Genomic DNA, 127,006 nt, shown 5'->3' with positions numbered 1-127,006 from the left:
AGGCTCACGTACGTGATTGCAAGTGTACTGCATGCAAACATGCACAGGAAAAACTTTTTTCTTTCAATTCATTGAGAATATTCAACACTTGGTTGAACCTTATTTGTAACTTCAACCAATTCTTTAAAAATATCTCGTACCAAAGTTTAGATATTGCCTTCTCTGAATTTTGAGTAAAACAACAATATCGTCAACCATCAATTTCATTGAAAATATCTCATTTATTCTACAGTCTAAATCTTTAGTGTACATCCGAAAATCAATTATTTCTGAATCAGATTCAATTATAAGAGTTTTTCGCACGAACCCAAAATGAAAAACTATTTCCTGGCCCTCACCCTGTTTGATTCCTTGTTTTAGTTGCCATCAAATTCAGGCCAAAGTGTGGGAATAGTTATGGAAGTGGCTAAAATGTCAAAGGCGTGGCACGTTTTTTACTATCTAAAGGCCAATCATCGTCTTGTTTGTAACTTTAAAAATAGAAAGATTTCAATCAGCTTTTTAAAAAAATATCTCCATCTATTAATACCAAATTTCACAAGAGAATCAGTCAAGAAATTAGCTTCTCTAAAGACAAGTGAAAAGACAATATCATCAATAATTTTCCCGAAACTGTCATTTTCATTAAAATATCCGGTTTGTTTTATGATCTAAATCTTTTCCTACACACCTGAAAATCAACTATTTCCGAATTAGATTCAATGATAAGAGTTTCCGTACCAATCCAAAATGAAGAACTATCTCACCCCGAGTAATCTTTTTCTTCTCGTCCTCTCCTTCATCTTGTTTGATTTATTGCTTTAGTTGCCTCCACATGCAGGCCAATGCAGTGGGAATACGCATGTAAGTGGCCAAAATGTCAAAAGGTGTGGCACATTTTTGACTCTCTAAAGGCCAATCATCATCCTATGGCGAACCGCTTACCATCAATCCATCCATCCATCAATCCAATCACTAAATCAAACATTTTCAAAGAAAATTTGTCACTTCAATTCCTTACATATTAGCTCTCTGATCTCATCTTTACCCTCAATGTATTTGTGGGAGAAGTGGCCCCTAAGCATTCTCAGTTGGAAAAATCGTTGGAATCCCATAATTGAATTTGCAAAATCTCTCGTCCTTTTCCTTTCCTTTCCTTTTCCAATTTTGCCTTTGTTTTCTTGTTTAATTGTGGCTATGCAAATGCATGGGATTCGCCTACATAAGTGCACATGTTTACATTGTCCAAAGGAAGCATTGCATTGGCCCCTTGTTATTTTGATGTTTCATTCTATCATGATTATGTTCGTTGTTACATGGAACGTGTGCAACATCTGATCCTCATGTTTCCATATATGAATTTGTCCTAATAAAGGGATCAAAAAATACAATAAAAAAAAAAGTTTCATCATTGTAGAAGAGTAAGAGTTTGTGCTAGCTGTCTTCGTCCTTGACACAGTCACTAAACTCCTAAATCTCCTTTGATGGTTTTGGCATTTCTATATGTGTTCCTTTGGAATGATTGTATGGGTATCTGATGATATCATGATCAGAATATTTGAAAGCTAAAAAAAAAAAAAAGGCTTTGTAACTATTAAACCAGATATACCATGATGAATCTCTTATCCACAAAAATCCAATTAATATTAGTAAATATAAATCAAGTTACATAAAATAAAAGATAAATATCTCTCGATGCAACGTTATTTTTAAACGATTTATCAACAAATTAAAACCTCAAACAATGTAATAATCTCACTGAAAATGAAGGAAAAATTGTTTAAAAAAACCGTCGAAAGAAATTAAGACAAATGACCCTTTAAACTACTCATCATCAACAAACAAATTCCCATAGGTTTCTTAATTTTGCCCTATATATAAGTTCATAATTTTTAGATTAAAGAGAAATTAATGATGATTTAATTGCAATTCAATGAAGGAAGTTTACTTCTCCTTCCAGTTTTTTCTATATTGCCAGAGCTAATCTCAGTAGTGTAATAGGCTGCTAATGATTAAAAAAATCTTGCATGGTCCAATGGTGATGTGATGAATTTAATACTCCATAAATGAATTAAATTTCTTTAAAAATAAATAAATAAATAAAAAGAAAGCATCTGACAAATTTCAATCTAAATTTTCTCAATGATGATGATTGAAAAGAAAAAAGATCAGGTCGAGTGGCCAACAAAATGAAAAGAAAAATCTGCATCGGCCACATCAGATTGTACGGACCTGGGCCCTGGTTCAGGTGGAGGCTTGATGGAAGGAATCTATCAATTCAGTATTATTATTAATTTATTATATTTTTTTTTTCCATGGGAAAAAGATCACTCTGCAGAAAACTGGTGGCCAACGGTTTATTTGGTTCCATTTTCTCTTCGCATCAACGCTATATATAGACACTGTGAGAATGAAAGCAAATATTTGGTCCAATTTTTGCAAGAAAATTCGATAACACAAAGAAAATCAAGTAAATTACTCAGTAAATACAATGTTTAAGTATATTTTAATTTTAGCATGCAAAGTAATGAAAGGATAATATGATATTTTTAAGTATATATATTTAAACAATGAAACCGTATTATCGTGTCTATCGATACAAAGTAAACAGATAAAATTTTTAATTTTACATGTAACTGAGCAATTTTTAAACAATAACTAATGAGTGTCTTAAAAAATTCATCTCAAGAAAATGACTTTGAATTAATTATTCGTTTTACAATTTTGCAATATGAAAGAATTGGAAGCCATTTTAATCTTGAAATTTTAAATAATTATTTTTATAATGACATTGTTTTCTTCTCTCTAAGATTCAAACTCAAAATCATTCGATGTTGTTCGAGAAAAAGTAAACCATTAGGTTACAAGTCATTTAATTGGCCTCAAATTTCCGAGTTTTCCATCGAATTGTTGAAATGTTTGATCCCACATTTTTTAGGACATAGGAGCATGATTTTTCAATCCCAACATCAACACAAATTTCAGTCAAAAGATCATAATTTGGAACAAAAATTAAGGTAGTCAAGAAGAGCATGTTTGTTTCTCTCCCTCCTGTCATGTGGTGGATATAAAGCTTTAACTAGAAATTAAATCATGTACTTAGTATGGCAGCACATGTGTGTCAAGGGTGGCACCAAATTCAATCCCTCGACTATCTAATTTTCATTCTGGGTTGATTTTTGCCATAATCTCTAAGCAATCACCTAGAATTTTATTTAATATTAACTATAGGGTGTGTTTCCTAAGAATCAAATTAAACTCTAATTACTTGAAGCAACATTCTTCAGAGATAAAATCTCCAAAAGAGTACGACTACAATAAAGACACTAAAATTAAACTTATTTTTCAATATAAACCTAAAAGTTACGAGTATTTGATTTAATAATTAATATATATCTTAAATTGTCATAAGAAGTTTAAATTATGAATTTGAATCTCCCTTTACCAAACAATAACAAAAAAAATTAGAAAAAGGGTGTGACCTAATCAGTAGTACTCTTTATTGTAATCCTCTTTTTTTAAACCTTTCAAGTTAAATTGGGAGAGTGCATGGTAAGAAGAGTAGAAGAAGATGGTGGTCTGATTGGACCAGCACTTAGCTAGAAAATAAAAACTAGCTAGGCTTTGTGGGAAGATGGCGATGTGTAACTGCAGCAACATATGAGTGCTGTACTGTACAGCTAAGCATTAACCAATCAAAACCCACAGATGGTAAAATCTTCAATAAAATTCATTAAAACCCCAATTAAATTTTGTGTCATTTTTAATATATAAATATAAATATAAATATATATATTTATATATATGTAATTAACCTATCACTAACTCTCTGTCACTCTCCTTCCACTGTTACCACTTGGTATCCATGTGAAACCAAAACCCTCTCTTCCCCCACTTTGATACTTTTCTTCTGTTCTTCAGTTATAGATCTAATCACTGGCTAAGTATGCTCTCCTTCTCAAGATCATTTCTCTCACTTTTCCTGCTTGTGTTTTTTTTACAAATGCATTTTGGGGTCTTGGTTCTGCTAATTCTAGCTCTATCATATCAGGTTAGGCTAAAATTTCATAGGCCAAATAGATGCACTTGTCGACATGGGTAGTTTTGAAAAGATACTAGCAGCTGCTTAGCTTTTGATCAGTACATCTGCTAGTTTCCATAGGAACTGCTGTTTCTCCAGTGGAAAAAAAAATATGCTAACTCCCCTCCCCTGATTTACTTCATATTATAAAGAAGAAAAATAGGGTTTGTGGGTGTGTTTTTGTTTGTTTATAGAGATGGAGGTTCAACTTGTTAGATTCTTCTTGGGCAGCTCTCACGTAATCACTTTATGTTTTAACCACTGGTAACAGGCCACATCAGCTGGTCCTCGTGCACACCCCCTTTGATGCTAAGAATACGAAAATTTTTCTTAATATTAATTTATATAAATATATATATATATATATAGTATTAATAAAAGAACAACTTTAGGATATAAAGTCTTTCTTATTTATTTATTTTTATTTTGTTTTTCTTCCAAAGATTTTTCCCATGATCTTTGGCCCTTTGGGTCAAACTCAAATGTTTGCCTTTCTCTCCTCTCCTTTTATATACTAAATCCCATATTGAGTTCCAGCAAGGCTTTCTCTCTCTTTATGTTGTGCATGGATATTGGATAGATAGATTGACAGTCGTTGTTTGCGGGTGTAGCATCATCAAGATTCACATGCAAATGCACGGTGGTGGTGATGGATAATACAAACTCTCTTCTTTTTTTCTCCCCTTCCCCTTTCTTTTCCCTTCTCCTTTATGCCAAAGTTGTTTGGAAAGTGAGAATCTTGATGATGCTGCATCGGCAATAAACGACTATACAAAAGACCCTTTCTTTCTCTCAGTTTCAAAGTACAGTGTGCCACTTTGCACACTTCGAAATCATAACATCAACAACCAAAAAAAAAAAAAAAAGATGATTCTCTCTTGGCAAAGGTTTCTCCCCCCCTTTCTCTGTTGTTGTCAGGTGGGTATATAGTGTTTTTTTCTTCTTTTATATACTAAACTTCAATCTTTGATGGGGTAAATGGATTTAATGTTTTTTTTTTTAAGTTTTTTAATGTTATGTTCTCTTTTTTGCACTTTGCAGGGTAAGGTAGCCATAACAAATAGTGTCTACTAGGCTGTTTCAAAAGGACTTTGACTTGCAGATCTATGATTATTCTTCTGAGCCAGATATATACTGCTGCAGTGGAAATGGGTACTTTTTCATGGAGAAGGGACTTTGCCCAGGAACTTAAAAGAAAAAAAAAAAAGAAGATAGAGCCTTTGACATAAGCTGTTGAGAGGATATCTCAAAAAGGTGAAATCTTTATCGACCCATGTTATCTCCTGTTGTGTTATCTTTGCTTGATGCTGTTAAAAGAGATTAGATCCATTCTTGTAGTTTGCAGATCTTTGATTTTTGATCATATCATTAAAGATTTTTGCTTGCTGGATTGCAGATAGGCAAAGGAGCAATCTTCCCTGTAAGGATGGTACTGGTTTTCTAATGAGCTTCCATGAAGGCCAGCTAGGTGTTGGGTTGGCTTCCAGGAGAGACTGCAAACTCTAAAAGAAAAGGTGAGAGAGAAATGAGGTGATTTCGATTTGTTTTGTTTTATGGGATTTGATGATATCAGCTAAATAGCTTACTGCAAGTTTTTTTGGTTCTTCCCACCACCTTTGTCTTCACTAGAAGAAAAGATTTCAAAACATATTTGATTAAGCAATTTTAAAAATTAAAAAAAAAGAAAAAAGTTTGTGGACATTCTTCCAAGTGGATTTTGTCCTTAAGAATTTCTAGATCGTTGAAAATTGGAACTGCCCTGAGGAACTTCAATGTGGAAAAGAGAGATCATGGTGGGAACATGTCACATTGGCATTGCCATAATATTGTTTGTGTTGTGGATAGCTTTTGCATTAATCACCCATCACCCCTTGTTGGTGGACCAACCACCAGAGACGCATCTTGCAACTTGGACCCTTCACCATGTTCTCTCTCTCTCTCTCTCTATAGACTGTGCAGTCCCACCTATTTCTCATCTCTTCAATAATACTAGCTAGTACCCCAGAAAGTTGTTCACAATATCAGTAAAATTTTGCTTCTTCAGCCAAGAAAGTGATAATTCAATCTACAAAAAGTTATGGATTTCTGTGTGCCTCCATCACTTTCCAAGCTTTTGGTACTCATATTCTGTGCCCTATACGTTAAGGGTATATGGCCCTAGTTTCTTCCTGCTTAGCCGTTCATTGCATTAAATTCTTATTAGCCAAACTGATTGGCCCACTGACTTATCAACTATTACAAAGATATCATGGAAAATCTTTTGAATAGTTTGTCTTTCTGCCAAGAGAAAAATTAAGGGTTAAGCCATATTTGTAACATGCATATAGGCCTTCTTTCTGTTGAATATATCTCTTGGTCAAGTTCTTACTGTAGCTCTGAGTCAGTTTCCTGTTTCGTTTCAGCAGAAAAATCTTTCTGGGCTCTGAGTCTAGAAAGCTTTATGTGTATGATTCTGTAACTAGTCAGCATTGGAACTTGAGCCTTTAGTTTGTTTTGCTTCTCCAATCAGTTCTTCAATCTTCAACTAGTTTCCATATCTCTTCATTAACTAGTTAATTAAGCCCCCTTTTTGATCTCTGCCCCTGAGTGTAATCATCATTCACATTATCCATTTCTAGTCTGCCTCTGAACATATCTGCCTCTCCAATTTTCATGTCAGTCCCTTATCTAAACTCCATATTCTCACTGCTAACATAGAACTACCATGTCAACAACTTTCTTCTTCAATATTTCATGTTCAGAAGTTACCAAGATAGCTTGCAAATTATGACTTTCTGGTAAGGCTGGATCTCTTGAATTTGGCTGCTGTAATACTTGGGTAGTTGTGATGGCATGCTTTTACATACTCAATCAAATTCCAAACCTAATAAAACCAATCAGCTAGGAATATCAAATATAATTCTTCCTCAAAAGCAATGCAATATGCTATAGTCATAGAGAAAAAGTTTTCAAGATTTTTGTTCTTCATACAAGAAAAATCACATCTTTAAAGAAACAAACTCACTTGCAGATGAATTAGTAAAAGCAAGAGTTTAAGGTACAAGAGATTCTTAACCTTAACTTCAGATTTGTAACTTTCCTTTTACAATTGTAATAAAAATCTCAGTACTTTTTCACAATGACAAACAAGTAGTACACATATATAATTCTTACCATGTGCTTTTCCATTTGGTAATAATTTCCTCCTTTACAAGTATTAATAAGCACAAAATAGATGACTGGGATTACGAAATTGGAGTCCCATCATCATTGATTGGTGGTACCCCATTTTTAAATTTTCTCTGATACTCCAATAGGAAGAAAGACAAGCATGCATCTATGGTACAATGAATGGCTCCAGTCTAGTACACCTATGCAGTAATGCATACGCGCATTTGGTCGTTTACATATGAATTTACTGTTTTTTTTTTCTTTCTTTATCAGTCAAGAAAACCAAATTTTATTAATATCAGAAAATCGATATGTATGCAATATCCTAATATGTTTGAGACACGCGTATAGTTAGAGAAACAAGAACATATTTGACTACCAAATACAAGGTATTTCGAAACGAAGCACACCAAATTTAGCTAAAGAATCCGCAAAAGAATGTACTATTATTTGCGATCTATACAATACCAAGTCAGATTTTCAAGGTCAGACTAAAGGATTAGCTTCAGATGACTTGGTTTTCATATGTAGGAACCTCACCTAGTAGTTACTTCATTCCAAGTTCTCTCTTCTCACCTTGTAGTAATCTTGAGGATCCCCTTCTCTTTGGCTTTGCATAACTTATGTGTGTGTTTTTTGTGTACACCTACATTTGCTTAACCTAGAATCATAGTCTATTGTAAACCCAATAGGACCCTTTTGGGATGATGAAGAAGTTTGATAATGCTTCAATTGTTACTGGTTTGCCCCTAATCTCTAACATTGATTTACAACCCTTGTTTTAACTACAATTATATGATAATATTGCTTCGTATTAAGATCTTTTAGCCCTGTTAATTATGTATTATTTATGAATCGACACTCTATAATCTACGATTGAATTCAATTAAAATTTTTTTTATCGGTTATTTATTTTACTATATATATATCTATACCGGTTTCCCTCTGCTAATATTCATCTGAAAATCTAGCAGAGTAGTCTATCATCAAGCACCAGCTAGGTACGGTATTAGATATTAACTTCTCTTGGCTTGAAACTAAGATGAAAACACCACTGCAGGGTACGATTTAATGCAAATGCTTCGACAATCATGGAAAGAAAGACATCTAATTATAGAATGGACTCAAGGGTGTATAGTGCAATCAATATTGTTTTCACGATAATAATATCTATGGTCCTACTTCGTACAAAAATATTCTTGTGCCAGGATTCCCAAGTCATGTCATGTTGGGCTGTCAAGGACAAAAACTTATAGTCACATGGTAATGAAAATTTGAGAAACTCTCGATTTTGATGACTTTGATCAGTTTCTTCGCAGAAACTAGATATTTTGCTTATCAGTATTGAACCCTGACTATTGGTTGCAGAAACTAAGTATTCATTATCTTTTTGGTTGCTTTTATTGCTTTCAGAGCTTGGGAACTGGATTAAACAATAACTCAGCTATGATTCTTTCTTTTGCGTGGTTGTATGTGTGAGCTCCTGCGTTGGATATCTGCACACCACACACATCAGCAGGTACCACATGAACTCCATGTTGTACTCACTTTATTGTGTTACTGAAAACTTCATCAAAAGCTGGATGATCCATATGTGATCAATATGATAACTGATCTTAATCATGGGGAAAAAATACAAGGAAACTATATGAATTCTTGCTGATGTTTTCTTTTTTTCTTCTGTACGTAGATTACACACTATTTTCTGGTAGTGAAAGTTTAATTGCCTGGTACATTTTGAATGCTATGACAAGAGAGTAATAGATGAATCAGGCTTTTTAGATGCTGGTGCTTGAAACAAATGATAAGGTGACAAATTTCCAACCCATCTAATTGGCTTGGAAAAGAGGCTGCTACATGCAATCAGCCAACAAAAGGAACACATGGGCAATGCACATATAGGCTAAAAATATTTTCATGGATTGATATATCCTTTTTGTCTTGTATGCATGGTTTCAGTTCAAGTCCAAGAAGCTGAAGCAAATCATTAAGCTTTTCAATACAAGGCACTGTAACTTAATGCTTCTGCATGTATCTCTAATCATTCTGCCTTACACCTTCCATGTGATTAACAAATGAAGATTTGGAAATGGATGAGGAAATTAAGTCTTACAAGTAAACCTGTAATACCATTCTTCCATCATCAAAGATTAAGACTTAAAATATCTCCAAAAAGCTTCGTTTAATTAATGTGTGTTTTCTGATATATAAATCAAAGCTGTTCCTTTCTCTGCACATCTATTTTCATGAAGCGGGGCTTAGTTTGGGAGTGGGGTTTCTGTAGATGTTTCTGAGGAACATAGCTAGCCACGCATCTGTACCTCTTTTCCTTTGACATCGATCTGAATCCAATCAAATATAGTCCTTGCACGAGAAAAGCTATCCCAAGAGTGAAGAAACCTGCTATAAGACTATTGTATGTCAGAATTGTTGAATCAAAATCATTCATGTGTGATCTATGAACATGAAAATATCAGATTAGACAACAAGAACACGCCTGATAATCTTGAAAAATTTTTGTCAAAATGAAAAACGTGATCCGCCATGATTAAGGATTCCTTTTTCAATGTTGTCACATAGCAGTACACAAAATTTTCATTTTCCTTTTCAAAAGAGCATTGGCTGAGTGGACCCAAAAGGCCAACAATGGTCCCCCATTGTTGCGTGTTCGTGGTCCATCTGATAGAAGCAGTGGGTTTTCACGTGGCAAGCATGCAAGTGAAAGGACCAGCATGGGTTGCCAGGCATGAGATCTTTCATGTTTGGCCATAATGAATTGAAGATTGCGGTGCAGTTAATGCTGATTTCTGCAGCACCTCAGTCTATATTAGCTGGGGCGTGGGCTGAAGAGGTTGCTTTTACAATGAACGATTGAAGTTCTGGTTTTTAGTGCAAAGGTGTGACCAAGCTGAAGATTCAGAATCAGGGAGAAATGTGGTCACAATCACAGCCATTGATGGAGGCTCTTTTTTCTGTATTTAACACCACTCATTTGGCAAAATCATGATATCATGTGATGCTTTCAGATGACACCAGGGTTAGCATAGGGTATTAGGTTCCTTTTCCTTGCCTGGAAAATGCATGTTCTTTTATTGATAAAAGAGAGACAACAGATTAATGAGTGTTTATCCATACCCATCTTCTTAGTCCCTACTTATTTCCTCTTTCATTGGTTTATACACAGAAAAGAAAATTACAAAATCAGATTCGAAAATGTTCATGAAACCATTTTCGGGCCAGAGCTGAACTCAAACCCAAAAACAGAACAATCAGCAAACAAGGCCCCTTTTTCCAAATCAGCAACAAACAAAAGGCAAAGCAGGCCCATGATCTAAGCACCAGCAACCCAAACCAAAGGACGCCCGGCAAGCCAGGACGACACCTCGACTCAATTTCAGTGCTTCTCTTTTACGTTTTTACTATACACTATGGGGGCACTGATTTTGTTTCTGTTTTGAGGGGGGAGGCTCAAAGTTTGCGGTCTTGTTCCGAGCTCCAGTACTCCAAATGACTCTCCAAAACTTTCTCAAGACCCTGAAAACTGTTAAAAAATCTTACCCATCAGGCCTTTCGTCAAAACCTTATCAACCCTTACCGGACTTTATCTCCCAATTTCTAACGACTTCCAAGCCCCTCGATGCCTCTACTATTTCCGATCTCAATCCCACCACTTTCCATGATATACTCACAAACCCAGATCTCAAAGCCTCCAAATGCTTCCGTTTCTTCAACCTTGTCATCAAAAACCAATCTTTGGTTTCCTTCAAGCCTGATCTTCAAGCTCACTTGACCCTTACTTGTAGGCTTCTTAAAGCCAGATTGTTTTCGGATGCTGAAGCTATGCTAAAATCTGTCTCGGTTGATGAAAGTCTCAGGTACCCTTTTCTTGTTATAGCTTCTGCTGTTGAGAACTGCTGTTTTGAGTCCAAAGTTATAACAAAGTTTTATAATTTAATGCTTAAAGTTTACTCTGATAATGGAAAATTTGGTGAGGTATTAAAGACTTTTGATTATATGAAGAATAATGGGATTAAGATTGATGAGAGAACTTGTACTGTTCATTTGATTGCTCTTAAGGGAGCTGATGAATTGGGGTTGGCTTTACATTTCTTTTATTTAATGGTGGAAACAGGTATTGAAATTTCTGTTTATTCATTGACAGCTGTGGTTGATGGGTTGTGTAGAAACGGGGATGTGAAGAAAGGTAGAGAGATAGTGGAGGAGATGGCAGATAGAGGGATTAAAGCCAATGTAATAACTTATAATATTATGATAGATGCTTGTGCAAAGAGATGGGATTTTGAGGAGTTGGATTTGGTGTTAGGTTTGATGGAAAAAGCAGGAGTGGAATTCAATGTCGAGACCTTTAAATTTTTGATTGATGGGTATACAAGCTATGGGAAAATCAATGAAGCTGGAAGGTTGATTGGAGAGATGCATGACAAAGGTTTGAAAGTTGATACTTATTTGTATAATTTGATGATAAATGGTTATTGCAAGTTAGGATCAATAGAGAATGTGTTATTGTTGTTTGATAGAATGAGCAATAGAGGTGTAAAGCCAAATGCTGATACATATTGGCCGTTAATAAATGGGTATTCGAAGGTTGGAGAAATGGAAATGGCAATGAAGTATGTAAATGAGATGCAAAAGAAGGGATTTGAGTTGGACAAGGTTATGTATGATATGTTGATTGATAGATTTTGCCAGAATGGGATGGTTGATGAAGCTTTTGAGTTGCGAATTGAGATGGAGAGGAAAGGATTTCATTCTGATATGTACCTATGCAATCAGATGGGGAAATTATTGTGTGAAATTTATCAGACTGAGAAAGCAAAGATGCTGCTTAACATAATGATTAAGAGGGGTGTATGCCCTAAAGCAGTAAGCTTCACATCTGCAATCAGCTAAAAATGCAAGGAAAGAAATTTAGTGGAGTGGCAATAGAAAGGGCTTAAAAACCGTTGTAGGTGTTGTGTGAGAGATGACTTCCAGGAAGCTAGGGGCTCTGAAGCCAGATAACGTAAAAAGAAATTAAGATTTCATATGATTGTTTTTGCCAACACCAACACGGATGTCTCTTGAACAACAAACAGGGGCTGCTGCTGACAAGTGCTGACAATTTTTCAAGTTTCGAATGGAGCAAATCTTGCAGAATGCTATGGTGACAAAATTTGGAACCACGGATGGATTCGAACAGCAAACACCACATCATAGTCTTTGCACTTGGGCTGCATAACCAGGAAAAAGCTTTACTGATGTAAATAAAGCCTATTTCGAAACATCTAATCATGATTCAGAGCATATAGTATTGATGCAGAAAAGAGTTGTGATTTAAGTAGGGTTTAAGCAAAATTTGATTCACAGGGAGGGCCTCCGTTCCTAAATGAAGGTGTTTGGTTTGAGCCGAAAAGAAAACTTAGTGGCATTATTATACTAATATAGTATGCCAAGGAGGGGCAATGCTACCTTCTATTTTGATATTACTCCTTTTACTGTCAATCTCCCATGTATTAGGCTTTATCCATAAAACTAAATTTGATTCAATGTGGTTGTAGCTCTATTATGCATTAATCTCTTGCTCGATTTGTATCACAAGTCAGATCACAATCCGAAAATGAAGTGGCAGTGGCACATGGAGATAGAGACCAATTAACTTGTCTCTAAAGCTTCTTGTTGGCTATGGAATTCCAAAGAATACCATATTTTGCTAGAATGCACGTGTGTTCAGTTTGTGAATCCATAGTTTGTTGGTGCTCTCCCTGTTTCATGCTTTGTTTAAGAATGGATTATCTCTTGCTTGATTTGTATTAAGAATGGCATATTGGCCACATTAAAGGCACTGCACTAATGAAGACAAGAGATCAGTTAAACTTTGATTCTCAATTCAATTGCGTATGTACGAATTGAGTTCATCCATGGCATTTATCAAAAACAATAAAATTTAACATTAAAGCATCATTGCCAGTCATGCAACCATAACCAAGCATCACTGTACATGAGAGCAGAAAATGGGCAGAGGGGTTAGCAACTCGGGGGGGGGGGGGGGGGGGGTAAATTACCTAATTATACGGGAGCCACAAATGGGACATAAAACAAAACATCAAAACGCTAATAAGAACAAAACTGTTTTGGCTACCGCTGTGGGGCTCCTGAAAGTATGGGATCACTGATTATAGAGCCATGCTTCCCTATGGCTGGAATACTGAGGGAGCGTTTTCTCATTTTAACATTGCCGAAAGGTGCCAATCCCCTCTTGTTTCTCTCCATAAGCAGAGACGAATAAGAGCATAATGGTTCGGACAACTGCTCACTTCTACTTCTGAGGAAGAGGTCCAAATTCTTGCTATATTTATCCGCTCTTGTGCCGGTTGCTTGATCCCCAGACATCGTCACCACCTTGTCGTGACGGTCTTCATCATCATCTGACCAGTAGCCATTCTCCTGCACATCCTGCATTGCCAGATCATCATACTCTTCATCTGACTTTGTTGAGCCTTCATCAACAGAGCCCACCTGTAGAACAGAAAAGAATAGAAATTAGAGTCAAATCTACACGGAATCTGAAAGCAAAAATATAAGACCTTGTTTCATTTGCAACTCTAAGATGAAGACTTTAGATTAGGATAAAAATCTATGCGTCTCAGAAAGCAGAACCTAATGCCATTTCAATCATCCAACATTCGAACAAAGTATCCCTGGTCTTCACATAACACATATATAAAGAACCCATAACAACTCCTTTTGGAACAAATTGCAAGGCAGGTTGCCATGCTTATATATATATATATATTCATCTCTTCTAGAATCTAACCCAAGTTCTTACCTCTTCATGGACTTGTTTGTCACCATCATCACTAAAATCCTCATCACTGTCTGCTTCAGGTGGATCGTCAACTTCTTCATCACTGCCATACACTGAATTTTCCTCCTTTAGCTGTCAGAAAGAGACAGAATCAATAATCCAAGCCCAAAATAAATTAAGAAAAAAAAATTCACACTATTAGTATTAAAGGTGACTTCCATTTGCTTATTATTTCATCTAATTTGCTGCATACACATGAAAAAATAACCAAAAGCTTTGATAAGAGTATTAAAAGAAAAAACCAATGATAAGTGGTCAATACCTCCTTTGCAGGACCATCAGACATCCTTGGCGAGCTGCAGCAAGAAGATTGGTATCTACTGCCATTATCAGTCCCATCACATCTTGACTCATCTACACTTCCAGCACGACTTGTGCCACCATCACTAGGCCAGGCACTAATTCCAAAGTGACCAAATTGAAGATTAACAGGTTCAGCCTTGCCAATTATTAAAGGTCCATACAAGGGAATGCCTATTCCACCCTCTGCCCCATGGCCAGATATGGACCTTCCATTACCATCAACTGATTCAACTGGCCAAGCTTTTGCCACAGATCCATCAGTGTTAAGAAGAGCCATCAGTTGCCTCGAAGAACCATTCCTCTGGATCAGCTGAAACATTCCCTTGGAGCTCAGCGAATTGGCAGCACACTGATTCCGGTATTCCTCATCAACCACAGCAACTGTATTTGTTATAGAATCATAAAGTGGCTCCCCAGCTTCACGCCTCCGGAGGCAACTGAAAACTGTTGCATGTATGGCCGCCACACTTTTGTCAACATTTGTGTTGTTTATTTTGGGGACCAAATGCTTGTCAGCTCTTTTGCATAGATAATCCTGTATCGTCCTGATATTCCTTATATATTTCACATATTTATTTTTTGCAGGGTCCAATGTCATGTACTTTGCACGAACTGCAAATCGTTCCAAGTGTTTGTCTTCATTTGTAATGTATATCATGAAAGGAATAATCGAAGGATGTTTCTTCATAAGCCCCATCTGCACACAAAGATCAAAAATCAATACAAGAACAAGAGAAGTTGGGGGAAATGAATACATCTGATTGCAAGGAACAAACCAAAAGTCTACTCACAACAAAATTTAGGCTTAAGTGAACACCCTCGACAACTACAGACTCTTTCCTTTCTTCCCATGCAGTAATCAATCTGTCTAGACTGTCAATGACCATCTCACTTTGTGCCTTGAATCCTTCAACAGCCATCTGTTTGGGACTGATCAATTCAGTACTAGTAGAACCATTCTCCATTGGTTGAGCATTGGACTTGCCAGCCGAAGAACCATCCGCTAGCTCACCTTTAGGAAGTGATTGAGTGGTGCCTGCCAATTTTTTTGCTTTCTTCTTAGCCTTCGCTTCTGCAACTGCCACAGGATCCAAACACTCCCCAGCATGGTAGGTCGAAGCCCAGAGTAAAGGATTTTGCTTCTCATTTACAAAACTCCTCATCATGTGGCGAATCGAGTCAGTTGAAATCACAGTTGTAACTCCCAACCTGCTACCCTGCATGACATGATCAAAAGCACTATTGGAATGCAGTTACAAAATTAGTTGACATCACCTATCCACACCATGACTAAAATAAGATATAAAGGTGAGTAGAACTACACTCAAATAAAACATTAATATGCAAAGCAAACATACCAGCAAAGCAGACAGAGTTGATTTGCCACAACCGCTAGTGCCACACAACAGCACAGTTACAGATTCCTTCCTCTCTCGGATTCTGCAGTGCAGACCAAATACAGTTACAAGGGGAGACAAGAAGGTGCTTGCATCTGATTTGTAGACCCCCAATCAAAAGATCCAAGCATAGGACATTTAATACCTACTATCACGACCCCCATATCACATATGCGCATTTGCACAGGCATTAATAATGTAAATTTGTTACATTAAAAACTTATGATATGTTTGTGATAATGAACGGTCTTCTTGTTGGCCAAGCCACCAAAAAGGAAAAAGAAATGCAGGCACCCAATTGAACAAGCCTCTGGAGACAATGTTGCTTGAATAGTCTACCTCTTAATTTATACTATGAAAAATTTGTTATGTCAAACAAGTCAGAATAAATGAAGAAGCATAAACTATCAGTGTCCAAGCTACTCACAATCACCTCTAGAAATTACAAAAAGAATACGAACATGCAGCAATTAATTATATGCAATGTCTTCTATTTTTTTTTTTTTTCTGAGGTAGTTATAAGATCTCACACAATACCTGCAAGCCAAAATCAAGTCAGCCCTCTGGTTTGGACCCACATACTTATATTCAGCCAGAGCATCACAGACAACATCTAAGAAAGTTTCTCTTTTAACAACAACAGATGTGCGTCTTTTGTACAACTCAAATGGTATACTCTTATTTCTATCACCATTGGCAGGACAAACATCTTCCTTCTCAGAGTTTCCTCTCAAACCATCAGAATTCAATGTCTCACTTCCTTCTTGAAGTAGAGAGTTGTAAGAAGACTCACTTCTTATCAATGCAAAAACCCTTTGGCTAATCTGAAAAGAAGTATAAAGAGGGCATTTAGCAAAAGGATCCACTTGCCATAACAATTAAAAAAGAGAGAGAGAGAGAGAGAGAGAAAACCAATCATGTAGAATTAGAAAATTAAAATGAAATGATATATCACAACCAACACCATAAAATTATTGCCAAATTAACTAACATAAAGTCAAAAGTGATCATGTGACAGAGAATCTGGTGCAGTACACAAGAATTTTATATAGGCAACTGATTGAGGAAAAGACCTAGTCTCAAACTAGATATTCTTACTTAGACAAGTACATTAATTTAAGTCTCAAACTGTCCCTAAACATGACAATGATGATCTCTATCTCCCAACAAGAAGCAGAAGGTAAATCACCAACTAAAACTTAAACGGATAATGTGAACATGATTAGGCAATAAAATCACCAGATGATGATGAGATCACATGGTAAAAAGAGAACTGCAACGTGGAAGCGTCAAGAAAAAAGGTAAACAGATCAAAATTGATTTCATCTTCATGAACTTCGATCTATGCCAAAGTTCTTAAAATTGCAGAAACAAAAAGGGACCTAAAACCTCCACAATCCAGCATCTTGTTTTAAAGGTACAATGAGAATAAATATTCAGTCAAAAAGTCAATGACAGCGACATAATGCGGAATTTTTGAAAAACTGAAACAGAAAAAAAATGCTACAACCAAATTGTTAAGATTCGTACTGCTTTGACTCAGCAGCAAAGAAGAAAATCATGTAAAATTGAAATCTATGAATTGCATAGAAACACGTTACAAGCAATCCAGATCTATCACCTCATCATCCACATTTTTAATTTTTATTTCGTACTTACAATTTCTCGATCAAACAAGAAAGCAACAATTGATCAAACGTAATCGAGATTAAATCGTAAATCGATAATTAAGCAAAATCAACCAATTTGTTCTAGGCAAAGAAAAAAGGAAATCATCTAAATTCAGAAAACAGGAAGGTTAACGGAACAAAAAAAGAGAGGAAAACCTTGAAGGCATGACGAGCTTTGCAGCCCATGAGTTGAAGAGTGCTCTGAAGAACCGGTCGCGTGTATCGAAACGACGACGTCTCCTTCTCTCTCTTCTCACCTTCGTCCACCACAACTATATACAACACCTTCGCTAACTCTGCCATCGCTCTCTCTGTGCGCACCAAAAAAAAAAAACAAAAAACAAAAAATCCAAATCAAAACGTCAGCTTTGTTATACAAGGCAATGTAGGAGGAACAATGAAGAGTAACTAGGAAATCGTACCTGAATATTTACAACGAAATCAACAAAATAAAGAAGAAGAAAAAGGTGACCGAACGGGAAAAAAAAAAAGCAGAGATTGTTAGGGTTTGGATTTCCTATACACCATGAAACGAGAGAAACGCCATTTAGAAGAAGAAGAAGAAGAGAAAGAAAGCAGACGGAAAGGATCGCTAGCCATGTCTTGGTCGTGTCACCACTATTCCACGCATCACGCGAGCAGAGCTTCCACGAGTCCTTTCTTTTCCTTTCCTTCCTCTCTCTCTCTCTCTCTCTCTCTCTCTCTCTCTCTTATGCAAAAACCGCCCTCGGGGAAGAATGCGGGGAGAGGGGATTCAGAATGACAGATATCGCCTCGGGTTGGGGCAAGGAATTACGGAGATACGCGACTTTTGTTTGGAGGAAGCAACCTGGCAGAGAGGGGTATTTATAGATGAAAGAAGATGAAAGGGAATTAGCAGAGTGCGGGCCCTCTTAGGAGAGCACGAGCATCGAGGAATGGCAAGAGAAGTAATTTTATAAGGAGAGTGAGGGTGAAACGATGAACAACTTATTTTGTCCTTGTTGTGTAATTAAGGAAAAGGGAGAGGAGGACATAGAAAAGGACTTCTCACGCAAATACGTTGTTTTTGTTTTTGTATTATTTATTAATTTTAAATTTTTTATCGATTTTTCACGAGTACGACGTCGAAAACGATGTTTTAGACCGTCGTAGCTCATAAATATAAAGAGTAAACTTCATTTCCATTTTAAATTTTTTTCACATGATAATTTATGGTTTTATATTTTCATTTAATGTCATATAAATATTTTTTACAAAAAAAATTTATAAATAATTTCTGTTCTCCCGAAAAAGTTAAATTGTTAATTTTTCTTTATATATTAAAAACATTTTAATTAAAAGTAATATGTTTATTCTACTTAAGAGTGGTTTTTACAATTTTATTAATAAAATTAAAAGTATATTTTTTTATAAAAGTAATACAAAGTGTTAATTAACAAAAAAATTCACATGATACTAATTGATATAAAAAACCTTATCGAAAAAAAATAAAAACCACAAAAAATGTAAATAAAATTTACCTTAAATTCAAAAACCTAATAACTTAATCTTTAATTAACAATAATTAATTTTATTAATTACATAATTGACTTTTAACTTGGACTTTAATGTCTCATAATTAATTTAGCTGTCCCTTTCATTATTTGGATATCTTTTTAATCCATTGTCTTTTGGAAGTTTGTGTAACGGAGAAAAATAAAAAACAGTGTGAGATTCTTGTTACATATTATAAAATAAAAATATTCTTCTTTCCTTTTCAAATTATTATATTCAAAACTTAACCGTGTTTTCTTGCATTATAATTATTATAGAAAAATTAAAATAAAAAATCTCGATCTAGAACAACTTTAAAAGAAATCGATAATTAAGCATTGCTAAACAACTATAGACCAATGGAATTTGAATTTGATTCAAAGTTAGGAAAATAAATAAATAAATTTTTTTATAAAAAATTATAATATTGCTCTATATTAATATATTCGACCATCGACAATACATCCCACACGAGGCAAAGGATAGTATAGTTTTATGGTTGCTGCATACCCCATTTTAATTTCTTTGTAATGATATGGTCCAATACCTTATATTTTAAGAATTCACTAGCTTTTTAAATAATTAACAAATTTTAGATGATTTTTCCTTCACTAACATATAAATATTTTTATCCTCAAAAAGAAAAAATATACAATATTCTTTTTATGTTCTCGAGAAGAAGTGTGAACCCAAAACCTTTTATATAATAAAAAACCTTAAATAATAAATAAATATTTGAATTATATTCGTTTATGTAATTAAATTTTTTATTTTTGTTATATTAAACTAATTTTTTATTTGAATTATATTTATATAAAGTTATAATTTTAATAAAATTTTAATTATTATTTAAATTATAATTTTTTTATTTATATGATATACTAGATGACAGTTCATGTGATCACGCAAAAGTAAATATTTGAGAAAATCGACTTTTGACCTTTTCCCTCCACCGACCCGATCCACGATGGACAACCTTCGACCGAAACAAAAGTGCTGATAACATCCGACAGCGGGTGACAAAACTCTAGAGCACCCTCTTTAATATCAGACACGTGTTGCAAGTTTTCTGTTGACACATGCTTTGCGTGCACAGCCACTTAGTGTGAAGTTTTTAAATTAATAAGTGAAGTTAGATGATTAATTGGTATTCAAGGTATGTTTATGGAAATTAATTAATAATTATTTAATTTCGTTTGTGAAATATAAAATAATTTTATTTTTATGTCTAAGATGATAATAATTAATGAAAGTGAATTATCATTTTATGTATATAAATGATAAAAATTTTAAATTTCATAATTAAACGTTTTGAGATTTTTTTATTTAATAAAAATGTACAATCTTTAAATTACATAAAATTTAGTTCATAAAACTCTTTATTACGAATATACACAATAAGTGACACAACCCCTCAAACTCGAATCGTTAAGTTGTATTTTTGAAAACTATGATCATGAAAAGAAATATATAAATTTTATTGATCTTATAAAATTTTTTAACCATTTTATCATATTTAATTTCAATTACAAAAAAAATCAAGAGTTGAGACTTTTAAGACTGGTAGAGAAAATTAGGTAACACTATAAATGTTGTACAAAACATTTAATTTCAGCCACTGTTTTATGGGTTTGGGTCCCATCCTTTATTCAAACATATTAATGGAATAGTAATACGTTATAATATGATATGGGCCCATGAAATAAATCATGTATGGTATTATGATCATGTTGTTGATGTTCCACTTTCACCAACGTTTAATACACAAATATAGGAACAGAAATCCTCTTTTATAATTTTATGTCATATATTTTTTTAATATTTTTACATTAAAATTTAGGATTTTGAAATTAATTTTTTTTATTATTAATATAAAACTATTGAAAAAAGCACCAAGCAACAAGACATCAAATAAGTGCAGAAGATTTATGTTCTAAATGCAATAGGAGTTTTTTTAAAATAAATAAAGTAAAAAAAATTAAAACTCTATCTTCACCTCCTATGATTTCAATTTTTTTCGTATGACATCTTGTTATTTTTTCTCAATTATCATCTTTTGAGTATGATCTTTCTCAATTAGTATTTTCGGATATAATTTTACTCAATGAAATTATAAAAAATACCTTTAATTCCAAACAAATTGATTAACTTTTAAATTAATGGCATTTTAATCATTTTACTCTATTAACGGTATAACCCTATGTGAGAACATAAATTATTCACAAAGTGCTAATGATAAAAGAAAACCCATATGATACTAATTGAGAAAAAAACTGCAAAATCGATCCAATTTTAATAATATTTTCCTTTAACTAAGTTTAATTTTTTTTCCCTCCTTTTGTGCTTGTTTCCTATTTGATTTTTATACAATTTGAGTGATAACCCTCCCCCAATGACCCACTTGGCTTTAATCGAATAATCTTTTATAATTAGTCTAAATAGGATGTTCACACCCTTTGAAAACGACCCGGCACCTTGTTTCAGTGCTTTGGTGGCTCCATGGCTTTCCCAATCTTCGAGTTGTCTATCTTTCTTTTTGCCTCTCTCTCTCTCTCTCTCTCTCTTCTATTTTCTTTCTTTAATGGAACTTTGGGGAGAGAGGACTTTGAAAGAGTCAAAAAGGGTTTGAAGCTCTTTGGCCTTTACGTTAACGACTTTAACTAATCCCATCTTAAAGAATTACTTCGCAAACCGCCCATGCACAGGACCAAGCCTAAATTAAAGTCTACTCGAAAGAGTTGCACAGGGAAAAGCTAATTGACTCTGTCTCTGCTCCCCCGTAAGTCATGGAACTTTCCCACGTTCGGTTTGCCGATTTGTAGCTCTATGAGATCGATAATTGGTATTTGGCAATCGAATTCAACCTGAGTCGTTATTTATTAAGTTTGGAATATTAAATTTATCATACGAATTGATTCATTGATTCAAGGTCTAACATACAAAAGAGTTTATGAATTATTTAAGAAAATTTAAATAAATATTTATATTTTTATTAATTTTATATTTAATTAAATATAATAAAAAATTTATTTAAATATTTTTAAATACTTAAAAAATTTGTTTGAACATTATACCTTAATTCAATTGATTAGTTCCTTAAACCGATGTTACTAGGCATAAATGAAACGTATCTTACCGTGTAAGAAAAAATTATCCGAAAGAAAAGAACAAAGAATCTGTCTATAGTCCACGTGTTCATATCGCTTGATTGCCAACAACTTTGACGAGGCAACACCTATAAAGTCCAAGAATAGTAAATTGGAAAACACAAAAAAAAAAAAAGAAAAAAGAAAACCAAAGGAATACAAACAATATGGGCACACATTTTAATGAGCTAACCCAAACTTTTGGCTGTCCCTCGAATGGAAAAGTTTCAAATATTGCAGCTCACTAGCGGCGTTCGTGTCTGTGATCAGATGGAGTCAATTTGTATAACATGATTTGTTTAATTTATTTATAATATTTATTTGTCAATTTTTAATTTTATATTAAAATTTAATTTTATTTTAAAAATAATTATTTTTATTTTAAATTAAATTATTAATTAAATTTACAATTTTATATAGTTATCTGTTAATCACCCGTTGTACAAAATTTTAAATTCATCATTATTTATATGTACTTTATAATAAATAGGTTAGTATATGTGTTTAGAATGTTAACTTGTTGTCATCTAATTTTATTCCTGAGATAAATAATATTTTACGGTAAAAAATAAGAAGTAAGTTTATTTCGATACATCGACGTAAATTTTGAAAATAAATAAATAAGGTGACAGAATTGATTCATATATGATTGTGAAGAAAATTTGTTTGTGTAGCTACCATTGACATTGTCAAATCGACCGGTCTTGATCAAAATATTCCACCGACTATAATTAGCCTCAAATCATAGAAAAAGTCATATATTCCACGGCAAGAAGAAGGAGAGCTTTGTCATGCTATCATATACAAAAGAATCACCCAAATCAGTTCCAATACAAAAAAAAAAAAAAAAAACTTTGGAAGGTCTATATTAATTGTTGTTGTAATTATGGAAAAAAAAAGAATCAAGAAAAAAAAATAAAAAATACACGCACGGTACACGTTAAATTTTAATTTAATTGAAAAATTTTAATATGTGCAAACATAAAAGTGAAAATTCGAATTTTAGACTTTATTATTAAAGAAAGATAATAACTTTTTAAAGTAAATGGTTCGTTATTTTTAATGATAAGGTACGAAAAATTGGCTAACCAAAGAAAATAAAAGCAAAGAATATTTATGAAAAAAAGAATAGGTTTTGTTGATTCTCCATTACGAGAAAGTTCACCATCTGAAAAAATGAATAGCAAAGAAAGCACCCATGGTGGGGAATCGTGTTGCTTTTAATCTAGGTTTTCAATTTTGAGATGATGCTTTGTGATTGTACCTGCAGAGGTCAAACACAAAGGTTTCTCAGCTTGAGAGGCATCTGGAGATTTGGTTCGTTGCTGCCTAAGTCAAGTACCAAAAGGAACATACTAGATTTAGAACATGAACTTCGGAAAGGAATATAAACAGCTTTAGAAATTACTTGTTGGTAAGGTGTTTTTGAATCATATGATAAAAGCAAAGATTATTTTGAGTTGGACTGCAATATTTTGCTGTTCTTGGGGCATCACAGCTAAAGGGAATATATGCTTTATTGGTACTAGGATTCACACATGCACGTCTTGCATTCACACTTCTCCACCAAAGTCCACCGTAAAATTATTATTATTAAAATAATGTAATAAAAAGATCAAATCAGAATTATCAAAGGTCGAGAAATAACAGAGAATAAGAATTAAAAGTTCATGATCGTAGATGAAATTTATTTTTAAATTAAAGAAAATCGAGGAGCGAGGATGTTTTATATATATATTATAGCAGGAATGAATTGAAGAAGTTAAGTTAGTGTTCTTTTAAGCTGTTATTTCTAATATGTATAGTAAGTTTCCTTCCATACAAAAACGTTGAAGTTCAGGATCTGACTGCTACACCTTTCCTATTCTTTCACCATCAAAGTCTAGGTAGCTAGTTGCATGTTTACAATGTGTGAAAAAACCCTGTCCCATCTACTAAACTTTGCATACATCCCAAGGGCCCAAACCCCATAAATTTTGTGTATTCACAACTTCACATCAAGGGGAGTGGGTGGGGAGGGCCAAACCCACAGCCTACTACTCAAAGAGGTGCATCTAGAAGAAAAGGTTAAGGGGTCATGATCGTTCCAGTTTTGGTTCTTGAATGTGTAGCTTAGTGGAGTGTTTTGTACCTACCAAACCTGCTTGTCGTGATAGACAAATGTGCAGGCAGAAAAACCCTTTGAAACGGAATCTTGAAACGGGCCAGGGACCATGCCAGCAGAGCTTTCACACAGCAGCAAAGGTGTGATGTATGGTAGATTCTTTTACAACCTTATCCTTGAGTCTTGACATTGACTTGGATTGCTAAGGATTTTTCCCTCACCATTTCAGACCAACAATGGATGGAACAGGAACAGCCTTAAATGTCTAGTGCATTACTTTCATGCAAAGTTTTCTCACAAAAATTAAAATCTTGAAATATTTTAAAGTAATTACGTCTAAAATAAGTTTTTCGAGATAGACTTGTCAATTATCGAGAATCGTGTTTGAGATAATAAAATTTTAAGTTTCACCTAACGATTGTTATTTGTTTTAAGAAAATTACAGTCCAAAGTCAATCAAATATAGAATCTTTCTTTATACTTCTTTATGTGTTAGGTGCAATAGAGTTAAGTTTTTATGGTTTTCCATATTAATTGATGTTTTCATTATAATCTCTTCCATTTTTTTTCATTATATATCAAAATAGACACATCATGGGCAAACCTTTTCATTTTAAGGTGCTTTAGGCTTTAAACTCCCATAAATGGACTACATTTCTTGAATTGGAGATCTTTTTTTAGACATATCAAGCACCCACTCTTGAAATTTGGCAAGATGTGCATCTAAACAAACCAAATTCTTACTGAAATGGACCATTTGGCATTGAATGCTGATGGAAAAGTTGTGGAATACCTAAACCTGAACAGTCCAATAGGATTGAGTGGCCCTTAATTCTGCCCTTGTTCATCACACCTTATTAGGCCAAACAATAGAAGGGAGCTAGCTTGTTGAATGTTGATGAGTATGCACTCCATCTATATGAACTGAAAAAATATCTTGTTTCGTAGACCAAGCAATAGTCTTGTATCATCAGGTTAAGTACTAAGAACTGAAATCAAGGCTCGTTCAAGAACATAGAAGCCTGCAGCTTTATCTTGCAGGAGGGTTGATTTGAAGCTTAGACTGGACTCAATCAGGACCCGAGACAAGATATTTCTGATCGTAGTACAAAAAGAAGTTAGACAAAGAATGATTCCTTCTTCTATTCAGAATAAAGGAACTCTACCAGCTGATTACTACCATTTCTGATTAACATGTCTATGACAGAGGGACCTTCTACATACTAAAATGTTCAGCGTTTGCAATAGATGGTTTACAACATAAAGCAGCGGAGTGGAAACCCCGAATCGTCTAGCCTTTGTCATTCACCTCGCTTCCTGATTCAATGTTGTAGCAACAGAAGGGGATGAAATGGTCAATGGAGGAGAAAAGGGTAGAAGTGTAGTTCAATCCAAAATTTGAAGAACCTGCCGCATTCAAGCGTTTGAGAGGGAGCTTTGAAGCCGAAGTTGGGTGCCTGTATTTCTTTGAGAAACGTTAAACAAGCATTGTAAGTGGAGAAAGTGTAGCTCTTTGCCCATACAGCTTCAGCTCCTTGCTTCACCAGAATGAGTGAGCCATTTTCGAGGGTCATCCTTGATTTCCATGGCTAAGAATTGGAGCAATATATTTGTCTAACACATGTATAAAGAAGAGAAAAAAGGTAAAAATGAAAATAGGCAAGAACTACTGAATTCAAATCTCAAGGGAAGAGGAACAAAAATTGAACTTGAACAGAAGATTACTTGAAAGTTGAAAGAGAATTTATTGAGAAAGTGAGTTTCGAGAGTACATTGAACTTCAAACGATCACTGAAGGACAGTGGAGAGAAAAGGAGACAGTTGTTGCCTTGATGACGAGCCTGGCTAGAGAAGGAAGCTGTGGTCAGCCATGCCGTAGCGGAACTTTGGAAAGAGAGACGGCAGAGAGTTTCTTAAGGGAGGGAATGGAATAACAGTAGGAATTTCAGAATAACGCAGGACAGCTTACCATTTTAGTCGTATAACACAAATAATTGCGGCGAGAAAATTTTTTATGCAATGTCTATCGACATTGTTCAAGATCCCTACGATTACACTGCCGGGCTACATAATCTTTTATTAATTCATACAAAAATAAGGCACATTTCTAATTAGTCAGGTCATCTGGCATTTTCTTGTGATTTACTGCAAGAATATCGCTCTTCATCTCTAGAAAACCTAACCTGCCTATAGGTCCTAATTATTAAATTGTAAGACCTTGAGCAGCAGCAGCTGCAGGAGCCTTAGGCTTGGGCTTCTCAACGACAATGGCCTGAGTGGTAAGGACCATTCCTGCAACTGAAGATGCATTCTGCAATGCACATCTTGTCACCTTTGCAGGGTCAATAACTCCAGCCTCCAGCAAGTTCTCATATTTGTCTGTCATGGCATTGTAACCAATCTCCCATTCACTATTCTTCACCTTCTCCACGACTACCTCACCTTCCATTCCTGCATTTTGAGCTATCAGTGAGGCTGGTGCAACCAGAGCCTGCATGCAAACATAATGAATCAGTATGGTTTTAAAACGTAAAAACATAAATGTTGATTTAGTTAAACCATATGGCTTTAAAGCATTAATGTTTTGCTGACTGCAAGTCCACATTTATGACATTTCCATATATAGCATCCTTTGAGGTAAAATGTAGTATCCAAAATAGTCAAACCAAATTCAATCATCATTTAGACATCAAATCTTGAGTAAGTTTACCTTCTGCACAATGTCAGCTCCTAAGCGCTCATCTGCTTCTTCAAGCTTGTCCTTAATTGCAGGAACACAAGTTGTGAGATGAACAAATGCAGCACCACCACCGGGTACAATCCCTTCCTCTATGGCAGCAAAAGTAGCATTCTTGGCATCTTCAATCCGTAGCTTGCGATCCTCAAGTTCAGTCTCTGTTGCAGCCCCCACCTTAATGACTGCAACACCACCAGATAATTTGGCAATCCTTTCTGCCAATTTCTCCGTGTCATAAACGGAATCTGTCTCAGCTAACTCCTTCTTTAGTTGTGCCACTCTAGCTTGTATCTCATCCTTTGAAGCAGCCTCAGCTATTAGTTGAGTTGAATCCTTGCTAATGATCACTTTTCTGGCTATACCAAGCTGCTCGACTGAGGTGTTTTCAACAAGCAAACCCAGATCACTCGCTTGGAACTCAGCACCTGCAGTATAGATAATGAAACAAACAGTAAACACCATGGAGTAATGTCGCAATAAAGCAGAAAAGGAATCTTGCCACAATAGTTTACATACCAGTCAGAATGGCAATGTCTTGAAGGAGAGCTTTTCTCCTCTCACCAAAGCCAGGAGCTTTAATGGCAGCAACATTGAGAATACCCCGCAGCTTGTTCACCACAAGTGTGGCCAGAGCCTCTCCAGTGACATCTTCAGCAATTATAAGCAAAGGAGACCTCAATTGAGTAGTCTTCTCCAACAGTGGAATTATGTCCTTTATTGCTGAAATCTTTTGATCAGTTATCAACACTCTTGCATTCTCAAATTCACAAATCAATTTCTCAGGATTTGTTACAAATTGTGGGGAGATGTAACCTCTGTCAATCTGCAATGCACAGAAAGGGAAACAAGGATAATTAGAATAAGATTCATACCTCAACAGCCACCAAAACATCTGGGTTACCCCGGCACAATTTTTAAAAATCATTTGCAATCTGAAGCAAGACACACCTCCATTCCTTCCTCAACATCAACTGTGGTCTCAAATGAGGATGATGACTCAATGGACAGAACACCATCGGGCCCAACCTTGTCAATTGCATCAGCAATCATTGTTCCAATAAGGTCATCATTTCCAGCAGAAATGGTAGCCACAGCTGAAAGTAAAAGTATGAGTACTGCAATACAACCAATAAAAGAGAGGAGCTGGTAGATAATTTCGTGTGCAATCTATATTTGTGCACCATACCTTCAATATCATCACGACCTTTAACAGGTCTAGCCTTCTTTTCCAGCTCTTCTACCAACCCTTGTACAGTTTTATCAATTCCCCTCTTTACTGAGACTGGATTTGCACCAGAGGTAACACTCAGAAGTCCTAGTTTGATTATTTCTCGTGCAAGTACAGATGCCGTAGTCGTCCCATCACCAGCAGAGTCATTTGTTTTACTTGCCACCTTCATCCAACAGCCCAAAAAGAAAAAAAAAATGAAACAGCATGTCAGTGTCAATGACCATGGCATAGTGAGATTAAAGGCTTATAAAACATATCATCAGTGGGACATCAGTGAATAGATTATGAGCCAACCTCTCTAATGAGAGCTGCACCAGCATTTTCCATGGCATCAGGTAGCTCAATAGCTCTGGCTATTGTCACTCCATCATTGACTACCTTTGGACTTCCAAATTCATCCAACACAACATTCCTCCCTTTAGAATAGCAAACAAATGGCAGTTAATATAATTGCGCATATTTCTAACTAGCCATCACAATAAGTAAAAACAGGGATTCTAAGTTCAACAAAATATTCCAAACAAACATATCAAAATTTCATTAAAGCATAATGTATCAGTTCAGAAAACAAGCCGTGTGCCATGAAGCATGAAAAAGTTGAAAAGCTACATGTGGACACAGATAAAAATTGCAATTTAGTCAAGAGCATATACATACATCAGACAATTATGAACCTCAAATTTTCTAAAACAAACCAAGAAAAATTTCCACTCTCCATTCGACTTGAATCAGCTTTTCCTTCCTTTATCCCAAACATGGATAGACTCAAAGCAAAAATTTCCCAACACTTAAAAACATAAATGAGTATCATGTACCATAACAACAATGGGGAATGATGGAAAAAGAAGTTACCCCTGGGACCAAGAGTAAGGCCAACAGCATCAGCAAGCTTATCAATGCCAGCTTGCATTGAAGTCCTTGAGCTCTGGTCAAACGCAATTTCTTTTGCAGAAGCTCTCACAGCAAATCGGCTGTTTCCTTGCCGGTAATTTAGCCTCTGGTTCTGCTGCTGATTTCCCCTCCTCCTCAAACCCCCCTGCAATCATCAAACACGCATTAAAAACTCTAAAAGCACCAAACTTTCATCATTAATTCAATCACCCAGATGCAAAAAAATAAAACTTCCATCATTAAAACTCAAAAAGCAGTGTTTTTGCTGCTTGAGGAAGGAAATATGAAATGAACCCATCAAAGAAAGTTACCGGCTTGGGAGAGCAAAGAATGGAAGCTGAAGAAAGAGCATTAGCAGAGGCCATTTCTTCCCTTTGATGACCAAAAGGCTAACAAAAAAGAAGCTTTCTTTTTCTTACTTGGGATCGTGAGAGAGTGGTTTGAGAGTGGATAAGGAGGCAGGTAGGAGAGTAAGAACCAGGGCGTTGAGTCTTTAGGGTTTAGTTTTTAATGAGAGTGAAATGCTTCCAGAACATTCTTCCTTGTCGTAGAACCCTCCCTCGTTTTATTCCTTTATGCTTCCAGAAAATTGTTCCAACCAATTACTAATATATTTCTAAATATTATATATTTTAACACTTTTAACCATAATATCTTTGTAGGATGATTTTTTTTTTCATAAATATGAAGATGGGTAATTTTATTTATTATTATTTTTTTAAAATATGATTAAAAATATTGTTCAAAGTTATTGAAAAAAAGTGAAAAATACTAATAATGAATAGAACTAATAGACATAATTTGGTTTTGATTATTTCGATTTTTAAGTTATATTTAGATCGATTTATAAAAAATTAATTAATTTTATTTTCAAAATATTCAAATTAAACCGACTGAATGTAATTTCAATGATTTTATTATATGTTAGAAATTAAACTTTACCTTATTAAATTGAGTAAGAATTAAATGAAATTTATAAAAAAATTGAAATTTATACATTTTTTCAAATAACAATAATAATAAAAATAAATTATTACAGCAATAAGCTGTTTATTAGTACTGTTTTTTTAAAAGAAATAAGGGCTTAAAGCCCAACTACATTGGGCCAATCCGTTGGAAGAATGAGGATCAAAAGCCCAATAAATTTCAAGCCTGAAGGCCCAAGCTCGTTTTAACCTTTTCTTCCCCCATATCGTCCTCCAATTCAGGAACCCTTGAAATTCCCCCGTTACCGCCATTGCTGTCGATCTTCGTCACTCTCTGAGCTCACTCTATTAGGTCAGCAGACTCTGCCTTTCTCTCTATTTTCCCCGCTTAGTTTTCTGCAATTTTCGATTATTTCTGGATACAATAAAATCTTTGCAAAAAAAGAAAAAAGTGCTTGAACTTTTGAATTCAAAATTTTGCAGTGACCGTGAAGGTGGTATAATTTACTAACCAAAACCCGAATCGCCACAAAAGAGTTTTCGGATCAATCGAGAGGTTTTGACCGGTAAGAACTGGAATTTCATCAATCGAATCCGTAAATTCGAATTTGTTATCATTTTCACAGAACTTCTTGAGCTTGTTTGTTTGTTGTTTTGGAATGATCTGGAATGAATGCTTTGATTTCTTTTGAATTGTATTATATTGCTGAAATCTAATAAAATTAGTAGTAAATGGCATCTAGATTGTAGTAGTGAAAACCTGTATGGATAGTAAGGAAGAAGTGATAGAACGGATAACTATATAGTACCTTTTTAGATAGTAGGTGTAGGAGGAAAGGCTGGAATAGTGGCTGGATTTGTAGCTGTGTTAGTTGATTTTTGAGAAGAAGACAGTGATTTGGATTCTTAAATTGGTTTTTACGTTGTGAGCTGATATTAGTTTCATCTCAGTTTTAGTGGGGGTCTCACACTTTTAACAGAATCTGGGCCACTAAGGGACCTATCAGAGCCAATATGGTCTTTCCAATAACAAAGTGAAAAGACTATCCTAGAATTTTAAGGTACCTTCTTCCCATAACTTTTGAAGTTCTCTTTCATTTGCTTGGTTTAAAAATTCAGCAACTTCTTTGTCATCTCTGTTACAACTTGTGTAAGAGCATGCTTAGCAGTGATTTGACGTGTGAGGGGATCAAACAACGTGACTTCTTGAACACCTGAAATCTTTGCATCTTAGTAATTTTTTTATATCCTAATATTTTGGAATTATTGTAACATTAGAGTTGGTTCTCTTATGCATTAATATATCTGTAAAATTTATTGTACATAGAATCAGAGAACAATTTTTTTTTAACTATTATTCTTGATGCAAATTGCTGTAATAAATACAAATTTTTTGTTGTCCAAGCAAAAACATTGATTTGCTTCAAGTTTTGGAATCAAATAAGCTACATGAGTTAGGATTTATTTGAAGGGGATTCTACTGAAGTACTGCTTTTGGACTATTTTTGTGTGTTGTCTTGCTTGCAGCTGTGCATGAGGATTTGAGATAGCTAGGAAAATTTTTCAAGGGAAGCCTTTAACAACATGGGTAAGAAGATGCGGGAAAAGGATGGGCATAAAAGGGTCAATAACCAGGTTGAAGAAGGCAATGCTGTTGAAAAGGAAAGTGATTTTTTGGATGTGTCAGCTGGGAATATGAATGATGTTTCCAAATTAATCAATAGAGATCATGATAAGAATAAGAGGAAAGCGGATAACTGTGAAAAGAAGAAGGATCGGATGAAAAAGAGGAAATCAGAGTTTGATACAGATAAAAAGGAATCTCAGAAGGCTCCAAAGAAGCATAAGAAAAGTAAAGATGGAGTTGGTGAAGTTAAAGAGGCTTCAATGGAAATTTGTACAGCTGGAAAAGAGAATATAAAAAACGAAAGTAGTAAGGCAATGTATTTGGGGAACAATTTTGAGTTGGAAGCAAAAAGGGCTAGGAAAGATAAACACAAGAACAAGATTAGAGATGGGATTGATGCAGTCACTACTGCAACTGAAACCCTTGAACATAGTAAAATGCAAGAGACAGTTGAGGTACTAAAAAGCTGTAGCACTGAAGACATTAACAAGATGGTGCATGGAAAAGAAGGTGAATATGAGAAGCGAAAGAAGAAGAAACACAACTTGGAGAAGGTGACTGGTAATGTTGATGGTCATATTGCAGTAATGAGCAGCATAACTGATGGAAATGAAACTGACAAGAAGAAAGACCGAGAAGATGGGAATGTCATTAAAAAGGTTGAGAACTCTGGGAATGGGAAGAAGAGAAAGAAGAAAAGCATTAATTATGGTTCGGGTGTTGATAAACCGAGGAAGATGAGCACAGGGATTGAAAATCATGAGTTTCTCTACAGCAATGGTGAGTTAAATGGTAATGCAGTAGAATGCGGAAAGTTAGGCATTGGTGTTGATAATGATGAAGATGGCAATAGGGACAAGAAGAAGAAGAAGAAGAAGAAGAAGAAGAAGAAGAAGAAGAAATCCAAATCTCTGAAAACTGGTTCGGATGGTAAAGAGCATCAATCTTTTAAGGGATATAAAGATCGTGAGGTTGACAGCAATGATAAAGAGGATCCAGCTGACAATGAGGTAGAATGCACAGAATTAGGAGGTGGTGTTGATAATACTGAAGATGGTAACAGAGGCAGGAAGAAGAAATCTAAATCAGTGAAGAGTGATTCGGAGGGTAAACATCATAAAGGAGATGCAAGAACCAGAAAAAGTGTCAACACTACCAATCAATCTGAAGATGCTACACCTAAAGATATATCTAAGAAAGTGAGTTTCTCTGATCATGTTGAGGTTTTCCCTTGTGCGGATGGTATAGTTGATGAAAACATGGATGGCAAAGAAGGCTTAGTGTATGGTAAGCGTTACTCAAAAGAAGAAGATGCTATCGTTATGGATGCTGTTGCCAATTACGTTGAGTCTAATAATTTAGGTGAGGAAGGTCTAGATATGGTTCTGAACTGTAGAGCTTACCCCCAAGTCAGAAACTGTTGGAAGGAAATTCAAGCAGCCATTCCTTGGAGGCCATGTGATAGTGTGTACCGTCGAGCTCATGTTCTTTTCGAAAGGGATGAGAAGCGTCCATGGACCCCTGAAGAGTATGAATTGATCCAAAAGTTTGTTGAAAAACATGGACCGAGGTGGAAATTGTTGGCCGACACACTTGGCAAGCATAGGCACCATGTAAAAGATACATGGCGTAGAATAAAATTGACCAATACAAAGAGAGGGAATTGGTCTCAAGAGGAGTACCAGAATTTATTTGACTTAGTAAACTTGGATTTATCTATGAAAGCTTTTGAGGAAAAGAAATCCAAGCATGGAATGTTGCGAGACAATATTTGTTGGAGTGCGATTAGTGACAAGATGGAAACAAGAGGTTTTGCGCTTTGTTGCAAAAAATGGTATTACAGCTTAGCGTCTCATATGGTAGCAGAAGGCATATGGGCTGATGCTGATGACTATCGCATGCTAGATGCTCTTTCTAGCTTGGATGCTTGCTGCATGGAAGATGTGGACTGGGACAACCTTATTGAGCATAGGTCTGGAGATTTATGTCGAAAACGGTGGAACCAAATGGTTCAACATATAGGTCCACATGGGGTCAAGTCTTTTGCTGAACAAGTTGAAGTTCTTGCTAATCGATATCGTCCAGATATGCTTGATGCAAGAGAGGCCTATGATAGCAAATGTCCTGTTGATCTGCCATAGCTGTGTTGCGTTTGTTACCTGCAGAACCATGGCATAATGGTTACTGATTTAGTTTGAAGCTGCATGCATTATATTAGCTGATTGGATTGTCTAGAAAATTTTCGAGCAATCTTCTAATATACCGTTTTGATTTACTTTTAGATCTCCCCCTTATGGTCCTAATAGTAATGTTTTGATCCTAATAGCCTGGTAATATGGATTTTAAGCTCTCTTAACTTGTTTCTGAGTAAACCACTCATGGTCTGTTGTATAATCTTTGAGTATTAAATTACTATGTTGTGAGAGGTTTCTAGCTTAGTTTTGTATTGCCAATAAACTTCCTTTTCTATAAGATTTAATTTTTGAAATTCAATTGAGTTTATAAATATAATCTATTTGTTTGCTTCTGCTTGCATTTCCTTTGGTCCCCAGATGAATGTATTTGAATTCTATGTTCTGGTTTTTCCTCGGTGTCAGGAGACTGATCTGATAATAGTTTGTGAAAGATTTGTAAATATAATCTATTTGTTTGCTTCTGCTTTCACTTCCTTTGGTCCTGAATGTATTTGAATTCTATGTTCTGGATTTTCCTTGGTGTCAGGGAGACTATCTGATACTGTTCGGTTTTGCTTTTTTCTTTATTTATTTTCTTTTACATAATGATTTTGTTAGTGAGTGCCCTAACAGCACTCTTTAAGGTTACCATATTAGGTAATTTTTTCTTCCAATGCATTGCTATTCATCACATTAACTGTTAACTACTATATTTAATGCAAGAATGTTATTATAAATGGTATTTTAACTAACCTTAAAGAGTGCCCTTAGGGCACTTACTAATAAACCCCATTGTTCAATGCTCTTTATAAATGACAGAATACCCAAGTATAGCTGCATAAAGTATTATTGTTGTTTTTGTGGAATATTTTAATTTGTTAGCATGAATCTGTATTTTGATTTGCATCTATTTGGAATGGGGTTTATTTTTATTCCGATGATGGGTTAGTTTCTTTGCTTCCATCCCTCCTAACCAGCCTAGACTGTTGCATTCTCTCTGTACAATTCAAAACATGTGGGACCCTGCTTGCTAGGGATAATTTCCAGCCATTGCTGGTGAGGAAGATAGGCTCATCGTTGATTTGATTACTTCATTTTTGGCACTCCTTTCAATCTATTGCTAGTGTCTCTCATGATTTTAAATAAAGAAGATTTTATTATTGTTGTTGCAGGTGATTGATTTGCCGTCATGGCTGACCTGAAGCACAGAATTCTTATGGTGTCTGATTTTTTCTATCCCAACTTTGGTGGTGTTGAGAGTCACGTTTATTATCTGTCCCAATGCCTCCTAAAACTTGGTCACAAGGTCAGATAATTTTATTAAGTATTTAGGTTTTAAATCTTGTTTGTAAGCACTGTATGCTAGGTGCAAACAAATGGGAAAAGTGGAATGATGTTTTTCTTCCCTGAAAAAAGAGGAAATGGTTTTAGGTCTGCTATTGCCTAAAGAGGGAATCTTTTTCTTTTACAAAGCAGGGAAAGGTTTTAGATCTGCCATTTCTTAGCTGGAAAAATACTATTAATTTCTCCCTGGATGTTTCTAGAAGGGTTCTCTTTAAATGTCTTCCCCTTCCTCTTCCGTGCGATTCTTTTTACTGAAATTATTATCTTGTTTTTCTTTTTTCTCTTTGGTCAATAACAGACAACATATTTTAAAATTCCTTGGTCCTTTTCTTCCCTTCATCTCTTTTTAACATTCCTTTCCTGCAAACCAAATGTTTCCTTTTTTTTTTTTTTACCTCAATCTTTATAGGTACATCAAATTTCACTGTCCTTTTGTTTTTCCTAGATTGAATAATAAATTTACTCTATTATTTCAGGTGGTTGTTATGACCCATGCTTATGGAAATCGATCAGGAGTGAGATACATGACAGGTGGTCTTAAGGTTTATTATGTACCCTGGCGGCCATTTCTTATGCAGAACACATTACCGACTTTTTACGGGACATTACCAATTATAAGGACTATACTTATTCGGGAAAAGATATCACTTGTGCATGGTCATCAGGCCTTCTCGACTCTATGTCATGAGGCTTTGATGCATGCGCGCACTATGGGATACAAGGTTGTATTTACTGATCATTCTTTGTATGGTTTTGCTGATGTGGGAAGCATCCACATGAACAAGGTTCTGCAGTTTACTTTAGCAGATGTAACCCGGGCCATTTGTGTTTCTCACACAAGCAAGGAAAATACAGTGCTACGGTCAGGTTTGCCACCAGAAAAGGTTTTTGTGATTCCTAATGCTGTGGACACGGCTATGTTCAAGCCTGCTCAAGAGCGACTTGGCCATAATGAAATTGTTATTGTTGTGATAAGTAGATTGGTTTATCGAAAGGGTGCAGATTTGCTTGTGGAAGTCATTCCAGAAGTTTGCCGCTTGTATCCTAATGTGAGTTGCTTATTCCATGGTATTGCTGAAAAGATTTGGATTTAGGGGTTTGTTCTTTTACTTTCACTTTTCATGGTATTAGTTAGAAATAAGGACTTCACTCAGTTTTTCTCTGTGGCTCCCTACCGGCTACTGGCAAGGTATGAGATGGTTAGATCTTTTTATTACCTATGCCCTTTAGTTAGATCTTTCACAATGGGGTCATTGTTATTGCTAACTCAGAGTGAGCAGAAATGCCACTTAACATATGTAGGTGATTTAGCTCATAATTCCTATTTACATTGGAAGATCTGTTTATGTGTGGTGTGTGTGTTTGTATATATGTCTTTTCATCAGTACCTGCCAATAGTTTTGTTTTTAATTTGTGTAGAAAATTGTGTCATACTCACTTTTTTATTTTTTATTTTTTTATGGTCATTAGCTTTTCATGTTATGATTGATTTTGCTCGTCACCTTCCAAAATAATTCAGTAGTCACATTGTTTTGGTTTAGTTTTCAGAGTTAGTACGTTAGAATCAAAACATTAACAGTTTTCTAATATTTATGTTGCTTTTATCAGTTACAGGACCAAAAATCGGCATGTTTAGCCAACTGGCATGTTGCATCTGCTCTCTTTCCTCTCTCACACACAACCGCCCACTTACTCATACATTAAATCATCTGAATTTCTGCTACATGTACGGTGGTGAATCCATCAATATGTTTCTATTTTGAGTTAACCTTTGGGTAGTTATATTTCTATCGGTGTGATTGTTCCTCATTTGGATGAAGTATTTGATGTTTAGCTCCAAGTACAACATTAGCATGTATTGTTTGTAGTCTCCCCTGCTATTTAAGTTTTTTTTTTTGAAAGATAATAATTTTCATTAAAAGAGAACCCATAGGTTAACTCCATTCAAAAGAACCAAAAAACTGCAATTTTGAGGCATATGCTCAGTCCTGGCGGAGGCATACCCCTCAAATTTGCATTACAATTCCAGCAATCAAATCTTTCAAGACGAGACTACTCTAATTCCTAGCCCTTAATGGAAAACATAAATCACCACGTGACAAAAAACTCCCCTGCTATTTAAGTTTAATCTCTCATTTTGAAACACCTGTGAAGGTTCATTTCATTGTTGGAGGAGATGGACCTAAACGAGTGAGGTTGGAAGAGATGAGAGAAAAGCATTCTCTTCAAGATCGAGTTGAGATGTTGGGGGCTGTACCACATGCTTCTGTACGGTCTGTGCTGATTTCTGGCCACATATTCTTAAACAGGTAAATTGAGTTTGGTTCCTATAGACCACCCACGTTTGGTTGATTAATTCTTTATGTAATAAGAAGAGGAAAGAAATGAGGAAAAAGGAAAATAGAAGGCAAGTTGATGTTCCTTGATTATTTGGCAGTCAGGTGTAATTGCTGATCAACTTGCCTGATTTTTTATGTTATTCCTGTTCTTCCTTTCAACAGTTCTTTAACAGAAGCTTTTTGCATAGCCATATTGGAGGCTGCAAGTTGTGGATTATTAACTGTCAGTACACGTGTTGGAGGAGTCCCAGAGGCATGTATTGTGAAATTCTCACTAACCTTGTTGAAGTCATTTCCTGTTGGTTTATACTTTCTCACCTTAGAGGACTGAAAATTATTCTAGATATCCTATCCTCTAGCAGTTTTATCTTGATAATTTTTCTTTTATTTGTTCTAGGTATTACCAGATGACATGATAGTACTTGCTGAACCAGATCCTAGTGACATGGTACAAGCAATTAAGAAGGCAATATCTATCGTTCCTGAGATTGATCCACTAGTTATGCATGATCGTGTAAGTTATTTTGATTGAATTACTGCATATAGTAATTTGAATTGTGTGAGGTGGCCAAATATATATTTTTTCTTTTCGCTTTTCTTTTTTGGCCAGATGAAGAGGCTTTATAATTGGAATGATGTTGCTAAAAGGACAGAGATAGTGTATAATCGTGCTTTGAAATGTTCTGATCAGAGTCTCCTAGAACGTCTCTCACGGTATGCATTGAAAGTTTTCTGAGCGGATGATGCTCTCAAAAATGTTTAATCCAATATAGTGCTATGATGGTTTCATGCTTTTTAAGTACTTTTAATTGCATATTTTTCTGATGTAAACTTTGAAGACTCCGTTCTAGGTGGAATATCTGGTTTAATGTAATCTTAGCCCATTACTTTTGAGTTGAAACTGGTGCCAGACGGATTCCTATGTTGATGAACATGGATACCTTCAACTTTTTGCAATTTCTTTTTTCGTATATTAGAAAGTCATTGATTTTAATGTTGGTTCGAGGTGTCTGATATGTGTTTGATTTGGAAGGCAGGAAAATTAAAATTTGAGAGGATGTAATTGAACCAAAACTTTGATTCCACAATCAAGCAATCATCAACAGTTAATACATTCAACCTCATATTGTTTAGTGAATGCACAATAATTGTAGAAGAAAGTTGCAACTTCTTCGTTAGGTGGGTGGGATGTTATATCTTGCATATTTTGTGATTAATATCAGGGTTGCTGATGAGGTCACTAATTACTTGTTAGGTATCTTTCATGTGGTGCTTGGGCAGGCAAGCTCTTTTGCTTGGTTATGATAATCGACTTTTTGCTATGGCGACTTTTGGAACTATGGCAGGTTCGTAGTTTTTCTTGTATACTAGTTTCATCTTCTTTGGTCCCATAAATTATCACAATATCCATGTTTTACTTATCAACTGTTTCATACGGCACCAGCCTGCAAAGGATATTGAGGAGGTGCCTGATGTCGTTCTACCCCGGGATCAAGATGGAGAAAACATTGAAGGATTTCGATGAAAATCTGAAGACTCCCTTCAAACTTTCAGGTGTATGAAGAGTCAGCTAACATGTCGAACCTGCAATGGATAATCTTCAAGCTTCGGGCACTTATTCCGTTCTGAATGTAGTTAATTTTTGGGATGCCCTGTAAATAAAAGTCAAAGACCATTACTCCATGGATTGCTGACTGGTGTAAACTGGAGTTGGTACATGCAGGACGTTACACCAAGGGGACCGAAAACTTCAGGAGCTTGTTTTGAGGTTCTTCTAGCATCATAGGATCATGACTGGAACTGGTTCTTTTTCATTCAAGTTAATTACCAAGTACTATTATTATTTTCTTATTAGCATCGAATGATTAACCAAAGAATCAGAGTTGTAAGATATTTTTGCCTATTAGCTATCAATCCATGTGATTCTTCGATGAATCTTTTCTGACTTTGTTTACATGCTTAATCATCCCATTACTTGTGTATTTATATACATGTATATATTATAAGATCGAAAGTCTCCTAAGAAAATCGTTTTGGATAACAGTTTGTTCGTTAATCAGATTTGAAATTTGGTTTTCTTTCCAAATCACTTTAGTTTTACATCGAATAGATCTTTCGCAATGTTTCCAAACTCGACTTGATCTTCTTGATCTCGTAACCGATTCTTTAATATTCTACCATAAAATCTCTCTCAATGAATGAGCAAATCGGGAATGCTCGCCCATCCTTCCACCTAGCTGACGAGCTCCTCCCTCTGGTTGTAATTTGCAACCAGAACCAGCCATTTCTATGGCAGCCGGTCGTGGCTGCACCCGACTTCCACCTCACTTCCATCTTTGCTTCTTCGCCAAGAAATTCTGTGTTTCGTCTTGTCTTAAGCAAAATGGTTGCATACGCGCTTTGGCTCAAATGAACAGCTCTTCCTCGGCTGCTACAGTCCCATGCAGGCCTTTATCTTCTTTGCCTTCTGGCTTCCATAAACGAATGGAAGAAGATTCTTGCATGGAGAAGAGAAAAGAAAGAAAAGACAGCTTAAGAGTGGAAGAGGGTTTACGCTATGCAATCAAATCAGGTGCATGACGACGATGATTAATTCTGCAACAAATTTTTCAGCTCCCTCCATGATTGCTTGATTTTCTTTAGAATCTACCCAACCATTTTAATTGCATGATAGCCCTTTGCCCTTTTTTGTCTTTTTCTTTACATATGGAAATTAATTCTATATTATTATATCTTAAGAAAGATAATCAAATTGAAAGATAAAAGAAGCAACAACATTCTGTCTATTCTAACATATGTATGATTAAACAAAGAACAGAAAACATGAAAACTCTCCATCAATATCCTAAACTTTCTTCAATTTCTAAACCAATTGGGGGAAAGAGACAACTCTCTCTCTCTCCCTCTCAAGTTTGTATACATCCCAAGTCCTCAAAAGGGCTGCAAAATTAGGCTTTTTTTTTGGCTTTTTAATGACAACTAAGCAACATTTATTTTCCATATGCTTGGCTGAGTAATGGTCTTAAATGTGTTTAACAGGAATATCTGGTGCAAACCAAGCAAGAGTCTGCTCAAACACAACTCAAAAAATGGGCACATCTCCCCCCATAATCCATTTACGGTAAGAAAATAATTATCAAACAGACAGCACATTCCCTTCAAATATATGTTAACCATGGATTGGTTTACTTGGCATCATTTCACCAACCATATATATGTATATATATACAATGCTGGGGCTTACATCACCACCGGCACGTTACTAAGAAGAAACTGAGGGTTTTGGTGCACATTTGGAAGAGAACCAACGCAACAATCTACACGAGACAAAACACATTTTTGTCAGTTGAAATTTTCCAGTACTTGGAAGGCCTTTTCCTTCTCTTTTTGATAAACACTGAGAATCTTAGAGTGGATTTTTCTTCTATGTGTGATATCCTGATGGCCTCGGAGAACATGGGTCTAGAGATGGCTCTGCCGAACCCTTCCACGAGAAAACCGAGACCCTTTTCTCAAAAAAAGCCGAGTAGCTCGAAAAGCAAGCTTGTGACCTGCAAAACCACCAAGGACCGCCATGCAAAGGTTGATGGCCGAGACAGGCGCATCAGGCTGCCGCCCGTGTGTGCTGCTAGGATTTTCCAGCTCACTCGAGAGCTTGGGTACAAGACCGATGGCGAGACCATAGCATGGCTCTTGCGCCAAGCTGAGCCATCGATCATTGCAGCGACAGGCACTGGAATCTCCTCGCCTGGTTCCACTACTCCTCCTGCTCTTTCCACCCCAACTACTGGTTTGGCTCCATTCTCCTCTGGGCCGCTTTTGTTTTCATCGGATTGCTCGCCTTCTTTGACCTTTTGTGAGCCGAAAGTTGTCTCTGAAAATCAGGATGTGGTGAAGAGGTCTGTGGTTTCGAGGGCTGAACCTGTTTTGCCACCTTTCGAGTTTGATTTGGTTACAAACTTTGATTTGGAATTCTCTGCCAATGAGATTGCAATGCTGCAATCGGTGACAGGAACTCATGGCACAGAAGGCAAAGATTGAGGGAATGTGTAAAATGAGAAAACAGGAGTTTGCATGTTCATTTTGAATGAATAGATACATTGATTACAGTACATGTCCTCCTCCCTCCTCTTCTTTTCTTGCCCTTTTTTGATTAGGGAATATCTCCACCTAGATTTGCTCGGATTTTGTGTATGTGTTAGCAATTCAAAGAATTGGCTTTAAATGTATCAAAGATTTCAAATTTTCATTTTTTAAAAATTATACATATTCCACGATAAATAAGAAAAGAAAAATATTACTAAAATGAAAGAATCAAATGACTTATATTCGATCGACGTTCTACTAATAAATATTGACATAATGTAATTTTATTTTTTTAGTGAATATTCAAATTTTAAAAAAAGTATTTTAAATTTTTCGTAAGATGATGTATTTAAACACGATTTTGTAAACTTCAAATGAACGGTGAGATTATTCTTACGTGTATGAGAAACTTGTAAGTATTTAAACAAAGAGTAGCATCGATGAATTGAGCAGGGCCATCAGTCTAATCTTGTCACTGCTGATGAGTTTTTCCAATTTGGTCATGATTCTCAAAGGTTTTTGGGTTTCAAATTAGACCAGCATTAATCTTACCATAAATTGGCCAACTCAACATCTTTAGTTTCTAATGCCCTTATACGAAATGTAACAAGGGATACCAAAAAATGACCAGCAAGTTCAGTCCCAACCTGACCCGGTCAGGTCTCCAAAATCAAGTGTCCAGGTCATTTAAGTTTGAGTCATTTGAACTCAGGGTATAAAACTAATATATATATATAATTTTAAATATTTTTTTAATAAAAGAAAAGAAAATTTAAACTCTATTCGAATAATACATCATTCAATAAATTAAATATTCAGATATAATTAATATATTTTATTATTTATGTATATACATATTATATTAAAAAATTAATATCAAAATACTTCCACTGAGTGTCACGTGATCATTAGCCCCTAAAAGATTAATGTAGGATTCACAACTCTCTTCTAAAACCGGGACATTGAGCATGCTACCAGAAAAACATCATTGGCACTATGAACCATCAGTAACGACAGAATGTATGCCGACAACAAAAGAAATAACAGGAAACTGGTGCTACTGGCTACTGCATGGCACGACAAGCTTGCAAGTCTTACATTAGGGAAATTTTTTTATTTGGAAAAAAAATTAAATGAGGATAGATTTGGATCCAAGGGAATTTACAATCAAGTGGAGCATTGAAGCAAGATGATGTCTTTGCCCTTGGTTTGATGTCTGTCCCTTGAAATCAACACTGAATTTAGCATGGTCAAAAAATAACTGGCGCGAGAGATGAGCTAGCTTCTTGCAAAAGCAACAAGCTGCGACGTAAAAAACCCGATAGTTTAAGCTGTCAGCACGTTCATTGATATTCATCTGGTGACTCCAAATGCTGCTTGTTCCGAAGCATTCGCCACCTTTTCTTCTTCTTAGTCCCAAATGCAGGCACGTCTGAATAAAGACCACAACATATATAAACCAAGTATTATCAATTTGCAACAACACAAAGACAGATTTGAAAAGTGACTGATCTGCAGTTTCACAAAATGTTAAGATGACCCGTTTCTTCATTGCCTCCAACAAACACTCCCCGTCCTTCCTCCTGCGTACATCTCCAGATTACTTCGGCATCTCTTTCCATTCCTGAAATGCTCCTTCATGCCTTCACTAAAATCCTCATTGAAACTGTGCAACTTATGCACAAAAACCACAGAAGAAGCTAATGCTAGCTAAAAGCCTAAAACCCACCTAGTATATCATATTATGCACCTAACATCCCCTCAAACCAAACTTAAAAGATCTTGTATTGTCTGATAAATTATCCCGATATACTGACAGCTGTTGTCAGTACCTCTGAGGTACAACAGAAATTGTGCAATAAAAAGAAACACTGACAGGAAACTCTATTTGAGTGATCCTATTTCCGAAACTACTATATGGAATCTCTTCACCTAGAAATGGTTCAAAGCATGCCAACTCTGATGCCTAAATAGAGAATACAGAGTATAATTCCATGTCTCTCAGCAAGTTAGTAATTTCCCAAACTTGGTGGCATTTAAGACATACACTGGGTTTTCTTTCCATCAGATACTGACTGAAAATGTTTTAGTCACAGAAAAAAAACTTGCCAACTCAAACCCACCACTGGTAAGAAAAAAAGGTCAATCTAAGCAATATCTGAAGCAGCCTTTGAATTTATACCACGGGCTCAGCTGCATTCAATATGATAAACCAGTGCACTTCTAATTCTCTGCTGAATATGTATACAGAAGAAGTTATTTCCAATGGCAGATATTTACCTCCAAATGGATATATTGAGTTGTAATGCACCTCTGCCCAAAAGCTCAAAAAAATAACTGCAGAGAACACATTAAACCGATTAATTTGATGTAAAATTTCCACTGAACATCACAATGGTTGAGTTGCAGTGCATCTTTCTTCTCGAGAAAACAGCTATGGAAAAAGGAAGAATAAAAAATCTATAAAGGAGATGACATCCAATCAAGTAACCAACATAACCTAAAGGGTCAAACTATACCACACAATGACAGCTGGCACCTCTAACTACTGATACATATTAGGAGATGCCCAAATGCTAGGAGGAAAATGACATTCAATATGCTAATTGCAAATCACAATTCTGATGATAATCCAGCAAAAATATTTATTCATAGATTCTATAAATGAAATTAATAAAAGCAAAAGCGATAGAAATTGTACCTCGTTTTGACCTTTGAACATTTGGAAGAATCTCAATGTAACAAGTGTCCTTGAAAGATGTTATGACAAATATTTTAACACCATACTGCAACAAGTCATTACAATGCATTAGACAGCCAATATTTGCATGATTTACGCAATAACAAATACTGCTTTTTCCTATTTAAACAAAGATAGTACACTTCAAAGCAGTGCACACAGAAATTGCACTGATTAATCTTTCAAGTAACCACAAATTCATAGCACTTTGTAGGACAAACTAGATGGATAATTCACAACACCAAATTGATATGCAGGTTAGACAAATTAAACAATTTAACCAAAACTTAGGGTGGGGGGAATGTGCAATCTATCACAAACAAGAGAAGAAAATCAAAATATCTGGAGCATACCGCATCTGCAGCAGCCTGCAAAGTGACATGATCACCCCATTCACCACTCCTATTAGCATCCACATAATAAAGAAGCAAGGTCAAGAATAATCCAAAAAGGAGGAATGATTAAGTCATAGGATCAGAAAAATACTTGGACATCTTCTGCAGATAGTCACCATATGCCATGGGAACATACCCCTCATATATATCTGGATAAGACTTAAGCTGATTGTGCAAGATATTGCAAGACAAGAATCGTTAAAAATCAAAATTCAAATGCAATGCACTGTTATACAATCAAAGACTACAACACAAACTCAACATTTAAAATAGCCAAACTTTATAATCGTAAGAGAAAGACAAACCTGATTTACAACTTCTTGTCTCACAAATTCATGATGCTCAGGAGTTCGATAAACTTGATCAGATAGAGCACGGAACTGGCAACATTATGAAATTAATGAGAAATCAGGTATGTAATTTGCATTAAGCACTGCAGTAACAAATAGGAGCTTCTGTGACCCTTGGGAAGTACATCACAGGGCAAAAAATGAAAACTTATAAAGACTTAAAAGCACAAGGCAGGAATGAGATTTAATGTTAGTAGCAAAATTCAAAAGTTTCACCAGCAATGGACTTGTAACTCAGGAAATTCATGCTAAAAGGGAACCATTATCAAACAAACACCCATGCTTTATTTGGATTAATGAAACCTAAGTATGTGTAATGACAAGTTAGACACAGAACAAGTTCAATTATACTAATGCTTCATGTCTCAAAAACATTTACATAGGGAAAGAAAGAACAATTATACCCATGCTAGCTCTTAGTGTACTTACAAAAAGTATGAACTATATTACACCGGTAAAAAAGTATGAACTAATTGAGACAAAATTAAACAGAAAATGGACAACATATACTTAACCATCTGTTATATGTAATTAGCAAAACATACTTTATTCTGTCTGAACATTAAAGTTCCCGCAAACCTCATCAATCTCATACAATCAGGGGCTTCCATAATCTAAGACATTACAAATTTACACTACACCACTGCGTGTTAACATTTTAGATTTTATGCTTTCAGCTTTAAAAGCGAACCTGACAGTTGCCATCTCCTTCAACTTTAAGCTCCACCAAATTATAGACCTGCAATCTGTTATAGCAAAAGAATTTCCAGAATCAAATATTCAGAAAAAGGGTCACCTAAAGGGGAAAAATGAAAAAAGTGATAGAGCAATAAAAAAATACCTGGAGAACAAAATCTTATAGACAAAAGGAAAAAGGCAAAAAGAAGATAAAGAATTCACAGAGGACGTCGCAGTTCCAAGAAACAAAGAAAGCAAACCTTTCTAGTAGCCTTTGATGATCTAAAGTTGCTTGATCAACTGAGGGTATTTCACCATTGATTTTTGGAACATGCTACAAAAAATCAGAGACAAATCTGAAAGCATAAACTACAGCTCTACTTGAAATGTCATAATCAAGAATCTAAAGCTTACAGTCATACTTACAGGAACAGGAACCATCTGATTCAGCCTTTTCCCCACTTCACCATCAAGCGCATACTCATCTGTTAGCTCCAATATATATGACCAATCCTCCTCCTCACATAACAACTTTTCTTCAGGGCTAGAACATGAACTAGAAGGTGCTGTATCATCTTGCTCTTCCTGACCGCAATCCTGGCCTACGAGTCACAAAACAGAATATAGACACAGCAATGCGACACATTAAAGACATACCAGCAACTCCAAACATTGAACTGGAAATTCAGAATTTCACTTATACCAGAACCAAAGTCCCCAACAGACTGATCAATACAATCTTGTGGATAACCAGACACTTGCAATTGCAATGCTTCTTCTTCCTCCTCCTCCTCCTCCTCTTCTTCTTCTACTGCTTCTTCTTCTTCTTCCTCCCCTTGGTTTGGAGACCCCACAACTGCAAGTTGTGACAGTTCTTGAAGTTGAAGAGTATGAGCGATAGCCTCATCATTTTCTACATTGCAACATTCTTCAGCATTGTAATACTCCTCCTTGAAATAATTTCCAGGGTAATAATCCCCATCTTCTTGAGTTAGCTCACCGCCATATCCATAATTAGCATAAGGATCACTATTAAATAGTTGCAAACCCCACTTAACAAAATCATGTTCTTGCTCATACGTAATCATTTTCCAAATGAAGGTAAATCCCTTAACCGCAAAATGTGCTTCCTCCTGAAATGAACAATTTAGACCCAAAAAAAAAAAATGTAGATGACAAAGTTTAGTCCTTTAGCAACAAAATGCAAAACCCAGATTCAATAATACCTAAATATTTCTATTTTCTTCAACTTTTAGATTCAAAGAATGGATTTTGCGGCCAAAAAGTCAAATAGATCAGCAAGATTTTACCCCCCAAAAAAAAATCAAATAAAATCCCAATGGCATCAAAATAAACAATGAGTTAGCAGCATAAAGTTCAGTTAGTAAACCCAAACTGTCAGATTAAACAATGACATTAAAGAACATTAGCAAGAATTTAAAGACAAGAAAAAGCAGACACTCATTCATCACAAAAGAAAATAAATAACATTATCGAGACTGATTTCCGGCATTACCTTGAAAAGCTGAATAATAGTAGAAGGAAATTAACTAAAGATGATCATCCATGAAACTAATAAGAGTAATAAATATTGAGAAGGAAAATGCGGGGACGAGACGCCGCAGAAATGAAGAGAGTGGAGTGTGGGAAAACAGTTTTACTTGAAGAGAAAATGTTTAGTTAGAAAGGGAAAAAAATGAAAAATAAAAATAAAAAAAAGGAGGGGAATTGACCGAGGTCACGAGGCTTTGTAATTTAGTGAGCGTTTGAGTTCTTTGCTTCCGTCATTTGATAGACAGAGTTCGAGAAACATTAACGTTAAGTGACGGCTAAAACACCTTCTTTATCTCCTCCTTCTCTTGTTTTTTTTATTTTTTTATTTTTTTACAAAATTAACTATTTAAATATGAGTAAAATACGAGACAATTAATTAAACAGATTAACATTCTATAAATATATACATAAATATGTTTATTATACATATTACACAACGTAATATGATTAATAAATGAATTAAAATAAGTTATATTATATAAATTGATATAATAACATGATTAATTAAATAAATTAAACTTATATTACAAAGTCAAATTGATTTAATTCTTTAAAAATAAAAAGTTATCATATTTTAACGTGATAACATATTTAAGATGCGAAACTCGTTTAATTTCATGTGATTCTCGTGTTATGTTAAAGGGTACTATTAAAAATTGCTAGGTTAGAAAGAACATTAGTAATTATTGGTGCTATTATTACTTAATTATTTTCTTGTACTAGGTTTACCCTATTTATTAAAAAGTAAGTATTTTTGTATGGTATTGATAATTGAGTTAGCAAGTAAGTATTTTTGTATGATATTGATAATTGAGCAAATTATTGCACTTAGACCTTTCAATGACATGATTGACCCTTTTGAAATTTATTTGATAGTTGGAAAGTGACACTTATGAGTTAATAAAATCTTTTTTTAATAAAAAAATAAAAAAATAGAGAAAGATGAAAAAAATATTAAAATGAAAATTATTTTTCTTAAATCAAATTATATAATAATTATTCTAATTTTATAAAATAATTATTTTATATTTTCTATATTCCATTTTACAAAGCAAACAGTGTTACTATTTCTATCCATGTTTAAAAATAATAAAAAAAATAATAAATTTGTATAAGGTGGGCAGGCTGCCCATGTGCCTCATTGCAGTGGTGGCAGATTGATCATGTGAAAAGTTGATTTGGAAAAAAAATCATTGTATCTGTTGATTTGTAGTCTAATGGAAAGTACTAATATGCTTCTTCTTTTATTTTTTTGCATAAAGTATTAGTATGCTTTCATTTGTACTTGTCTCATGCCATAACCCATCCCTTCCTATTTATATTCTTGCTACCCAAAAATATAAATCTTATTCTTTTAATATTAATTATATATAATTTTCTTGAATTTTTCCATTTAACACAAAATGAAAAAAGGACATGACATTGATTCAATCCTTTGCCACCTTTCCACACATGTTTCAACGGTCTAAACTCTTCCTCCCCAATGTTTCGCCCCCCTCTTTTCTCCCTGCCATCATTTCTTTACCTCCTAAAACAAAAATTCCCATTCATTCAAAGGAAAATTTTCTCCATTTTTTCCATCTCTAGATTCACAATCGGTCAAATCTATGTTACTATCGAGCTTTTTAATTTGTTTCTCATCTCATGTACAAATATATTTTTATTCTTCTTTGTCTTAAGTAATCATTTTTTCGATTTAGTTAAAGTTTAAGTAATTAAAATGTCCGTAAAGAAAATCAATACATACAAAATTCTTTACGTTTTGACATTGATATCTAGTTTTTTGCTTCATGGTGTTTGTGAAGATTATGAGGACGATGATTTTGATGATGATATTAGTACAGATGGTCAGAATCAGAATCTAAACAACAATCCGGCTGCGGTTCAGTTATTCTCCGACCTTGCTTTCAGCCGCTTCTCTAACATCTCCTATGTCTTCAAGGATGATATCAAAAAACAATTTGGTTTTTGCATTACTGATGTGTAAGCCTGCTCTTTTCCTTTGCTTCATGCCATTTACGTACGTTATGCATGCATGCACTCATTTCTCAGTTTTTCTTTCATGGCTGTAAACTTGTGTCAACACATTACATGTTCCTTTTGATTGCAGGGATGCAGATTGGAATGAGGCATTCAATTTCTCGAAAAACACGAATTTCTTGGCCAATTGTGCCAAAACAACTAAAGGTGCAAATCAGTACGTTTGAAGCTTTTGTTGCAATATTAAAGTAGAAACAATCCTTTGCCTTTTTCCTTCTAATTCAACACAATGATCAGTGAATTGCATGTGATGGGAAGATTAGGGGTGGTGGGATAGGGGAGAGGAGAGTGGAATTAGGCTTGCCTTCTACCAATTCAGCTTAGAATATGAATGAAGTTCTTCCCAAGTTGCATCGAACTTTACATAATCCAGATAAGGAACAATGTAAAATTGTGTCTATTTTAGCTAAATCAGATTAAGATTATGCAAATTGAATAATTTTCTGGCACATTTTTTCTTATATATTTGGTGATTCAATAGGAGACATGCTGCAACGCCTGTGCACAGCAGCAGAAATCAAGTTCTATTTTAACAGTTTCTATCAGAGTGGGGGTCAAGCAAAGAAGGCCTTTCTGAAGCCTAACAAGAACTGTAATTTATCATCTTGGCTTTCTGGATGTGAACCAGGATGGGCATGTAGTGCTGGTAAAGATAAGAAAGTTGATCTGAAAAATTCCAAGGACATGCCTGTTAGGGTCCAGACTTGCTTACCTTGTTGTGAGGGCTTCTTCTGCCCTCGGGGAATTACTTGTATGATACGTGAGTACCTAGTGACTCAGAGAGAAAATCAGAAATAGAACCTTTTTTTTTTTTCTATCTGTCATCTATAAATTCCTGACCTCATCTTTGTATTCATTACTGAAGCTTGTCCATTGGGTTCTTACTGCCCAACTGCAAAGCTCAATAAGACTACTGGCGTATGTGACCCGTAAGTTCATTCTTGTTATAACATTCATGCATTTGATCTTCTCTACTTTAGCACACACTAATATTATTAGCAGAACTCCTTTGCAGATACCGTTATCAGTTACCTCCTGGTAAGCCAAATCATACATGTGGAGGAGCTGATGTTTGGGCGGATATTACCAGTAGTAGTGAGGTATTCTGTTCAGCAGGATCATACTGTCCGTCTACCATCCAAAAACTTCCTTGCAGTTCGGAGTATTGATTTTATCCCAGAACTTCTAGCTCTTATCATATACCAATTGCATGCTTATGATTAGTCTTTCCTTGCATGTTTTGGATTCTTATTACTGTTAAACGTTAATGGCATGCATCTGTCTCATACTTCTGATTACCATTATGTCTTCGTTTGTTTCAGACATTACTGCAGGACAGGTTCTACAGCTCAACAAAGTACGTTTTTCCTCAAACAATGTTACATTGTCATTTCTTGCATGTTTATCTATTGGTTATCTATTTTTCTTTTCACTTTCCTAATGGTGTGACACAGACCAGATAACCTTTTACAATTTGAACTTTGCAGAGTGCTTCCGGTTGGCAACTTGTAATCCAATGTCATCAAATCAAAATATTACTGCGTATGGCCTCATGCTTTTTGTGAGTGAGCAGCTTACCTTTTGATTGTAAACAATGTTGGTCTTTATATCAGGACACAACAGTCAAATACTGACTCTTGAATTTGCCATTGTAGGCTGGATTAAGTTTCCTAGTTGTCATTATATACAATTGTTCTGATCAAGTTCTTGCAACTCGAGAGAAGAGGAAAGAGCAGTCCAGGGAGAAGGCAGTTCAGAGTGTAAGAGAAACTGCCCAAGCGCGTGAAAAGTGGAAATCTGCAAAAGACATTGCTAAGAAGCATGCAATCGGGCTGCAAACACAGTTATCACGTACATTTTCCAAAAGAAAATCTCAAAAGCAACCAGACCTAACTAGAGGTGTAAGTCAAGCTAAACCTGGAACAGATGCTGCCTTACCCCCCATGCCTTTTGGTGCATCTCAGCAATCAAAAAATAAGGAAAAAGGGAACCTAACAAAGATGCTACATGAAATAGAAGACAACCCTGAGAGTCATGATGGATTTAACATAGATATTGGAGATAAACAAGTGAAGAAAAATGCACCAAGGGGGAAGCAGTTGCATACTCAGAGCCAAATGTTCAGGTATGCATATGGTCAAATAGAAAAGGAGAAAGCTCTCCAGGAGCAGAACAAGAACTTGACTTTCTCCGGGGTGATTTCAATGGCTAATGATATTGAAATCACAAAGAGGCTTACAATTGAGGTTGCCTTCAAAGATTTAACCATCACTTTGAAAGGAAAAAACAAACACCTAATGAGGAGTGTAACTGGGAAATTATCGCCTGGTCGAGTTTCAGCTGTTATGGGTCCATCTGGGGCTGGAAAAACAACGTTCCTTTCAGCTTTGACTGGAAAAGCACCGGGTTGCATCATGACTGGTAGGGTTCTTATAAATGGGAAGGATGAGCCAATTCAAGCATATAAGAAAATAATTGGTTTTGTGCCACAAGATGATATTGTACATGGAAACTTGACAGTGGCGGAAAATCTCTGGTTCAGTGCTAGATGTAGGTATGCCACTCTTATTTCCACCATGCAGGACAACTTCTTTTCTTTTTTATTCCTTGAGGGTGTCTACAAGTTATTTTTGTGTGATTTTTTACTTGCAACTACTACATTAGAAGACATTTCTACACTCAAAATCACTTTCTTGATTTCCCCTAATCACTAACTGGATTTCTGATTATTTTAGACTTGCTGCTGACCTGCCGAAACCAGAAAAGGTTCTAGTTGTTGAAAGAGTCATCGAGTCCTTGGGATTGCAGGCCGTGAGGGATTCTCTAGTTGGGACAGTGGAGAAGAGGGGAATCTCTGGGGGTCAAAGGAAGCGGGTAAATGTTGGGCTGGAAATGGTAATGGAACCTTCACTTTTGATATTAGATGAACCAACATCTGGTTTGGACAGTTCATCTTCCCAATTACTACTTAGAGCTCTTCGACGTGAAGCTCTTGAAGGAGTAAACATTTGCATGGTCGTTCACCAGCCAAGGTGAGTTTATTATCATTGAATTTCATGAAATATGCCGGCTTTACCAAAGAGTAATCATATGGAAGCTAATTTTCATTTTGTTGCATTTCAGCTATACCTTGTTCAGGATGTTTGATGATCTGATACTTCTAGCAAAGGGTGGTCTTACAGTATATCATGGATCAGTGAAGAAAGTCGAAGAGTATTTTGCTAGCCTTGGAATTACTGTCCCTGAACGTGTCAATCCTCCAGATTACTTCATTGACATTTTGGAGGGTATAGTAAAGCTAAACACAAACACAGGTTTGACTACAAAACAACTACCAGTGAGATGGATGCTTCATAATGGCTATCCTGTTCCCATGGATATGCTGAAGAGTATCGAGGGAATGGCAGCATCTGGTGAAAATTCAGCTCACGGAGGAAGTTCACACGGTGGTACATCAGATGCACAGTCTTTTGCTGACGACTTTTGGCAAGATGTGAAATGTTCTGTTGAGACTAAGAAGGACAACTTACAGCACAATATCCTAAAGTCAATTGACTTGTCACAAAGGGAAACTCCTGGTGTATTCAAGCAGTACAGATACTACCTTGGAAGGTACCAACCATGCATTACTCGTTCTAGTTCACCATATTTCTTCCACTTTCAATCTGTTATTCCTCTCCATTACTATGATCCATTATGTCTTTCTTCTTTGCAGGGTTGGAAAGCAAAGGTTACGAGATGCCAGGACACAAGCTGTAGATTTTCTAATTTTATTGCTTGCTGGGATTTGCTTAGGAACACTTGCAAAAGTGAGCGATGAAACATTTGGAGCATTGGGTTATACATACACAGTTATTGCAGTTTGTAAGTTTAAATAAATTCCTTTAACGACCTGGATATATATGCAATTCAGTTCCTCGGAGCTGTGAACAGATGACAATCAAAAGATTACAAGATTAATGGTTTAGTCCATCTCTCACCAATCCTAAATCTGATTGCTTTCAGCTCTCCTATGCAAGATTGCAGCTTTGAGATCATTTTCTCTGGATAAGCTACACTACTGGAGAGAGCGTTCTTCTGGTATGAGCAGCCTGGCTTACTTCCTCGCAAAAGATACAATTGACCATTTCAATACAATCGTCAAGCCACTGGTGTATCTCTCTATGTTCTACTTCTTCAACAATCCAAGATCATCCGTCACCGACAACTACTTTGTTTTAGTCTGTCTGGTATACTGTGTAACTGGCATAGCATATGTATTGGCCATCCTTTTCCAACCAGGTCCAGCTCAACTGGTAAGAACTGTGAATCTTGACACGTAAAAATTACCTTAAAAAAAAAGAAGAAGAAGCTTTGATTCAAATGTTACTTTTGCCTCATGCAGTGGTCAGTGCTTCTTCCCGTCGTTTTGACTCTGATAGCGACTCATGATGGTAACAGCAAGGCTGTTGATGTTATAGCTGACTTGTGCTACACCAAATGGGCTTTGGAAGCCTTTGTAGTATCAAATGCTAAAAGGTTTGCATTGAATATCCGTACTCCCCCTCTCAGTTTTCAAAGTGAAGTGCTTATGATTATGGTTCATATTCTTTCTGTTTGCTTTCAGATATTCTGGAGTGTGGCTAATAACCCGATGTGGTTCACTTTTGCAAAATGGGTATGATCTCAACCATTTTGGTCGTTCTCTGATCTTCCTTGTCCTAACTGGTATACTTAGCCGTACTGTTGCTTTCTTTTGTATGGTAACCTTCATCAAGAAATAAAGTCAGCCCTTCTTTCTTTCTTATTTATTGCTTTTTTTTTCAATCAATTTAAAATTTATTTTGTATTAATAATTAATATATAATCACTATCCTATCGAGGATGCACAAAACAAATAAAAATACAAAAAATAACAAAAACCCCGAATTAACATTATAAAAAACAAATAGATTTCTCCACAAATTTTCCAACACATGCACCTTTTGCAGTTTTGCTACGATAAGCAGACATCCCAACACTTATATTATTATTATTATTATTTTCTTCCACTCTCAATGATTTTTTATTCTAAGGAAATTTGGAAATGGTAATTGAAAAATCATCTTGTACAATCGATTGCTTATGTATGACCATTTATACAGATTCTAACAGAGATTAAATGTAGCATAATTGAGATTATAATGAGCATCATACTCACTGTTTCAGACAATGACAACAACTTTGCAAAAAGAGAACATCCTCTGCATGATCATGGGTATACAATGGAGAGGAGCAAATCCTTTACAAAATGATATTCCTTATTATAATTTAATAATATTTTGTATTAGAAGGTAAAAATACCTTTTACAGTAATTAAATAAATACAAAAGATAATATTCTTTATTATATATTAAAACAGTAAAGAATAATTATTAAATAATATAAAATAAAACAATAACTAAAACAACTAGAAAATATTGCTCCAATAACTAAAACAGTAACAATTTCCGTTTCCATTGTCATCAAAATTATAATAAAATAAATCTATATATATTTAATCAGGGAGCAAAGTATAATATTCTGGATGCATCACCCCCTTCCAAATTCCTCATTTTATGCTCACTTCATTGTATCAGCCTTAAGGGCATGTATTCACAAACAGAAGACAGTTGCTATGTCTTACATCTTCGTTTTGGTTATAAGCCATGCCTACATCTTACTAGATGCTGCAGATAAACCCAGTCATGTTCAAGACACACAACTGCAAAAAAATCTGCCCCCTGCGCAAGTGTAAACTCCAGCTAAGAAGCAGGCACTCATTCAACTTTACTAGCAAGCTCAATCCTGAATCAAGCAATTTTACAACTAGTTTGAGTTACTTCAATCGATGATCAGCATGCCAAACTTACAATGAAATAAAAAGAAATCAATTTTCTTTTATCATGCATCAGTAAGCCATTCCCCTCAACCAAACATGCAATAAGTGGCAACAAAAAGAGGTAAGTGCGTTCTAAGTTGGCAAGTCAGCTCATGTTCAGCACAGTGAACCATAAGTTAGCATATGAGACTTATATACACACAGATAACTGTCTAAAACACTTTAAGTTTACGCTCAAAAAGATTTGATACAACTGAGTTTAGTGAACTTCCTCATCTAAGAGGAATTAACACCAAGATAGGTTGAAGTAGAAAGGCTTCATTAACTGTCTGCCACAATAGACTCTTGCGAATATAGTATACAATGCTAATGCTAATATTAGCTTCATAGATAACATATTATTAGAATAAAAAAACGCATGCTATAAATGCATAAGCCACATTTGCTAATGAATCCTTAAACGAAAAATAAAAAAACATAATTGAGATCAAAATGAGCATAAGGCACATACTCGCTGTTCCAGTCAGAAACAACAATTCAGCATAAAGAAAACGCCCCTCTGCAAGATTACAACAAATATATTAAAAAAATGCAATATATATATAAAACATAAAAACGTAAAAGTTAAATAAGAACTTACATTTTACAGGAGACCATATAAGGCAGTAAACGTATACAATCTGCTAAACCAATAGACTTGAATTTCATATTGGTAACACTGTATCCAGCCATCTTGAAACGCTTGGCATCAGACACATTACCATATCCAGCCATCTTGAAATGCTTGGCCTCAGATACGTCAGATCCAAAGTCATCATCCATATCAAAAGTGCCAAGCCGGGCATAAGATTTATAATTCATATAATCAGCGCATAAGACAACGAAAAAGAACTTTTTGTCCTTTAAATGGAATAAATTCCATTGACAGATATGAAAATCTTTATCTAAATCATCTGCCTTAGAATACTCTTCAGAATTTGGAGCATCTACTGGAAAGGTTTCAAAAGATTGAGACCCACAATTAATCACAAAAGGATGGCCTGGTCCGGTTACCAAGAAACCATTGTCCTGTACATGGAGGCAGTAGTCACCGGTCCTATTAAGCAGATGATCATAGGGATATTGCATTATGGTCCATTGATTGTCCGTGGCATCATAAATATAAAAGATATAATCCATGCCACGCACAACGATCTTCTTACCATCAATGATAGAGGACCCGACTATGCAGTGTTTTTGACTCCATAAAGCAGACGGAGGAGGAGGGAGCACTTCCCAGCTGCTGCTATTAGATTTCAGCACCTCGAAAGGGGAAGATTTAGGGTCTTCAACGCCTGTGGAAAGCACATAGATGTTACCCGCAAGAGAGAAAACGAAAGGCTCAGGCTTGTAACTATTCAGAATAGGACCAGGCTTTCATTCATAACCTCCATCGGGCAGCTACGGCTGAGTTGCCACATCGCAAAAGTAGACGTCGGTGGAACCATCACGATAACGAGAGCGGCGGCCGATCATGTAGAGCTTGGACCCCGACAGGGTTCAACCGACCGTGTTATCAAATCGCGGGAGGTGGAATTTCACGAAATCGAAATCAGTAACGTGGTAGACCGAGGCATCCCTTGGATCCGCGAAGTAGACCTTCAGTATGTCGTTTCCTCCCATAGCGAAGCACACAACATCGTCCTTGCACCACTTGTCCCACGCATCGCTCGGTAATTTCTCGACTAGTAAAGGCCCCATGGATGCCGGATTGCATTGGATGGGTTTCTCAGGAACCGCAATCTGATCAAACTGAGAATAAAAATCATCGTCAAAATCTGAATCATAATCAATATCCTCTAAAGGCTCATTGAAATGCTCTAGACTTAGAGGCTCTGCAATCTGAAAGCATGGAAAATCTGACATTGTTTCAAACCCTCAATTCCTGAATTGATGACCAGAAAGCCCTAGCCGATATCTGTCCCTTTATATATATATATATATGCAGATTTAAAATACGAGAAATCTTGAATTCAAGCATTTACCTCATTAGTTGGTGAATGATCCTACTTTTTCAATTATAAAAAAAAAATATATAAGAAATCTTTGTCCGTCCAATCGCCTGATTAACTATTAAACGGATGATAAATATTTAGCGGGGTTAAAAAAATCTTATTTAAATGTATGCTTCAATATAAGAGTTTAAATAAATTAAACTATGCATCTTGTATCTGTCTTGTCAGACTATTTGATTTGATTTAAATTTTTTTTGTTATAGATATTTATATATATTTAAAATATTTCTCTTAAATATCTATTGTATTAAAAATATAGTTGGTTAAAATCTTGATAGAAAAAAATTTTATGAAAAAAATCAGAGTGAAGGAAAAAGATTATATAATATTGTTCAAGAATACATTTTGATCCAAATAATAAAAAATGTTTTCGATAACTTATCCAAACAACATAAAATATAAAAATTTTTTGTAAAATATTTTACATGAAAAAATTTTTCATAAATTATTTTTCGATTACCAAATAGACTAGTGGTTCAATGGGCTGCTATGCTCAAGGAATAGAGATGTCAATGAGTAGGGTAATCTCTAATTTTGAGATACCTGAACCCAACCCTGATTATTAAATGAGATATCCGAACCTTACAAGCATCTGAATATTTTTTAAATTTAATACCTTAATCTGAATTTTAATACATACCCATTACTTAATAATTACCGAACCCATTTTAAAAACCCGATTATGTAAAAAAAATTATTAAAATACTCTTCATGAGTACCCAATTAGTTGAAATTAAACTTGATTATGGCGTATCATAAAAATAATGACACAGTTGCACCAAGGTGATCTCTTGAAAAAATGGCAATGGAAAGGAGATACCCAAATCACCAAATTGTGGGGTTTTGAATACAACACCATACAGCCCAGGCCTCCTCAAATTATTAGGTAGGTAAAATCATTGACAGGTGAATTTAAGTTAAATATTGATGATAGTTCCTAGAATAATTTTCAAAGTGGATGAGTTTTTCACGATCATATAAGTGTGCTCATTTTTTGTTTTTCTGAGAATCTTGGGGCCACTCATTCAATGATGACGGAATTATTAGCATTACACAGAAGCTTGCTTTTATGCCAAATATATAATATACCCAGAGTGTGGATAGAGATGGACGCACTAGTGGTTATTGATATGCTACAGGAGGATAAAAAAAGGTCACATGATTTACGGTATTTGCTAGAATCAATAAGGAAATACTTGCAAAATATTTTTTATAGAATTTCACATATTTACAAGGAAGGAAATCAGGCGACAAACTTCTTATCTAATCAAAGTCATACTCACCAGAATCTTCAGGTATTTATTCAAGTTCAAGGCCAATTAGGTGGTATTTTAAAATTAGATAGGCTCAATTTACCTTGTGTTCATTTTAAATAAATGAAAATGAGTAGTACTCCTATTTTATTTTTATTGTTATTTTCTTTTAATTTTAGACTCTTGTAAAAAAGGTAGTTTTATCTTTACTTTAGCAATTTATGCACACAAAGTAAAACCGTCCTTAGGCCTTTATTTAATTTTAATTTGTGCTCATGTAAAATTATAAGTAAGGTTGATGTCCTTCTCCTATTTGTATGTTTTTAATCATTTTATTAGTAAAATTTTAACAAGGTAATTAGGTCCTACGAGAATTTATAATTTTAAAAAAAAAACTTAGAGGCCCCACAATTCTAAATTTGAAGTGTGTTGATTCTCAGGTTATATGATTTTCTTAACCTTTTAGATGGTTTTTTTGCTACTTCCAATTAGAATCATTTAGTGTTTATGCATTACTTAATGGTTGATTGAACTTCTAACATAAAGTAAAAACTGTAAAGAAGGCTTACCTTATTTTCCCATTACAGTTAAGAGAAACTTACCGCCTTTTACCTCTATACAATTTTATTTAAACATTTTTTTTTCATATTTGATTTCTTTTTATATTATTTTTTTAGTATATAATGAATTTTATTCATAAAATTTTAATTAAGTAGATGAGGGTAATATTTTTGTAGTTTGTTCGAAGTTGATGGAAGTGGTTTTGGTTTTTGCTTTTTGGAAATTTTGTATTTAATTTAATTTCTTAATTATAGGCATGAAGTTACAAGCTTCGATCTAATTTAGTGTTTGTAGAAAAACATGGCAATCAACAACGGCTAAACAATTTTTGTATATCTTCTTACAATATTTGTACGTCAATATGTTCATAATTCGCTTCATCTAAGTGTAACTTCAAATTTTGCAATGTAAGTGTTTGACATAGACGTCTAAATAAATTATATTTGTAAGAGTAATTAAATTATCTACTGCAAGAGTAGAAAATAAATAATATTTTTTAATTTAAATAAGTTTTCTTTAAAGAATGTATCCTTTTAGTGCTATGGATCTAAAAGGAGTAAAAAGAAGGTTTTTTTTTTGTCCTTTTGTAATAATGGAATGAATATACCTTACATAGGAATTATAATGTGTTATAATTATGAAATTCACATTGCATTACAATAACATTTCTAAATAGTTTCTTGTCAGTGTTTTATCAAGAAAAATGATATGATAAAAGCTTAGATTAGCATATGTTAAAAACATATGCAAGATTACAACAACTCAGCATAAAGAAAACGCCCCTCTGCAAGATTACAACAAATATATTAAAAACATGCAATATATATATATATATATACAATATAAAAACCTAAAAGTTAAATAAGAACTTACATTTTACAGGAGACCATATAAGGCAGTAAACCTATACCATCTGCTAAACCAATAGACTTGAATTTCATATTGGTAACACTGTATCCAGCCATCTTGAAACGCTTGGCATCAGACACATTACCATATCCAGCCATCTTGAAATGCTTGGCCTCAGATACGTCAGATCCAAAGTCATCATCCATATCAAAAGTGCCAAGCCGGGCATAAGATTTATAATTCATATAATCAGCGCATAAGACAACGAAAAAGAACTTTTTGTCCTTTAAATGGAATAAATTCCATTGACAGATATGAAAATCTTTATCTAAATCATCTGCCTTAGAATACTCTTCAGAATTTGGAGCATCTACTGGAAAGGTTTCAAAAGATTGAGACCCACAATTAATCACAAAAGGATGGCCCGGTCCGGTTACCAAGAAACCATTGTCCTGTACATGGAGGCAGTAGTCACCGGTCCTATTAAGCAGATGATCATAGGGATATTGCATTGTGGTCCATTGATTGTCCGTGGCATCATAAATATAAAAGATATAATCCATGCCACGCACAACGATCTTCTTACCATCAATGATAGAGGACCCGACTATGCAGTGTTTTTGACTCCATAAAGCAGACGGAGGAGGAGGGAGCACTTCCCAGCTGCTGCTATTAGATTTCAGCACCTCGAAAGGGGAAGATTTAGGGTCTTCAACGCCTGTGGAAAGCACATAGACGTTACCCGCAAGAGAGAAGACGAAAGGCGCAGGCTTGTAACTATTCAGAAAAGGGCCAGGCTTCCATTCATAACCTCCATCGGGCAGCTGCGGCTGAGTTGCCAAATCTCGGCTGCCGAAGAAGCATTTAATGCTCCATTTTTGTTGACTTTGGAGGCCAGGTCTCCAGATTCTTCTTCTTTTTTTATTCTTATTAGATTTATTTATTGTTATTTTTATTAAATGAGTATCTACAACACTATCGTATGCTTTTTGAAATCCACATTTATTTGTTTGCTTATTTTATAATTTTCATTCTTTTGTCTGTTAATTTCATTTTATTTTTGTGGGATTAAATATTTAGTAGGTCTATGACTCAATTCATTAATTGGGATACAAGTCTAATTTTCATGGAAAGCTATTTAGGGCCACAGGTTAACAAGCCCACAAAAAAATACTAATTAACAATAATAGTTAAAAAAAAAAAAGGAAGAAGAAGAGAAGGAAAGAAGCAAGGTCGGCTGCCATGGTAGTCAACCTTTCCTTCCTCTCCTAAATCCCTAAATACCTCTATCCGCCAAATTTCTAAAATTTCTCTACAAAATTCATAAAATTGATTTCAAACAAAACAAAATCAAACCAAATAAAACTAATTCGAAGGGATTTACAATTAAATTGAAGATTCTAAATAACACCTATAAAAACCCTAATAAAACAAAACAACAAAGGAGGTGGTTTTAGCTGAAGAGAAAAAAAAGAAAGAGTTTCTTTATTTAAAAAATAAAGAGAAGTGTCTCTTTTGGAAAAAAAAAAAAAAGGAGAGGAGATGTTTGGAGAGGCGCTGTGCTGAAGGAAAAAAGGTGAAGAAAGAGAATTTTTTATTTTTTTTTTTAAGGTGTCGTTTAAGTGGTGCCACTTTGGAGAACCTTTCTACCACACCAAACATTGAATTTAGGATTAGGAAGCAAGCCAAGCCCGTGTACCATTGTTGGACTTTTGTTGTGGAGCCTTAGCGAGTGGGCTTCTCCTTTGTTAGCCGCTTAGTTTGGGTCTGTCTGGCCTGGAACAGGTATAGGTCCTATCTTTGTATTGTGTGTTGGGCTATTTGTAGTTGTTTAATGTAATTATTTAGTATTTGGTTTATATTTTTTATGTAACTAATAAATAAAAGATTTGTCTTGGTTCAAGCAAGGGTGTTGAAATCTTTCCTTTCAGGCCAACCGAAATCTATTATTGAGTCTAAATTATTATAAATAATTTCACTTTTATAAATTGAATATTAACTTCAGTATAAGTAAATAACTTCGCTTTAATTTTTTTAAACAATCAACAAAAATATCACTAACTTCAATTTTTCTATTCAATTTGTTTATAATATTTTATACACCCACACAAGGATTTGAGGTAAGGAATATTCTAAACTAAAGATTTCCTCTCTAATCCATTCCAAAAAAATAAAAATCCTCTCTAATCAATTTGATACTCTCTTTGTATCGTTTTATTTATTTTTGTTAAAATTTTAAAAGATAATGATTAAAGTTAAGTGTGTTTTATTCAAAAAAATTAATAAATGACAAATAGAATGAAATATTATCATTTTATAATCGGATAAGGAGATAGAGCTCTCATTGTTAATAATTCCATTTTGAAAACACTGTACGTTGGTTGCTATTATCAACCAGGAAAGTAATTTATTTTTTATTTTTCTTGGTTCTTTCTCACTTATACTTGGGGTTTTTTGCTTCAACTTGATGATGTTGATCACTCCAAAATCTGAATACTGTGCCTGCCTGAAGCTGCCTAGGGATAGAGTGATATGTCAATAATATCCAAATATTTCTCTTTCATATTGCAAACTCCAACAGCAAAAAGCTCACCTTCTCTGCAAGAAGTCATTGGCAGGTTTCAGGCTTGCATGTCAAGTTAATATATTGGATTATAACCCAATTTCCTCTTATAAGACACAGTTTAATATGGGCGAATTAAAGAACCCAATTTCCTTTTTTGTCTTTTTTACTAAATTTCCAATCTTTTCTATTCCAAAAGAATTGGAGGATAATTGGATTATTATGTCACTTGACATCTCAGCTCGCCTGGTCAAAATAGAATGCTTAAATCAGTAATCAAATATTTGGATCGTTTTGGCACATGTAATCAAGTATGAGGCCACTAGGCTACAATTGAATATAGTGTTAGCTTGATGATAAAGAAATTAGATAGTGTCGCACGTGTTGACATTACTAAAGCATCAAATGAGATTACTGCATAAATTGAGATTTAATTTTCATATATGAGATTGGAGGGAGAGAGACTCAACCCTTTTAGTAGCTAGACATCTGCAACTATGCTGGTGGTACAAGTACAAATACAAATACAATACGTTGATTGTGATGCTGATATTCATCTGAGCTTAATTAGGAAAAAGATTCAAAAATCATCTTATTCAGATGTTTCAGCAAAAGCCTACAACAGACTGGAATGATGGATCCAAAGTGTGTGTTACTCCAAACAGACTGATCGAATCTCTCAAACACGTGTAAAGCCATTCATGTCCACGCTGATTCATCAATAATCTCACACAGCAGTCAAGAAAAAATGAAGACATACCGGATTCACTTCAGCACAATGACAAGTCAGTGCCTCTAAATGAAGCTATTTATTTATAAGGAAGTTATTATTCAATTTATAAAAATGAAGTTATTTGTAATAATTTAAACTCAATAATAAATTTCGGTTGACCCGAAAGCAATTAATCACCCCGTAACGAGATCTAAGATGAGAATTTATCTGTTTAATTCGCGAAATGAAATAAATGAGAAATAAAATAACTATTTCTTAAGATTAAAATAAGGAAATGATTAATATACAATTTAATTCATCAAAATATAATAAAATAGAAATTGCTATTGGGTTTTTTTTCCACCGTTTAATTGACAACAAATAATTTTAAGAATGATCAAAGAATAAGCGATAAATGACAAAAATATTCTTTCTTAAAGTTTAGGAGTTTATTTTGCCAAAAGATAAAAATATGTACTCAAATAACAAGTGACGAGAATACCTTTCACTATAATTAAATAATATTTCAGTCACAAATAAAAAAATATTTTTTTATTATAACTTAATAATATTTTGTATTAGAAGATAAAAATACCTTTCATTGTAATTAAATAATATTTTATATTAAGAGACAAATGATATCCTTTATTATCTTTAAATAATACGAAAATAATATTCTTTATTTTTTTTTTCTCCCCTTCGTATATTTCTGTCTCTCCGCTTCTCTAAGTTCAAACATTCAATACCAAATTCTATTAAAAGCAATTGCTAACAGAACTTGAATCAGGTTTCAACCAAATCCAACATTTTTTTTAGTTACAAAGTCAGATTGTGCTTTGCCTACATCGTTTATCAATAGCACTTGAACCAAAATAAACAACCTACATACATTACCAGGCTCCAGCTGAGAGCCCAAAAAGCAAGCACCAGGACATCATGAACAAAGTAACCAGAGATCCAAACCCAAAGAACTGAAAAAGCAGTTCATAAACCACATCCCCATCAGAAACATAACACAGCACAGCACTTAAAACACAATTAGAGGGCATGTACACAGAAACGGAAGACAGTTGCTATGTCCTACATCTTCTTTTTGGTTACAAGACATGTCGTACCTCTTACTAGATACTGCAGATAAACCCAGTCACGTTCCAGGAACACAACTCCAAAAGATCTGCCCACTTCGCAAGTGTAGCCTCCAGCTAAGAAGCAGGAACAAAGTTGCAACTCATTCAACTTTACTAGCAAGCTCAATCCTGAATCAGGTTATTTAACAAATAGTTTGAGTTACTTCAATCAACGATCAGCATGCCAAACTTCCAATGAAATAAAACGAAATCAAATTTTCTTTTAATCATGCATCGGCAACATAACAAGATGACATGCTACTAAAAATGTGCTCGAAAGTGAACGTATTGAACTCAGTACAACCAATTTGGACTATATGTAGGCATTTTCTTTGCAAAATCTAAATTTCAAATAATCAAGCAGAAACAGGATAATACATGACGGTTTTGGCTACACTTAAATAACTATTAGCAATCCCATCTGGAATAGAAACTCAATTAGTAAATAAATCCAACCAAATTTATCCGTTTTATGTTCATTCTACAAATAATCAGATGTAAGGTAGCTAGTGAAAAGAACAAAGACATCTCCACATGAATCAACATTATTTTCAGTAAACAAACAGAGATATGACAGAAACAAGGGTGTGTACGATATAGAGTTGAGGGCTTTGCAGCAGATATATATGGCAACCCACTGGGCCTTATACATGATGCAATTAAACAAGGTCATCAAGCGGTTATCAAAGGCAATTTCAAATCCCACCTCATAAAACCAATTGCCAAATTGCGTTTGCTCTCTTTTCACATCAAAATGCATAAAAGGACCAACATTTCACATTTACTTCTCAAACTCTAAAGTGAAGCAGTATATTAAAGAAGCAAATTCGGCGTCATATTGATTGCAAGTCATTTTCTATTTTTTCTTGATCGTACACAATAAATCATTCACTCCATTCCATCTTTTTTCTTCAATTATACCCAGAAACTGAAACAACAAGGAAAAAAAATCCCAAAAACACCACCACTACCGGTGACCTCAGTAATGCCTATTCCAGCTTGAAATGGCCATTCCATGAACCAAGTGCAAGATTTGATAGGTAATAAGAATATGAGGGGAATGGCTATTTCATTCCCCTCAACCAAACACCCTACAAGCGGCAACAAAAAGAGGTAAGTGTGTGCAGTGAAGGAGAAGTTAGCATACGAGATTACATATACACACTGGTAACTCTCTGAAATTGCTCAAAAAGATTTGAGACAACTGAGATTAGCGAACTTCCTCGTCTAAGAAGTCCAATCACCAGCAGTGGACACCAAGATAGCTTGAAGTAGAAAAGCTTTATTAACTGTCTGCCACAATAGACTCTTGCGAATATACTATATAATGCTATGCTAATATTAGCTTCATAGATAACATACTATTAGAATAAAAAAACACATGCTATAATTGCATAAGCGACATTTGCTAATGAATCCTTAAACAAAAAAACAAAGAAAACATAATTGAGATCGTAGTGAGCATAAGTCACATACTCGCTGTTCCAGTCAGTGACAACAATTCAGCATAAAGAAAACGCCCCTCTGCAAGATTACAACAAATATATTAAAAGAAATGCAACATATATATATATATATATATATATATATATATATATATATATATATATAATGTAAAGACGTAATTGACTAAAAGAGCTTACATTTTACAGGAGACTATATAAGGCAGTAAACGTACACCATCTGCTAAATCAATACACTTGAATTTCAAATTAGTAACACTGTATCCAGCCATCTTGAAACGCTTGGCATCAGATTCATTGCCGTATCCAGCCATCTTTGAATGCTTGGACACGTCAGATCCAAAGTCATCAACCATATCAAAAGTGCCAAGCCGGGCATAAGATTTATAATTTATATAATCAGCGCATAAGACAACGAAAAAGAACTTTTTGTCCTTTAAATGGAATAAATTCCATTGACAGGTTTGAAAATCTTTATCTAAATCATGTGCCTTAGAATACTCTTCAGAATTTGGAGCATCTACTGGAAAGGTTTCAAAAGATTGAGACCCAAAATTAATAACAAAGGGATGGCCTGGTCCGGTTACCAAGAAACCATTGTCCTGTACATGGAGGCAGTAGTCACCGGTCCAATTAAGGAGATGACCATGGGTATATTGCATTGTGGTCCATTGATTGTCCGCGGCATCATAAATATAAAAGATATAATCCATGCCACGCACAACGATCTTCTTACCATCAATGATAGAGGACCTGACTATGCAGTATTTTTGACTCCATAAAGCAGACGGAGGAGGAGGGAGCACTTCCCAGCTGCTGCTATTAGATTTCAGGACCTCGAAAGGGGAAGAAGATTTACGGCCTTCAACGCCTGTGGAAAGCACGTAGATGTTACCCGCAAGAGAGAAAACGAAAGGCTGAGGCTTGTAACTATTCAGAGCAGGACCAGGCTTCCATTCATAACCTCCATCGGGCAGCTGCGGCTGAGTTGCCACATCGCAAAAGTAGACGTCGGTGAAACCATCACGATAACGAGGGCGGCCGCCGATCATGTAGAGCTTGGACCCCGACAGGGTGCAACCGACCTTGTTATCAAATCGCGGGACGTGGAATTTCACGAAATCGAAATCAGTAACGTGGTAGACCGAGGCACCCCTTGGATCCGCGAAGTAGACCTTCAGTATGTCGTTTCCTCCCATAGCGAAGCACACAACACCGTCCTTGCACCACTTGTCCCACGCATCGCTCGGTAATTTCTCGACTAGTAAAGGCCCCATGGATGCCGGATTGCATTGGATGGGTTTCTCAGGAACCGGCTCAATCTGAGCGAGCTGAGAATAAAAATCATCGTCAAAAACTGAATCATAATCAATAACCTCTAAAGGCTCATTCAAATGCTCTAGACTTAGAGGCTGTGCAATCTGAAAGCATGGAAAATCTGACATTGTTTCAAACCCTCAATTCCTGAATTGATGAACAGAAATCCCTAGCCGATCTCTGTCCCCTTTTATAGATATAGATAGATATACAGATTTTAAATAGGAGAAATCCTTGTCCGCCCGATCGCCCGGTTAACTATTGAACGGATGATATAGTGCCAGCTGTACCGAACCTTTTTAAGTTATTACGAAAGAGATAAATATTTAGCGGGGTTGAAAAAATCTTATTTAAATGTATGCTTCAATACAAGAGTTTAAATTAAACTATGCATCTTGTACCTGGCTTGTCAGACTATTTGATTTGATTTAATTTTTTTTGTTATAGATATTTATATATATTTAAAATCTTTTTCTTGAATGTCTATTGTATTAAAAATATAGTTGATTAAAATTTTGTTAGAAAAAATTTTATAAAAAAATCAGAGTGAAGGAAAATGATTATATAATATTTTTAAAGAATGCATTTTAATCCAAATAATAAAAAATGTTTTCAATAGTTTATCAAAATAACATAAATATTAATCTTTTTTGTAAAATATTTAACACGAAAAAAATTTCATAAATTATTTTTCGATTACCAAACAGACTAGTGGTTCAATGGGCTACTATGCTCAAGGAATAGAGATGTCAATGAGTAAAGTAATCTCTAATTTTGAGATACCTGAACCCAACCATGATTATTGAATGAGATATTCGAACCTTACAAGCATCTGAATATTTTTAAATTTTTTTTTTGAGAAAGCTAGTTCTTTTATTAAACTGAGATTATTCGTGGAATACACACTCCCAACATATTATACATTAAAAATTTTCTCGCTCCAGGAGGAGGGTACTCAAAAAGAACATAAGAATTTACTGAATCAAAACCATAATTGGCCATGAAATCCGCCACCATGTTACCCTCACGGTAGATGTGCACTAGTTGTACCTCCCATTCGTTCTGCGAAAAGCCTTTTATTTCCCATATCAAGTCCATATTCGTGCATGTTGTTATCCACAATTTGTCTTCCTGGTATAAAGCTTGCCTGTGGTTCTGCCACTAAAAAATTAATCACTGATTTAAGTCTATTAGTAATAACTTTCATTAGCACTTTAAATGCAACAGGAAGTAAACTGATGGGGCGAAAATGAGAAATAGTTTATGGGGTAGATATTTTGGGGATTAAAACAATAAGTGAGCTGCATATATTATCACCAATATCCCTACCCTCCATAACATGTGATACATACTGGACTAGACTCTGGCCAACTGTTGCCCATTGAGATTGAAAAAATAACGCACGTAGTCCATCTAACCCGAGAGCTTTCAGAGGCTTCATTTCAAATAATGCATCATACACCTCTGTACTTTCTACTGGTCTTACTAGCCTTAAATAGTCCTCATCACAAAGTGTAGGAAATGCACCTTTGATAGGATGGGATGGCAGTGGCCCAATATCTTTCGAATACAGCTTCTGAAAAAATGCAACTGCTTGTGATTGAAGTGTCGACTGATCCTAACACCAATTCCCATGCTCATCTTTTAGCCTCACTATCTTTAGTTTATTTTTTCGTCGAGCCACCCGAACATGAAAATACTTGGTATTTGCATCCCCAAACTTAATCCAATCAGTTTTCGCTTTCTGCATCCAAAAAGCCTCCTCCTATTTAGTGACTTTTATATATTCAATTCTCAGATTATTCTCCAACTCTCAAAGATGTGGAGATTGACGATGTTCCAATGCTTTTTCAACACCACCTAAATGCCTCAATAAATTCCTTTTTTTGTGAAAAATATTCCCAAAGACTCTCCTATTCCGTTGGCGAGCCCTATTGGTAAAGTTTGCTATATCTGCAACTAGATTATCCGAATTGTCCCATGCCTGCTAAACAAAACTCCCAAAGCCCTCAGGAGTCAACCATGCAGACTGAAAGTGACCGACAGGTGATGATTGACAATCATAATGTTCATCTAACACTACAATAAGAGGTCGATGATCAGATTACACCCTAAGTAAATGATGAACTACCACCTCCTGAAATAGAAGCCTCCATCCGACATTACAGATGGCCCTATCAATCCTTTCTACCACCAACCCTCTTTGCCAAGTGAATTTTGGTCCCTTATAACCCAAATCCAATAATTCAAAATTAGCTATAAATTTTTAAAATTGGGTACAGGGTCGGCTTCCTGTCAAAGAACCTCTTGCCTTCTCATGCTCAACGAAAAAAGCATTAAAATTGCCTATTAGCATCCATGGTGTTTCAATTCCCCTAGCAAAAATAGATAATTCCTCCCATAAATCACGTCTGACTGCTTTGTTGGGACTACCATATATTGCTGACAAAATCCAAGTGGATCTCGCAGGATACTCAATTGACATATGAACACACTGCCAGTGATTGCGAATCACTGAAACTTGTACATCATCCTGCCAAAGAATCCAAATCCCTCCAACAAAACCAATTGCTTCCACTCTATGAGATATGGCAAATCGTAGACGACTGATTATTCTACCAGCCATTCCTCTATTCACTCGAGGTTCCACTAGCACTAAGATTGAAAATCTGTATTGTGCAATCCAATCTTTCATTACTGCAACAAAATCATTATTTCCTACACCTTGACAATTCCACATAAAAACTTTTTGGCTCATAATAAAATAATAAAAAATAACTGATGAGTTAAGAGTTCAAAGAACTCTCATTATTGCCCTCTCCCATCTTTCCATTCATCATAGTTTGAACAGCCAAGTCTCCCCTCGTTGACCCAAAGGCCTCATCTGTCACTAGTTTACTTAGCATATTCGTAGAAGTTGAGGTTATTACTCCCTTTGCTCTTGCTTTCTTTTTGAGTGAAATTATCTGTGGGTGAACACTACCCATCTTATCAAGTGACTTTTCTTCCTTCTTCGCTATCTTTATGCCTCTGACTCTCTCAACTGCACTTTCTTCTCCAGTTAGTGGTTTTACCGACCTAGTAGTAGTGCTACTGTCTATACCTCTCTCGCTTAGTACAACAACTGAATGTTTTAACGGGGTCAAGTACCCCCTCATGGACCTCACGGTCTACTTGTTTCTGTTCGCCACTAACTTCATTTGAAACTATTTGAGTTTTCCAATCCTCCACTACACTCTCATAAACGCTTTTTTCCTCAAATGATACCTCATTGGGCTGTTCCGTCACAGTGCTGGTCATAGTGTTTTTTCTGAACCTCCATGTCCGCTTTCCTACTGGTAATAATTTCATTCATTGCAGTATGCCCTGTTCTGTCCTTTCCAAGAATCATATCAATTTCTTGGGTATCCACCTACGTAGTTGATTCGTCATTGGGCTCATGCTGCAGTATTGTAAATCTAGAGCCATCCTTGACATGGTTGTTTGCCATTGATGCCATTTTGTTCCTCCCATCATAACCTCTTGGCTTTTTCCTACTAACCAACATCCAAGGGCCATACGGTGAAGCCTCATGCTGCTGTTCATTTGTTTGTCCTTTTTCATTTGTGTTAGCTAATCGAGTAGCTTCTTTATGGTGGCATTATTCTTTGACATGTCCATCCATTCCACATGTATAACAAATTCTAGGCAGACCCTCATATTCAACCTGCTGCCTTCTTCCTTTCACGTAGACTAGCGGTACTAGTGGCTTTGTTAAATCCAACTCCACTGCAATTCTTGAAAACTTTCTTCTCTTTTCCAAGCAGGTGTTATAGTCAATTTTCAATAGACGGCCTAAAAGAGATGCCAGTCACCTCAGCACTGATTTGTGGTATAAATGGAGCGGCATCCCTGGGAATCTAACCCAAGCTGCCACTGCAGTCAGATCATTTGTACCCTTTACATAATTCGGTGTCCATGGTTGAACAAGCAAGTAGCTACCTTGTATCACCCAAGGACCATCTAAAAGAGCCCTCAAATAGTCCCTTTCCTCCGAGAATTTCACCAAAAAACAATCATCATCTAAATCAACTACTGAATATTTGCCTTTAGGATTCCACAATAAGACGATTTGGTCACACAGCAATCTGTAAGATATTGATCTCCCCAGCATTCTAACAATAATTGCTCTGCTCCATCGTTTGACAAGTTCGTCGTATTTCTTGTCCGATATTTCTAACGCAGGAAACCCATCAACTATCTTTTCTCAAAAATCCCCCCTGTCGTCTTCCAGATCTTCCCTGTTTTCCTCCTCGTTTTCGGAAAGATCAGTTCGTTCAAGCACCATATCCTCATCAGAGAATAAGTCACCTTATGATAAAAGAGAATCTCCTGCCGAGTTCATCAATGCATCTCTAAACGAGGGGTTATTGTGCATGGTTATCATTGGCTTCTTCCCCAGATCCGTCGCATCCTCTTCCCTCAAACGCACCTTTTTATGGGATCTGTCGTCCAGTAAAGAAGGCGTGCTTTTCTTCTCCAGAGAGTCCTTCGTCGCCAAAATTTAGACTCACGTTTTCGTTTTATAATTAATATTTTAAAACTTTAATACCATAATCTGAATCTTAATACATACCCATTACTTAATAATTACCTGAACCCATTTAAAACCCCGATTATGTAAAAAAAAATTATTAAAATACTCTTCATGAGTACCCAATTAGTTGAAATTAAATTTGTATCCATATATAATAATATTTCTCATCCGTATTTGGATCTGATAATTCGTGTTTTCGTGTCTTAAACGTGTCGGATAGGATTAGACACAAAACACATTAAGGTTAAACACGAACACGATTCAAATACTTTTTGTGTCTTAAATCTGAAACACGTACACGTATATATTTAATAACCGTATAACACGATATGACACGTTTAGACACGTTTGTTAAACGTGTCAATATATGACACGACACGATTAATAATACGATTAACACGTATAACACGATTAAATAAAAATATTTATAATTAAATATAATTGTATTATTTAAATTTAAAATCAATAATTATAAAAACAATTATAACAAAACAAATTAACAAAAACATCAAATATAACAAAATAATATTTAAAATTAAGATTGGGCATGACATAATTACATTATTGTCTTTATAAAATTTAAAAATCTTATTAACATAATTGTTTAAAATTATTTAAGTAAAATGATTATTCATTTTTAACTGGTTGACAAATATGTCATGTATACACGTTTAAACACGATAACACGATTAAATGCGTTTATCAATTTAAACAAGATAACATGATTAATTAAACGTGTTACTCGTGTCTAACACGTTAAGACACAAAAATTTTTGTGTTTTAAACGTGTCAAACACGATTAGACATGAAACACGTTTAACCTCGTGTCTTCTCATATCGTGTTAACGTATTGTGTCTAAAATTGCCAGGTCTATCCATATTCTATATAGTTCAGTAATAATTAAATTTAGGAAAGTGCACAAACAATAAAATTTAAATTTAAATAATCAAAAATAAATATCAACTTAAATAACTAAAAACAAATATCCAAAAAACAATTTAAACAACATTACAACTTACAAGTTTAATTAACTATATGGATTTGTCCTTAATTACACAAAATTTAAAATGCTGTCCAAAAAATTTCTAACCAAAGTTTGTAACCGGAACAGAATGCAAGTCTACTCAAGTGTATCAGGGAGCTATTTCAATGGTCTTGGAATTGTACCTTAACTCACATCCATCGTGAAGCAAATCGATGTGCGGATTGGATGGTCACTCACCATGAGAATCTTCTCTTAGGATTACATATTATGGATTCTCCACCACCTAGTATTAGTGTAATTTTACTTGCAGATAGTGTGAGTATTTCCTGGTCTAGAATGATGTAGTGAGCTTTATTTTTTCCACTATATATATATATATATATATATATATATATAAAGACAATTACATTTTAAAACTATTATAATCTCACAACTTCTCTTTAAGTATATTTATTGTAAGTATATATAAATAAATGTATGTATATTATAATTAATAATTTTATAAGTTATAATTTTTGTAATGTTAATATAAAATAAAAAGTGATATGTTTATATTTAAAGAATATATAGCAAAACTATATATAATAGTAATTATATTCTTTAAAAATTAACACAATATATAAAGTATATGTATTACAAGACATTATAAATTAATTAATAATTGTAATTTTATGAATTAATTTAATTAAAAATATAACTTTTGTCTTTAATTATATGAAATTAAAAAAAAAACATAATCGAGTTCAATTATATAGTATCCACAGGGTAGTACTCGAACCTTGTCCAAACCCAAAACAAGTAATAAAATTACTATCTAAATTCGTTTCAAACTTTGATTGTAAAATATCCTAATCCTACGTAACAGAGTAAAGTACCCAATGTCATCTCTATGACGAAATAATTGAGAAACCATTGTTATCTCAAATCAAGGTAATTGGACTTTGCGTCCATATTTTGGACCCTAGTGGCCCTGTGTGTACGCTTTTGTCAAGCAAAGCGTCAAAGAGGTGAAATACGAAAATTTAGAAAGTCACCCACTAGAGTATTATTTTCGTTCAAACCTGCTTCATTACAAAATTTTAATGAAATCCAATGCATTTTTGCTAGTACGATCTTACCCAAAAAGTGTAATTTGTGAAGAACATATCTATTAATTTTTTTTCTCAAAAATTTAATCCATTATTTTAATCTACCATTTTTCTTTTCTTATCCAGAATAATCTTTTAGTTGTCCACAAAATAAACTTTAGTTTAAAAAGTTTGATTGTCAATTACATCAAAGTATTTGACTTGGAGTAATAATCATCTTACCAAAGTTGTTGTTGAATATTATAGAATGATGGATCAAAATAGAGCATTAAAACAATTACCAAGAGGGTTTTATACCCTCTGGAATTCGTGGTTAGGGGGCTTCGAGGGATAAAGATTAACCCATTGTTTTCTATTCTCTTAAAACTTGGTTTTGGTGGTTGGCTTGTTATGTGCTCCTTGTAATGTACAGTTGCAGGTTACCAAACAAATTAAAAGACCCAAACCTTTGCATCATCACTAATCAGAAGTACTAAGAAATTAGATAAAGATAATCACAGTTGTAGTTGCTATGCATAATCTAGACATTTTCAGTACTGGCAGGAAAGTCACCTAAAAAGTGAACACTTTCTGATGGAGAATTGATGTGGCATTTAACTTTAGAAAAAAATACTCTTATTTTTGCTTATTAAAAGTTAATTATTTGCTCTTTAAATGGAATCATTGATTAGTTTTATATTGTAGAATGCTGTGGAGTGCCATAATTAATGCACAACTTTCTCCCTTCTGGGGAAGCAGACAAAAAAAGAAACAGTGATCGACAAATGCTACACAAAGGGCCGTAAAAAGACCTCCACCTTTGATCACGTATTTGTTCTCTTTGAGTGGCACGTTTTGACTCTCTTTGTGTGCCACATGGACAGAGGTTAGGACAGAGGGACCTTTAGGCACTCCCGATAGAAATTGCCTCCGAGGGCATCTTTTCGCCAAATCCCGTGCTGCAATCTTTTCTTCCTGTAAAGTCTTTTCTTCCCGTGCAGGGCAGCACGACCAACCCATTCTTTTCATTTTTATGTGCAAACACCCTTCAAGAAATATCTCCTTTGGCCTCTTTTTGTACTTTTTGCTCTTTTTTTTTACATTCAATTCTCTCTTTATTTCCCTTTGTTTTCTTTCTCTCTTTTGTTAATCTCTCTCTCCTCTTTTCTCTCTTTGCTACCGTGAGCAGCGAAGGTGGGCTGCAACGGTGGACGTGGAGGTGAGGGGTCAAGGGTTTTGATCTCTTTACATAATCTTCCTCTTCGCTTTTGCAATCTGTATTTTCCTCTTAACACTGGCGACATTGTGAAAGACCAACACATCTCTTTACGAATCCCACTCCCAATCCCAATCTCAACTTCTACAGGTATAGCGTCAATATTCTCCTCTTTCTGTTAATGGGTGTTATATTTAAGGCTTTTGAAGAAACGGGTCATGGTCTTTTTACAAGGAATTCAAGGGTAAATTGCCTTTATGATAACTTCTTCACTTTTTCAGATAGCTGATGAAGAACTTTGGGATGCTCCTTCTAGCCATGGTTTACGTCCATGTGTCAAGCCTACTGAACAGATGCAAAGGTAAAATGTAAAATATCTTAGTTGTTATCTTACTCTTGTAATTTCACTTGCATAGTTATTATTGATACTCTGTTGGAAGACTATCCTTTTTATTTTTTTGGAGCATTTGTTTTGTTCAGCATGCTCTTTTACCCAACGTGCAGTTGTTTATTTGTTTATCTGTTTGTTGTCTCCAATCGTGTTTTTCGCTGATTCAATTTATGCAATGTTGGCTGCACAAGGGTTCGGCCACTATTTAACGGTGAAAAGCAATGGGCCTTGAATCAAATGCGCACTGGTGTAAGTTTACTAATATCTATTTCTTTGTTTTCTTTTTTCCATTTCCTTTTTGCCTGTCTTTTTCTATATGTGTCTAACTGTATCCAGAGTCACATGCTATGAGTTTATAGAAGTAGAAAATTGCCATTCGTGGTTAAGATGGATTTTTTCCTTTCTTCTCCATCTTTTTTTCTTTGTTTTTCTTTATTTTTTTCATCTATTTTTTTTCTCTCATGTTGTTTGTTATTTATTCTTGGGTGCTATGTTTTTTGGTTTTTTATTCAATATTGGGTGCTATGTACCACTGACATTCAAATTTTATTTTTTTTCCCAGCTTTCCAATTTGGAAGTTTGGTTTTAGTAGCCCAAAAACATGGTTTAAAAATTGTTATCAAGAGATTTAGATCTTCTTATCGTGGGTCTAAATACTGTCAGTGAATATTAGCAGGTATGTTACTAAAATATAGGATACTATCTAACTAAAGGCAACCTTTCCAGTGCTTGAAATATCTAATTCTATCCAGTGATTCTGTAATATGCAGAATTCCAGCTTTGCAGATTATTTTTACCATATCAGCTTAGAGTTAGTTCTCATAAGTTATTGTTTGAGTTATCTAGAATTGACCTTGGTTGTGATGTGGTTTATTCTAATAATGCACTAATCATGTTGAAAGTCAAGCTTAGGGAATTATGATGTTTAAAGCAACAAAACTCCTTTTTGAGCACGGTGAATCTATTGGTCGTAACCTACCCCATTTTATTTTTTAATTTATTTATTTCTTTATTTTTTTGTTTATCGATATAGTTTATTGTGTCAATTTTGTGTTAGGCTTTGTACCTCTTTTTTAAATTTATCTATTCAAGTTTCTAAGACATGAAGGTTTGTTTGACATGGCTAAGCTAAAACAGGAAATTTTGTTTTTTGACTTTGGAGCTTTTAAGAGTTGAAACATTACTGCCAGCTTTGTAGTCTTTATACATTCTACTATAATAATTTACTAACAATGATGATAATATAATTAATTACTTATATTTGTTAATCTATGAATTTCTAAAATATTATTCTAATTTATAATAAAATTAAAAAAACTTTTCATGGGATTAGAAAATCATATCTTCATTGAAAGGCTGCATCAGTTTTTTTTTTTTATAGGAAGAAAAGAGTAGAACCCATCCTGTATGAACAATGCTTAGCTAGGTCACGTGATGAGTGGAATTGTATGCTAGACAAGACCTATTTTTTGGGTATGGCAGCATATGAAGGTGAGATTGAGCTAAGCTCTTGCTTATATGATCTCTTTAATGCATGAAGCTTTTAACATTGATTTCATCAAGGCTTGAATTGCCATAAATGTATGTCTATTGTTTTCTTCTGCAGTTATTTGTGGCTTGACATTGAGGCAGGCAGTGAGTGTGTCTGTAAAGTGCACTGAATTATTTCCCTTTTTTTATTTGTCTGTTTTCATTTTTGCTTTCCTTCCTTTATTTGTTTTCTTTTTAAGTTTTGCTAGACTCTTTACTTATTTTTATGCAATTTATTATTATTATTGTTATTTTCATAATAGTTTCTTCCTCAGCAGCAATAAGTTTGTCGCAAACAAAATCGATACAACAAGATAAAAATATTAAAAGCTAAAAGATTTACGAACATAAAAAAAAAGTAATTCTTAGTCACTTATTGTTCTTCACTTCAATGCTGGCAATTTATTGATAACCTAGAAACTTCTTAGTTGGCTTTAGCTATTAACGTAGAGATATAATAAATTATAGGGAAGTAATAAAATTGTCGAGAGAAACCAAAGTTTGACATTTCTACACCGTTTGGATCCCAACAAAAAGGACAACTTATTTTAATTGATACGTACCAGAGTATCTATTATTTTAGTAATTATGCATTTTATTTTCTTAAACCTGCAAATCAGCTGTTTTATAGTATACTACATATTTTGAATTTTTCTTTTTGCACATGGAGTGAGATGCTGGAAAATATCCATTAATTTTCTTCACTTGGAACTAAAAACTTCAATATTTCTGTGACTTTCAATATGGGGATTATCTGGACATTATTGTTGTGCACTTTAATGCTAGAAATTTACTCATAACCCAAAAATTTTTTAATTGACTTCAACTCTTAGGTTAGAGATATATTGGATTATAGAGAAGTTGTGAGAGTCTAGACAGAAGACAAAATTTCCCATTTCTGCACTACTTAATTGCCAAGAAAAAGGATAAGTTATTTTAATTGATATATAACAGAGTATCTATTAATTTACTATTTATGCATTGTATTTTCTTAAATTTACAACTGACCTATTTTTAAAGAAGTGCCTCCTTGTTATAGAAATGTTTTTTTCTCTTTTTCCTGGACAATGTTCTGTACTTTCACTTTTGGACTAATAGAGAATAGACTACTTCTTTGTGCTTATCAAATATTGATCTCTGTCTGTCAACAATTAAATCTAAATGCTTTAGATGTTGCATACAACTTATTCTAGAGGATAGTATTGGATAAATGGAGTTGGTGGCCTTTGGTAAATCGGTGGAAAAATTGGTTGGGGCGGCAATCACAAAACTTGCAGCCGTAAAACTATCCACTGCATGACATTGCCTGGACTTGTTAAAGCATTGATCAACCAAACAAGGACTTTCATAATAGATCTGACCTCAAGAGCAATGAAAACAGAAATTGCCAACTTCAGGAGGCCAACAACCCACCACTCCAAGTTCTAGCATCATTTTTGGATCAGCAATACTTCCAACAACAATTTAGCGACCTCAGGAACAACCTCTGCCATCACTAATTGGCCCTTAAGTGGCCAGGGAGTTTTTCTTAGATTGCACACCTCAGAAACATGATAGCACCAGTCAAGGAGAAGAATCGCCCATCAAGAAATAAATGACCAGGTATGATTGATATATTACTCGATAATTTTATTCAATTTTTTCCCATCTGCAAATACATTCAAACTAATCATTATCTCATGACTTTTACTAACATTGACTTGGACCACTTAACGTTGTCTCCAACACGGCACAAAATAGGGTACTTTGTGCTGTTTCTTTTCTTTTTGAGCGCTTTATGTTAGCCTTTCTCCATATTTAACTGATTAGCATAATAGCATAATGTACATGTTACTGTGTTTCCATTCTCATCTTCATTTCATCAGTTTTCTCTCTCTTCGATTCAATTTAGATTCCATTTTCATTGCATTTGAATTCACTTTTAATCTTACTTTATTCACAAATTATTCTAAAACAAAAGAGATTACACCCAGATGATTACAAAAGAGATTACATTGCGAAAAATATTACTTCTCACATTCAGAAATATAGTTTATTACATTGAGATTCTTTTTACTTTTAGCATTCAAAACTATATACACATGCAAAAAACACTTAAACTCTTTTGTCACAATGCAGGGGGTAGTCCAAACGACCCTAGAAACAGAAGCATGGCTCAGGTTGAATCCTTTTGCCCACCTGCAGTCAATAAGAAACCTTGAAATTTAATTTCCAGCTACATATTAGAAGGCCTTATATTTTTTGTGTAAAGCTGCATGGTTTGTGGAATAGTTTGAACATGACTTTTGTATATGGTCAGAGTGCTGGCATTACCTTAACTACAATACATATTTTTTGTAATGTTTACCACCAAATTAAAGCCTAGGTTAACATTATGACACGTGATAACTCATATAGTCCCATAGAAAATCTTTATAATCAAGCCTCAAGAAAAGGCTCATCAGGGTCATATTTTATACAACCGTCACTTACATGAACTACCTTTTTCTTAATAAGGTGGAAATGAATGTATAAACTAATGAAAAACCATAATACTAGTTTTCATTTTGTGTTCACATCTGTTTAAATTTGTATACAATCTCTTTTGCAGCAACTTGCTTAATTTCCATGATATAAACACTAAATAAAAATTTAAATTTGCAGGAAATGAACTAATTCTACAACATGTCTAATTATACCCGAGTGCAAGGCACGGGCATATTCTAGTTTAATTTAATTTAAAGTGCAATTATTTTAACCTTCACAGGGTCTTAAATGTGACACATGGTGTTGTAAATGGGTTGATGGATGGAGGGTGTTTCGGACTCTTTTAAGTTTTTTTTTTCTTTTACATTTTGCTTTTCTCTTTGTTCTTGCTCTGCCCGTTTTTTCAATAGTTAGCGCCCTCCTCTACCAACTAACCATTCTCTCACCAGAGACCACCTAAGTTTTTTCCTTTTTTTGGTTTCTGCTATTCAATTGCTGTCAGCGGTCGCGTGTCTTCATTGGCGATCCTTTTCACATGTGGTTTGTGTTGCTTTTCTCTTTCAGGCTGATGGTAGTTCTTGTGTTTCTTGGCTGACTGAGGTTTTTATCTCTGTTTAGTCTCTTATGTTTTTGATGGTTGGCCAAAGGTTTTCTATCAGCAGCAGGTTTTTTCCTAGTGACTACCTTTCTTGCTCTGGGTCATTGTGTTTTTTGTAGGGCTTTTCACTTTTGGCCCCTTCATATATTTTTCCTTTCCTCCTAATATTTGTGCTCATATCCATTTTAATGCCAGTGTAGGTGCTTATTTTGTTCTGAGGGATTTGGTAATTGAACTTTTTCTTCGTGGAGTTCAAAGGCGGATCCCTATTGGTATTTAATACCTTTTTAATGTCTTGATTTTACTTTTAAGGCTTTAATATGATCAGGATCCTTTTAGATTTTGAAGTTTGGAAATCCTGCTGTCCTTGAGACTTTCTATGTCTTTATGTTGTAGTTGTTTCTATAGTTTTTAGTTTCAGAACTCTTAGTTGGTATGGTGTGAGCATGATAATTTATCATTGTAGATGCTGTGTTTGAAGTCGTTTGAAGAAGGATAAGGATTAAGTACAAGAAGTAGAAGGAAAAGAGGGAAACTCCTCTGTTTCTTGTCCTTATTTTTGTATTTTAAATCCTTACTGAATAATTTGTGCAAATATGTTATGTGGAAAACAAGACATGGGAAATTAAACTTTAATTTCCGTGTACAAACAGGACAGAAGCTTAAATTTCGTTTGCAAGCTTGATCTTTATTTATCTAAAAACGGCCAAGGGCCAAAACTAGTGGTAGCTTTCGTAACTGGCGGGGCCCGAATAACTAGGTCGGTGATTTGTTGTATTTTGACAATGTTTGTTTGGACATGTCATAGAAATTCTTCATGTACCAACAGATAGCTCCCTTTTAGTTTTATTGGAAGATTAAAGCTTCTATTTTGTTGTGTGATTGCTTTTTTGATATATACTTGCTAATTTATCCTTAATCTGTTTCATGGATTTTTTTTTTTTGATGCAGTTATAAAGCATGGGTTTGTCTTTTAGGTCAACAGTTGTCAGAAAAAGGCATCATAATGGCATGCGCAGAGTACATGTGAAATATATCCCTTTAAGGCAACATTCTTGTAGAACATGGCAATATTTTGCTGGATCAATACTTAATTATAATTCTTGATTAAGTTCTCTGATTCGCATGCTACTACTTGCATTAACTTGTATTTTGACCTCCATATTGTATGCTAAAGAGAATTTATAACTGTATACTAACTACTATTATAAGCTGGCCTTTTAAGCATTTTGACAATTACGTGTAGAAATCTTCATGATTTAATAACTGCAAAATGTAAACTATTCTCATCTTTTATCACCAGCTCGGCTCATGTCTTAGTAGATGTTATTTACTGATTTATTTCTTGGTTTGTTTAGTTTTAAAGTTCTTGGTGGGCAATTATTTGTCTATTCGGGCATGCAATGATCTTATAATACAATTATTTGCAATGATCTATTAGTTGATTGAATTTTGGAGATTTAGCTTAATTGATGTTAAAGATTGATTAATTTTGGGTGGAAAATATGCAACAAAACTTTACTTAATTTAACAATTCCGCAGATAAAGCTGTTGAGAAATAGGAGAGAGATTCAGATAAAGCAAACGTGCTGCGACATTGCCAAGGTTCTTGGGACTGGTCAAGAAGCTACTGCTCGAATTTAGGTATATCTTTACTTTTTTCTGTTTATTAATATTACTTAATGAAGTGCGTATAGGTTTTTGATCGTATGAATTTTACCTTTTTTAGAAGATAATTCATATTTACTGAAAAAGTAGCTGATAGTTATGAAGAGGCAATGTTTGGATTTACATTTCAGGTGGAGCATATACTAAGGGAAGAGAATATGATGGCTGCACAAGAGATCCTTGACCTGTTTTTGTGAGTTTATTGATGTCGGTCTTGGAATTATTTATGCCAAGTAAAGACATTGTCATCTTTATCTCTAATTTACTCTTTTTTCTTTAATTTAGTGTATTCCACTCTGTATTGCCTCATTCTGTCTAAAAGCTTATCGAAGGAATGTGCCTTGCTATTATTGTGATAGTACAAGTAATCAGATCAATAACATTGATCATTTATTTTCTATTTTTATTATGCAGATCACTGACTCATCCTTTCTTCTCTATTCAACTTTTGTAATTGACGCTGGACATGGTTTTAACAAAGTTTGTATTCTTAATCGCTCAATATACTGCTAAATTATAAAGGATAAGAAATGATAAGCCCAATAATTCCCTTTGTTGATGTTGATGGATTTTGCAGGATAAGTTGCGCAATAAATCCTTTATAATCTCTTCATTTTCATCATGTGCATGCTCGATTCTTTCTTCAGCAAGAGCTTTAAAGCCGCTAAAGGGTAATTTTTCATTTAATTATTGAACTTGAATTTTAATTTAGTAGTAAAATTATTTGTTTATGTGATTATTAGTTGATCGAATTTTGAAGATTTAGTTTAATTGATGTTAAAGATTGATTAATTTTGAGTAGAAAATATGCAATAAAACTGTACTCAATTTAACAATTCTGCAGATGAAGTTGTTGAGAAATAGGGGAGACATCCAAATAAAGCCAATGCGCGACGACATTGCCAAGCTTCTTGAGACTGGTCTAGAAGCTACTGTTCGAATTTTGGTATATCCCTGCTTTTTTCTGATTATTAAATATTACTTGATGAAGTGCGTATAAGTTTTTGATCATTTGAATTTTGTCTTTTTTAGAAGATAGTTAATATTTACTAAAAGGGTAATTGATAGTTAGGAAGATGCTATGCTTGGATCTACATTTAAGGTGGAACATATAATAAGGGAAGAGAATATGATGGCTGCACTGAAGATCCTTGAGCTGTTTTGTGAGCTTATTTTTGTTCATCTTCCTATCATCGAGACTCAAGGTTTATTTCTTTAACTTTCTGCCTTTTTTGATTTTTTCTTTAATTCTTACATATTTTGAATTTGCATTCCAATTGCTTTGGTTCTGAATCAGTTTGGTGGGCAGAATTTTGCAATGCAGGTAGGTGGGCAATGTCAACTTTGCATCAAATTTTGGTTGAAGAATGGGGTCGAACTTTTGTACAAGGGGTTTGGAGGTTGAGTGATGGGTGTTATATTTGTTTTTTTCATTACATTGAAATATTATAGAATACATTTCTCATCAGATTAATAACTTTGGGTTTCTTATAATTTATTCTGCTGTTCATTTTGCAAATAAACAGGGCTAATGGGGAAATCACTACTTCAATTCCAATTCACCAAAGGAGATGTTCTTTCACCTCTCAAGGTAAGGATTCTCCAAGTAGTAGAGCTTGCAAATTTTGGGTTTTTAGGAATTGTATTTGTTCTTCTATTATATTGAACTTTTGTAAATACATTGTGAATGGTAGTTAGGGAAGCATTTTTTTTATTTAATCATAGCTATTTATACTTATTATTCTCTTCATAATTGGAAAACTCAAACAAAAAAGAGATTAAGTTTTCAAGTGATTATAATATGCATTTTCATAATGTAAAAAAATTTCAATTTTTTATATATTTGTAAAACATAAATTTACTTTATATATATGTGTGTGGATGAATGTTCATATATATTCATATTATAATGGATATAATGAAATTGTTGGGTTTTCATGTGTTGTAACATATTATTATTGTAAATCCTAAAAAAGAGGGTATAATTATAAAATGCACAGGGGGCGATAACTTTTATACGATTTCATTTAAATGAAGGCGGAGAGGTTTAGTATTTACCGTATTTTACGTATATACAATTTAATTTAAATGTTTTGTTTATGTTTGATTTTTCTGTTGTTTTTTAAAATTGATTGAATGATAAGTTGATGAAGGTGAAAATTATTCTTGCAGTTTGTTTCAAGTTGATGGAGATAGTTTTCGTTTTAACTTTTGTGAATAAGATTTATTTTGTTCTTAATTTGTACTGTTAGTTGTATGAAATGAAAGGTCGAATTAACCCAAACTTAAAGGATGAGCTCGCACTTTTTTATAGTTTTTTTTTTAATTTTCTAATTTGATTTTTTAAAATGCTAGGTGAATTCTTATCTTTTTCAATTATTGGTTTTGGCTTTTTTTTTTTTTTTACCAAAATGACTTATTGAGCTGGTACATTTTTACAAATTTCAAGTTATACTTTAAAAGGATTCTTTCTCTTAAATTTCTTTTTTTTTTTGTTTGGAACAATCTTTCTTTTAAATTTTTATGATACGAAACTTACATTAATTGCTTTTTTTTTGTTTGTTGAGTTATAAGAGGAAGATTTGTGTTGGTTCGAGGAAGGGTGTTGAAGTTTTTTCCATTAGTTGATCGGAATTTATTATTAAATCTAAATTATTACAAATAATTTTATTTTTGTAAATTGAATTTTAATTTATAAATAAATAATTGTATTTTAATTTCTTTAAGCAGTCTACAAAAGTATCACTAATTTCAATTTTCCTAATCAATTTGTTTGTAAAACTTAAGACACTTGCGATGATTAGAGGTAAGGAATACTCTAAACCATAGATTTCCTCTCTAATCCATTCCAAGAAAAGAAAATTCCTCTAATCAAATTAATACCCTCCTTGTATCATTCTATTTATTTGTGTTAAAATTTTAAAAAATAATGATTAAAATTAAGTTTGTTTGATTAAAAAAATTAATAAATGATAAACATAATGAAACTGAGAGTTGATGAAATATTATCATTTTAAAATCGGATAAGGAGATAGAGCTCTCAGTGTTAATAATTCCATTTTAAAAATACAAACTATGCATATATGTATATTCGTTGCTACGATCAACCAGGAAAGTAATTTATATATATATATATATATATATATATATATTTTTTTTTTTTTTTCTAGGTTTTTTCTCACTTACAGTAGGGGTTTTTGCTTCAACTTGATGATGGTCATCACTCCAAAATCTGAATATTGTGCCTGCCCAAAGGTCCCCATGGATAGAGTGACATATCAATAATATCCAAATATTTCTCTTTCTCTTTCATATTGCAAACTCCAACAGCAAAAGGTCATCCTCTCTGCCACAAGTCATCGGATTTCTTGGAAGGTTTCGGGCTTGCATGTCAAGTTAATATATTGGATTATAATATGCAACTAGTAGTTAATCAGGATCAAAAACTCCAAATCTATTTGTCTTCTTTTTTAAGTTAAAAGCATGATTTACAATTGAGATTTAACTACGCTTTTTTAAGTGATTGGCATGTTCTTGAGGCGTTCAAGCCTACTAACGCTCGTCTGTTTGCAAGATTGTGACTATGGCCGATTCTATGCTGGCATCTTGGTAGCAACTGAGTTTAAAAGTATTGTTTTTTTGTGGCTTTAATCGTTAGTAAGGACCACATTTCCTTCTATAAGGCGCAGTTTACTGTGGGCAAATTAAAGAACCCAATCTCGCTTTTCTTTTTTTACTGAATTTCCAATCTTTTCTGCTCCAAAAGAATGGGAGGATAATTGGATTATTATGTCACTTGACATCTCAACTCACCTGGTCAAAATGTAACGCTTAAATCAGTAATCAAATATTAGGATCGTTTTGGTACATGGATAGAAGTATGAGGCTAGTAGGCCACAATTGAATATAGTGTTAGGTTGATGATAAAGAAATTAGATAATGTCGCATGTGTTGGCATTACTAAATCATCAATGAGATTTCAGTATAAATTGAGATTTAATTTTCTTATATATGAGATTGGAGAGAGAGATATTAACTTAACCATTTTAGCAGCTAGACATCTGCAACTATGCTGGTGGTACAAGTACAAATGCAATAAGTTGATTGTGATGCTAATACCCATCTGAGCTTAATTAGGAAAAAGATTCAAAAATCATCTTATTCAGATGTTTCAGCAAAAGCCTACAAGAGGCTGGAATGATGGATCCAAAGTGCGTGTTACTCCAAACAGATTGATCGAATCTCTCAAACATGCAAAGCCATACATGTCCAAGGCTGATTCATCAATCATCTCACAGAACAGTAAACAAAAAAATGAAGACATACCAGATTCACTTCACCACAATGACTCTAAATCAAGTCAGAGCCTCCTTTTGCATATTACAGGGTTACTATTTGATTAATTTAAATTACTTCTAACTTTCAAAAAAAAAAAAACATTATTACATCAATCACTCAAAATATCCAAAATAGAAATGAAGAAATAAAAGTTGAATATTTAACATGATAATAGTATTTCACACTAAATAGAGTAGCAACATATTTGAAAATAAACAAATCCTAATAACTACTAATAACAACTTGAAAATACAACTAAAAATAACCCTTAAAGGCATTGTAGTAGAAGAGCTTTGAAACAAGCTGACATAGAAATGTGGGATATAATATATAAAAAAAGTTTCCTATCTCAACCACAAATGACCCCATCAGCCTCTCTTTATTTAGTTCAGACCATCGCTCGTAAACATGAACGTAGAGGGCTCCAAGAAACATTATAAAACCAGCACTAGTATTACTGTAAGTCCGGTAATAAAAAACTGCTTCAGCAGCTCCAAGGAATTCACCTTGCTGGTACGAAGGTTGACCACTCTCGTTCTCAAACATTCTTATAATATCATCCTTCCATTCAATATTTGGAGTCAGTCCTATTAATATCAGAGTGTCTGTTGGCTTTACTTTCATAGCCGTCCGCAAGTTCATTATCACTTGTTGAACCTTAAAGAAGTTCCACAGACAGGGATGGTTTATTAAAAACCGTCTATTATTCCTGAAAAAATAATTGTAAAATCATTTAATTGCTAAAAAAAATAATATGAAAGATAGATAAATATAGTTTAAAAGATGAAGAAGACATTACCAGAACAGCTTGTAGTCCGTAAAATAAAACATCATGTGTTGCAGATCCAAAGGGATGCTCTTCCGCTTAGAACCACATAAGCAATGAATGATGCAGATCATATTCATTAATACCTTCGTATAGCTGCTTTTGTTTTCACATCTCATTGCTTCAGCCCTAATCTCAACCTCCTTATCGTTAGCATAAATTTGATTGATGCTAACATTTGGCCGGATAACTTGATGACTCATGTCATTAACCAGTGAGGTGGTAATACCTCTTTCAAGAATAAAACAAAAGATTATCAATATATATTTTTACAATTATACATACTAAACTTGACAAAATTTATAGCATACCTTATAATATTAGCACCTAGTTCTGATAACTTCCAACCACGAGAATTTCCCATTGCAACAGGTGTTACTATTAATCCCAGATACTGTGTAACTGGTTGCATTTCCTAAAAAAAATATAACCCATTATAATTTTAACAAACATAAATCTAATTATTTAGTCTTAAAATATAAACAACTTACTGCTGCCACTGTTGCTGCTTCTGCTTCTGCTTCTTCTTCTTCTAAGTCATCCTCCTTCCAAATATGAACATCATTTCTATTTGTTTTCAAGTGATTTATAAACTCTTGTCCGTCTTTCTTAATATTGTCTTCCAAATTCTGAAAATAAAAAGCATAGTTGAGAAATACAGTGAATATCCTAACTTAAAAGAAAATTTTCAAATTCATAATAGAATTACCTTTTTCAATAGGGCTTTCAAACCCCCTTGACGTGATGAAGAACCACCAGACATTATCTACACTACAAAAGATCAAATTTAGCTAATGGAGAAATAAATAATCAATGCAGTTGTTGAGGTCAATGCAGCACTAAGAGAAGGAGCTCATGGTGTAGTGGTTGGACGTGCTGCATACAACTACCCTTGGCAGACTTCGGGACATGTTGATACTGCAATATATGGTCAACCAAGCAGTGGTCTTACACGCTGCGAGATCCTTGAACGGTATCAAGAACATGGCGACTCTGTTTTGGGAAGAAATGGAAATAATAGACCAAATGTCCAAGAGGTGGCGGAGCCTCTGCTTAACCTTTTTAACTCAGAGCCTGGAAATAGTCTGTGGAAACGCAAAGCTGACTCTGCTTTCCAGCATCGCACGACAATGAAATCCTTCTTTGAGGAAAGGCTTGTGGCAATGCCTGATTCAGTCTTGGATTCACCTATAGCGGGGGTGCCATCTGGCCGTGAAGATCTCTGTGCTAATGTACAAGATTTACTGCCACCCCCATATGATGTAAGAGAACAAGAAGCAGTGTATGCTTAGATTTATCATGTCCTAAATTTCTTAGTTCCCAATTGATAAATCTCAAATTGCAATTCATTTTTTTGGAATACAAACTAATTGGTCCCATGTTACAATATGTATCAAAACATATAAATGGTTAATTTAAAAAAAATTTGCTGTCATTCTTTATGGTGATTAGAATCACTTGGACATGCTCAGTCACTGGTATCTGTGTTTTGTTTCACCTCCCCTGCTGCAGTCAGTTTTCTATTGCTAGAGTGTTGTTGAGCATGCAGCAAAGTTGTGGTAGAGCCTATGTAAAAGTTGAACTATTGTAGCAATATTTCATGACTGTAGAAAGCGGAAAGACTTTGCATTTCAAAAAAAAAAAAATTTACACAAACATGGTACATCAAAACACACCAAACTTAATGCAAGGATAACTTTGGCTGCCCAGGTATGAAAAGTTTGCAATGAACTGTGATCGTTGAATCAAGCATGCTCTAGGCTGGAATCTAAGTTTTTGTTTTTGTTGACCTATGTTGGGTTGGATTGGATTGGATCATGTGTTCATTTTGGAGCTGATTAACTCTCTAATTACTTTTGATTTCTAGTTGTCAAAGTTCAAGCTGTTTTGTAACAAGCTTAGGATCTTTTGTTGCACATTGTCACTGTCTGGATGAGGCTTTCTTGTTTAGTCTTTGCTGCCAAAAGCTATGTTGCGCAGTTCTCTTTAGCAAATTGTACAGGGGTAAAACCCCTCTTAAAGCTAGTTAAATAAAAATCTATCCCAAACAGCTCCTCTAATCTTCTAAAAGATGGAGCAGAGCAAAACAAAGCAAAATAAAGCAAAATATATGGAATGCAGCAAAAATGAAACCAAAAACGCACAAGATTAACGGCGTTACCTTCAGGAAAATTTGACCAGGACAAAGTAGATGGATGAAAAAATGAACTAGCTTTTCTGGAGAAGCAGAGCAAAATGAAGGCAAAATGAAGCAAAATACATCAGAAGGCAGCAAAAATGAAACAAAAACCACAAAAGCTCAAGGGCATTACCTTGAGAAAAACTTGACTGAGACAAGAACGGACGATAAGGGAAAGGATGAAAATTTTTTTGTCCTGCAAGCGCGTGTGGACGACTCCTTGCTACCCGAGAATGAAAGAAGATATGTGACTTTGAAAGGGTTTATGGGTCGTCCCCTTACTCTATTCCTTCAAGGAAGAGCGGGACGCCTTGGCAGCGGCAAAGCAAGATTTCAAGAATCGCCTAAGGGTGAAAATGGTTAATTTGGTCACGTGAAAGTGAGCTTTCTTGTTTCTGAGAGAAGATGAAAATTTTTTTTTGCTGCAAATGGTTCTGGGTTCTCTGTTTGAAAACCAGGCATCAGTCCGTACAATACGTGGAACAACCCCCATGGCCCCAATGCAGACTCTGCAACTGGAATGATCAGAGGTATAATAACTACCAGCAAGAGGATCTTTATCTTGTTTTTTACTAAGGTATTTAAAGCTGAAAATTTAAATTTAAAATCACTTGTTAATTTTTTTTTTGGAATACTTGTAATTTTTTTTAAGGGCTACTCACTTCTCAATTAAGGAATTAGTACTTTTAGATTTTGAATTGTAATTTTTTTATTTTTATTATTATTATTATTATACTCGAGATAAGATAAGAATGAATTGAGATAATATTTAAGTATATTAATTTTTTTTATTTGAAAGAAATGTACTAATACTATGGGTTTTTGATTATAATGGAATTGTTTGTGTTGTTTGGTGTATTTATTATAATCTGGATGTGCTATCTAATTTCTTGTGGACGTGATTTTTGAAAAGCTATTCCCTGTTGATGGGAATTTTTTATATTTAGATTTGAATTGTAATTTATTATTATTATTATTATTATTATTATACTCGAGATAAAATTGAATTGGGATAATATTTAAGTATATTAATTTTTTTTATTTGAAAAAAAATATACTAATACTATGGGTTTTTGATTATAATGAAATTGTTTGTATTATTTGGTGTATTTATTACAATCTGGATGTGCTATCTAATTTCTCGTGGACGTGATTTTTTGAAAAGCTGTTGATGTCTCCCTGTTGATGGGAATTTTTTATATTTAGATTTGAATTGTAATTTATTATTATTATTATTATTATTATACTCGAGATAAGATTGAATTGGGATAATATTTAAGTATATTAATTTTTTTTATTTGAAAAAAAATATACTAATACTATGGGTTTTTGATTATAATGAAATTGTTTGTATTATTTGGTGTATTTATTACAATCTGGATGTGCTATCTAATTTCTTGTGGACGTGATTTTTGAAAAGCTATTCCCTGTTGATGAGAATTTTTTATATTTAGATTTGAATTGTAATTTATTATTATTATTATTATTATTATACTCGAGATAAGATTGAATTGGGATAATATTTAAGTATATTAATTTTTTTTATTTGAAAAAAAATATACTAATACTATGGGTTTTTGATTATAATGAAATTGTTTGTATTATTTGGTGTATTTATTACAATCTGGATGTGCTATCTAATTTCTTGTGGACGTGATTTTTTGAAAAGCTGTTGATGTCTCCCTGTTGATGGAAATTTTTTATATTTAGATTTTGAATTGTAATTTATTATTATTATTATTATTATTATTATACTCGAGATAAGATTGAATTGGGATAACATTTAAGTATATTAATTTTTTTTATTTGAAAGAAATGTACTAATACTATGGGTTTTTGATTATAATGAAATTGTTTGTATTATTTGGTGTATTTATTACAATATGGATGTGCTATCTAATTTTTTGTAGACGTGATTTTTTGAAAAGCTATTGATGTCTCCCTGTTGATGGGAATTTTTTATGTTCTTGGAGGTGTAGAGATGAGTAACAACTTTTCCAGATTCCTTTGGTGATTTGCAGTAAGTTTGATGTTGTGATTGTTATGTCCCGTGAGGTCTGTTTTGTTTATCTGGTTTTATGTTGCGAGTTTTTGGGATGAGATAATGAGGCTTTAAATGTTGGGCATATGTTTGATGGATGGTGGGGGTTAGTTTTTGAGTTACACGTTGCGTTCTGTTCTTTTGATTTTTGTCAGGGGTGAGTGATTTGGACTGCGTAGACAGCTGGTTATTGGTTTGTCGTTATCCAAAATTGGAACCCTGCACTGGTTCTATGGTTGCGGACATGTTCTCCTTTCCTGTTTTATCAACAAAGTTTTTGTTTTAATTTTTTTAAAAAAATAAAATAAAAGTGAGGGATCAAAATTCATAGATGACTAGAATATGCCCATCAATTTAAAATAATTTCTTGAAAATATGATCCAATGGGTCATGGATGAGAAGGCCTAAAATTTACAAAAAGATTATGTGACTTGATTCTTTCCAATACTGAAAATAATTTGCAGGAAGTTTTGCAAGTTCGAATTATTAATGGTGTCAAATATATCGATCAATTAATTTATTAGTAATTATGATTATTCACAGAATTACTGATGAAATATATGTCAATAATGAGTCTTGGTATGAAAAGAATTTGTCAACCAAGTATTCCGTCAGTGGAGTGGATGAGAGTTTTCAACATTTACCAACAGAATTTTCATTGATAAATTAAAAAAAGCTTGTACAAACTTTCTCCCTATTTCTCCCTAACCATAGCTGCTCTCCCTCTCCTGCAACCCTTTGCTTCCCTTCACCGCCACCAACCAAATCCAGCTTCCCTAGGTTGACGTCGATCTTCCTTGCATCTCCTTTTTTTGTACTTTAATTATATAAATTAGTAATTAGAAAGGGTAAATTAATAATTAATATTTTATAATTTCAGTTAAATTATATAATTTAAGGCTATAAAATAATAATAACTTTTGCTAAATTTTAAAAGATATTTTAAATTAATTGTTATATAAATTAATAGCTAATAACGTTAAATTAATTGTTAATATTAAAAAAATTATATAATTAGTACTATTGTTAAAGCATAAAAATGCCATAATTTAATCATAAAAAATAATAACTTTTCTTAAATTTTCAAAAGATGTTTTAATTTAATTATTATATAAATTAATTGTTAATACCATTAAATTAATAAGTAATAATATATAAAAATACGATCCATTAAATCGATAGACTTGAGTTCCATATCAATAACATCGTATCTTGACATCGGATGCATTCGGACACCATCAATTGTCCAGCTATTTCTTTTTTTTTCTCTTTATTTATTTATTTATTCTAGTTCTTTAGTTTAGTTTAGTTTGATTTTAACCTATTAAACTTAATCATGTTTGTCTGATTTGATCCAAGTTTTTTTGTTTACTAGCTTTTGGCCCTGTTTTTGGGTCAGGTACTGAGCTTCATGATTGAATTTATACTTGTCAAAATGGACTTGGCTCATCGGGTCGGTTTATTTTTTATTGACTATGAGATAAGTTAGGTTTGAAAATTTAAATTCATATTAAAATCGAGCTTAAATGGGTTAATCCATCAAATCAGTGTATTGGGGTGAGTTGGGCGAGCTAACCTTGTGAGCTAAAAAATTTAATAATTTTAATTAATTTAAAAATTTTCTATATTTAACTATATAAAATTAATAATTTGATTACCGATAATACTACTTATTTTATGTCAACAATTAATTAGGAATAAAAATTATTTAAGACATTTGAATTTTAAAAAATATAAAATTAATATTTGAAAATATATATTATATAAATTAATATCAAACTTTCTAATCATGTAACGTTTTTTTTTTATCAATTAACAATGTTAACTCGTTGAGTGGTTTATATAATATTTAATTAATATAATCACATTATACATGTCATGAATTAAAATAAAATTATTTTATTTTATATAAAAAATTTCATATTAATGTCATTTGACATTCAGATACTCACCTCTAAAAAAATGTAAGAAAAAAAATTGTCTTGTTGAAATGTTTTGGCCTTGCAAATATACTTGTGTCTAAGAGAACACATAAAATTTTAACCCACCAATTAGTTAAGCATCAAAATCAATGGACTAAGATTTTGATAATAAGATTCATTAATTTTGGAATAATAAGACTCCTAACGAATTAAAATATGTTACTTGTCATATAGTATTTCGAAAATATTAATAAATGTCTCAAAATATAATTACACAATCTTTACTCTTTTATTTTATTTATTTCATTGATAACAAATGTTATTAACGATATAATTATCCTTGCTATATACATAAAATTTGATGCGATAAACTTACTAGATACAACAAAAATGGATAACATTAAACAATGTTAGTTATTTTATAGTATTTTCTCAAATACTACAAGACAACAAGGTAAATATGTAAGAAATAGAATGCGTGTCAAAAATAATCATTGCTTAAATAACAAATTTTAATATGCTTTGAAGTAATTCACTTGGGCAGTATCATTACTCTTAGAACTTTTTACTATTAAAAATGCTACTTAGAGCCATAGATTACGAAACACCTCTCAACTAGAAGGTATAACCACAAGGTAATCCTCCAAAGACCAAGATTGCAAGCTACGTCAAAGCAGGAAAAAAGAAAGAAAAGAAGCCCATTTCTGCTGTTTTCTCTGCATGATGTCCCACCCTGAACTGAGACGGTTAGCCCAATCCCTGAACCAACCGCACCCCTGAAAGCTCCTCCTCATCTTCTCATACACTATATTTCCACACTTAATACGTCAACTGCAACAGAACCAACAACCCAGCCACTCTTCCTTTGGCTCGAAGCTTTGGTCTACCCCCCAACTCACAGCTTGATCAAAATCCTGGTCACCCCTGGTTTTAATGTTCCATTTCCAGGCATTGGTGGGGCGTCTTGAAGGCATTCATGGCGAGCCAGGGCGATTTGTCGGTCAATAACATATCGTTGGAGATTGTAAGTTTGGCCTGTTTCATTGTTTTGGTGTATATATGCTTCTTGAATATTGAAAACTAAAGCAAGAACAAAGTAACTGTTATTCTAGTCTTTCTTTCATCTGGTTTACCTTGTCATTGCAGAGAAGAAAGAAGCTTAGTGGACAGCAAAAGAGAGAGGCACTTGAAAGAGAGGTATGGGGATGTTCTTCTGTCATTCTCTTCCATTGTACTCTATGACTACCATGCATTTGGAAGAATGAAAATGTACATTTGAGCCTATGACTAAGAACTGCATACATCCATAGGTGATGGGTCTCCATAAATGTTTGAGTGCAACTGTGCAATAAATTAATCATTTATGGCTAGCAGAAAAATTATCAGTAACCATATGATTAAGTTAGAGATGGCTCCAATTAAACAGCTATATATATATAGATATGATTTAAGAATTCATTGATCAGTATTAGATTTAGAGTATATCTGAGCATCATGGTTTATTGATTTTTCACTTTAGAACTCATAGTTTAGTTTTCCCCAGAAATCATATGATGATTTTCTTCTTAGGTACTCAAAGGTATTGTAAGCAATATGATTTCTTTCTCCTAATTAAAGCAATATTAGCCCATGGATCCTGTTGGAATTAGTCTTAACTTAATCAAGAAGGTTAGACACAAGTAAAGCCATTTTAGTTAGCAAGCCAGAGAAATGTTAGTTTCAATTACTTTAGAGCTCTGGTAAGGATTCAAATGTCTAACTAGGTATTAGCAGTCTGTTGTTGTTGTGCAAATTATGACATGTTATGATTTAAAGATATGTAGAACCTTTTGCCGTTTCTGTCAAGTTTTCTTTGGGTTGGCAGCTGGAAAAATATGAATGAATGATTTTGTTAATGATTTTTCCATTTATAGGTCTCCATGCTTCAAAAAATGCTAAATCAAGAAGAAAAGATGCATGAGATTCTGACACGAGTACATCAACAAGAGGATGGTTCTTCCATCTCTATCCCAAATTTTCTTCCTCCAAAGGTAAGAAAAGATTGGATGCTGCTTTGAATTAATCCAAGACACTTGTGCATGCTTTGAGGGGTGGTGATCTTCACCATATGCAATGTAATCTTCTTGCTATTTCATTGAACATACATGTATAGAGAACTGCATTGAATAACCGACCTGTCCATCTTTCCTGAATTTGACAGATGAAGGAGCTCTTAGCAGAGCTGGCTATGGTTGAAGGTGAGATAACTCGTTTAGAAAGCCAAATAAGCCAACTTCAACTTGGTCTGAAGCAGGAACAGGAAGTCACCAAGGAAACAAAATCAAAACAATGGCAACCTGGGAGTCTAATGAGTCACCTTCAGGGCCTTCCATCCAGTACATCTAACCAAAACCCCATAAAGCAAGGTGGCCAAGAAAAGATGGCTTTCGAGACCAAGGCTTTGCATTTTATAAGCAAAGCTATTAAAGGCGATTATACTCTAAGTGACTTCAGTCTAAATGAGAGAATGGGAAACTCAAGAGTGCTTTCTGATCAGAAAGAAAATCAGTACCAAGGGGAGGTTAAATTTCAAGAGAGGATTCCAAGGAAAAGTGGTTTGTTGAAGGCACCTTCACCTTTGCGAGACCATCGATATTCATCACCTAAGGTAAGTCTCCAGTCTTCCTGTCCTGGCCTCCTTAGATCCTGTTAAGCTTGTAGTATTATATCTTGTCAAATGACATTATAGCAATGAATTGTGATAATGAAGAAAGGAAGGTTTTATGATTATGAGTTTGTATATCCTGAATTTTCTTATTTCAGCCAAGGGAACGTATATCAGAGTCCAGTTGGGACCTCCCGCCAAAATCTCTATCTAGTACACTTCTTTCAGACGAGAACAGTCAGAATTGGCATCCCAACAAACTATCTGAGAATATCATGAAGTGTTTAAACTTTATATTTGTCAGGCTACTTAGAACATCAAGAGCAATGGAACTGGAGAAGTCAGGACCCCTTACCAGGTCTATGAACACTCCCTTAAGCTCAAGAAGCTTTAGGGTGGAAAACACCCTGAATCCGAAGTCAAGTCTTGCTTTACAGAAGAAATCAAGGCAACAAGATCCATATGGTATCTTCGATATGGAAGAGTCTATTCCAAGGGACATTGGCCCTTACAAGAACCTGGTCGTATTCACATCCAGCTCTTTGGACCCAAAATGCATTTCGAGTTCAAGTTCTATTCCTTTACTTAAAAAGCTAAGGTATGGCGCAAGAACTTCACAGGCACAGACGGGATACATCTGTCAAGTTCTGATGGACATTCATATACAATTTTCAGAATTGCGTTTAACATCACCCCCTAAGCAAGAGAACAAAGAAGAGACAAATTCTGATCATTTCTCTGTTTTCCATCTGCAGGGTCTTTATGAGCAATCTCCAGAAGGTGGATCTGAGAGCGTTGACTTACCATCAGAAATTAGCATTCTGGATCAACATGTACAATGCCTGTATCATGCATGTATAGTATGGAAAAGAAGCTATTTTTTTTTTCCTTTTGTTTATGCCATCTTGAGAGAGGTCTTTGCTTGATGATTTGTGCTTAATCTTACACTAATCGCAGAGCTTATATCATGATTCAGGGTAGCATTACACACGTTCCGCTGCTGCCTTTTTATTGAAACTCCTCACGATACATATATCTACTTGTTTTACTATTACAGGGTTATCTACAATATGGTGTGCCTAATACTCCTGAAAAATTTCTGACGCTGATGAACAAGGTACATCCCGAATTAGTTTCCTGAGTGTTTCTGTATGGAAGTGGAATGTCCATAGATATCAGATTATGGCTTAATCTTTGACAAAATAAGCTATGTCAGGCAACTCTTAACGTTGGAGGCAACACAATAAGTGCTCAAGCAATGGAACACTATATTCTGAGGAAACCAGCACCTTCCAACATCAAAGAGGTACATTTTACTGTCCCTATGCTCGATAGAGGTACTGTCTTTAGTTCTACTTTGACAGTCTCACCATGATTTCTCTTTTAAGGCTTATCAAAAGGGCGACAAGGAAGACCAAGAAGCCATTGTCCGCAAAATTTATGGACTCGAGTTAACGGATCCGAATGTCACATTTGCTCTGTGCCGTGGAACTCGATCTTCTCCAGCGGTAAGTTTAGTTGATCAAATTTGGAACTCTTCCATGGCAAATCTACCTGCCCCTTGAGATAAATTTTCCTTGACAGGTGAGAATATACACCGCTGATGGAGTTGCAGCTGAACTGGAGAAATCAAAACTAGAGTACCTGCAAGCTTCGGTTGTGGTGACCAACACAAAGAAGATCGCATTCCCTGAGCTTCTGCTCAGAAACATGTTTGATTTCGCAATGGACATAAACTCATTGGTCCAGTGGGTATGCCAGCAGTTACCTACATCTGGGTCATTAAGGAAATCAATGGTGGACTGCTTCAGGAGCCACAACAGTGGCAAGATATCCATCGGCGTCGAGAAAATACCATACGACTTTGAATTCCAGTATCTGTTAGCAATGTAAACAAATTGTTTTTCTTTTTCCAATTTTCCTTTTGTTTGGCATGAAAGAAAAGAGAAAATTTCTCATTCTGGATTTCTGATCAGAATTGTTTGAGCAAATAATTGCCAGTTAGACTCTGGCGTGTTCGGCGATGTTATCAGATGAAGCTATCAAACCCACTCGTGTACCAAGAATTCGAAAATATTTTCATGGTCTTCGGTTACTACTGCATTCCCATTTGATTAATTCCAAAAGTCTAGAAAGGAAATCCCTGTAAGATTCCTTTTTCCACAAAGCAATCAATAATGCAAAAGACTACTTCAAAAAGAATGGACATTGAATTCCAATTCCATGTCTATAAAACCGGAAGCTTTCAGATAAGATCGTATCAGCTGAGACCCATTCAGCCATCCAGTCAGCCACCCTTCTTATATTAACATATTGCTTACCACTTTAATGGGAAGGTTAGATATCAAACCACAAACAATATTACATTATTTTATATTAATATTCAAATATTGTAACAATTTAAATAACAGAAACATTTGAACATAATTAATAATTAAACAAACATCATCAGTTTTAAAAATTAAATTAATTTAATCTTTACAAATTATTACAGCTGATTGAAATTTATCATTTTGACCAAATATATGTCCTAATTACATAATTTGAAATTTTTAAATATTTCAAAATATATTTTTTATTTTTTAACATTTAATGTATTTACTTTTTTATGTTTTAATAAGAATATCAACATCTATATTATAATTAATTTAAATTTTTTTACATTTTATATTAAAAATATTGGACACCTGTATTTTTCATGGAATAAAAAAACGGAAATATCTTTGTATTTTTCCACTTCTGTCAAGATCAATTTGAGTCTACCTACAAAATCAAATAATAACAATGACATAAAATTTTAAAAAATAAAAATAAAAGTAAAGAAATATTAAATAAATTAGCCGCCATGTTTCCAAGTCATCTGGGCGCCAAGGAGACCGAGATTCCAGTCGGAAGTTTGACGTTATCCGACCAAATCCTGGACTCCAGATAAAGCTTGGAAATCTTCCCTGCCACGCGTCCCATGCTCGGCCGTTTATCTGGATCCACGTGTACGCAATCCAACGCTAGACGAATCAACTTGTCCGCCACCTCAACTGGAAACGAATCGTTCAACCTCCTGTCCATCCACCTCCTCAGCGTTTCCCTTGCCTCCACGGCCGCCGCTGCCGTCTCCGTCACCGACGTCCGTACGAAATCACCGGTCCTTTTATCGTACCTGTATTTTAACGGCTCCTCCCCGGACAACAGCTCCAAAATCACCACTCCAAAGGCGAATACATCGGATTTCTGTGTCGCGACGCCGCTGGATCTGAATTCCGGCGACATGTAGCCTCTAGCTCCTTCGAACTGCCTCTCTCCACTGTCGGATCTCTTCAATTTCCTTAAACTCGCGGCGTCACCTTCTTCGAGCACTTCTTCGATTTCTGTTTCGCGTTTGAGTTCTCGCCTTTCGTTCTCGTCCGTTTCGCCGCAAAGCTGTGCCGTTCCAAAATGGCAAATCTTTGCATTAAAAGAAGGCTCCGTTACGATAATGCTACTGCTCTTAATATGATTATGAACGATGCTGAGATTTAATCCGGTGTTATTGTGAATATAATCGAGGCCGTGAGCGAGGTCAGTAGCGATCTGCATTCTCGAAATCCACATGGAGAGAACAGTAAAGCTTGGATTCCTAGGGTTTCTCAAGCAATCAACAAGATTCGATCCTTCGATGAACTCATAAACGAGGTAAATGTGATCACCTGAGATGGAAGCTCCGAGGAGTTTGATTATACTCATGTGATGGCTTCTACAAATGACGGATAATCGTTCTTTGAGTTGAGGAGTTTGGATTTTGCGGCGGAACTTGCGTTGGAAAACGACGGTGTCACGGCCACGGAGGTTGCAGCGCCAACAAGCTGCGGTGGAGGCGGTGGAGGCGGCGGAGGAGGAAGAGGAGGAGTAGCGTTTGGCTAGGAAGTTGTTAGTGGCGGCTCGAATTTCACTTATGTCGTAGATGTGAGGATTTTCGGGGAGGGATTCTCGAAGGCTTGAGAGTGAAGTCCGGCTTGACACTGAAGTCCCCGACGACGTCCCTTTCGCGTAAGATGAAGTGGAAGTGTAAGCTGCGCTGCTGGGGTTAGAAGTGGAAGGACTTGAGGACTGACTCGGCCGAGTTCGTGAATCTCGAGGGGACTGACTCGGGCGAGTTCGTGGAGTTCGGGATGGTGTAGGTTCCGACACGTTCGCTGCCATTTTGTTTTTGCACATAGAAGAGGACGACGAAATTCAAAAAAAAAAAAAGAACTGGGTGAGTTTGCTTTGAAGGGGAATTGTTCAAAGAAGAAGAGTGGAATAACGACGGCGATAAGGAAGACGCGGTGGGGCTGAGAAAGGAGAGGGCGGTGCTGCTGCTAGCCTGCGCATGTGGAGCGGCGCAGGATAACTCTAGATTCTCCCCAGGAAATTGTGGAAAATTTCGGTCTTGGGTCCTTTTAAATACAGAATTTATTTAAAATTAAAGGCACAGGATGGCCCTTTCCGGCCTAAAAAAGGGTAGGCCCTACTCCCATAGGGCTTTATATATTCAATAAAATTGAAACCAGCAATTATCTTGTTTACTTTTTTTTTTATAATTGAAGAAGGGGTTCAAATTTTATTTTTTAAGTGAAGATTATGTATTAATCAATTAATTAAATATTTGAATGTAATTATTTTGTTTAATTTATTTGATCAGTTTTCGATATTTATAATTTACGACTAAATTAATAGAAAAAAATCAAATATTAATAATATAAATCTTATATTAAAAATATATACTAATTTATATAATATAAATCTACTATTAATAATGGAGAAGTTGGCATGGCATGACATGATAAAGGAATTGGTTGGCTGCTAAATTTCCACGCTGCAAATAAAATGATATTTTGATAAAAAAAAAAGAAATAGTTTACGTGAATGTGTGGGATGAAGCTTCCTTTTGTCCTCTTTGACGGGGCAACGCAAAAAGGCTTGAATGCTAAGAGCTTGGTGCTTAAATGTGTATGATGGAATCAAAGAAATCTCCTGCACAATGCTTGAATTTAATGCTATTTCTTCATGAAACTGTATAGAAATATTGGGAAGGTTTTGGTTTTAAACAGCTGCTTAAGATAGGTGAACTGATAGTCATATTGTCTTTGAAATTTGTTTTCCCATTCATACTAGATAGGCTTTGGCTGCCATTTTGTTTTTCGCATAGAAGAGGACGACGAAATTGAAAAGGAAAAAAACTGGGTGAGTTTGCTTTGAAGGGGAATTCGTCGAAGACGAAGAGTGGAATAATGACGGTGGTATGGACGACGCGGTGGGGCCGAGAAAAGGAGAGGGCGGTGCTGCTGCTATCCTGCGCATACGGAGCAGCGCAGGATTACTCGTCAGATTCTCCCTAGGAAATTGTGGAAAATTTCGGGCTTGGGTACTTTTGAATACGGAATTTATAAAATTAAAGGCACAGGGTCACCCTTTTCGGCCTAAAAAGGAGTAGGCCCTACTCCCATAGAGCTTTATATATTCAGTAAAATTGAAACTAACAATTATGAACGATCATTAATCGATTTTAATCCAATAAATCAATTGAATCAATCGATTTTAATTGATTATTTTATTCAATTTATTCGGTTTTTGATATTTATAATTAACGATCAAATCAATATAAAAAATCAAATATTAATAATATAAATCTTATATTAAGAATATAAACTAATTTATATAATATAAATCGATCATTAATAATGGAGAAGTTGGCATGACATGATAATGACAGGTAAAGGGTAAATATTTTTGGACAAAGTAAAGTCAACTTTGGTGTGATAAGACTTTTTTTTTTTAATTTTTGGTACAAATAAAAAGGTTTTATTTACTTTTTTTAATTAAATTAATAACTAACGTGAATATTAATTAATTGAATTCGATCAATTCAATTCAATTATTTATTTAGTTCAATTAATTCAATTGATTCAATCGATTTTCTGTATTTATAACTGATAATAGAAAGATGAACTCGAGAGTAGATTAAGGGGAAAGGTTGAAACTGGTTAGCTGCTACATTTCCATGTGTGCAAAAAGGCTTGACTGCTAGGAGCTTGGTGCTTAAATGCGTATTATGGAATCAAAGCAATCTCCTGTACAATGCTTTGAATTTTATGCTTTTTCTTCATGAAACTTTGTAGAAATATTGGGAAGGTTTTGGTTTTAAACAGCTGATTAAGTGCTTGTTTGGTCTAATTTTTTTAATTTATCTATCTTTTAAAAGTAAAAATTAAGTCAAACAAAAATTTTAAAATTTTTTTTAAAAAAGGTAATTTTTTTAAGAATAAAATTTTAAAAAAAAATTCAGAAAAACCCTTGTGAAGAGCTTTTTTTTCCTCTTTTTTGACAAATACAAAAAAAATTTATTTTTATTTCAAAACTATCCTCATCTGTTGAAAATAATTACAATATTACCTTCTAAAAAAATACCTTTTATGATAATTTTAACTAAAATTATAATTTATCAAATTTATCAAATAATTTTAACTTAATTTTAAAAGTTATTATTTTTTATAAGAACTTTATAATAGCTTTTAACCTAGAAAAAAATTAAGCCAAACAAGTTATAAGATAGGTGAACTAATAGTCCTATTGTTTTTGAAATTTGTTTACCCATTCATACTAGCAGTAGTAATAGATTTACTTGTCCTTGTATACATATTTTTATAATTATTGTTGTGGTTATTGTTAGTCTTTATTTACCTTTTGTTATATATATGATTTTTTTAATCAACACTGTACAAATCAATTCTATTTTTATAAAATTATACCGTTAAAATTATATAATAAATTTATAAAAATATTCTTAATTTTAATAAAAAATTGACCAAGAAAAGATAAAATTTAAGAAATGGAGTTTGGGTTAACCCTCAAATTAAAAAGTCAACCCCAAAGTTCTGATTTTTGGATATGATTGTCCCATTTTATTTAGTAAAAAAAAGAGTTGACTTTCGGTAAAATGGATCTTTCCCCCTCACTTTGATAGCGCCAGTGGTGCTGGGAAAGCCGAGACCTTGGCGGCTTCTTCTCATCTTTGACGAAACCAGCGCAGAAATTGTTCTGACAGGTGCTGGCGAATCGTATTTAATCAAGGGACATTGAGCTAAAAGCATGCCGGGGAACATGCATGGTGAAGCCAACCGGTCCTCTTATTTAGATTCACTTCGACAGCAAGCACTTGGTGACATACAAGATTTCTGTGTCTTGAGCTGCTCTGAGTTGTGTCTGTCTTGATGGCTTTGCTCAATGTTGTTTTTGTGGTCTATGATCACATAGGCAACGGGGCCTTTTTAAGCTCTTTGTCTCAGCCACCCTGGATATATAGTTGTTTTAGGTTGCCAGGGGTGTACTGCCTCAATCCCTGCAGGGAGGCCTTTGTACAGAGTTTCAATACGAGATTTCTGTTCTTTATATCAAAAGATTAAGCTGTCTGATCTGTCCTCCGACACCCAACGATGTTTTGGTTTAGCATTTCATATGACAAAGTCTAAACCAAAGTCTTCAGATCCATTCAAGGAACAAATGGAGACCTCATATCACCGAACAAAACAAAAAAAAAACCAGTCAAGAACACAAGTTTCAATTGTTTTTTTGATCCTTGATGTGCCGACCCGACACTAATTTGGTTTCTTGGATACTCGACCCTTGTCTTGACGCAACAAAAAGAAGTCTCGCACGTTTCTTACAAAATTTTGTCAGGCTCCCTCTCACAATCGATGAAAGTCAATTGTAAACTACTGCTGTTTTCAAACAATGGTGTTTACTATGAAACCAGTTGAATGTTAAAATTTGGACTGGAAGGATGAGGATTGAGAGGGGTCAGAGTTTTGACCAAAAGGGGTTGCATATTGCGGATGCATTGTTCATCTCTAGGTGAAGTGAGAAAGGACCAGCGGCAGTTCAACCAAGCTATAGCTGTCAATGATGGGTATTGCAGCCCTTGGACAAATTGGAAAGCAACTTGCAAGGTCACAATTAACACCCAGGCTCCGAGTCCAGTCGGTAAAGGTGTTTTGTCCTTAACAAGGTCAGCCCCCAGTCTCTCACAACCACCCAAATCAATTTCAAGGAGTAAAATTAGAATTTATTGGGCTTGTAGAACCCAGAGCAGTGACCCGGCAGATTCAGAAATTCCAAGTCCTTCTGTTTTAACTCATACCCAAATCTGGGCTCCTATAGGTTTTAATCATTTGAATTTATTTTGAGCCCAACCCCATGCAATCTGTTAGTTTCGGGTGCTACTACTAATTTACGAGCAATAAGGAAACTGAAACTTCATTGCAATTGTATTATTTTATCCGCCTCTAAACGGTCCTTTCTCTTTAATTTTTATAAAAATTAAAATAAAATTTTTTATTTTGATATATTTTATATTAAAATTTTAGTGTTTCCAATAATTGAAGTTAAGATCGAAAGGAGAGTTTGTCTTAAAAAGTTCATAGGTAGAGAGATTTTGATTAAATATATGTTAAAATATTTAAAAAAAAAAAAGTTTTACTGACCCTCTTTGCAATGTTAACATCTTTATGTTTTTCGACAATACTTGTTATATGGTTTTATCTTATTTTAAAATATTACATGATGAATTGATTATTCATTCAAATTTATCAATACATGAAAAATAGATAAAAAAAAATTAAGATGTTAATATTTTATTTTAGTTTATATTTAATAAAAGGGAAGAAAGCAAATTTGTAAGAAAACAAATTAAATTAAACTGTGAAACATATCAAATAGCAACTAAACAACAAATTAATGAATTTATTTGACATACTTTCTTTCTGTATGTGTAATTTATAATTTTATCATCAGCTAGATTTGGTCAGTTATATTTTACCATTAATTTGTTGGTGGAGAATGCTAACACTAGCCATTAAATCACAACTTCTTGGCACTGCCATAGGTGCTTGCGAGTCATTGATTGCTCAATTCTAGGGCAATAAATATACCTAAAAAAACAAAAGATGTTTTCCATTGCTAGAGGAAAGGGGACAGTGTTGTTCGATGTTGATAGTTAAGCAACACGATGGGAACAGTGTTGGAATACCAGTGATGGCATTGTCATTGTCAAATAGGTGGAAAACCAAGGAACAGTGATCCCGTGAAGATCTTATTGAACCCTGTCGCCTTCTTTTGTTGGTATAGAGCAGAAAAACTTTCTACCCTATTGAACCAAACTTTATTTTTTTGTCTTTATTTCTATATGATCAAACTTCAAATGTTTAAAGTTTATTTATAAGATTGTTCTTGAATCCCTATGCCGTGGACCAAGTCACATCCACGATCCCCACGTTTTTATCGAGACCCAGAGCAGTCCACACTGCATCGGACCCATCGACGATGTTGTTTTTACAGGGTGGTTGGTATGCATGCTCTTCATCACACCCACGCATCGAGTCACACTCATCCACCACCTTAGCCGTCACGCTCCTCCCATTACTAGCAGTGATCGTTATCATCTTCCCACACCTTGACCCGCCGGCATACCACCCGGTGGACAACCCCACTACACGCTCGGAGTTGCTATGATACCTGTCATCACATTCAGATGGAGCCCCTCCGTCGCCCCCTTCACTGAAATCATTGTTTGTTAAACGAGCTTTCGTGGAGGATGTGATGGGAGGGGAACAAATGTAGGTGGGATAAGTTTGGCCGTTGCACCGAAGGGAGCCCGAGGGGTTGCAATTGGTCCCAGGGCTCGGAGATGAGGGGGTTCCGCAGATGCGAGTACCCAAATCAGGATCGTCGTTGCACTGGCCATTGATGCAAATGAGCTGACCATCGCAATCATTGAGGTCTCGGCATCGACCATTGCATTGAGATATGGCATTTGAAAGCCAGGGCGAGGAAATTATAATAAAAAAAAAGGAAAGAGAGGCTAAGAAAACGGTCTTTGCCATGTTTATCTGATACCTGGTTGGATGTGGGATTGAAAAGAGAACTTGTGCAATGTTTTTATAGAAGGATTTGGACAGAAAAGTCTTCTTTGATGTCTGAAAATTCTTGCCGCCATATTATTTAGATTATCCAAAGTCTTAAGTCTTCCTCGAACTTCAGTACTGATGACACTATTTTTCTATGTACAACTTGGAGAGCCGTTGGAGATAGGGTTCGATAAGAATCTGTCTGTTGACTTCTTGTGGATCTTACTTCGTCTATGTAACCATAACCCATCCCTGCATGAAGAAATTATAACAAAAATATAATCTTGCATCAATCTTTATCAAGTGAAAAACCTTAATTATGGCCACTGATCTTGAACTTCTTTAACTGATTATGATCCAGACTAAAGAAACAGAGAACTCTGTTCTTAGAGTTTGACCTTCAATTTATAAAGTTGAATTAATTGAATACAATGCCAAGTTGCATGCATGACTTGATCATGTGATGCAGCTTAAACAAAAGAAGTACTAGTACTTAACAGATATTGAATTTCTCTCTTTATTGCTTGTACCAAATCATCTGTCATATTATTTACTTCTCTTCGTACATGATATTGAAGGAGAGACCAAGAATTTTGCACTTAACTCTTTCGATATAGTTTGATATATGCTTCAATTAACCATGAGAGAGTAACAAAATTGTGTATGAGAGGTAATAATATGCATAGGTTTGAAAGAACTCCAAAGTTTGGAGCTTAACAAATTTGATGATATATGTAGAAAGAAACATTGAGATAGATTTAGGACCTGAACATTCAATAAATTGACGCCAAAGTCTGTCTTTCCTGAAGAAATATCTACTCGATGATCAGGGCCAAATCCTTCCAGCAAACCGATATAATTCCATGAATGACACATTGTCTCTTCTACTTAAGACTCTAGAAACATCTGTGCATGAAGGAATATAACAGTGGTGTTTTATCAGTCTTGAAGAAACGAAATTAATTTGAAGTACCTTTTCCAGATAGTTGTGGTGAGTTATGGGCATTGTTTATATGTTACTTTTGAATTATTATATGCAATCCAGAGCAAAGAAACTAATAACTTTCATTTAATCACAACTCCCAGCTCAGTATGATACAGAGGCCATGGACAAGGACCATGTCCACCCAATCAAATCACTGGACCTTATTTAATAGTTTATCATAGTAATAGTATTAATTTTGAACATAAAAATGTTCCTTAAGTCCTTAAACCCTATGCCATGGACCAGGTAACATCCACGACCCCCACAGCTTTGTTGAGCCCCAAGCGACTCCACACTGCATCAGACCCATCAACAATATTATTTCCACAAGGTGGCTGGTACGCATGCCCTTTATCACACCCATGCATCGAGTCACACTCGTCCACCACCTTAGCCGTCACGCTTCTCCTGTTGCTGGCAGTAATCCTTATCATCCTCCCACACCTTGACCGACCTTTAAACCACCCGGTTGACAGCGCCACTATAAGCTCGGAGTTGTTATGGTACTTCCTATCACATTCAGACGGATCCCCTCCGTCGCCACCTTTGCTAAAATCATTGTTTGTTAAGCGAGCTTTCGTGGGAGGATGTGACTGGAGGTGAGCATGTGTAAGTGACATAACTCTTCCCGTCACAATGGAGAGAGCCCGAGGGCTGGCACTTGTTTCCCGGAGGTGTGGGGCTGCCTCCTTGGCAGACGTGAGTCCCGACATCAGGATCATCAGCACACCTGCCTCGTATGCAAATGAGCTGACCCGAGCAGTCATTTAGGTCTCGGCATGGACCGTTGCAGTTGGAGATGGCGTTGGAGAGTGAAGGAGTGGAAATTATAGAGAAGAAGAAGGAAAGTGAGGCTAAAAACAGCATGTTTTCCATGTTGACAAAGCTAAATTAAGGGTCCGGTTGCTGGATATGGGATGAGGAAATGGATTCTCCAATGAATGTATATATAGACGGGGTTTCGAAGGAGTAATGCAGTAGAGGATTCGAACAGAAACCCTTTGTGCGGATGGGAGTTACAAATCGGACAAAGTAATTGACGCCAAAGTCTTCTGATAACTTTGTGTGGAAATTGATCAATCGGACAAAGCTGTTGAAGTCACATTAAATAGACCAAACGGTGCACTCGTAATTTATTTGACGCCAAAGTCTTCCTAAGTTTTCCCAATTCCCAAGGGAATATCTAATATCGAACAAAATTTCCAGCAAACTTTATTGTTGTTTGCTATGAAAGGTCTGCTATTGAACGTCGGCTGCCCGCTCCTGAACGGCTCTTTACCATGATGCTGAAATGTAAATGTAACGTCGCATGGAGTTTGTGATTTGAAAGATTATAGACTTGAATAGATATTTATTTAAAATTTTCATTTATTTATATAAATTTTCCAAACTCTTGAAGTCTTCCCTAAACTTTCAGTACTGATGACATTGTTTTTTTATGTACTACTTGGAGAGCAGTTGGAGATAGGGTTCGATAACAATCTCTCTGTTGACTTCTTCTATGTAACCATAACCCATCCCTGCATGATAAAACAGCATTAAAATCTGCAGCTCGAGCCACTCTAGTTTTGCCAAATCATCTGCTATACAGCCTGCTTCTCTCGGTAAATTATCGAAGAGAAGGTCAAAAGATTTTGTACTTGAAACTTTCGATATCGTTCGATATGTGCTTCAATTTTCAAGAGTTGGTGAAATGAATTCAAGCATTCAAAAAATTATACCTTCCTTCCCACGATTTATGGTAGCATTGAAATTTCAACCTTATCTTCCCGTTATTTACGGTTGAGCCTACATTCAATAGACCAGAACGTGCAAATATGAATGGTTGACGCCAAAGTCTTCCTAATTCTCCCAACTCCCAAGGGAATATCTGATCTCGAACAATAGTTTGTCATTGCCTACTATGGAAATTTGCCTTTCCTTCGCTGCCTTGCTCAGACTGGATTCCCCTTTTCTTTCCCTTCCAAGTTCAAGCCATTAGGCATGAAGCTTCCAGCTTCCTCCCATTTTCATGGCTGAAAACTTCTTCCTTGTCCATATTCCAATTCGAAGTCTCATCCCATTATTTGCCACCGCGCTTCTAATGATAATCACTTAATCATATATAAGTAGTGTCATGGATTGGTAATGAAAACTCTAAACCATAGGATAAATGACACATTTTTAATGAGATGATAGTTTGAAAATTTTTATTGAAAATATTGTATTTGTGTATAAAATCCATGAATAATGACAAAGTCAGAGTGGTAGTGGGTGATGGCACTCGTTACCTCTTAATTTTTTAATTTTTAATTATTATTATTATTATTATTATATGTATAAAATTTAATATATATAAATTCATAATTTTATATGATTACTTTTTAATCACTTCTTATGCATTATTTTAGATCCGTCAATATTCGTAAAGTTAATACTTTTGCAAACTCTTCAACAAAATTCAATATAGATAGATCTAACATATCTTTTGCACGATAATAGAACCTAGTCATTACGAGGTAATATTAGTTCTTTTTTTTTCCCTTCATTTGGTGATGTAATAGGTAGCCAAATTTGAATCTCTCCTCGCTCTATAATGTAGGTTTGAATTCAATTAGAAGGTGATGATTGTAGGCTTGGTCCATGGCAGTATGACGAAACTCTCTGTTCTTCATCTTAGCGAGGCTGCGTTGATTTTTGACTACTGTATCATCCAAACCAACAGAATTTGCAAAGAAAATTGGTGATCGATCTAAGTTTTGCCACTATGTAAATAAATAGTGGTCCAAACGTGGGCTTTCTTCTGCTTGGTTCTTGGATCGTGAAGGCTGAAAGGCTAGGTAGCCATGCAGGGCCTGGGAACATTTCAGACATGTCCAAAAAGAAAACAGCCCAAGCCCCATTAGAGAAGAGAAATTAACTGGGCCTAATTGTTAGAGTTTATTATTTTTATATTTGGTATTTGTATATTGATTTACTCGTGAATTATAAAAATTATATATATGTGAACGATGATTAGAGTATATCGAAAAGTAATGGGAGGAAGTGACTGTTTCGTAACTGCTTAAAGACGAAAAGACTTAGTCATGCATCTACTTATGGGTTTGGTAACGTGTATAACTTAATTAATCATAAAAAATATAGGGATTGAACTATCATTTTCTTTTTCTTTTTGGTACATTAATTACCCATCATTTTCCTCCTAGCCATGCAACTCATTCTGCTCAATGCAGTCTTAGATAACATTAATTACAATTTCATACCATTATTAGTCAATTCATACCCTCCTCCTCCTCTTCCTTCTTCTTCTTCTTCTTCTTCTTCTTTCTTTTTTTCTTTGTTATTTTTTCCCCATTAGGGGCTCATCATAATTCTCCAGCCAAATTATCATCATACCCTATTTCACTTCACGCTTGCCAGCCCACCTCCTTGCCCCCCATGGCCATGACCCACACCCCCAACACCTCCATAATTTTTGTCAATTCCATTACCAAAGGATTATCGTGGGGTACTACTAGCCACCCCCTTTCCCTTTCCCTTTCCCTTTCTTTTCATTTGGAGCGTGCAAAAATTGCAATTGCTTGATAATATAGTTGATTGTCCATCTTGTTCCCCACGAGGCAGAAGAGATGAGAGGCCATTAATCTTTGCTTTTTCTTCTTTATTTTTTTTACCAAATGTGGGAATTTCTCATTCTCTCCAAACTCACTTGTCCATCACTTTCTCTCTCTCTCTCCCCCCTTATTGCTCTTGGATTTGTATGTGATGACTATACTTGAATTTAGTGTGTGGTTGTCAATTTCTTTCATGTGTTTGGGCAAATTCCAAATCAAAGGGGCAAAGGAAAAGCGGACCCATCATTTTTTTTCTTCTTTTTTTGATGCTTTCATATCATCAAGCACATGAATGGTCAATCTGACTTGTGAAAATGAAACACATTTATTTATTTATTTATTGTTTGGAAGTTGTAAGAAAGTGATAGAGACATAGTGGGCTATGAATCCCTATGATTGCAAGTGAAATTACAATGTTACATCCTTACACATATAGCATCTCAAATTCAACATTCAAATGCTAGACATAGTGGCCCATGAGTCCCTATGATTGCAAGTGAAATACCAATGTTACATCCTTACACATGTAGCATATATCAAATTCAACATTCTTTTGTTTATTCTTTCAAATAAAATTTGATCATGTATCAGAAACTGATACTTAATCTTGATTTTCAATAAGTCGATCAGCACAAACGTTGCAATCATATATCAAACGTAAATACATAATTTTATATGAATTTATCTTATTTTATCCTTTTATAAAAAATATTTCAACTCTGCAGAATTTGAACTGGAAATGCTTTTAGAACAATTTTTGGCCAAAGAAAATTCAAGTGAACAAAAATTTATAGTTATAAAGTAAGCAGATCCAATCATGTGGTCATGGAATCAATTCTCCTTTCTTTTTGTGGGAAAACCTGTAAAAAAGTTGAATGTACAGTAACAAAAAAAATGCGTGAATCAGAATAGTATTTGATTCCCAGCCTAATACAATGAAATAACAACCTTCATGATAAAACAGATGCCCCCCTCAAAGGACAATTATGATTATTCTAGGTAATACAATCATCACAGTTCATAGGAGAATTATATTTTCACAGGAAAGAAAATCAACCTGACCATCACTGATCTGTACCAAGAAAAATGAGAAACCCCAACTGACATCCTTTCCTTGGTGATCAATATAGCAAATTAAGTCTTCTCAGGTGATGATTACAGTAAGAATAATCTGTTACACCTGTGGATTAAAGTACATAAACCCCAGCATTATTACAATTTCAGTTTTTTATTTCTTTTTCATCATCTATTGGTGGAGAAACAAAATTAAGATCTAAACCCCAACCTCTAATTAAAAAGGTTTGGTGAACAATGCTAACAATAATAAGGTGTGATTTCACTTCCATCAATTTGCTTCCCTATTCTTTGCTCGCAACACTATTTTCTCTCCGTATTTTCAGCTACATGGGGACAACTTAGAGATGAATCTTTACCAAGTTGAAATGAACAGCAGTGGCAGTAGTAGCCAGCGGCAGCAATGTGGTTCATCTTTCTCACTCGAGCCACATCACACAAGGGCCAAAAACCAGCGCTAGTCTGGTGATTTCCATGAAAGGGCAGGGTTTCCACGTAGAGGACAGTTCAGTCAATTGAAACAGGCAAGGTTCAGGACAGCTACGTTATCTCTCCAGAGATTAAAACGAAAAAGAAGAGAGATAGTTGCATCAGAAGGATGTGACCCCCATAAATGAAGAGACAACCCCTACAACACAACACATACACACAAAAAAGAAAGCAAGAAACCTAGGGACCCTAAAAACGAGTTTCTGTGCAACTGAGAGTAGGCCAGGCTGATGTCACAGTTCAAGGGCTACCGTCAGGCTGCCGATTGTTCCTTTTGCAGTGCTTTTTCCCTACCCCTTATTATTTTATTATTTGATTGTTCCCAGTAATTAATAATACCAACACTTTGTTACCGCTGTTAGATACTTATGAGGAAATGAGTTCCTGACTCATAGTTTGGCGTCTCTGGGGAAAGATCTTTTTCTCATTTTTCTTTCTTGTGTTTTTGGATTTTCTATGCATTGTACTGGCTGGCTCCAGTTCTACAATGGGTCCTGCTCTGGTGGGTGTTTTGAATGATTTTTATTGCTATCCTGCCGGTTTATGTTTGCAAACGATCAGGACAGAAGAGGCAGAAGGATTTGATTGGGATTTAATTATATATCAAATCAGTTTTCAGGAAATAATCTGAAAAGATATCGATTGATTCAGTGTCGTTTTTAAGTGTTTCTGAATGTTTTTTGTGGTGTTGGATTCAACTCTTTCTGCTTTTCCCATCATATGTTGATTAGCTACTACATACCATTTTGATGGGTGTATTCCAAATTGAGTAAATACATTATATTACTTCATGAATACTAATGTAGCAATGTTAGTTGAGATTACAAGGTTGAGCACAAAATATGTAGCTAGGCATGAATGGATACTAACAATGGAATTAGATTACTTCTTATTAGTAAAACCTAATAATATAATTAGTTGGTTGTTAAAGCAATAATGGTTGATAAATCACCTTTTCTTTAGAACCACATAACAAGCATCTTTTTTTTCAAGTAAAAGTACATATATACTCTCAAACAGATAATTCTAATCTTACCATATATTTTACAAAACAAAAATTGAGGCAATTACATCTGCAAATTCGATCATGTTACGCTAATTAGAAAAGAAAAAGAAAGGGGAGAGAGAGATGAAAGGCGAAGGCAAAAGAATGCAACGTGGAGGGGAAACGAGCAAGCTTTCCCTTTCTCTCACCAACCTGAGCAGAAGCTGAGCCAGCTCAGCTCGACTCGACCCCTCTGCCAATCTGACTACATATTCTCCCGTTTCCCACCTTCAAGAATCCCCCAGCTCGGGGACCACGTGGGGTCTTTCCCTTTACCCTCCCCTCTTCGGTCTTCACCTCTTCCCAGGTCCTCCCCCCCCTTTGCCTGCAAACCGTGACAGCCCCGAAATAGCACCCCTACTAATAATCTCTTTGATTGGACCGTTTACCGCAGAGGAAAAGCCAGCCCACGGCTCCAACTTCGATGACAATGCCATCACCGTCTGATGCTTACCCAAATCTCAGTAATCAAATCGGACGACGGAGATGGCCTGTACGATCTGGTTTAAATGATGATGCAGGTATAACCGAGAGTGAAAGAGGTTATTTTTCCGTACAAAGGAAGGCGGGGGGGCGGAAGGTGGTGACTGCCCTTTATTTATTATTACTAGTAATTGTTTTTATCGGTAATCGGTAAGAGAGAAGAGTTTATAAGCAAAAGATTTGTAAGGCGGTCGGCATTCAAAGCGGGAGGAGTAGAGAGAGGAGAGAGGGGGGACAGTGGCGGCAGTTTCTAAGAGAAATCGGTTGCTGATGTCATCTCCAGTTGCACGTACAGCTTGGGGGAGGGGAACTCTGCTCAATGAATTCCTATCCAATCACTGGCTGCCATTTTCAGACAAAAATCTATATGTTTCTTGCCAAAGATGGCTCTCCACGTTTTTCTTTTATTTTTAAAATATATTATTATTAATAAATTAAATATTATTTTTTGATCAATTTTAAATTTAATTTTCTAAAAAAATTTTAAACTGTTTAACTTTATATATTTATAAGATACTATGTATTCTATACTAATTATTATGAGCCTTATGTTTCAATTTTAGGACTACCTCTTTTATTTTTAATGAACTTCATTTTCCCTTAAGATAGGCTCAAGATTTATGTAAATTTTAGATTTAAATAATAACAAAAAGCTTCTGAATTATATCTATTTAATATAATTAACCTTTATTTTTAATTATATTTAAATAAATTATTCTTTTTTCTTTGTATCCACACAAAATTTTAATCTTATCGAAAAATTATAATATTTATCAAATTCGTACATAGAGCGGAATTTGATGATGTAACAGCCTAATAATTACCACATAAATATAAAAAATTTGACAACAGTTAAGTTTGTTTTAATATAAATTTAAATAAAAATAAAAAATTAAATAAAAAAATATAAATTTATATAAATAGACATCATCATTTAATATTTTTTATTACTTTAAACCCTAGATTTTACTATGACCTTCCAAGTAAAAAGAGTAGGGTAAATACATGTTCCTTTCCTAGTAGGGTTTAGGTATTCATAGAGTATTTGAGTATACGAATACTTTTGATCTGTCCATAAAATACATTATCCTAGGTAAAACTAGGTGACGCAATCTGCAGTTACAGTACAGTGCAGCTTTGTCCAATATTCCTCATTGATGACAAACTTTGGCCTCTCTAGGCTTTCTGTAGTTACACCTTATAACCCTTCTCTCTGTAAACCTCGCCCCCCGGCCCCCCTTCTGTCTCTCTCTCCATGCATGGATCGTAGATGGGGGATGATATCTCGATTTTTATTGCATTTAAAAGGAGAATAAAGGAGGCCAAAAATCAAAGAAAAAAAAGCAAGGAAAATGATTACCGTACGAAGTTTTTAGAGAGAAAATCATAATCTTAAAGAACAATGATTACTTGGGTAATTAACCTGACGAAGTAAGCCTGTTTCTTCAAATGCCGCCCCCACGTATGTAAAGCACGGAAGATTAGGTTCCAATGGGGGACCCTACGTAGGGGACACAGGAATTCAAGTCTTGAAGATTCACGACCCCCTTGACCCCTTCAGGGACACCCCTTCTCCCCCTCAACGTTAAATCTAACGTCCCTCTTTCCATCTTTCCCGAAGCTTTAAAGAAAAAAAAAAACGATGGCTTAGACGTCAAAGCTAACGGCCATTGTTGTCCCTCTCATAAAGTTCCAGCCGGAAAAAGAATTCCCCACCCTGGGAACATATTTTCCTTTCATTTCTGAGATCTAATTCAGAGGTAACTTAGTATAGTAAGTGTAGTATGTATACAAAGTATTAAGTTTAGGCTAGCTGTTGGTTCTTTTTCTTGGTTGGTGGGTGTTGAGTTAGCTTTTATATTTATATATTTTTTTTAAGTTTCTGGGTCTGCACTGAATCATGACACCTTGAGAAATTTAACTCAATGAAATATTATCTCTTTTTTTTTTTTGTCTCTGGGTTTTTCTTTATCGCTACATATAAAGCATTTTCTGCAAAAATCATACACAAAAAAATTACGTTCATCAATAGGTAAAAGTACAAAGGTTCTCTGGATCTTTTATTTTATTAGATCTAAAGCTTTAAAAGTTGGGTGTTTTAGCTTGAAACTGACGGGGGAAGCCAGGGTTCGTCAGCTTTGGAAATTAGGGTTTTCAGAGGGTGACGTGAAGCTCATGATTGCTATATACATGTACTTTTTTGGTGTTGTAGGTTTTAGCTGGTTTTGTTCAAGTATAAGTAGTAGTCTGCTTTTGATCCACTGTGCTTCCTCTCTACTCTCTCCTTTCCTTGGATCTGGCCTCTGGGTTTGCTTTTGTTTTCTTGTTTTTATATTTTTGTTTTGTTCTCTTATTTGGGAAAGGCTGAGGTTGGCTATAGTTGGTTCATGTGAAGGACTAGCAACAGGGTTTTAAGTGCTTTGGGGAGTCTGTAGATTGTTTTCAAGAAGCCTAAGAAAGGAACTGAAGTAAAAAGTTTTGAGCAAGGGTAGAGTGAATTTTTCTATTGCATTGGTGAGAAGTGGAGTAAATTGCTTGCTTAAAGCCTTTAGATTTCGCTTTCCATGTCTTTTCTTGTTATTTTTGCTTCGTCCGTTAAAACTTTGTCTGCACTATATTTTCTACTTCACATGAATTTCTGTACATTTTGAGGGTACTTCTTGTCGTTCTTCAAAGCTCTCTCTCTCTCTCTCTCTCCCGCCTTCTGGGGTAGCTTGGTTTTTTGTCTGAAATGTGACTTTCTGCTTTAGATAATTATTACTTATGGTTTATCTTTGTCATGTTTTTTTCTTGTGATTTATCGCAGATCATTGAACTTCGAATGGAATATCAAGCGTGATGAGCTGTGTCGTTTTCTTCTTGAAAGCAAGCGTTGCATGAGTTCTCTAGGGTAGGCAAGGCTTTGTCTACTTGTCTGGTGACTTGAGAGCTTCTTCTTCGGAGTGATCCATGTTATCTTAGAGAAAATCGAAGAACTGTCATCTTGGTTATGGATATGAGCAAGTTTAGACCAGAATCGCATGTGGCGCAGCAAAGCCGTCGAGATAAATTGAGGGTTCAGCAAAGCTCCAACCTGGTCCAGTATTTGGAGGACTTCCCGAACAGTTTGGAACAAGGGTCTTCTGTCCATCCGGAACTAAACCCAGATCTTGTTCAAGTTCGAAATGTTAGAAATGCTAATTTGCTTTATGATCCCACTCTTGTTTCTTCCAGTGTAATCCATTTCTCAACAAATTCTAACATTTTGACACCTCAAAGAGATGCAATGCTGCAACAAGAATTACAAACTGCTCAACAAAACAGGCAAAATCCGGCCGAGGAATCCTCATTTTCCGGTATGTCCCATACAATTCTATCCAAACTCAATGCTTCATCTAAGGTCTCCGGCGACCCACAAGGTTGCGGTAATTGGAAGAGTGTTGATTCACAGCATAGTTGCGATTGGATGGTGGGTTATGCAAGCGGATTAGCTGATAGAGAAAGCAATCAGAACCCTATGTTTGTTGGGGAAGTCTTGTCGAATAATGCAAGGGAAAGCAACATGTCTGCGGCCACGCAATATCTAAAGCCTAACTACAGTGCCTACCAAGATGTTCAATCTACTCTATCCAATCCAGGGAGTGAAATTTCTAGCCATGAGAGCAAAAAGCATTATGGAGATTTGCATTTCGTTTCACCTTCACTCTATCAGAATGCTCTCCAGGATGTTGTTACTACTTCTTCGATTGCAACTCAGGGACTGGAAGTGGCGTCCCTTGTACAGCCTAACGTTAGAGAAACTGCCCGTGGTTCATGGATAGATTACTGCGGGAATCAATCAAGCTCATTGCATTTTGATAATGCTGGTGCTTGGATGAACAGGCCACTTGTGGAGCATTGTCAACAGTGGGGTGGTGAATTGGGGTTTTTGGCAAGTAAGAGTAGCGAAGAACTGAGGACCGGTGCGAGTGATGCCACGACTCAAGGTCTATCTCTATCTCTTTCATCGAATCCCACGCCAAAAATTTGTGGTGCAGGTCAATTCGCGGAGGAGTATGGTTCTGATCACGGCTTTAACTCCAAGCCTGGTGAATTCAGGGATTCTCAAGATTCAAAATCTTCAAAGCCTGGTTATTTGTATTCGATGCAGAAACCATCTGTAACTAGTAAAAGTAGTGGAAAATCCCACCAGGACACGGGTGGAACTTCAACTTACGCTTATCGACATACGGGCCCCCTCGGCCCTTTTACTGGTTACGCTACTATTCTGAAGAATTCAAGGTTTTTGAAGCCAGCACAAGAACTATTGGATGAATTCTGTCATATGACCAACGCAAAGATTGTTAAAATATGTGATGCTTCTGAGGGGATTTCCGGAGAACTCAGTGTTTCAGCCTCAGCTGATGCTGCTAATGCAGTTGACATGGAGGCTGGAGCTAGTAAAGGAAATAACTCAGGGGCCTCATCCTCTTCTTTTTATAGTTCTAATGAAATTAGAGTTGATGTTGGCATTGGGAGCAGCTCTGGTGAACCTTGTAGGCCTGAGTACCAACAAAAGAAGGCAAAACTTTTATATTTGCAGGAGGAGGTTGGTCATATTTTCTTCTTTTCTCATTTATAATTTTTTCTTGTGTTTAATTTTTATGTGCATTTTTAATGAACATGGAAAAATTAATTGTGTTTAACGTTAATGAACTGATAAACCCAATTGGAGTCTTAATTTGTTTGTCTCGTTTGAGTCCAAAATTTGCCTCAAAAAAAAAAAAAATCCTAAAATGGTGTAGTGGAAGGTGAAACTTAACAGCAATGTTGAAGATTTTATGAGCCAAATGAAATGGTACATGGAGCTGAATCAACACAAATAAGTCATTATCCTTTAATGGCATAGATCATTAACTGATGACAGTTTTAAACTAAATGATGTACTAATTAAAAGTTTCTTGCAATAGCTGAATTAACACAAGAAAAAAAAATCCATAGAATCCATATTTGCACCTGCATATGGAACTTCACTTTCTATTGTGCATTTATATTTTCTTCCTTGTGCAGAATGTTTAAGAAACTCCTGGAACTTGAAGTTCTGTGAAAGACCTTGGCAAAACATATTCCATTCTTTATAATTCAAACTTGCTCAAATGCATGGCTTATTTTCTTTTAATTGTATCGCATTCACATTCTGCTAGGACTTGATCCTCTTTTTTTACCAGTCTAGAGGTTGCGTCTTCAGATTGGTTATAGACCTTGTGGAGACATAGCATAGGGTTGTGCATATATTGTTGGTCTTCTGTAAGAGTTGCTGATAATGCATATATTTCACACCCACCCCCCAATCAATGCAGCTCGGTTGTACTCCTTTTTTGTTGTGCTGGCTAAGGATTGTATTTCTTTGTGAAGTATCAGCAATTATCTTATAACTTATAGTTAATGTTTTGTCCAGTCTATCTTGTTTAATAAATTTTTAGGAGTTTTTAAGCATGTATATTCCTATATGGAACATAATAATACATGGCTGGCCGTACCTTGTCAATTTATATAGTGTTATGACTTTGAAAGGTGTAATGACCAACATCTTGTATTCATGTCTACTGGTATAAGGGTTATCCAGCCATCCATATGCATACCCTTGAAAATTGGTATATCGGAAAACTACTAGATGGATAGTAGAATAGTAGAATGGGGTGGGAAAAATGAATCGATGGTTTGTGGGAAATTTTTGGTAATATTTGGAACGCTTAGCAGAAGATCTTATCTGAGGTGAAACCTTGATCTCTGTAATCATTGATTTGATCATCCTGTATGGTTGTCTTTGAATTGTATCTACATGTTCTACACTAGCTATTATAGCCAAAGAAGAAAAAGCCATGAGCCTGTTGTTTTTTTGTTAATTGACAAAATGCTGAGTGATGTCTTGGCAGCTCTTAGGCCTGTTAGTGCCACTTCCACAGGAATTTATGCCAAATGTAAAGCATTCATAGTTCTAATGTTTGCCTGCAGAAACTAATTATACTGGTGAAATGTGATGCTAACTGGGGAAACAAAATGGTTAAAGTTACATGCTACTCCTTGTCATAGTTTTATTTCTGTGTGCTTTAGGAGTAATGAGTTCATCATGATCCTTATTCTTCTAGTAGTTATTAAGAAAGCCTTTAAATGATTGGCTTTTTGCTTCTTTTGTCTACATGCATAAATGATTTGAGTTCTTTTCTTTTCCCCCTATCTTGACATGGTGCGAGTTAGATATAATTTCTTTTTTCTATTCTGTATACAAGCTCTCTCAGATGTACACTTTCAATTTTGCTGTCGGACTGCAGTTAATGCATATACTGCTTGCTGCTTTTTCAAAAGATTATTTTTGGTACTCCTTTTACACTTTTTTTGGGGTGTTATCGAGCCAGCTAGGTCCTTTTTTTCTATTATTTTGATCTTTTCCTTGGTAGGAAATTATGTTTCTTCAGTTAAGACCTGATGATGAGTTATAATGTTTGTTCAAAAGACTTCCCAGTGAAATTTATCTAACCTCAAATAGTTTAATGAAGGGGATCGGTGCTAGTGTTGTCACTTGTTAGAGAAATGCTATTTTGTTATTTACTGGTGTTAGAATGCATAAGTATGATGATCAAATCAACAACTAAAGTAAGCCAGCATTGAACAACTTTCGAGTTGGAGTTTAGTTTAGCGGAGGACCAGAACAGGAACCAAAGGGCCCATTTTGTCATTTAGGTTTGCCGGTAAATTCCAATGATATTCTTGCTAATTTTGAAGCAATTATTAATTGCTGGATATCAATGCAATCTTTCATCTCTGTATACCTTCAAATCAAACTACATTTCAATTAACAGTGCAGACCACCCTTTCAAAGCTACTTTATTAAAAAGTTTCAACCCCAATAAGTTGTCGTCTTGCATTGGCTGAAGGTCCCATTATAGGTTGAAATAATATTGTTGTGCTGTTTGACATTACACTCATGTCGTGGATCTGTGTTACTATTGATTTTCCTAATTAGGCCAAGGTGCTTGATTAGAAAATGAATACTACAGTTCATTTGCTGTTTAGCAATAATTTCCATTATCCTTTTCCTTGTTCTGAACCATTATTGTCCTAAGAGCATCAATCCTCATCATTTAAATTAATTTTGTGAAGAATCTTCTCAATTTTCACAAAGGAGCCTATGTGTGTTTTATTCTTTGTTGTTTTATCATTTTATTGTTATGTAATGCTAGCTCAATTTTACTCTTATGAGAACTTGTCTGTTGTGCTGTGCCATTGAAAGGTGTGCAGAAGATACAAGCTATATCATCAGCAGATGCAAATGGCAGTTTCTTCTTTTGAATCAGTAGCTGGTCTTAACGCTGCCACCCCTTATATATCCTTAGCTCTCAAGACAGTCACAAGGAACTTTCGGTGCCTAAGGAATGCTATTTCAGACCAGATCAGGCACATATCTAGAGCTCTGGGGGAGGAGTTCTTGTCCCCAACCACCGGTACTAGCAGTAGCAAAGGTGATATAAATATGTCTAGGTTAAAGTTTGTGGGTCAGAAATCTGGTGGGGTTAACATGGGCTTTCTTGAGCCCCAACAACACGGCTGGAGGCCCCAGAGAGGCCTACCAGAACGTTCGGTGGCTATTCTAAGAGCTTGGCTCTTTGAGCATTTTCTTCATCCGTAAGTCTACAAGTCCTCTTTTTATTTGCTTATTCCTCCTAAAATATTATGTAGTCTGGTGTTAATTTCTCTGTATCTGCTTTTCTTATAGGTACCCCACAGACACAGATAAGCACATGTTGGCTACTCAAACAGGCCTTTCTCGAAATCAGGTGGGCTCTGCTTCCTGTATGTTATTTCATTATTTAGTTTGACACTGTAGGTTTGATTGAATTAGAATTTAGCTCAGTTAAGCTGTTGATTTGGCTTGTAGACCAAGTTTTTGAATATTCATTTCCCGCCATTTTTTAAAGTTGAAGCATCATCTGTCATTGAAAATCGAATTAGGTATATTGCCGAAGTCCTGAAGTTCCTTTCAGAAGCTTGAACAGCATTTCACCAATTTCCACCCTCATGCTGTGGCATGATAGCAGTGCTTGTTAGTTTGGAGTAGAATTCACAATGACATCAAGTTGGAAAGACTTTAAAATGCAAAACTGCATTGATCTCTTTTTCTGATGATAACAATTTGATTTGTTAATGCAGGTGTCTAATTGGTTCATCAACGCACGAGTTCGAGTTTGGAAACCAATGGTGGAAGAAATACACATGCTTGAAAGCAAAGGCTTAGCTGAAGGCCAGAACTCTAGCAAAAATGATGGAAAATCTGGCGAAGGAGGTCCTAGCTGGCTTAATGAAGACCAATCTATCAACAGGTCATGTATAAACGTGCTGTCCGACAAGCAGTTGGCTTGCTCAGATATGCATGTCGAAGGCATTACGGGAGAAGAACATTGGAATCATGAGAAACGCTCAAGGATGGATTTTCATATCCCAACAACCATGGAGGGTTCATTGATGGGTTTCGCACCATACCAGCCAAGCAGGCTTGAGATGGGTGGCCTTGGAGCTGTGTCGCTTACCTTGGGACTTAGGCATGGTGTAGAAAGTGCACAACAGCATCAACAACAATATCAACGACAGGAGGATCAGCTTAGGCCGCAATTTGGGGGTCAAATGATTCATGACTTTGCCGGTTGAGTTTATAATGGTCTTTCCTTGTGACAATTTTCCGAAATATGGCAAGGAAAATCCTGCTAACAGACGGTCGCAGGTAACCTTGACAGTATTTGTTGGTCATGCTAAAATGTTGAATGTAGGAGATGGCACCATGCGCTAGTTGGTGCTTGTTTTAGTTAGGAGGCGGGAGCCATTCATGTTGATGTGGTAATGGTACTTTGGAAACGGGCAGGAATAAAATGTTTGGGGTCTGATTTGCAATGCAAGTTGTGGGAAGAGGTTTGGATTTGTCTTGGTAGGATTTTAGTTAATCACAATTGTATAGGACTTGTTCTGTTTGAGGGTAAGAAAGATTTGACATCCAAGATTCATCAATAAGTTGGCACTTGCAGGAATTTTGTATTTGGAAATCATCTTCGGCTCTTGTTTTGCCTGATAAACAAGAGATGCCGAAAGAATGTATCGGAATGAAATCTGTGCACGTAGATTACTTCTGGAGCCCAAATTTCTTGGTCGTTGATATTGTTGTTAACTGCGACATAAACTAGTTGAAGGAAAAATGGGGAATTGCCAATGAAATATATGCAATTTTAGGCCGTTTGGTTAGCTGGACATTTAGAAGTTTTCTTCGAATTATTTATCTAATATCTGATGGTGGGTGTTGCTCGTCACTGTCAAAAATGGCCCACACTCGAAGGTCTTGATCGGGCAAAAATGATCCAGTAGAAGACACTTTGTCAGCCCATGAATGTAACGAGGCAGGCTAACCCAAGGCATGAAAACGACTAGGAAACCAGCCTGTTTCTCTGATGGCCTTTTAGTACTTACCATGTATTTGTTCATCTCCATTGCAATGCAACTAGCCATGCATGCATGCAAAAATATATAACTACAGCTATATATAAATAACTACAACCAGAAAGATGATACAAAGTACATAGCACGATACAGAAGCTAATTAGATCACAGAGGTATGTGTATGGGAAAACCTAATTAAACATGAAGTAACATCATATCATCATCCGAAACGGTAGGTAATTTATTCCTCACACCATTACCGTGTATTGCTCTTGTCGATTCACCCACTTTCATCTCCAGGACCAACAGGGTAGTTATTGAAGTCCTGCCTAGGAATGTAATGGTGGTTGTTCACATTGCTCTCAGGGTAGCCGGCTCCGACTTTGTCGCCTTCATCAAGCAGCTGCCGGCCATGGACAATGGTGTCATCATGCTTGAGCACATCTACTTTGATAACCTTTCTAGCCAAGCAGGAGCTCATCATCACCACCATCAATATTGCTAAAGCAAGAGCCAGATTAATCCTCATTCTTGCACCCATTGATTTCTTTTTCCTGTCTACAAATATCAGAAAAGTAAGATATGTAGACCAGCTACTAAGTTCTGAACCTGAAGCTACAAATGTTTGATAAGCAAGACTTTTACTTACCCAAGTAAGTAGAGTTGATGGCCTTGGGGGAGAGCTGCAGGGGGGAGGAGAGAAACGCTAAGCCATATATAAACAGACAGGGTAAGGTTCATGTCATTGACATTATAGAGAGAATCAATATAAATTTGGTGATGGGAACGCCACAAAAATGAGGCAAGATAAGTGGGATGACCATATTGTCTCATACAAGTTGTTTTTAAAAAATAGATTAAAATGATGAGATTGAAAGAAACTATTTGTCCACATTGGCACTAGTCCATAAATAGGAAAATTCCACGTTGGGAGTGGATTTTAGTTGATGCAAAAGTCAACGAAGCACGATCAGGAGTGGATGTTCTGATTGCCTGGTGATGTCAAAGCACAGTATATACCCCCGAAGTTTCTTGAAGCTCAAAATTTGAAGCTGAGGGATCTCTAATTCAGGTGAGACGCTTGGATTTTGATTTGATTTCTTAATGATTACTTGCTTTCAAACCAATCTATCATCTAAATGCCAGCTGATCATGAAATTGTGAGCCATTTGGCAGCCTAATCTGCAACATACCTAACCAGAAATATGCCTGTCTGTAAGCATTTTACTTTCCTGGAAAGTCCATCAGGAACTTTTGCGAAGAAAAAATTAGGAGAAGCTCAGTGCTCACACTGCAAACTAGGCTGCATGATATCATATGTTAGTTCTCAAAAATTTGCTACTGCAACTACTTTAATTTATTTATATATATAAATTAAAAAATGATCACTTTCTAGCTATGAAGATCCCTTTGCATTTTTATAAAGAGTAATGGGGATTATTGTAGCCAATTGCAATGCTACAGCTACTTCATCAATGGTCTTGTGGAACTTTGCAGGATTTTATCCACACCAATACTGCACCTTATTGGACACATACACTATTATTAACTTAAAATGACAGCAAAAGCAATCAAAAGATCTTCTGCTCTCCCATCATTCTATATTACTTTGTAGGTTTTAAGTCAAGGTCTGGTGACACCATGAGGCAGTGAAAACAACTAAGAATCTGTATTTTCTTCATGACCCCACAAGTAATTTCTATAACATGAAGAACTGTGATGATAAAAGGGAACAAATCAGCCTTCTGAAAAGGGCTGGCACTCATCTTTGTAACAAGGGCGAACAACCCTCTCTAGTTTTGCTTTGTTGGGGAGTGGTATCTGGTTCCATCTTTCTTAGTCTAACACGTGGTTGGGAACTGGATGAGGAACATGTGTTTTGGGGGGTTGAAAACTAGCTTCCACTACTTGTGGATTGAGCTGAGATGCATGAGGAGAGACGTTCTTATCTAGTTGTCTTTAGCTGGAAAGATCAAATCCAAGGGATTTGGCGAATGGCAATGCTGATTGATTGAAGTGAACTATAGTAATATCACTCTCGTAATTATGATCCAACAATGTTAATTTTGCCTTCAATTATTGTACCTCTAATCTCACCACTACTAGGCTAAAGTAGAGACGTCCTTTAATTATTGTGATCCATGAATTTATAACTAGCAATAAGGTTGCTTTTTAATAACATTGAACTTTACAAATTTTTATATCCATAAATAAAATTGAATGTTAAAAATTAAACAAACCGTAATTTAAAATTTTTACACATTATTTAAAGAGAATTTGTTTTATTTGGTTAACCTAAATAAATATATTAATATCGTAATCGATATAATATTTTACCAGAATGGGTCTTGCTTTCAAGATATCAACATCAAACCATGGCATACATGCTATTAGTATAGAATACCGATCACATCCGAACAAAATCACTTGAAAACACTAAAGAAATTTGATACACAAAACCTAACTCTAGCAGTATAATAACTCCGAAAACTAAATATCTTGATCAATACCAAACCACAAACATTTCACTTCTATTCATCTATTTTTACCAGGAATTCATTTTTTTAACACATTCCAAAAGAGAATGCCTCCAATAACATCACGCAGCATATCAATTCGTTCAAACAATATACCAGGCCCCAGCGGCTATTTGAAAGTGCAGAAACCCAATCAACAGCAGAAAATTTTATCAACAGCAAAAGATAATAGGTACCCCATACTTGACAATTGTGTGAAGCCTGGTCCAATTGGTTTGAGCCCGAAACTTTTATCGAATCTAATTTTTGTTCAAACTTGGGCCAAGGCAATGCAGGCCCTAAATCCCACCCTCACCCCATGGCCTTGACCAAATGGTATCAAAACAGAGGGAGGTCAGACCAAATTGCAAATCTAAACAGGGATTTCACATAATATAAGTGTATATATAAGTCAATATTTCACACCAAAAGAAAATCTGTGGAAGAACTTTTTCAAGTTCAAACTATAAAGTCCCATGTCCCAACATGTGGCAGGTTAATAGAGAATAGCTGGTAGGTGATATATCTAGATAATTTTCAAAGCATAATGTAAACACTCTCGTTTTGAAATTCAAGATACCATTTAATTTTACATTTTTAGTTAGAAAAATTGACATCTTTCATTTGCTCATTGCAAAAACTTTCGAACGTGACGTAATGGCTAGACACATTGAAAAGTGCATTTCTTTCTTTCTTCCTTGTGCGTAGCTTCTAGCTTTTTCTCGGATCATGTTTTGTCACCCTTCCAACATCACCCACCCTACCCCCCTCTCCCCCTACCAAAAGAGAAGAAAAAGGAAAAAAAATTGAGAAAAATTTTCAACCCAAAATTAATTAGCAAAAGGTAGAATATATACATGGATTCAACCCACAGTTGTACACCCAAATAGGATTGCAAAAGCAATGATGTTTTTGAAGTACAAAATTGCTGATGCCTTCACCCTTTGAAATAATAAGCCAGGTGATAATGAAGTGTATTACTAATTGGTTGAACCATAATAATGATAAAAAAAAAAAAAACCTTTAACATTGACCATCAGGTGCAATATTTGGTGTAACGAAACCAAATTCGACGGCACTTTGTCTGCCAGAGCAGGTTTTCCCTCCTGTATAGGTGTTTACTTTGGTTTCTGACTTTTTCTTTTTTTTTTTATGACATGGGAAGATCTTTTATGGCAATGCATGGCGGCTCAGGTCAGGATTCGTTCCATCTTAATTTTGTGAGCAAACATATAATATACAATGTAATGCTTTTGTTTAATACTGAAGTACTTTGATAGATCGAAGCAATTTCTCATGAATACCACTCTTTTTTTAACCTCATTGCAATACTAATTCAAGCAGGACTCCCAACTAAAGAGGAAAAACAGATATTTCATCTGAAGGGTTTTCCCATAAGCCTGTAATAAGAACAACATTTAGTTTATCACCATTAAAGAAGGTCTCTTTTGTCTCCACTCCTTGGGCCTTGACCCGCCTTCTCATCATCGAGATTGGCTCGAAAAAATATAATCTCATCGAAAAATAATTAAAAGTGTCTTTTAAAACATGAAGTACATCTTTAATTCTATCGAAATTTTTAAAAACAAAAACGTTAATTCATATTTTAAACATACTCCTAAAGAGACCAATTCTTCTTAATAGATGAATTAATTAAAATAAGAATCAATTACAGTAGAATTTTTTACGTTATTCTATAAAGTATTTCATAAAAAGTTTAATCTTTTTTTTCTTCTTTTCAGTATTTTAACTCCTAAATATGTTGCCGTAAACATTAATTCAGTGTCTGCTTAGATCCAGTCAGGTTTCAGTTTCAATGATCAATAATAAAATAACCATTGCCTTTCATATATATAAATATATGAAAGAGCTAATCAGCTTGTATATGCACGTCTACCTACTACTTGTAAAGGACCACATACATCTTCTGATTGGGGTCAAACAAAATATACAAATAA

At 35.0% G+C, this 127,006-nt stretch overlaps 17 protein-coding genes, 1 long non-coding RNA gene and 1 pseudogene across 53 annotated transcripts; 9 read left to right on the top strand and 10 right to left on the bottom strand.

Annotated features, from left to right (window-relative positions):
- Positions 1 to 4,482: 4,482 nt before the first annotated feature.
- LOC18590932 (uncharacterized) lies at positions 4,483 to 5,573 on the top strand. Its single transcript, XR_001929481.2, has 3 exons — positions 4,483 to 4,978; positions 5,102 to 5,314; positions 5,457 to 5,573. It is a non-coding gene; the product is annotated as an uncharacterized LOC18590932 (long non-coding RNA).
- A 4,369-nt stretch (positions 5,574 to 9,942) lies between these two features.
- On the top strand, positions 9,943 to 12,926 carry LOC108663456 (Pentatricopeptide repeat (PPR) superfamily protein). Its single transcript, XM_088809524.1, has one exon. The coding sequence runs from the start codon at positions 10,718 to 10,720 to the stop codon at positions 12,119 to 12,121; it is 1,404 nt and encodes a 467-aa protein (XP_088665650.1). The 5' UTR covers positions 9,943 to 10,717; the 3' UTR covers positions 12,122 to 12,926.
- A 148-nt stretch (positions 12,927 to 13,074) lies between these two features.
- LOC18590931 (P-loop containing nucleoside triphosphate hydrolases superfamily protein) lies at positions 13,075 to 18,266 on the bottom strand. The gene is made up of 8 exons (XM_007016762.3): positions 17,868 to 18,266; positions 17,602 to 17,756; positions 16,313 to 16,599; positions 15,737 to 15,818; positions 15,170 to 15,595; positions 14,338 to 15,075; positions 14,037 to 14,147; positions 13,075 to 13,726 (listed from the first exon to the last, which is right to left on the bottom strand). Exons 2-8 carry the CDS (start codon positions 17,746 to 17,748, stop codon positions 13,346 to 13,348), a joined length of 2,172 nt encoding a protein of 723 aa, XP_007016824.3. The 5' UTR covers positions 17,749 to 17,756; positions 17,868 to 18,266; the 3' UTR covers positions 13,075 to 13,345.
- Positions 18,267 to 26,153: 7,887 nt separating this feature from the next.
- On the bottom strand, positions 26,154 to 29,587 carry CPN60A (chaperonin-60alpha). The gene is made up of 8 exons (XM_007016760.3): positions 29,381 to 29,587; positions 29,031 to 29,214; positions 28,473 to 28,594; positions 28,134 to 28,341; positions 27,896 to 28,041; positions 27,464 to 27,770; positions 26,921 to 27,372; positions 26,154 to 26,701 (listed from the first exon to the last, which is right to left on the bottom strand). The coding sequence occupies exons 1-8, from the start codon at positions 29,432 to 29,434 to the stop codon at positions 26,414 to 26,416; spliced, it is 1,761 nt and encodes a 586-aa protein (XP_007016822.2). The 5' UTR covers positions 29,435 to 29,587; the 3' UTR covers positions 26,154 to 26,413.
- A 700-nt stretch (positions 29,588 to 30,287) lies between these two features.
- LOC18590928 (myb family transcription factor) lies at positions 30,288 to 34,115 on the top strand. 2 transcript variants are annotated; one of them, XM_018127758.2, is made up of 4 exons: positions 30,289 to 30,347; positions 30,479 to 30,561; positions 30,947 to 31,056; positions 31,523 to 34,115. In XM_018127758.2, exon 4 carries the CDS (start codon positions 31,580 to 31,582, stop codon positions 33,761 to 33,763), a length of 2,184 nt encoding a protein of 727 aa, XP_017983247.2. In that variant the 5' UTR covers positions 30,289 to 30,347; positions 30,479 to 30,561; positions 30,947 to 31,056; positions 31,523 to 31,579; the 3' UTR covers positions 33,764 to 34,115. The 2 variants fall into 2 exon arrangements, with proteins under 2 accessions (XP_017983248.2, XP_017983247.2); XM_018127759.2 differs by lacking the exon at positions 30,947 to 31,056 and having other exon boundaries at positions 30,288 to 30,347.
- Positions 30,292 to 39,385, top strand: SETH2 (UDP-Glycosyltransferase superfamily protein). Its single transcript, XM_018127761.2, has 10 exons — positions 30,292 to 30,347; positions 30,479 to 30,561; positions 34,969 to 35,102; positions 35,617 to 36,189; positions 37,295 to 37,449; positions 37,642 to 37,732; positions 37,877 to 37,993; positions 38,090 to 38,193; positions 38,735 to 38,825; positions 38,924 to 39,385. The coding sequence occupies exons 3-10, from the start codon at positions 34,986 to 34,988 to the stop codon at positions 39,002 to 39,004; spliced, it is 1,329 nt and encodes a 442-aa protein (XP_017983250.2). The 5' UTR covers positions 30,292 to 30,347; positions 30,479 to 30,561; positions 34,969 to 34,985; the 3' UTR covers positions 39,005 to 39,385.
- A 1,535-nt stretch (positions 39,386 to 40,920) lies between these two features.
- On the top strand, positions 40,921 to 41,520 carry LOC18590926 (uncharacterized). The gene has a single exon (XM_018126950.2). It carries the CDS (start codon positions 40,921 to 40,923, stop codon positions 41,518 to 41,520), a length of 600 nt encoding a protein of 199 aa, XP_017982439.2.
- A 1,014-nt stretch (positions 41,521 to 42,534) lies between these two features.
- Positions 42,535 to 47,439, bottom strand: LOC18590925 (OVARIAN TUMOR DOMAIN-containing deubiquitinating enzyme 12-like). Its single transcript, XM_018126519.2, has 11 exons — positions 47,245 to 47,439; positions 46,432 to 46,861; positions 46,155 to 46,330; positions 45,989 to 46,062; positions 45,742 to 45,796; positions 45,006 to 45,080; positions 44,792 to 44,865; positions 44,659 to 44,707; positions 44,267 to 44,351; positions 43,846 to 43,902; positions 42,535 to 42,997 (listed from the first exon to the last, which is right to left on the bottom strand). The coding sequence occupies exons 2-11, from the start codon at positions 46,814 to 46,816 to the stop codon at positions 42,909 to 42,911; spliced, it is 1,119 nt and encodes a 372-aa protein (XP_017982008.2). The 5' UTR covers positions 46,817 to 46,861; positions 47,245 to 47,439; the 3' UTR covers positions 42,535 to 42,908.
- Positions 47,440 to 49,002: 1,563 nt separating this feature from the next.
- ABCG28 (ABC transporter family protein) lies at positions 49,003 to 54,085 on the top strand. 2 transcript variants are annotated; one of them, XM_088810089.1, is made up of 14 exons: positions 49,003 to 49,265; positions 49,393 to 49,469; positions 49,807 to 50,082; positions 50,188 to 50,251; positions 50,338 to 50,484; positions 50,645 to 50,679; positions 50,810 to 50,883; positions 50,978 to 51,876; positions 52,058 to 52,354; positions 52,446 to 52,934; positions 53,038 to 53,186; positions 53,328 to 53,617; positions 53,707 to 53,840; positions 53,929 to 54,085. In XM_088810089.1, exons 1-14 carry the CDS (start codon positions 49,003 to 49,005, stop codon positions 54,083 to 54,085), a joined length of 3,351 nt encoding a protein of 1,116 aa, XP_088666215.1. The 2 variants fall into 2 exon arrangements, with proteins under 2 accessions (XP_088666215.1, XP_017982528.2); XM_018127039.2 differs by having other exon boundaries at positions 49,804 to 50,082.
- A 657-nt stretch (positions 54,086 to 54,742) lies between these two features.
- LOC18590923 (uncharacterized) lies at positions 54,743 to 56,577 on the bottom strand. The gene is made up of 3 exons (XM_018126740.2): positions 55,802 to 56,577; positions 55,673 to 55,720; positions 54,743 to 55,127 (listed from the first exon to the last, which is right to left on the bottom strand). Exons 1-2 carry the CDS (start codon positions 56,338 to 56,340, stop codon positions 55,699 to 55,701), a joined length of 561 nt encoding a protein of 186 aa, XP_017982229.2. The 5' UTR covers positions 56,341 to 56,577; the 3' UTR covers positions 54,743 to 55,127; positions 55,673 to 55,698.
- A 7,345-nt stretch (positions 56,578 to 63,922) lies between these two features.
- Positions 63,923 to 67,238, bottom strand: LOC108663959 (uncharacterized). Of its 2 annotated transcripts, XR_001930045.2 has the most exons (4): positions 65,924 to 67,238; positions 65,757 to 65,804; positions 64,269 to 64,409; positions 63,923 to 64,124 (listed from the first exon to the last, which is right to left on the bottom strand). XR_001930045.2 is itself a non-coding variant. In XM_018129879.2 (3 exons), exons 1-2 carry the CDS (start codon positions 67,186 to 67,188, stop codon positions 65,783 to 65,785), a joined length of 1,287 nt encoding a protein of 428 aa, XP_017985368.1. In that variant the 5' UTR covers positions 67,189 to 67,238; the 3' UTR covers positions 63,923 to 64,409; positions 65,757 to 65,782. The 2 variants fall into 2 exon arrangements, 1 of the variants encoding a protein (XP_017985368.1); XM_018129879.2 differs by having other exon boundaries at positions 63,923 to 64,409.
- Positions 67,239 to 74,538: 7,300 nt separating this feature from the next.
- On the top strand, positions 74,539 to 85,022 carry LOC18590920 (uncharacterized). 30 transcript variants are annotated; one of them, XR_016028523.1, is made up of 17 exons: positions 74,539 to 74,666; positions 74,879 to 75,055; positions 75,187 to 75,266; positions 75,488 to 75,545; positions 76,678 to 76,787; positions 76,903 to 78,428; positions 79,857 to 79,957; positions 80,086 to 80,162; positions 80,842 to 80,936; positions 81,433 to 81,534; positions 81,690 to 81,751; positions 81,973 to 82,038; positions 82,136 to 82,229; positions 82,403 to 82,504; positions 82,627 to 82,763; positions 82,868 to 82,958; positions 83,085 to 83,296. XR_016028523.1 is itself a non-coding variant. In XM_088810194.1 (17 exons), exons 13-17 carry the CDS (start codon positions 82,403 to 82,405, stop codon positions 84,747 to 84,749), a joined length of 336 nt encoding a protein of 111 aa, XP_088666320.1. In that variant the 5' UTR covers positions 74,563 to 75,055; positions 75,187 to 75,266; positions 75,488 to 75,545; positions 76,678 to 76,787; positions 76,903 to 78,428; positions 79,857 to 79,957; positions 80,086 to 80,162; positions 80,842 to 80,936; positions 81,433 to 81,534; positions 81,690 to 81,751; positions 81,973 to 82,038; positions 82,136 to 82,229; the 3' UTR covers positions 84,750 to 85,022. The 30 variants fall into 30 exon arrangements, 8 of the variants coding, with proteins under 8 accessions (XP_088666320.1, XP_088666321.1, XP_088666319.1 ...); XM_088810194.1 differs by adding an exon at positions 84,729 to 85,022 and having other exon boundaries at positions 74,563 to 75,055; positions 82,631 to 82,763; positions 82,868 to 82,882; positions 83,085 to 83,149; XM_088810195.1 differs by adding an exon at positions 83,731 to 84,105 and having other exon boundaries at positions 74,563 to 75,055; positions 82,631 to 82,763; positions 82,868 to 82,882; positions 83,085 to 83,149.
- Positions 85,023 to 86,028: 1,006 nt separating this feature from the next.
- On the bottom strand, positions 86,029 to 89,452 carry LOC18590918 (uncharacterized). Of its 4 annotated transcripts, none has more exons than XM_007016745.3 (7): positions 89,035 to 89,452; positions 88,884 to 88,939; positions 87,432 to 87,966; positions 87,214 to 87,351; positions 87,034 to 87,137; positions 86,696 to 86,953; positions 86,029 to 86,605 (listed from the first exon to the last, which is right to left on the bottom strand). In XM_007016745.3, exons 3-7 carry the CDS (start codon positions 87,483 to 87,485, stop codon positions 86,152 to 86,154), a joined length of 1,008 nt encoding a protein of 335 aa, XP_007016807.3. In that variant the 5' UTR covers positions 87,486 to 87,966; positions 88,884 to 88,939; positions 89,035 to 89,452; the 3' UTR covers positions 86,029 to 86,151. The 4 variants fall into 4 exon arrangements, with proteins under 4 accessions (XP_007016807.3, XP_088666472.1, XP_007016806.3 ...); XM_088810346.1 differs by having other exon boundaries at positions 87,432 to 87,944; XM_007016744.3 differs by having other exon boundaries at positions 87,432 to 87,493.
- A 4,240-nt stretch (positions 89,453 to 93,692) lies between these two features.
- Positions 93,693 to 97,582, top strand: LOC18590916 (electron transporter, putative (Protein of unknown function, DUF547)). Its single transcript, XM_007016741.3, has 10 exons — positions 93,693 to 93,888; positions 94,011 to 94,061; positions 94,778 to 94,894; positions 95,065 to 95,511; positions 95,667 to 96,106; positions 96,264 to 96,363; positions 96,566 to 96,625; positions 96,725 to 96,814; positions 96,897 to 97,016; positions 97,093 to 97,582. The coding sequence occupies exons 1-10, from the start codon at positions 93,841 to 93,843 to the stop codon at positions 97,399 to 97,401; spliced, it is 1,782 nt and encodes a 593-aa protein (XP_007016803.3). The 5' UTR covers positions 93,693 to 93,840; the 3' UTR covers positions 97,402 to 97,582.
- A 630-nt stretch (positions 97,583 to 98,212) lies between these two features.
- Positions 98,213 to 99,843, bottom strand: LOC18590915 (Protein kinase superfamily protein). Its single transcript, XM_018126464.2, has one exon. It carries the CDS (start codon positions 99,697 to 99,699, stop codon positions 98,365 to 98,367), a length of 1,335 nt encoding a protein of 444 aa, XP_017981953.2. The 5' UTR covers positions 99,700 to 99,843; the 3' UTR covers positions 98,213 to 98,364.
- A 4,531-nt stretch (positions 99,844 to 104,374) lies between these two features.
- Positions 104,375 to 105,412, bottom strand: LOC18590914 (kiwellin-like). The gene has a single exon (XM_007016739.3). It carries the CDS (start codon positions 105,399 to 105,401, stop codon positions 104,757 to 104,759), a length of 645 nt encoding a protein of 214 aa, XP_007016801.3. The 5' UTR covers positions 105,402 to 105,412; the 3' UTR covers positions 104,375 to 104,756.
- Positions 105,413 to 106,472: 1,060 nt separating this feature from the next.
- LOC18590913 (kiwellin pseudogene) lies at positions 106,473 to 107,403 on the bottom strand (annotated as a pseudogene).
- A 7,235-nt stretch (positions 107,404 to 114,638) lies between these two features.
- On the top strand, positions 114,639 to 122,239 carry LOC18590911 (uncharacterized). The gene is made up of 5 exons (XM_018126429.2): positions 114,639 to 114,854; positions 115,901 to 117,661; positions 120,344 to 120,735; positions 120,827 to 120,887; positions 121,261 to 122,239. Exons 2-5 carry the CDS (start codon positions 116,084 to 116,086, stop codon positions 121,753 to 121,755), a joined length of 2,526 nt encoding a protein of 841 aa, XP_017981918.2. The 5' UTR covers positions 114,639 to 114,854; positions 115,901 to 116,083; the 3' UTR covers positions 121,756 to 122,239.
- A 369-nt stretch (positions 122,240 to 122,608) lies between these two features.
- On the bottom strand, positions 122,609 to 123,278 carry LOC18590910 (Putative membrane lipoprotein). Its single transcript, XM_018126434.2, has 2 exons — positions 123,182 to 123,278; positions 122,609 to 123,086 (listed from the first exon to the last, which is right to left on the bottom strand). Exons 1-2 carry the CDS (start codon positions 123,271 to 123,273, stop codon positions 122,813 to 122,815), a joined length of 366 nt encoding a protein of 121 aa, XP_017981923.1. The 5' UTR covers positions 123,274 to 123,278; the 3' UTR covers positions 122,609 to 122,812.
- Between the last annotated feature and the right edge of the window lie 3,728 nt (positions 123,279 to 127,006).

Source organism: Theobroma cacao, chromosome 9 (assembly GCF_053813885.1).
Source record: "Theobroma cacao isolate CCN51 chromosome 9, ASM5381388v1, whole genome shotgun sequence".
Lineage (NCBI taxonomy): Eukaryota > Viridiplantae > Streptophyta > Magnoliopsida > Malvales > Malvaceae > Theobroma > Theobroma cacao.
The sequence above is the reverse complement of the archived record's forward strand: the minus strand, read 5'-3'. Positions and strand labels throughout refer to the sequence as shown.

Bases quoted from the DNA above. Each gene is read 5' to 3' on its own strand.
- LOC108663456 (XM_088809524.1), top strand. From the start codon at position 10,718: ATGACTCTCCAAAACTTTCTCAAGACCCTGAAAACTGTTAAAAAATCT.
- LOC18590931 (XM_007016762.3), bottom strand. From the start codon at position 17,748: ATGGCAGAGTTAGCGAAGGTGTTGTATATAGTTGTGGTGGACGAAGGT. The intron at 14,148-14,337 runs GTATTGACCACT...TCTTTCTGACAG, and splicing joins CTGATGGTCCTGCAAAGGAG to CTAAAGGAGGAAAATTCAGT. The intron at 13,727-14,036 runs GTAAGAACTTGG...TCTGTTCTACAG, and splicing joins ACAAACAAGTCCATGAAGAG to GTGGGCTCTGTTGATGAAGG.
- CPN60A (XM_007016760.3), bottom strand. From the start codon at position 29,434: ATGGCCTCTGCTAATGCTCTTTCTTCAGCTTCCATTCTTTGCTCTCCC. The intron at 28,042-28,133 runs GTATGGTGCACA...TTTTACTTTCAG, and splicing joins AGGTCGTGATGATATTGAAG to CTGTGGCTACCATTTCTGCT. The intron at 26,702-26,920 runs GTAAACTTACTC...GTTTGCATGCAG, and splicing joins GAGCTGACATTGTGCAGAAG to GCTCTGGTTGCACCAGCCTC.
- LOC18590928 (XM_018127759.2), top strand. From the start codon at position 31,580: ATGGGTAAGAAGATGCGGGAAAAGGATGGGCATAAAAGGGTCAATAAC.
- SETH2 (XM_018127761.2), top strand. From the start codon at position 34,986: ATGGCTGACCTGAAGCACAGAATTCTTATGGTGTCTGATTTTTTCTAT. The intron at 37,733-37,876 runs GCATGTATTGTG...TATTTGTTCTAG, and splicing joins GTGTTGGAGGAGTCCCAGAG to GTATTACCAGATGACATGAT. The intron at 38,194-38,734 runs GTATGCATTGAA...ATTACTTGTTAG, and splicing joins CTCCTAGAACGTCTCTCACG to GTATCTTTCATGTGGTGCTT.
- LOC18590926 (XM_018126950.2), top strand. From the start codon at position 40,921: ATGGCCTCGGAGAACATGGGTCTAGAGATGGCTCTGCCGAACCCTTCC.
- LOC18590925 (XM_018126519.2), bottom strand. From the start codon at position 46,816: ATGATTACGTATGAGCAAGAACATGATTTTGTTAAGTGGGGTTTGCAA. The intron at 46,063-46,154 runs GTAAGTATGACT...GATTTTTTGTAG, and splicing joins ATCAGATGGTTCCTGTTCCT to CATGTTCCAAAAATCAATGG. The intron at 44,352-44,658 runs GTATGCTCCAGA...GACTTGTTGCAG, and splicing joins TGCAGGCTGCTGCAGATGCG to TATGGTGTTAAAATATTTGT.
- ABCG28 (XM_018127039.2), top strand. From the start codon at position 49,003: ATGTCCGTAAAGAAAATCAATACATACAAAATTCTTTACGTTTTGACA. The intron at 49,470-49,803 runs GTGCAAATCAGT...GTGATTCAATAG, and splicing joins TTGTGCCAAAACAACTAAAG to GAGACATGCTGCAACGCCTG. The intron at 53,841-53,928 runs GTTTGCATTGAA...GTTTGCTTTCAG, and splicing joins GTAGTATCAAATGCTAAAAG to ATATTCTGGAGTGTGGCTAA.
- LOC18590923 (XM_018126740.2), bottom strand. From the start codon at position 56,340: ATGGATTATATCTTTTATATTTATGATGCCACGGACAATCAATGGACC. The intron at 55,721-55,801 runs GTAAGTTCTTAT...GTAATCTTGCAG, and splicing joins TATATGGTCTCCTGTAAAAT to AGGGGCGTTTTCTTTATGCT.
- LOC108663959 (XM_018129879.2), bottom strand. From the start codon at position 67,188: ATGTCAGATTTTCCATGCTTTCAGATTGCACAGCCTCTAAGTCTAGAG. The intron at 65,805-65,923 runs GTAAGCTCTTTT...GTAATCTTGCAG, and splicing joins TATATAGTCTCCTGTAAAAT to AGGGGCGTTTTCTTTATGCT.
- LOC18590920 (XM_088810188.1), top strand. From the start codon at position 82,403: ATGAAGTTGTTGAGAAATAGGGGAGACATCCAAATAAAGCCAATGCGC. The intron at 82,764-82,867 runs GTTTATTTCTTT...TTTGGTGGGCAG, and splicing joins TCCTATCATCGAGACTCAAG to AATTTTGCAATGCAGGTAGG. The intron at 83,150-83,730 runs GTAAGGATTCTC...TTATTCTTGCAG, and splicing joins ATGTTCTTTCACCTCTCAAG to TTTGTTTCAAGTTGATGGAG.
- LOC18590918 (XM_007016745.3), bottom strand. From the start codon at position 87,485: ATGTCTGGTGGTTCTTCATCACGTCAAGGGGGTTTGAAAGCCCTATTG. The intron at 86,954-87,033 runs GTATGCTATAAA...TATTCTTGAAAG, and splicing joins CTAGGTGCTAATATTATAAG to AGGTATTACCACCTCACTGG. The intron at 86,606-86,695 runs GTAATGTCTTCT...TTATTTTTTCAG, and splicing joins ACGGACTACAAGCTGTTCTG to GAATAATAGACGGTTTTTAA.
- LOC18590916 (XM_007016741.3), top strand. From the start codon at position 93,841: ATGGCGAGCCAGGGCGATTTGTCGGTCAATAACATATCGTTGGAGATT. The intron at 96,107-96,263 runs GTATGGCGCAAG...TTCCATCTGCAG, and splicing joins CCTTTACTTAAAAAGCTAAG to GGTCTTTATGAGCAATCTCC. The intron at 96,815-96,896 runs GTACATTTTACT...TTCTCTTTTAAG, and splicing joins CACCTTCCAACATCAAAGAG to GCTTATCAAAAGGGCGACAA.
- LOC18590915 (XM_018126464.2), bottom strand. From the start codon at position 99,699: ATGTGCAAAAACAAAATGGCAGCGAACGTGTCGGAACCTACACCATCC.
- LOC18590914 (XM_007016739.3), bottom strand. From the start codon at position 105,401: ATGGCAAAGACCGTTTTCTTAGCCTCTCTTTCCTTTTTTTTTATTATA.
- LOC18590911 (XM_018126429.2), top strand. From the start codon at position 116,084: ATGGATATGAGCAAGTTTAGACCAGAATCGCATGTGGCGCAGCAAAGC. The intron at 117,662-120,343 runs GTTGGTCATATT...TGCCATTGAAAG, and splicing joins TTTTATATTTGCAGGAGGAG to GTGTGCAGAAGATACAAGCT. The intron at 120,736-120,826 runs GTAAGTCTACAA...CTTTTCTTATAG, and splicing joins TTTGAGCATTTTCTTCATCC to GTACCCCACAGACACAGATA.
- LOC18590910 (XM_018126434.2), bottom strand. From the start codon at position 123,273: ATGAACCTTACCCTGTCTGTTTATATATGGCTTAGCGTTTCTCTCCTC. The intron at 123,087-123,181 runs GTAAGTAAAAGT...ATTTGTAGACAG, and splicing joins CATCAACTCTACTTACTTGG to GAAAAAGAAATCAATGGGTG.